Genomic DNA, 144,179 nt, shown 5'->3' on the forward strand with positions numbered 1-144,179 from the left:
TCCGCAATATCCTTTCTTTCAGGAGTGCTAGTTCTGCATGTTTCGCAGGAGAGCTTCTATAAAGTTTGGAAGGTAGGAGACGGATACTGGCAGAAGTAGAAAGCTGTGAGTACCGGGCGTGTGTCGTGCTTCAGTGGCTCAGATGGCAGAGCACTTGCCCGCAAAAGGCAAAGGTCCTGAGTTCGAGTCTCGGTCGGGAACACAGTTTTAATCTAGCAGGAAGTTTCATATCAGCGCACACTCCGCTGCACCAGAGTGAAAATCTCATTCTGGAAACATCCCCCAGGCTGTGGCTAAGCCATGTCTCCGCAATATCCTCTCTTTCAGGAGTGCTAGTTCTGCAAGTTTCGCAGGAGAGCTTCTGTAAAGTTTGGAAGGTAGGAGACGGATACTGGCAGAAGTAAAAAGCTGTTGAGTACCGGGCGTGAGTCGTGCTTCGGTAGCTCAGATGGTAGAACACTTGCCCGCGAAAGGCAAAGGTCCTGAGTTCGAGTCTCGGTCGGGCACACAGTTTTAATCTACCAGGAAGTTTCATATCAGCGCACACTCCGCTGCAGAGTGAAAATCTCATTCTGGAAACATCCCCCAGGCTGTGGCTAAGCCATGTCTCCGCAATATCCTTTCTTTCAGGAGTGCTAGTTCTGCAAGTTTCGCAGGAGAGCTTCTGTAAAGTTTGGAAGGTAGGAGACGGATACTGGCAGAAGTAAACAGCTGTGAGTACCGGGCGTGAGTCGTGCTTCGGTAGCTCAGATGGTAGAGCACTTGCCCGCTAAAGGCAAAGGTCCCGAGTTCGAGTCTCGGTCTGGCACACAGTTTTAATCTGCCAGGAAGTTCATATCAGCGCACACTCCGCTGCAGAGTGAAAATCTCATTCTGGAAACATCCCCCAGGCTGTAGCTAAGCCATGTCTCCGCAATATCCTTTCTTTCAGGAGTGCTAGTTCTGCAAGTTTCGCAGGAGAGCTTCTATAAAGTTTGGAAGGTAGGAGACGGATACTGGCAGAAGTAAAAAGCTGTGAGTACCGGGCGTCAGTCGTGCTTCGGTAGCTCAGATAGAGTAGAAGTCGGCTTTCGGCCGTGGTCGCGTGCGGACCGGCTCCGCGCGCCGGACAGCGCACCGTAGTTTGTTTACTTCCGCGTCGCGGTATTTCGTGTTGTGTAGCGTCCATTTCTATTGCACCTCATGGCGCACTGTTACCGCCGAGCGACAGTTAAAGTAACATTCCAAGCCGAACATGCTAGACCACGCGCTTTTGAAATTGAGCAATTCATTCGCGAAGAGCTACGTCTGGACCCTCAGGAAGTGATAGGTATTCATTTCTCTATCACTAGCAGCATCGTCTATATTAAGATGACGACGGAGGAAGCGTGTGCTAACGTAGTTCGACAACACGCACGCGGACTCAAGTTCAAACATTCTGACGGGCATATTGGAGAGGTAACGGTCGATCACGCTGGTTTCGGACTTCGAACAATCCGGGTTTTTGAGCTCCCTTTCGAAGTGCCGCAAGATGTGGTCGTCGAAGCTTTCCGACCCTATGGCAATGTTGTGGGGCACATCGCGGAGAAATGGCAGACATTCACGACATACAACGTGTTGAATGGTGTCCGCCAAATCAAAATCGAACTCTCCAAACATGTACCATCCTATCTGCTGATAGGTGGCGTGCGAGCCATCGTTATGTATGATGGCCAGCCGCGGACGTGTGCCGGTTGCGGACAGGAGGGCCGTGTTCGGTCAGAATGTCTCCGCCGACGTTTGCTCCAGGTCCCGACCAGTGACTCAGCTCCCAAAGTGACGGCCGCTTCTTTACCGGATAGCTACGCCACAGCCGTACGCAGCCCCGATGCGTCACTTCAGGAAGCACCTCTTCTCCACCCGGCACTCCCCACTGGAAATGACGGTGCTGCCATGGCCTCACGGGCACCATCTCCTCTGACGGCTACGACACCACCAACTCTCCAGAGCTCGATGGACATCGACGCGTATGCGGTGCCTACCTCTGCCTTTCTTCAGACTGGCGCGACCTCGGACATCGAACATCCACATTCTGATTCAGAACAGCACCTCCGAAAGCAACGGTCGCCCAGAAAACGGAAGAAGAGGAGTCAAACGCCATCTGACGACACACTTCTTCATGTGGCATCACAGGCAGTGGAGCTGATACACGACAGTGATCTCCCTTCGAGCGTTCTGACGACAGGAGAGGCTGCTCCTGATGTCCCATCTGAAGAACGATCTCACACGAATATGACGGATTCCAAGGAGGGTGCCTCCCTGGACCCCACTACAGCAGCGTCGCTACAACTCGCCCTCGAGGAGTGTGACAGTCGCTCACCGTCTGTTCCAGTCTCCTGGGCTGATGATATCGACGAAGGAGCAGTTCGAGATGGTGGTCCTCCCATCAGGCAGTGCCCCATGGAGATGCCTGACCCACCTTCCAGCCAGTGATTACGACAACGGTGACTACGTCAGATGTTACACGCCAGCCAGACATCTCTGCCGGAACATCTGTGCCAATGGTGGGAGCACGCCCCCAACATTACCGCATAGCGACGATGAATCTGGCCACCATTCGGGCCCCCCATAAACTGGCAATGTTCCGTGAGACCGTTTATGCTGCTGATGTCGACATTGCCCTCCTCCAAGAAGTGTTTGTCGCCGATTTCCATGCCCCCACTGGCTACGTGGCACACATCTCCCATGCTTCTGACAACGGTAGTGGAGTTGCCATCCTCCTCCGTTCTGGACTCCCTGCTGAAGATGTAGTGTACCTTGCTAATGCTAGGGGTATGGCTCTCACGCTGTTCGGCGTCCGTATCCTCAATGTATATGCGCCGTCCGGCTCCAGTCGACGTCGTGATCGACACACTTTCTTTGCTGACGAGGTAACGCCGCTGTTTGAGGGTCCCCTAGATGATATGGTCCTCGGTGGCGATTTCAACTCCACGCAAAGGCCTGAAGATCAATTACCGCATCATTCCCCTTGTGCGGCCCTCTCCGTCATCATCGACAGACTCCAGCTTGTTGACACATGGACAAAGGTGCATGGCACCCGTGCAGGTTTCACATATTATACGGCGCATTCATCTAGTCGTCTCGATCGTATATACCTCACACGTTCCCTTGCTGCCGACACTCGACATGCCGAAGTATGGCCTCTGGCTTTCTCTGACCATGACGCCTACATCTGCGATGTCGTCCTCGCCCGCCAACAAGTGTGGCACAGCCGCGGCTTGTGGAAATTCAACGTTTCCCACCTGACTGTCCCTGACTGCCGACGAATCGTTGAGGACGCGTGGGCCCTCTGTCATCGTCGTCGCCCCGCCTACGCATCCACCTTATCGTGGTGGGTATCATGCGCGAAACCAGCTCTGCGCAGGGCGCTGATAGGATATGGCAAAGACTTCAAAGCCTGGCAAGCGAGCACCATGGACTTTTATTATGCAGTCCTTCGTGACTGCACTTCGATGGCCTTCTCTCCTGATCGTCAGATGATGGTGCATCGTGCTAAAGCGCAGATCACTTCCCTCACGCGACGGCGCTTAGAAGGGACTCTTGTCAGATCCTGCACCCGTGACCATATGCCTCATGAAACGCCATCGATGTACCACCTTCTCAGGGAACGCCGACGTCGTCGTCGAACCCTCATCCACGATCTCACAGATGCGGAAGGACGACGACACACTACGCAATGCGACATTGGTCACGCTTTCTATTCTCATTTCCGTCAACTGTTCGCTGCCGTCCCTCATCCCCCGACCTTAATTGAGGAGGTGGCAGCAATGACTGGCAACACCATGCCAGAGGATGTGGCTCAAGAACTTCAGGAACCAGTGACCTCTGATGAAGTCCTAGATGCAATCAAGGTGGGGGCTGCCAACAAGTCCCCTGGACCTGACGGCATCCCCCTCGACTTTTACAAGTATTTTAGCTACCTTTTGTTACCTGCTTGGACGTCCATCTGTCGTGAATTGATGTCACCCACAACGATGATCCCAGCCACCTTCCTTGATGGGGTCATCATCCTGGTCCCTAAGCCACATGGGCGATCACGGATCTGTGATTACCGGCCCATCACTCTACTCAACAGCGACATGAAAATTTTCACCCGTTTGTTGGCCTCACGCCTCAAGAAGGCAGCAAGATCCGTCACCTCCCTTGATCAGACTTCGTTGGGCGGTGACAACAACATCCATACGGCCCTTTGCCGTTATAGGGACATGATTGCGCTCGCGCGCTCGCGACATTTACCTGGCGCATTGGCATCGCTTGACTTCCGTCAAGCTTTCGACCGTGTCGACCATACTTTTCTGAAATCGGTCCTCCAACACATGGGTTTTCCGGTTCGTACAATCACCGTGGTAATGCGGCTCTTGAGCGGCGCAACTTCAAGAATACTCTGCAATGGTCGCCTCACCGCGCCTCTAGCGATCGAGCGCTCTGTCCGACAGGGATGCCCACTTTCCACGATACTGTATGCTTTGGCATTAGAGCCCCTCCTACAGGGGCTTCGCCAACGCCTGGTGGGCCTGACATTGCATGGGCACCGCTTCTGTTGTACAGCCTATGCTGACGATCTAGTCCTCTACCTCCGCAATGAAGACGATGTTCGCGCTGCTCTGACTTGGGTGACGACTTATGGGGAGGCATCGGGCAGTTCTCTTAACATTTCCAAATCGAAAGTTCTGCTCATTGGTGAGGGTCTACCAGAAAGATCTGTCGCTCCTCTAAGTGTGGCCACCAGTGTCCGCTGTTTGGGCATTGATTTTATGAATGACCTCCGTCGCTCAGCGGCAACCAACGGTCGACGTCTCCTACAAACGATCAGGGCTGGCCTTGTGGACCACCGGCTTCGATCCCTCGACATTATACAGCGCGCGCAATACGTGAATGTTTATCACGCCTCACGCATCCCCCATATGGCACAAGTGTTCCCGGTTCCGATTACCCTCGCACGTCGTATGTTGATGGCGATGGGATCCTTTGTTTGTGCCGGGATGTTGTTTAAAGTTCAATATTCCTCCCTTGCCCTCCCGCGGGAGCGTGGTGGAGTGGGCTTATTCCATGTGCCAGACAGAGTTACCGCACTTTTTGTTAGCTCCCAACTGAAAGTCTGGCGTCGCTGCCCGACGAGCCTGACCGGACTGCTTTTGCGTGAATACGCACCAGTCTCCATGTCAGCCCCGGTCATGTTATCCGACATTCCACCCCCCTTTTCTCACTTTCGGTACTTCTTCTTTGAAATCAGTTACATTCTGCACTCCTTACCCCTTCTCCGTATACTCCAGACAAAGACTGTATACGACACCTTACAAATGTGTCAAACCCCCAACCCCATTGAACACAGGTTTCCCAAGATCATATGGCGCCGTGTGTGGAAAGCAGTGCATGCTAGTTACCTCGACACCAGCGTTCAGTCCACCTGGTATATCACCGTCAATGGCAAACAGGTCAACCAGTCTCGTTTGCACCGCATCCGCCTTGCTGACACACCACTCTGTGTTCACTGTGGTGTAGAGGACACGGACGCTCATCGGTTCTCATGTGGTCCGTCTGCTGACGTCTGGAGGCTCGCGCAGCGTATCCTGGCTTTCCTCACCCGACAGCCGCCTGCTCAGATTATTTTCCTGACGCTTCTATTCCCGGATGTGATTCATTACCCCACAACAAAAACTAATGCCGTGAATTGGATACGCGGTCATACAGTCCGCTACCTTTTTGGGCCCGATGAGAAATCAGAACTAGGTTATTGGACGTACCTTAACGATCGACATTGTGCACTTGTTCGCAACCCCAGATACAAGCAGCTCTTTTCCAATTTTCTACGGAGCGCCTTTCATGACCCGCCTTCCAGCTGGAACGTCCAAGCCATGAGATGCTGATGCTTTTTTGCCGATATGATGTTCTGAACGTACTACACACGGAATCCCCACTAAAATTTCGAGAAGACACGTTTGGATGTTCCGCCAATCAGACGGCGCAAGCGACTCCTAGAATTCTGGTGCAACGACTGCCATAATACAAAAAAAATGAATAAATAAAAACATACATACAAAAAAAAACAAAGAAAAATAAAGAAAACAAAAATGCAAAAAAAAAAAAAAAAAAAAAAGATGGTAGAGCACTTGCCCGCGAAAGGCAAAGGTCCCGAGTTCGAGTCTCGGTCGGGCACACAGTTTTAATCTGCCAGGAAGTTTCATATCAGCGCACACTCCTCTGCAGAGTGAAAATCTCATTCTGGAAACATCCCCCAGGCTGTGGCTAAGCCATGTCTCCGCAATATCCTTTTTTTCAGGAGTGCTAGTTCTGCAAGTTTCGCAGGAGAGCTTCAGTAAAGTTCGGAAGGTAGGAGACGGATACTGGCAGAAGTAAAAAGCTGTGAGTACCGGGCATGAGTCGTGCTTCGGTAGCACAGATGGTAGAACACATGCCCGTGAAAGGCAAAGGTCCCGAGTTCGAGTCTCGGTCGGGCACACAGTTTTAATCTGCCACGAAGTTTGATATCAGCGCACATTCCGCTGCAGAGTGAAAATCACATTCTGGAAACATCCCCCAGGCTGTGGCTAAGCCATGTCTCCGCATTATCCTTTCTTTCAGGAGTGCAAGTTCTGCAAGTTTCGCAGGAGAGCTTCTGTAAAGTTTGGAAGGTAGGAGACGGATACTGGCAGAAGTATAAAGCTGTGAGTACCGGGCGTGAGTCGTGCTTCGGTAGCTCAGATGGTAGAGAACTTGCCCATGAAAGGCAAAGGTCCCGAGTTCGAGTCTTGGTCGGGCACACAGTTTTAATCTGCCAGGAAGTTTCATATCAGCGCACACTCTGCTGCAGAGTGAAAATCTCATTCTGGAAACATCCCCCAGGCTGTGACTAAGCCATGTCTCCGCAATATCCTTTCTTTCAGGAGTGCTAGTTCTGCAAGTTTCGCAGGAGAGCTTCTGTAAAGTTTGGAAGGTAGCAGACGGATACTGGCAGAAGTATAAACCTGTGAGTACCGGGCGTCAGTCGTCCTTCGGTAGCTCAGGTGGTAGAGCACTTGCCCGCGAAAGGCAAAGGTCCCGAGTTCGAGTCTCGGTCGGGCACACAGTTTTAATCTGCCCGGAAGTTTCATATCAGCGCACACTCCGCTGCAGAGTGAAAATCTCATTCTGGAAACATCCTCCAGGCTGTGGCTAAGCCATGTATCCGCAATATCCTTTCTTTCAGGAGTGCTAGTTCTGCAAGTTTCGCAGGAGAGCTTCTGTAAAGTTTGGAAGGTAGGAGACGGATACTGGCAGAAGTAAAAAGCTGTGAGTACCGGGCGTGAGTCGTGCTTCGGTAGCTCAGATGGTAGAGCACTTGCCCGCGAAAGGCAAAGGTCCCGAGTTCGAGTCTCGGTCGGGCACACAGTTTTAATCTGCCAGGAAGTTTCATATCAGCGCACACTCCGCTGCAGAGTGAAAATCACATTCTGGAAACATCCCCCAGGCTGTGGCTAAGCCATGTCTCCGCAATATCCTTTCTTTCAGGAGTGCTAGTTCTGCAAGTTTCGCAGGAGAGCTTATGTAAAGTTTGGAAGGTAGGAGACGGATACTCGCAGAAGTAAAAAGCTGTGAGTACCGGGCTTGAGTCGTGCTTCGGTAGCTCAGATGGTAGAGCACTTGCCAGCGAAAGGCAAAGGTCCTGAGTTCGAGTCTCGGTCGCGCACACAGTTTTAATCTGCCAGGAAGTTTCATATCAGCGCACACTCCGCTGCAGAGTGAAAATCTCATTCTGGAAACATCCCCCAGGCTGTGGCTAAGCCATGTCTCCGCAATATCCTTTCTTTCAGGAGTGCTAGTTCTGCAAGTTTCGCAAGAGAGCTTCTGTAAAGTTTGGAAGGTAGGAGACGGATACTGGCAGAAGTAAAAAGCTGTGAGTACCGGGCGTCAGTCGTGCTTCGGTAGCTCAGATGGTAGAGCACTTGCCCGCGAAAGGCAAAGGTCCTGAGTTCGAGTCTCGGTCGGGCAAACAGTTTTAATCTGCCAGGAAGTTTCATATCAGCGCACACTCCTCTGCAGAGTGAAAATCTCATTCTGGAAACATCCCCCAGGCTGTGGCTAAGCCATGTCTCTGCAATATCCTTTCTTTCAGGAGTGCTAGTTCTGCAAGTTTCGCAGGAGAGCTTCAGTAAAGTTTGGAAGGTAGGAGATGGATACTGGCAGAAGTAAAAAGCTGTGAGTACCGGGCGTGAGTCGTGCTTCGGTAGCTCAGATGGTAGAGCACTTGCCCGCGAAAGGCAAAGGTCCCGAGTTCGAGTCTCGGTCGGGCACACAGTTTTAATCTGCCAGGAAGTTTCATATCAGCGCACACTCCGCTGCAGAGTGAAAATCTCATTCTGGAAACATCCCCCAGGCTGTGGCTAAGCCATGTCTCCGCAATATCCTTTCTTTCAGGAGTGCTAGTTCTGCAAGTTTCACAGGAGAGCTTCAGTAAAGTTTGGAAGGTAGGAGACGGATACTGGAAGAAGTAAAAAGCTGTGAGTACCAGGCGTGAGTCGTGCTTCGGTAGCTCAGATGGTAGAGCACTTGCCCGCGAAAGGCAAAGGTACCGAGTTCGAGTCTCGGTCGGGCACACAGTTTTAATCTGCCAGGAAGTTTCATATCAGCGTACACTCCGCTGCAGAGTGAAAATCTCATTCTGGAAACATTCCCCAGGCTGTGGCTAAGCCATGTCTCCGCAATATCCTTTCTTTCAGGAGTGCTAGTTCTGCAAGTTTCGCAGGAGAGCTTCTGTAAAGTTTGGAAGGTAGGAGACGGATACTGGCAGAAGTAAAAAGCTGTGAGTAGCGGGCGTGAGTCGTGCTTCGGTAGCTCAGATGGTAGAGCACTTGCCCGCGAAAGGCAAAGGTCCCGAGTTCGAGTGTCGGTCGGGCACACAGTTTTAATCTGCCAGGAAGTTTCATATTAGCGCACACTCCGCTGCAGAGTGAAAATCTCATTCTGGAAACATCCCCCAGGCTGACGCTAAGCCATGTCTCCGCAATATCCTTTCTTTCAGGAGTGCTAGTTCTGCAAGTTTCGCAGGAGAGCTTCTGTAAAGTTTGGAAGGTAGGAGACGGATACTGGCCGAAGTAAAAAGCTGTGAGTAGCGGGCGTGAGTCGTGCTTCGGTAGCTCAGATGGTAGAGCACTTGCCCGCGAAAGGCAAAGGTCCCGAGTTCGAGTCTCAGTCGGGCACACAGTATTATCTGCCAGGAAGTTTCATATCAGCGCACACTCCGCTGCAGAGTGATAAACTCATTCTGGAAACATACACCAGGCTGTGGCTAAGCCATGTCTCCGCAATATCCTTTCATTCAGGAGTGCTAGTTCTGCAAGTTTCACAGGAGAGCTTCTGTAAAGTTTGGAAGGTAGGAGACGGATACTGGCATAAGTAGAAAGCTGTGAGTACCGGGCTTGAGTCGTGCTTCGGTAGCTCAGATGGTAGAGCACTTGCCCGCGAAAGGCAAAGGTCCCGAGTTCGAGTCTCGGTCGGGCACAGAGTTTTAATCTGCCAGGAAGTTTCATATCAGCGTACACTCCGCTGCAGAGTGAAAATCTCATTCTGGAAACATTCCCCAGGCTGTGGCTAAGCCATGTCTCCGCAATATCGTTTCTTTCAGGAGTGCTAGTTCTGCAAGTTTCGCAGGAGAGCTTCTGTAAAGTTTGGAAGGTAGGAGGCGGATACTGGCAGAAGTAAAAAGCTGTGAGTACCGGGCGTGAGTCGTGCTTCGGTAGCTCAGGTGGTAGAGCACTTGCCCGCGAAAGGCAAAGTCCCGAGTTCGAGTCTTGGTCGCGCACACAGTTTTAATCTGCCAGGAAGTTTCATATCTGCGCACACTCCGCTGCATAGTGAAAATCTCATTCCGGAAACATCCCCCAGGCTGTGGCTAAGCCATGTCTCCGCAATATCCTTTCTTTCAGGAGTGCTAGTTCTGCAAGTTTCGCAGGTGAGCTTCCTTAAAGTTTGGAAGGTAGGAGACAGATACTGGCAGAAGTAAAAAGCTGTGAGTACCGGGCGTGAGTCGTGCTTCAGTAGCTCAGATGGTAGAGCACTTGCCCGTGAAAGGCAAAGGTCCCGAGTTCGAGTCTCGGTCGGGCACACAGTTTTAATCTGCCAGGAAGTTTCATATCAGCGCACACTCCGCTGCACCAGAGTGAAAATCTCATTCTGGAAACATCCCCCAGGCTGTGGCTAAGCCATGTCTCCGCAATATCCTTTCTTTCAGGAGTGCTAGTTCTGCAAGTTTCGCAGGAGAGCTTCTGTAAAGTTTGGAAGGTAGGAGACGGATACTGGCAGAAGTAAAAAGCTGTGAGTACCGGGCGTGAGTCGTGCTTCGGTAGCTCAGATGGTAGAGCACTTGCCCGCGAAAGGCAAAAGTCCCGAGTTCGAGTCACGGTCGCGCACACAGTTTTAATTTGCCAGGAAGTTTCATATCAGCGCACACTCCGCTGCAAAGTGAAAATCTCATTCTGGAAACATCTCCCAGGCTGTGGCTAAGCCATGTCTCCGCAATATCCTTTCTTTCAGGAGTGCTAGTTCTGCAAGTTTCGCAGGAGAGCTTCTGTAAAGTTTGGAAGGTAGGAGACGGATACTGGCAGAAGTAAATAGCTCTGAGTACCGGGCGTCAGTCGTGCTTCGGTAGCTCAGATGGTACAGCACTTGCCCGCGAAAGGCAAAGGTCCCGAGTTCGAGTCTCGGTCGGGCACACAGTTTTAATCTGCCAGGAAGTTTCATATCAGCGCACACTCCTCTGCAGAGTGAAAATCTCATTCTGGAAACATCCCCCAGGCTGTGGCTAAGCCATGTCTCCGCAATATCCTTTCTTTCAGGAGTGCTAGTTCTGCAAGTTTCGCAGGAGTGCTTCTGTAAAGTTTGGAAGGTAGGAGACGGATACTGGCAGAAGTATAAACCTGTGAGTACCGGGCGTGAGTCGTGCTTCGGTAGTACAGATGGTAGAACACTTGCCCTCGAAAGGCAAATGTCCCGAGTTCGAGTCTCGGTCGGGCACACAGTTTTGATCTGCCACGAAGTTTCATATCAGCGCACACTCCGCTGCAGAGTGAAAATCTCATTCTGGAAACATCCCCCAGGCTGTGGCTAGGCCATGTCTCCGCAATATCCTTTCTTTCAGGAGTGCTAGTTCTGCATGTTTCGCAGGAGAGCTTCTGTAAAGTTTGGAAGGTAGGAGACGGATACTGGCAGAAGTATAAACCTGTGAGTACCGGGCGTGAGTCGTGCTTTGGTAGCTCAGATTGTAGAGCACTTGCCCATGAAAGGCAAAGGTCCCGAGTTCGAGTCTTGGTCGGGCACACAGTTTTAATCTGCCAGGAAGTTTCATATCAGCGCACACTCCGCTGCAGAGTGAAAATCTCATTCTGGAAACATCCCCCAGGCTGTGGCTAAGCCATGTCTCCGCAATATCCTTTCTATCAGGAGTGCTAGTTCTGCAAGTTTCGCAGGAGAGCTTCTGTAAAGTTTGGAAGGTAGGAGACGGATACTGGCAGAAGTAAAAAGCTGTGAGTACCGGGCATCAGTCGTGCTTCGGTAGCTCATGTGGTAGAGCAATTGCCCGCGAAAGGCAAAGGTCCTGAGTTCGAGTCTCGGTCGGGCACACAGTTTTAATCTGCCAGGAAGTTTCATATCAGCGCACACTCTGCTGCAGAGTGAAAATCTCATTCTGGAAACATCCCCCAGGCTGTGGCTAAGCCATGTCTCCACAATGTCCTTTCTTTCAGGAGTGCTAGTTCTGCAAGTTTCGCAGGAGAGCTTCTGTAAAGTTTGGAAGGTAGGAGACGGATACTGGCAGAAGTAAAAAGCTGTGAGTACCGGGCGTGAGTCGTGCTTCGGTAGCTCAGATGGTGGAGCACTTGCCCGCGAAAGGCAAAGGTCCTGAGTTCGAGTCTCGGTCGCGCACACAGTTTTAATCTGCCAGGAAGTTTCATATCAGCGCACACTCCGCTGCAGAGTGAAAATCTCATTCTGGAAACATCCCCCAGGCTGTGGCTAAGCCATGTCTCCGCAATATCCTTTCTTTCAGGAGTGCTAGTTCTGCAAGTTTCGCAGGAGAGCTTCAGTAAAGTTTGGAAGGTAGGAGACGGATACTGGCAGAAGTAAAAAGCTGTGAGTACCGGGCGTGAGTCGTGCTTCGGTAGTACAGATGGTAGAACACTTGCCCTCGAAAGGCAAAGGTCCCGAGTTCGAGTCTCGGTCGGGCACACAGTTTTGATCTGCCACGAAGTTTCATATCAGCGCACACTCCGCTGCAGAGTGAAAATCTCATTCTGGAAACATCCCCCAGGCTGTGGCTAGGCCATGTCTCCGCAATATCCTTTCTTTCAGGAGTGCTAGTTCTGCAAGTTTCGCAGGAGAGCTTCTGTAAAGTTTGGAAGGTAGGAGACGGATACTGGCAGAAGTATAAACCTGTGAGTACCGGGCGTGAGTCGTGCTTTGGTAGCTCAGATTGTAGAGCACTTGCCCATGAAAGGCAAAGGTCCCGAGTTCGAGTCTTGGTCGGGCACACAGTTTTAATCTGCCAGGAAGTTTCATATCAGCGCACACTCCGCTGCAGAGTGAAAATCTCATTCTGGAAACATCCCCCAGGCTGTGGCTAAGCCATGTCTCCGCAATATCCTTTCTATCAGGAGTGCTAGTTCTGCAAGTTTCGCAGGAGAGCTTCTGTAAAGTTTGGAAGGTAGGAGACGGATACTGGCAGAAGTAAAAAGCTGTGAGTACCGGGCATCAGTCGTGCTTCGGTAGCTCATGTGGTAGAGCAATTGCCCGCGAAAGGCAAAGGTCCCGAGTTCGAGTCTCGGTCGGGCACACAGTTTTAATCTGCCAGGAAGTTTCATATCAGCGCACACTCTGCTGCAGAGTGAAAATCTCATTCTGGAAACATCCCCCAGGCTGTGGCTAAGCCATGTCTCCACAATGTCCTTTCTTTCAGGAGTGCTAGTTCTGCAAGTTTCGCAGGAGAGCTTCTGTAAAGTTTGGAAGGTAGGAGACGGATACTGGCAGAAGTAAAAAGCTGTGAGTACCGGGCGTGAGTCGTGCTTCGGTAGCTCAGATGGTGGAGCACTTGCCCGCGAAAGGCAAAGGTCCTGAGTTCGAGTCTCGGTCGCGCACACAGTTTTAATCTGCCAGGAAGTTTCATATCAGCGCACACTCCGCTGCAGAGTGAAAATCTCATTCTGGAAACATTCCCCAGGCTGTGGCTAAGCCATGTCTCCGCAATATCCTTTCTTTCAGGAGTGCTAGTTCTGCAAGTTTCGCAGGAGAGCTTCTGTAAAGTTTGGAAGGTAGGAAACGGATACTGGCAGAAGTAAAAAGCTGTGAGTACCGGGCGTCAGTCGTGCTTCGGTAGCTCAGATGGTAAAGCACTTGCCCGCGAAAGGCAAAGGTCCCGAGTTCGAGTCTCAGTCCGACACACAGTTTTAATCTGCCAGGAAGTTTTATATCAGCGCACACTCCTCTGCACCAGAGTGAAAATCTCATTCTGGAAACATCCCCCAGGCTGTGGCTAAGCCATGTCTCCGCAATATCCTCTCTTTCAGGAGTGCTAGTTCTGCAAGTTTCGCAGGAGAGCTTCTGTAAAGTTTGGAAGGTAGGAGACGGATACTGGCAGAAGCATAAAGCTGTGAGAACCGGGCGTGAGTCGTGCTTCGGTAGCTCAGATGGTAGAGCACTTGCCCATGAAAGGCAAAGGTCCCGAGTTCGAGTCTTGGTCGGGCACACAGTTTTAATCTGCCAGGAAGTTTCATATCAGCGCACACTCCGCTGCACCAGAGTGAAAATCTCATTCTGGAAACATCCCCCAGGCTGTGGCTAAGCCATGTCTCCGCAATATCCTTTCTTTCAGGAGTGCTAGTTCTGCGAGTTTCGCAGGAGAGCTTCTGTAAAGTTTGGAAGGTAGGATACGGATACTGGCAGAAGTAAAAAGCTGTGAGTACCGGGCGTGAGTCGTGCTTCGGTAGCTCATGTGGTAGAGCAATTGCCCGCGAAAGGCAAAGGTCCCGAGTTCGAGTCTCGGTCGGGCACACAGTTTTAATCTGCCAGGAAGTTTCATATCAGCGCACACTCTGCTGCTGAGTGAAAATCTCATTCTGGAAGCATCCCCCAGGCTGTGGCTAAGCCATGTCTCCGCAATATCCTTTCTTTCAGGAGTGCTAGTTCTGCAAGTTTCGCAGGAGAGCTTCTGTAAAGTTTGGAAGGTAGGTGACGGATACTGGCAGAAGTAAAAAGCTGTGAGTACCGGGCGTGAGTCGTGCTTCGGTAGCTCAGGTGGTAGAGCACTTGCCCGCGACAGGCAAAGGTCCCGAGTTCGAGTCTCGGTCGGGCACACAGTTTTAATCTGCCACGAAGTTTCGTATCAGCGCACACTCCGCTGCAGAGTGAAAATCTCATTCTGGAAACATCCCCCAGGCTGTGGCTAAGCCATGTCTCCGCAATATCCTTTCTTTCAGGAGTGCTAGTTCTGCAAGTTTCGCAGGAGAGCTTCTGTAAAGTTTGGAAGGTAGGAGACGGATACTGGCAGAAGTAAAAAGCTGTGAGTACCGGGCGTGAGTCGTGCTTAGGTAGCTCAGATGGTAGAGCACTTGCCCGCAAAAGGCAAAGGTCCCGAGTTCGAGTCTCGGTCGGGCACACAGTTTTAATCTGCCAGGAAGTTTCATATCAGCGCACACTCCGCTGCAGAGTAAACATCTCATTCTTGAAACATCCCCCAGGCTGTGGCTAAGCCATGTCTCCGCAATATCCTTTCTTTCAGGAGTGCTAGTTCTGCAAGTTTCGCAGGAGAGCTTCTGTAAAGTTTGGAAGGTAGGAGACGGATACTGGCAGAAGTAAAAAGCTGTGAGTACCGGGCGTCAGTCGTGCTTCGGTAGCTCAGATGGTAGAGCACTTGCCCGTGAAAGGCAGAGGTCCCGAGTTCGAGTCTCGGTCGGGCACACAGTTTTAATCTGCCAGGAAGTTTCATATCAGCGCACACTCCGCTGCAAAGTGAAAATCTCATTCTGGAAACATCCCCCAGGCTGTGGCTAAGCCATGTCTCCGCAATATCCTTTCTTTCAGGAGTGCTAGTTCTGCAAGTTTCGCAGGAGAGCTTCTGTAAAATTTGGAAGGTAGGAGACGGATACTGGCAGAAGTAAAAAGCTGTGAGTACCGGGCGTGAGTCGTGCTTTGGTAGCTCAGATGGTAGAGCACTTGCCCACGAAAGGCAAAGGTCCCGAGTTCGAGTCTCGGTCGGGCACACAGTTTTAATCTGCCAGGAAGTTTCATATCAGCGCACACTCCGCTGCAGAGTGAAAATCTCATTCTGGAAACATCCCCCAGGCTGTGGCTAAGCCATGTCTCCGCAATATCCTTTCTTTCAGGAGTGCTAGTTCTGCAAGTTTCGCAGGAGAGCTTCTGTAAAGTTTGGAAGGTAGGAGACGGATACTGGCAGAAGTAAACAGCTGTGGGTACCGGGCGTGAGTCGTGCTTCGGTAGCTCAGATGGTAGAGCACTTGCCCGCGAAAGGCAAAGGTCCCGAGTTCGATTCTAGGTCGGGCACACAGTTTTAATCTGCCAGAAAGTTTCGTGTGATCATTGCTTATACAGCCGTCTCGCAGTGTCCGGAGCAAGTATGGTGGGTCTGACACACCGGTGTCAATGTGTTCTTTTTTACATTCCAGTGTAGTATCACAATGGTTCCAAAAAATATGAACATTTCACAAAGTACAGACAAAATACAATCTCATTAGTGTGAAACTATCCAATTATGTAACTGCGTAAACATGTGTCACTGACATAGTAAAAAAAAATTTGTTTCTCTGTTAAATAATCAGATAGCTGTGTAATTCTGTGTTAGATAAATATGGTACCGATGTGTAAAGTTGTATAAGCAAATACCATATTAGCTAGGGCTCCTTGTGCATGCCAAACAAAGCCAAGCAACGTAAGTGTATATCCCCCTGAGGCTTAATGTAACTATAACCTCAGGTGTTACAGATTACAGAAATTGGAATGAAATGTACCACGGAAAACCTTTGTAACATTGTAATTCAAAAATCTTTAAAAATAAATATTTTAAGTACAAAAAGTACTCAAATGCATGTTCTGTAGCGCTAAACTGTGCGTCTTGCTGTAAGATAATTCTGTGGAACTGTCGTAGTTATCGTCCTCTGTAAGCAAAGTTCTGCTGAAGTCAAAGTACTCAACTCCTCATAAACAAAAGTGAAACGCTTTGCGTATAGATATCTTAGTTATTACGCTTATTGCCATGATGAAGAAAGTACTGTGTTGTAACGTATCGTTGTGCTACGGAAAAGGCTGTTTCATTGTAGTTATACCACAAAAGTTACTACTAAAACATGTTTTACTTTCCAGAAGAATTCAGAAAAACTGTGCACATACAAAACATATACAGCGCAAAAGCAGTAATATAAATTGTGTCACTCTTTAGTAGCGTCGTGATATAATCGTGTAGCTGTCAAATAAACTAACCACTGTGTCGTCTGGTATCTCTCAGAAAGCACTTTAAATCCAGAGTGTATTTTCAATAAACCAAAATGTTGCATCAAAATCTCATTAGCAGTGCCGGTACATGTTCTAAGTATGTGAGCCATATAGTCGTTACGTAATCGTGCAACTAACAAGCAAGAATGTACACACACAATAACACTGTGTCGTCTGTTCACTATAACAATGCACTCATAAATACTGTCTAAACATGTTCCCTAGGTTCTAGACTGGATAGTTAACTTCAAAACATTGTTGCATGTTAACAGTGTCTAAGTCTGACAAAGCATACTAGTAACATGAAGTGAAAAGTTTTATGGCAAAGACAAAGTTAAAAATCAGATTATCTTTCAATAAACGGTTTTACATGTGAAATGTGGTGCAAGCCTTTACTCTTCCTACTATGTAGAGCTCCAGCTTCAACGGAATTATCATGTGGTATATGGCACATCGCTAAAGAATGCTCAAATTTTTCTCAAGGTTAGCTTATGTTATTTCTCTCTGAGCCAGCCGGCGCACGTGGCTGCCTGTGGTGCGAGTCATTGTCAGTTATCTCTTTGTTGGCGTGCGTCGTTATTGGGATTAGGAGACCTAACATCTACAAATTCACTTTGCCGAGAGGGCCCTGCCCTGTTTGAATCCCACCAGCTCTGATGAAATTCAGGTCTGTCGTTTTGTCGGTAGTTTATATAGTTTCTTTTTTGTCGGTCATATGGTGCAGAATTTCTCCTGGAATCGTAACTGCACGGTGGACCGTTGCGTCTGACGTTATTCTGTCTCCCTTGATAATAATTATTTTGTTTTCTATATTGTCTGTTTCTCTGATTGTCCCTGTGATAGTCATTACCGCGGAGAGGTGATCTTTCCCTGTAATTATTATCACTCTTCCAATGGTTGTCATATGTGTGGTGTCTGTTTTGGTCACGATTTACGTTGTACGAATAGCCTTGTCGTGTATTATTTCTGTCATCGCGGAATTGTGACATGTGTGACCTGTAAGTGTTGTGCTCCTGTTTTCGCGTTCCGCGATTGTCGGTGTTAATTTCCAGTTCTTGTAACAGTCCCTGAAAAGCTTCAATGTCGTCTTTGCATCGTCCTGCTAAAATAATATGTAGTAAATGTTCAGGCAGTATGATAAAGCAAATGAGGATGAGTTCTGAGGGGCTTTATGGGTTTGAAAAATACTGATTCTTATGCAACATGTCTTCAAAATATTTCATAAGACTGGAAAATTCAGATTGTTCGAAACGTTTAATCATTATGATGCTATATTTTACTAGGTCTTGTGTAGCTTGAGACCAATACGCTGAGAGGAAGGCATGATAAAATTCTCCTTCACTGTGACAATCGTGAATCACCGATCGCATTCTTACAGCTGGTTCATTCTCCAAGTAGCCACACATAAATTCTAACCTGTGCTCCAGTGACTAGTTGGGAGGAAAACAATGAGAGAATTGATGAAGCCATGCTTGTGGATGAATGTCGTTGTCAGAATTCTTAAATGTTTTGAATTTACGTTTAGTAATGAACAGCTTATAGTCAAAATCATCGTGAATCATCGTGTCGGCGAGTCGCACATCGCTCATTGTAACTTCGTTTCGGCGGTTCCATCACAAAATTTAGTGTACCTTGCCAATTTCTTTCATAATTTCCGAAGTGCCTCGTGCTATTATTTTGTGGCTGTTCCGTATTTCCGTGTCCCTCTTCCCGTATTGGAGCGCGAGTGTCCTCTGAAATATGTAATTCTTGTATTACTTGTGCCAATCGATCTTGTACTTCCTGGATTTCTCTTTTGTACTGTGTATTGATTTGATATAGATTTTGTTTGAATTTTCTAATTTGTTCATACTCTTCAGTGTCAGTGAAGGCTACAGGTCTTGGGTCATTCAGATCATCATCTACCTTTATAGATAAGTTAGTGAAGTGATCTGAAAGTTCGGCTACTTTCTCGGATAGTGAAATTATTTCCTCTGTGTGTTTTTCTGAACCAAGTTTCAGAGTGTCCATTCGTGTTGAAATCGTATCTACTGTGTCCTTTAAGTTTTCCTGAGTTTTTGCAAGTTGCGTAACCGAGTCGGCAGATGCAACTGAGTCTATTTTAGCTTGCAAGGTGTTGTGATTTTCATGAACAATAGTTTGCAGTTCTTTTATGGCTGCTTCGTGATTCTGTAATGCATTTTCGTGACTCGAAAAAATAGGTTAAAAATGCTCACAAATTTGTGTCTTTACGTCACTACAGACTTTTTGACATTTCGATTTGATTTTAAGTACCTCAGCAGTTAAACCTTCACATGTATGTTCAAGCGTTTGTTCCAATGACTCTAACTTTTGAAGCTGTTGCTGTGTTTGTCTCCGATTTTGTTCCATCGTGTCTAACTTTTGAAGATTTTGTCCCATTTCTTTCTGATTTTGTTCAAGCGTTGTCTAACTTTTGTAGGCTTTGTCCCATTTGTTGCATTAATTGTAATAACAATGCACTGGTGTCTGAAACATGTACCTCAGTGCTGTTCGGCAGTGCATTTGAACCGGCAATATTCGCATTTTGAAAAGCAGAAAATGTGTCTTTACTTATTTGGGAAAACAGTAAGGACGCAAAACCTGAATCTACAGTATTTGCAAGATTGTGTCCTGTCATTTCGAATTCCTGAGGCAAGCTGTTGCCGACCGATCGATCGATAATGCTTCCCTGTTCACTAATTGTTTCACTGTCTACACCATTATTTGCAGCCCGCTCCATTTCCCTATGCCCAATTACCAAATTACTACTTTCAACATTAGTTAATTCATTACACGGTGGCGCTAACACACTTCTTCCGTCTTCACTGTCATTTCTCAGTGTACTTTGGAGCCCAGTATTACGTTTTTCACACGCCATTATTGTTACAATATTTCACACGAAAACACAGAAAAGCACGATTTGAAGGGCAAAATAAGAAAAAACATTAGCATAGCATTGAAAATAATATCTACTTAATTGTAAGCGCAGCTGCGAACTACTTGGTGCAAATCTGCATGCATGCCACAACTGTTTTAGTGTACAACAATGAAAAACTACAACTACAAAGGAGATTCTCTCTACAATTACGAGCTAGCAATAAACAAAATCTACACTAATTACACAAACAACAAGAAAAAATCAGAAGATTCCAGTGAGGTATCCTCGGCTAAGGGTCGACATTAGAAACGTCCCCTTAGAAAAATTATAAATGATGGTGCTTAAACTGACACACAAAATTTTTTTAGCGCAACGCAATCTGACTTTCAGTAATCCCTACAACAGAATGGCCCCGACTAAATTAACCTATACGTTTCACAAATCACATACCTCACAAAATTCTTCGTTACTCGAACTACTGCAATACAGCGAGCGCCACTATTGCCAGCTAAATAAAAAATTCAAACTACTGAAGGCTCTAACTACTGATAGGCATAGTTAGCAATAGAAACATTTTGATAGAGAACAAACAATGTATTTACCTTAATAGTGTTCAAAAGTCATAATATATATAGCAGTTAATGACATCCAGACTTACAAATTTATTCTTTCTGATGTACACACGTCCAGATCGTCCGCTCTCAAAATTCCGCCATCTCTCTCCCCACATCGACCACTGCTGGCGGCTGACCTCCAACTGCGCAACGCTACATGCTGTTAACAGCCAACAGACTCATTAGGCAACAGATGTGACTCCTTTGTTTCGAGATGCATATTGTTGAGTAGTCGCAATCCAAACAGCTGAGAAATCCTCCGAGTGAACGAAAATATTCCTGTTCAATGTGGATGTCTTCACAGCATAATACTTTGCTCCGTCAGAAACTACTGAGAGAGCCGAATTTCCAACCACTCAAGAAGGCAAATGGGTTTAACAGGAGCTCAAGGACAAATGCTGATTCTCAGTGACAGATGATTTTGCAGTAGCCAGGAAAAAACAAAGAATGTAATACAAATGAAGTTCAGACAGCTGATGTACAAAAAGGTGTACGTCTATATCCAGTATTGATTCATTACCAAGATATCATCGACCGACAACAAAGAAGAAAATGTCAAAAAAATCCGAGAAAAATGCATTCTTAGACAAATAAGCTGAACCAGACAAAACTAAGAAGAGACGAAATATTAGCACCAACACTGTAGAAACTCTAAGGATAATCTGGACTTAACCGCACCATCATCTTCAGGAACAACCATGTCCAAATCCAAGGAGAGGTCTGATGTTTCGAATTTCCCAGAGTGTGGTGAAGTGTACAAGGAACCTATCGTGGAATAATGGATTAAGTGTGATACATGCTCCCAGTGGTGGCATGAAGAATTCACAAGCTATGAAGGACATGGTGAATTTTCTGGTGATTTATGTCAGTGAGTATTCTCTGACTACAAGTCACGTACTCTTACCAGGCGATGCGGCTAAGAGTAAGAACGAGCAGCGCCTTACAAATGGTGACATTTGAGGTTTGTGTTAAAAATTAAGCAATTGTAAATGGTAAATGTTGATCCCAAGTAAACTGACTATTTTTTTTATAAGAAATTTTTTAACCTTCTCATCTAATAAATAAGGGGCGCTTAAATACTAAGTACGTACTCTTTCCTGACTTTCCCCTGTCCTTCAATCGGTAAAGACAAATTCCAGGATAGCTGCTCTGAAGAGGATTTGGAGCATTTTCTATTATCTTTCGATCTTAGATTCATGCTCGGTTTACGAACCTATAACGTAACTACACAGTATTTGTCTTTTCCTTTGAGGGAAGTGGTAGTGAACCCACCTAAATGCCAGGCACACCAGATTTACCTGAACTGAATCTGATGGCGCACATCTCGGACGCTGTCGAGGCCAGATCAACACTCACAGTCCAACAGGCTGTAATTTGCGTAATCTGTGTGCCCTGTGCCTTTGTGCCCTGTTGCTGCATACTTTCCGAAACCTACCAGCACTCATCGAACACCTGCTACGTAGAATTGTTTGCTCAGTTGCGTACCAAAGATAGACCAACATTCTATTAAGCAGGTTGGCGTGAAGTTTTGGTTCAGCAATGTATGTCATTTGCGATGTCAAACCAATGCTTCCATCATTATGAAAAAGTTTTATTAACATTTTCAAAATCAGGTTTTGGTATGCACTGAGTGCGTAACATCATACAGTACTGGACTAAATACCGTAGTAATACGTCGTCCCTCTCTTATTAAGTTAAAATTGCTCACTCCACACATTTGGTAAAGAAATTGTTCAAATGGCTCTGAGCACTATGGGACTTAACTGCTGAGGTCATCAGTCCCCTAGAACTTAGAACTACTTAAACCTAACTTCCTAAGGACATCACACACATCCATGCCCGAGGCAGGATTCGAACCTGCGACCGTAGCGGTCGCGCGGTTCCAGACTGTAGCGCCTAGAGCCGCTCGGCCACTCCGGTCGGCAACATTTGGTTAAAGCTTGGCGTACATGAAAGTTACAGAAAAGCTTAACCTAATGAAAATCCGGTGTTACACGACACACCTATAATATAAACGTTTGCACCAGCACCACAAATTCGGAACTGCGGGCTTGTTTACTTCGTAGAGTGCGAAAGTTGATATTTTTGTACAGCTGCTGTTTATTTATACAGAAAGTTCTGAGAAGTCAAGGCTCGCATTTATTAAGCAACTATTGTTATTTTGTGCAGCTAGAATGAAATTACTCTGTGATTATACATAATTATGGACTAAAGTGTTCGTTTTATGTCATGCTGGCACAGGCAAATGATTATCTAAGTGTCTTGCGTTTCATAGCGTTTTAGACATGTAGCATACAATTATCTACGCAGCATTTACCGTCACAGTGACTGCCATAATCGTCAGAGAAGGGCAAAACGACGATGTAACGCCAGGAGTACGAATTTACTTCGACCCAAGATAGGAAGATGGGATGAAGGTTAATTAAGAAGTTCAGGCCCGAAAATCCACAGGAATTTAGGAACTTTGTCAAATGGATGTGCTTTGTTTTGACAAGCTGCTGTCGATCGCACATGACGGGATTAAACTAATGGATGAAGCTATTTCACATTAGTGCGACCGCAAAGAGGGAAAACGGCTTTTGCAGTCCTCGCTGGTCGGGGCCGCCACAACTGCTCTGACTCTAGTGGCTGTTCTCTCAAACTGTCCTCCCTGGCAAGCTGAAGTAATACATAAGATGCACTCAAGACAAACACGTGCGGCATTTTCACCAATTAATGTACCCGTACACATATCGAAAGTAAAATTATATCCACAATTACGTAAAACGTGTAACTCATAATTAAACGTTCCTTATTACGGTACAGGGTAGTTAGAGGATCATAGAGACAGCTTTCCTTGCTGTAAGCCTCAGTAATCACTTTTATACACAGTAACAAACAGGAAGTCCTGTCGAAATTCTCCATTCTGCGCATGAGACTATACACACCTTCCATTGCGCATGCGCGGATCCACGGCAGAATACAACGGCTCCTGTTTCTCCCCAACGGATAACCTGTCTGCTAAAATCACAGCTTCACCCATTCTGCCGTTATGTGGCTGGCTGTTTACATCTGACTAGTACACGTCAGATGTGTCGGGTAATACCAGTTTAAGAGACTTGATGATACTGCAGTGTGTTGAACGATTACTGCTCATACTTGTATGCATCATTAGATATGTCAGATGTTGTCACACCTTTAGAATTGTTCAAATGGTTCAAATGGCTCTGAGCACTATGGGACTTAACTACTGTGGTCATCAGTACCCTAGAACTTAGAACTACTTAAATCTAACTAACCTAAGGATTCGAACATACGACCGTAGCAGTCGCGTGGTTCCGGAATGCGCGCCTAGAACCGCTAGACCACCGCGGCCGGCTTTAGAATTGTGACATGGAGATCAGTTACTAACTCTTTGTAACATCACAGTAGTGTTGTAAAACGTATGCGTCGGTTGCCTTCAATCTTTCAACGATTCCTATTGTAATGTTTTGCTTGGGAAGTATTTCATGCATGTTGCAAAGTATTTGAATAGTATGAGAAATGTTGTGCCACACTGATGCTGAGAAGTTGCGCATTACATAACGTGAATGTTGCTAGACACTTATGTCCAAAATTAATGAAACAAACCATTATTTCCCCGTCCTGTGTATAATTAGCGATATAATCATACAAACCGTGAACAGATGTCCGCACGATCGTGTTCTACGCGAAGATGGCATTTCGGTCAACGGACAACCACGCCAACTATGACGTCAGCACACCTATCAAACGGTGCAGTCTTTTCCAGACAGCCCCACATCCACAGTCGCTGTGCACACAGTCACAGCCTGTCCACAGAGAAGACGCCTACCAGACTCCCTACGTTGGAGGACGATAGGAAGAATGAAAGCCCTACAGTCGCACACTGATGCGGCCCGGTGGCTTAATGTGAATCGTTCTGTTGTTTCTCGTATGTGGCGACAGTTTACAGAGCCCCACTCTGTATCACGAAGACCAGGTCATGGCCGACTATGTGTGACATCAGAGAGGGCCGTTGTTTGGCTGTAAGGGCACGATGGTACCGCCTTAGTACTGCACGGCAACAGGCATCTGACATCGCAGCATCCTTAAACATCGTCAACCTGTTGCTATGGCGTAGGGAGCCATCCTCCCGAGCCGTTCCCTCTTTCGCCTTCCGCCCAGTGACACGCGAACCCACCGCTGTCTGTCAACCACTCACGAGTGAGGATGGAACGGCCAGAAGTTGCGTATCAGAAGATGCAGAGACGCCCGGGTCACCAGGGATTCCAACGGCACCAAAGGGATCGCGGATCCCATTCCCAGCGCCCCGATGTCACTGCAACTTTGAGCATTAGCCAAAATCAAGTCGACGGTAGCCAACGCTGCTTCCAGCTGTTTACAGACAGTAGCCAATTCTCCTTGTGTCCGATCCCAAAAGCACTGTCCTTAGCCATATCGCAGTGTGTAAAACTACACTCCTGGAAATGGAAAAAAGAACACATTGACACCGGTGTGTCAGACCCACCATACTTGCTCCGGACACTGCGAGAGTGCTGTACAAGCAATGATCAGACGCACGGCACAGCGGACACACCAGGAACCGCGGTGTTGGCCGTCGAATGGCGCTAGCTGCGCAGCATTTGTGCACCGCCGCCGTCAGTGTCAGCCTGTTTGCCGTGGCATACGGAGCTCCATCGCAGTCTTTAACACTGGTAGCATGCCGCGACAGCGTGGACGTGAACCGTATCTGCAGTTGACGGACTTTGAGCGAGGGCGTATAGTGGGCATGCGGGAGGCCGGGTGGACGTACCGCCGAATTGCTCAACACGTGGGGCGTGAGGTCTCCACAGTACATCGATGTTGTCGCCAGTGGTCGGCGGAAGGTGCACGTGCCCGTCGACCTGGACCCGGACCGCAGCGACGCACGGATGCACGCCAAGACCGTAGGATCCTACGCAGTGCCGTAGGGGACTGCACCGCCACTTCCCAGCAAATTAGGGACACTGTTGCTCCTGGGGTATCGGCGAGGACCATTCGCAACCGTATCTATGAAGCTGGGCTACGGTCCCGCACACCGTTAGGCCGTCTTCCGCTCACGCCCCAACATCGTGCAGCCCGCCTCCAGTGGTGTCGCGACAGGCGTGAATGGAGGGACGAATGGAGACGTGTCGTCTTCAGCGATGAGAGTCGCTTCTGCCTTTGTGCCAATGATGGTCGTATGCGTGTTTGGCGCCGTGCAGGTGAGCGCCACAATCAGGACTGCATACGACCGAGGCACACTGGGCCAACACCCGGCATCATGGTGTGGGGAGCGATCTCCTACACTGGCCGTACACCTCTGGTGATCGTCGAGGGGACACTGAATAGTGCACGGTACATCCAAACCGTCATCGAACCCATCGTTCTACCATTCCTAGACCGGCAAGGGAACTTGCTGTTCTAACAGGACAGTGCACGTCCGCATGTATCCCGTGCTACCCAACGTGCTCTAGAAGGTGTAAGTCAACTATCTTGGCCAGCAAGATCTCCGGATCTGTCCCCCATTGAGCATGTTTGGGACTGGATGAAGCGTCGTCTCACGCGGTCTGCACGTCCAGCACGAACGCTGGTCCAACTGAAGCAGCAGGTGGAAATGGCATGGCAAGCCGTTCCACAGGACTACATCCAACATCTCTACGATCGGCTCCATGGGAGAATAGCAGCCTGCATTTCTGCGAAAAGTGGATATACACTGTACTAGTGCCGACATTGTGCATGCTCTGTTGCCTGTGTCTATGTGCCTGTGGTTCTGTCAGTGTGATCATGTGATGTATCTGACCCCAGGAATGTGTCAATAAAGTTTCCCCTTCCTGGGACAATGAATTCACGGTGTTCTTATTTCAATTTCCAGGAGTGTATATGTAAGATCTCAAATGGCGCTAAAGAGTTAAGAATGTAAGCAAAATATAACGAGGAGAATAAAGAAACACTAACAACGGCTCTGCAGATGTCTCACTATGCGCTGAGACGGTAAATTCTTAAACACAAATAAATTTCTCTACTGAAGTGGATGTAGCTACAGTTACCTGTTACTAGATACTGTGCTTACCCGATAGCCACTGCACGAAATAAGTATGCAAACTAGAATGCACTGATCTAAATTATAAGCTGTGTACCAGCACGAGATTTAAACGTAGTTTGGTGACGAGGCGTTATGACGGCGCGAAAATTACACTAGGAAGTCGCCTCACGCAAGGATATGCACCAAGATTTATGCAGAAACAAAAACTTACAGTAATTTGCTAATCACTAGTCTACAGAGTGAAATACACAGACATAATTCTACTCCTTTGTTGAAGCACTGGAAAAAACATAAAGTAAACTGAATTGCTGTGTGCCAGACGGCTCCTGCTCTGCTGCCACTGCTGGTGCCTCTGCTCGGCTCGGCGTCTGTCGGTTCACTAAATAGTTTGTAGCGTTTTCATGCAGTCTTCCAGGTTGATGAGATATCGTACACTGTTAGCGGGAGATTCATGATCTTCTAGAGTATTTTCTGTTTTAGTATTACAGACGGATTTGCGCTTCTTTCATAGCAGTAGTTTTTCAGTAAAAATTAAGGTGCTTTACGTTCATTTCAATATGATATTCATCGATGTTATAAATGCATACATAACTTACTAAATTTGAGAGTTTTATGATATGCCATTATAATTTATGATTTACGAGCACAATAGGTCACAGAGAGACTAGTGTAGCTAGCCAGGTGGCTATTTTTCACACCGGCTGAGATCCGGGATAGTCACAACTAAACAGTTACTCTTGTCTGGACACATTAATAACTACTGATAACTCAACAATTACTTTTTCTAACTTCCCAATATGAAGCAGGAGAAATGGCTGAGCAGGGATAGCTAGAGGACAAATGTAAGGACGTAGAGGCATATATCACTAGGGGTAAGATAGTTACTGCCTACCGGAATATTAAACAGACGTTTGGAGAAAAGAGAACCACTTGTATGAATATTTAGAGCTCTGATGGAAACCCAGTTTTAAGCAAAGAAGGGAAAGCAGAAAGGTGGAAGGAGTATATAGGGGGTCTATACAAAGGCAATGTACTTGAGTACAGTATTATGGAAATGGAAGTGCATATAGCTAAGATGAAATGGGAGATATGATACTGCGTGAAGAGTTTGACGGAGCACTGAAAGACCTAAGTCGAAACAAAGCCCCGGGAGTAGACAATATTCCATTAGAACTACTGACAGCCTTGGGAGAGCCAGTCGTGACAAAACTCTACCATCGGGGGAGCAAGATGTATGAGACAAACGAAATATCCTCAGACTTCAAGAAGAATATAATAATTCCAATCCCAAAGAAAGCAGGTGTTGACATATGTGAAACATACCGAACTATCAGTTTAATAAGCCACAGCTGCAAACTACTAACGCGATTCTTTACAGACGAATGTAAAAACTGGTAAAGGCGACCTCGGGGAAGATCAGTTTGGATTCCGTAAAATTATTGGAACACGTGAGGCAATACTGACCCTACGACTTATCTTAGAAGATAGATTAAGGAAAGGCAAACCTACGTTTCTTGCATTTGTAGACTTAGAGAAAGCTTTTGACAATGTTTGGCATACTCTCTTTCAAATTCTAAAGGTGGCTTGGGTCAAATACAGAGAGCGAAAAGCTATTTACAATTTGTACAGAAACCAGCTGCCAGTTATAAGAGATGAGGGGCATGAAAGGGAAGCAGTGGTTGGGAAGTGAGTGGGACAGGGTAGTAGCCTCTCCACGATGTTATTCAATCTGTATATTGAGCAAGCAGTGAAGGAAACAAAAGAAAAATTTGGAGTAGGAATTAAAATCTATGGAGAAGAAATAATAACTTTGAGGTTCCCCGATGACATTGTAATTCTATCAGAGACAGCAAAGGGCCTGGAAGAGCAGTTGGACGGAATGGACAGTGTCTTGAAGGGAGGATATAAGATGAACATCAACAGAAGCAAAACAACTATAATGGAATGTAGTCGAATTAAGTCGGGTGATGCTGAGGAAATTAGATTAGGAAATGAGACGCTTAAAGTAGCAAATGAGTTTTGCTATTTGGGGAGCAAAATAACTGATGATGGTCTAAATAGAGAGGATATAATATGTAGACTGGTAATGGCAAGGAAAGCGTTTCTGAAGATGAGAAGTATGTCAACATCGAGTATACATTTAAGTGTTAGGAAATCGTTTCTGAAAATATTTGTGTGGAGTGTAGCCATGTTTGGAAGTGAAACATGGACGATAAAGAGTTTAGACAAGAAGAGAATAGAAGCTTTCGAAATGTGGTGCCACAGAAGAATGCTGAAGATTAGATGGGTAGATCACATAACTGATGAGGAGGTATTGAACAGAATTGGGGAGAAGAGGAGTTTGTGGCACAACTTGAGTAGTAGAAGGGACCGGTTGGTAGGACATGTTCTGAGGCATGAAGGGATTACCAGTTTAGTATTGGAGGGTAGCGTGGGGGGTAAAAATCGTAGAGGGAGACCAAGAGATGAATTCACTAAGCAGATTCAGAAGGATGTAGGTTGCAGTAGGTACTGGGAGATGACGAAGCTGGCACAGGATAGAGTAGCATGGAGAGCTGCATCAAACCAGTCTCTGGACTGAAGACCACAACATTTTCCGTGAGAAAAGAACAACAACTTCCCAATAACATAAACTGTATTTATTTACTATCAGAGGTTACACCCAGAACACATACATATTGCACTAATTTACATCTTATAATAAAACAGAAGCAGATTTGATCGTACCCCTTGTCACGGCGTGAGCATACTCTAAAGGGCTACTTGCAGCATTACGTTGGCACACCAGTACGCCACCGGCACCCAATAGGAGACGCCAGCTACCTGGCGGTCAGTGCACAGCTACTTACAGAAATCAGGGACACTATTTGCACTCTTCGTAGTGATATTTGCAGCAGCAACACCAAAACAAACTACCTTTGGCCGACTAGCCAGGAAAAGAGATCAGCGAATAATCGAATCTGCGTGGGTCACAGTGTTGGCATCTGCCATGAGGCCACTCCTATCCGTAGCCATCTTGACACGACTGCATGCCAGTATGGTCTATCCACCTATCCACTGGGGCGTCTGCCAGCACCATTCACCACCGGCCAACAGTCTCGCATTCAGATGGCCATGTCAGTCTAGTGCATCTGCCCTGACGTAACTCGGTAACTGGATGGGGATGTTGACTACGCAAGACTGTGGCATGCTTGGACTGCGCTTAGCTTAGCAGTTGCTGGCGTTCTACCATAATGCTTTACCGTTGCGTTCACGTGTCGAGGCCCACCTTCAAGTGACGACCCTTATGGACTTGATCATATATTAGAAACTATTCGAGTAATAAACGGATTGTACTGTTTTCCAACAGCTTCTAGCTCATTCCGACACATCATCCTCCACCAGAAAACACTCATATCCGCTCCACCAGAAAGAGACTGTTTACAACTTCAACAATAGTCAATACATTTCTTGTATTTCGTTTATTTTCTTTGTACAGTCATAATCGCTACAGGAGGTGTGGTACAGCTTCCGGCTTCTTCCGGCTTCTTGTTGCAGCAGATGACCGTCGACAAGTTGGGCACTGAATCTGGCGAGGTGACTATTACCATGCCGCCTGAAGAACGGCTTTCAGCATATCTCCATGACGTATTTGCAACGAAAGAAAAACCAACAAACGCATTGTAGTTTATCACCATACAAAAACTGCTAGAATAACGTCATTAAATATACACAGAGTGTCCATTTGAACTTGAGAGAACTGCATATCACAACGAAGACGTATCGTACGAAAGAAATGCTCTAGGAGAAAAGTTAATATTTGTAAAGAGGCCATCTATCTGTGCTACAACTGGCCATCTCCTAACCACCTCCTCTGCGCGGGTGGGGTGAATGTTGTGTTTTAAAATGCGATTCGCCTATTTTTATTGTATTGCAGTAGTTCGAGTAACGAAGATTTTTGTGAGGTAAGTGATTCATGAAAGGTATAGGTTATTGTTAGTCAGGGCCATTCTTTTGTAGAGATTATTGAAAGTCAGATTGCGTTGCGGTAAAAATATTGTGTGTCAGTTTAGTGTTGATCAGAATAAGTAAAGAGTGAAATGTCTGAGTACATTCAGTTCTGCTCAGCTGTTTGAAAATCAAATAACGTAAGAGGTTTTCCAGCACATTAATTCATTAATTTTTCTAAGGGGACCTTTCAAAATGACTAACGCTATTGTACTGCAGAATCAAATTTGCAACACTGAAGTAAATTTCGACTATACATATCAACTGTTGGAACACAAAGGTTTACATTTTTATCGTAAATCAATTGTAGAACCAAAAGCGTCGATACTTTCATTGAAAAAATAGCTCATTTTATATTTGCCGATTACAGCACCATCTACCAGGAATGGAAATCTATGGTTTGAATAAAGCGTGCGTATTTTTGGCGTAGATTCCGAATGTGCAACAGAAACGGCAGGTTCCCGTTTGAAAATACAAAGTAAGTCCCGCCAACGCAAGAGGGGTGGTGAGGAGTAGGCCAGTTGTACCACAAACAGATATGCCGTTTGCTAATATTAATTTTTCGCCTAGAATTTTTTTTTAGAACGATGCGTCTGTTTCGAGATATTTAGTTGTCTCAAGTTAGAACAATCACCCTGCATAACGTACCATTCAGGATGTTTACAAATAAGTCACATTAATTAAAACTGGAAGAAAAGTTGCCATAAGTATACGTCCAGAAACAAACGTGCAGGCCATCACTAGATAAGTCATAGTAACTTACCACAATCCGCATATGTGGTCAGGTACAGACCCTGTAACGCGGCATTGGGATCGTTCCAGTATCACAGAATGGGCAGGATCACACACTTTACCCAACAGATTAACAGGTGCTGCGTATGATAGATTTCTTGCTCCGTGAATTGCCAGTGCTATTGGAGAACGTTGCTCTGACTGCGGTTGATACACGACGGTAAATCATTTTCTACAGGCAGTGCGGCAGTACCTCTCAGCAGTGTTTTATGACCGACAAATTGACCGAGTAGTTTCGGTATCATGGTCTCCCAACTCTGTGGACTTGACTTCTTTGCAATTCTGACTCTGGGCAGATTTAAAGGCATTGGTGTATGCCCAATCCATCGACAAAGTACAGACGTTACAGGACCATTTGACCAATATATACGACGCAATCCGAATGGAGCCAGATGTTTCTCTAAAGAGTGCTTAATTCACTGCAAAGAATTACTGAAGTGCGTTTCAGAAGGCATGGTAACAACATACAGCACTGCCTATATTGTCCTACACAAGAGACAGATTAACCCAGACGTCAAGTCGTGTTGGTTTTCAGAAATACCACTTTTCTTCTAGTTTTGACTAATACTACCTCCAGTGAAAAAACTTGTACATCGTACTTGACTATCTACCGTTAAGGCGGCAGAATATTCGGTGGTAGAGTACAAATTCCGTGTCATTACACTTTGCAATAGTTTGATGAAACTTCCGACCAGGGTTAAACTTTTGCAAAAATTAAAGTCCTTTAAGTATTCCTCGTCTTAATAATGGTTCCATTGAAGGTGATCGTTAATAGAGTTAAGGCGTCACGGTGCTACGGTTACGCGTCTGTAGCACTTCGAGGCTGTGGCAAGATCACGAACGTTACCAGAAGCGATCCCACACTTTCGGCAGTAAATATTAATCAAAAGTTTAATGAAAGGAGTTAATAAAAGCAGAAGGGCCGTTACAAACCGTCTTGGGCACGACAATATTCCTTATCCATATCCTCACCCTGCTCTCCCCATAATCCGTTAGATCCTTGGAAAGCAACACGATTTTCTTCCAGATTGAATTTTCACTCCGCAGTGAGAGTGTGAGCTGATTTTAAAATTCCTGGCATATCAAAACTGAGTTCTCGACCGGGACTAGAAGGCAGGGGCAGAGACACTGGCAGAAGTAAAGTAGTGAGCGTGAGTCGTGAGTCCAGCAAGGCTAGCGCGTTCGGTGCGCGCTTGCCCACGAAAGGAAAAGGTTCCAGATTCGAATCCCTGTCCCACACGCGGTTCTGATGATTTATTTCCCGTGTACTTCTTTCCTAACCCATCTGATGGTCTTGGCGTCCGCTATTTCTTCTTTAGAACTTAATACTGTTCCAGACGTTTCTGCCATATTAAACAGTATGTGAATACTATCTGCTGTATACAGTTGTGAATTGCTGTTATGTAAATAATCCAACATATTCCAAAATTACTTCTTATGCTGCAGCTGAATAGCTGTTACCACCTCGCTCACCTTCTCACGTGGGTTGGTCAGTCTTTTAATAGCAGATGTAAAATGAAGATACCACAATCCGTGAGAATTCCTCGTGTTTTTTTTTTCGGATTTCTCTGACCAGTTAGTGAGGCCAAAAGTATAAGTCTATGTAGTCTTTGTAAGCGATAATGGGACGTTCTCCATACAGTTCCAATTTCAAAACTGAGGAAGCTCTTCTTATACATCAACTAGGAACACTATGATTTCATACATTAACTCTATGCCTGGAAGAAAGCCTAAATGCTTGTTGATTGCGCGTACATTCATAATCTGAACTATGTTTCCATCAGTCGTCTTAAATCCAGTATCCTGGGCCTTGCTACACTCCTGGAAATGGAAAAAAGAACACATTGACACCGGTGTGTCAGACCCACCATACTTGCTCCGGACACTGCGAGAGGGCTGAACAAGCAATGATCACACGCACAGCACAGCGGACACACCAGGAACCGCGGTGTTGGCCGTCGAATGGCGCTAGCTGCGCAGCATTTGTGCACCGCCGCCGTCAGTGTCAGCCAGTTTGCCGTGGCATACGGAGCTCCATCGCAGTCTTTAACACTGGTAGCATGCCGCGACAGCGTGGACGTGAACCGTATGTGCAGTTGACGGACTTTGAGCGAGGGCGTATAGTGGGCATACGGGAGGCCGGGTGGACGTACCGCCGAATTGCTCAACACGTGGGGCGTGAGGTCTCCACAGTACATCGATGTTGTCGCCAGTGGTCGGCGGAAGGTGCACGTGCCCGTCGACCTGGGACAGGACCGCAGCGACGCACGGATGCACGCCAAGACCGTAGGATCCTACGCAGTGCCGTAGCGGACCGCACCGCCACTTCCCAGCAAATTAGGGGCACTGTTGCTCCTGTGGTATCGGCGAGGACCATTCGCAACCGTCTCCATGAAGCTGGGCTACGGTCCCGCACACCGTTAGGCCGTCTTCCGCTCACGCCCTAACATCGTGCAGCCCGCCTCCAGTGGTGTCGCGACAGGCGTGAATGGAGGGACGAATGGAGACGTGTCGTCTTCAGCGATGAGATTCGCTTCTGCCTTGGCGCCAATGATGGTCGTATGCGTGTTTGGCGCCGTGCAGGTGAGCTCCACAATCAGGACTGCATACGACCGAGGCACACTGGGCCAACACCCGGCATCATGGTGTGGGGAGCGATCTCCTGCACTGGCCGTACGCCTCTGGTGATCGTCGAGGGGACACTGAATAGTGCACGGTACATCCAAACCGTCATCGAACCCATCGTTCTACCATTCCTAGACCGGCAAGGGAACTTGCTGTTCCAACAGGACAATGCACGTCCGCATGTATCCCATGCCACCCAACGTGCTCTAGAAGGTGTAAGTCAACTACCCTGGCCAGCAAGATCTCCGGATCTGCCCCCATTGAACATGTTTGGGACTGGATGAAGCGTCGTCTCACGCGGTCTGCACGTCCAGCACTAACGCTGGTCCAACTGAGGCGCCAGGTGGAAATGGCATGGCAAGCCGTTCCACAGGACTACATCCAGCATCTCTACGTTCGTCTCCATGGGAGAATAGCAGCCTGCATTGCTGCGAAAGGTGGATATACACTGTACTAGTGCCGGCATTGTGCATGCTCTGTTGCCTGTGTCTATGTGCCTGTGTTTCTGTAAGTGTGATCATGTGATGTATCTGACCCCAGGAATGTGTCAATAAAGTTTCCCCTTCCTGGGACAATGAATTCACGGTGTTCTTATTTCAATTTCCAGGAGTGTATATTAATTGTTCTGCATCTTATGATTTAGATTTTGCAGAGGGTGAGTTACTTGTTTTCTTAATGGGACATAAAGTTCAGTATTTTCTATACACATTTCAAGATTTCAATTATAGCTTAATACGTACTTTTCACGGTATTCCGGTTGAACTGATTGCTGATGGAAGTAGGTTAAGGGTTAAACAGAACAATAAACGACTTAAGGTTCACTTAGAATATGGTCCCTTTAATTTACCCATGATGATGTTGCTTGAGCTCGGTGACTATGGGTTAAGTTGAAACGTCCCCTTAGAAAAGTTATAAATGACTGTGCTTAAACTGACACGCAATATTTTTAGCGCAATGCAATCTGACTTTTAATAAACCCTACAAAAGAATGGGCCTGACTAACAATAACCTATGCCTTTCATGAATCACTTACCTCTTCGTTACTCAAACTACTGCAATACAGCGAGCGCCAATACAGCCAGATAAATAAAAGATTCTAACTACTGAAGGCACGCACTACTGATAGGCATAGTTAGCAAATGAAAGATTTTGATAGAGAACAAACAATGTTTCCAGAATGAGATTTTTCACTCTGCAGCGGAGTGTGCGCTGGTATGAAACTTCCTGGCAGATTAAAACTGTGTGCCCGACCGAGACTCGAACTCGGGACTTTGCCTTTCGCCGGCAAGTGCTCTACCAACTGAGCTACCGAAGCACGACTCACGGCCACTACTCACAGCTTTACTTCTGCCAGTATCCGTCTCCTACCTTCCAAACTTTACAGAAGCTCTTCTGCGAAACATGCAGAACTAGCACTCCTGAAAGAAAGGATACTGTGGAGACATGGCTTAGCCACAGCCTGGGGGATGTTTCCAGAATGAGATTTTCACTCTGCAGCGGAGTGTGCGCTGATATGAAACTTCCTGGCAGATTAAAACTGTGTGCCCGACCGAGACTCGAACTCGGGATAGTTCGAGTCTCGGTCGGGCACACAGTTTTAATCTGACAGGAAGTTTCAACAAACAATGTATTTACCTTAACAGTGTTCAAAAGTCATAATATATATGTATCAGTTCATGACATCCAGTCTTACAAATTTACTGTCTCTGATGGACACACGTCCATATCAACCGCTCTCAAAACTCCGCCATCTCTCTCCCCACATCCACTACTGCTGGCGGCTCACCTCCAACTGCCCAACGCTACGCGTTGTTAACAGCCAACTGCCCAACACTACAATAGCCAACAACAATGCAAACCAGCCACAGACTGCACACAGCACAGCCAGTGATTTCATACAGAGCGCTACGTGGCGCTACCAATATAAAAATCTAAACAGCCTACTTACAAAGTTACTTTGAGAAATGCAGCTTCTGGCCAATTTTTCTGGTTTTTGTATTTCTTCAAGTAATTCCCCTCTGTAAACTAATCTATTTTCGTTTTGTTATAATCTTTGAGACGTGTATGTATTTACTAGTGAATCATTATGGATGAAAGTGTGGTGACGATTGAGCTATTTATGTTATAAATAAATTGTACGATTCACAGTCTTAGTCACACTTTGACTTACGTGAGCAGATGGTGGGTTCAGTTTTGCAGCCACCACCAGATCTTAAGAAAGCAGCAGGGGGCACGCAGTCGTAGGCTTCAATCTGGATCTGAAGGTGAAAACTGTTACCCGTTCAAACGCATTAAAATGTGACAAATACTGCAATTTTCATCAAAGCCTGTGAAGGGTTACTCCATCGACAGTATTACGGTGCTTGTTCAGAGGTATCTTCAGAGTATTTTGGTATGTGTTAGGGACATGTCGACTCCACTGATTCGTTAAAGAGTAATTTAATTTAGTTTGAATTCTTACTCTAATGTATGTTTGTAACTTACTGTAGTGAAAACATCTGCATAATAATATGTACATACTTCAGAGGATTGCTCTGTTTGTCTTGTTTGGCAGCAAACTTGTTCCATTCATTCAGGGTACTTGCTGTTGACAACAGTAACTCCTAATTTACTCTTCGTACGCAACCTTGCATCCGGTACTGCGCGGCTCCTGCTCGGGCCATTTATTTCAGGAGTGTTAGTTGTACAAGGTGACAATCATTGCGCTATATGAAATAAAATCGTTATAACTTTTGAATGGTTTGCGTTAGGACGTTCAAACTGCACGGTTGGCCGGGTAGCATGATGGGATTTAGTGTTGTTTGGTTAAGCGACGAAGCCCGCTTTCATTTGAATAGGTTCGTCAATAAGCAAAATTGGCGCATTTGGGGGAACTGAGAATCCGCATTTCGCAATCGAGAAGTCTCTCCATCCTCAACGGGTGACTGTGTGGTATCCAATGTCCAGTCACGGAATAATCGGTGCGATGTTCCTTGATGGCAAGATGACTACCGAACGACACGTGAATGTTTTGGAAGACTATTTCCTGCCCATTATCCACAGTGACGCTGATTTCGAGAAGATGTGGTTTATTCAAGACAGAGCCCGACCCCATCTAAGCAGGAGAGTGTTTTATTTCCTGGAGGAGCATTTTGGAAACCGCATTCTGGCTCTGGGGAACCCGGCGGTCACTGGCATGGGCCTCGATTGGCCTCCATATTCTCCGGATCTGAACACATGCGACTAGTTTTTGTGGGGCTACATTAAAGACAAGGTGTGCAGCACCAACCCCAAAACCATTGTAATTTTCCCGTATAAATAAAAAAATATATATAAAATAATGATGTTTAACCTTCTTGAACAAAAAATAAAAAAATAAAAAATTGGATAATTTAAGTCTGACGTATGAAAACTGGTAAATATTAACTCATAAAAAACTGATAAATTTTTGCGTAAGCAGAGCTACCCCATGGCCCTGTGAAATCTGAATCTGTCCGTGAGACATAAACTAAAAATTTTGATGGTGTCGCCGGATAGCGCTTCTATATCTGCTCGTATATGGCACAGCTTAGTGCAATGCTGGCCTATCTACTAATGCTGGATAACATTTGCCTGAGATCTCAATTACGAGAAAAACTGACTTCACTTAGGGACATAGCTCCACTGCTCGTCATCTGATTACTAAAGAGCGCATGACTATGAACTGACAAAAATTCAGGACTATTTTAATTTAGACAAGTGACTGGATCGGGACTGGCAATGTCTTAAGGGGAAATTGTACTTTTATAGTTGTCTGGTAAAAACAATTATATTCTTCAAATTTTTTACGTTATTGATAAAGATCTACAATCCATTACTCTGGAAAATTGAATATATTACAAATATGGGTCAACTGGTACTGACTAATCACAAAAGAAAAGATTGAAACAAATTCATATTAACATCTCAAACAAGTGACTTAACTTCGGGCACGCCAATAAAAATAATAAAATTTACCTTACAATATATGGCTGACTTAATTGCACTATTGATTTTTCATTATATTAAAAAATATTCATTTGTTCATCATCATCTCATTCCATGGCATCATTTAGCTCTGAGGCTGATCACAATTATTGTTCAGTTCCATATAATAAAATTTTACAATTTGTTCTGCACGGTGACTTTAACAACTACTAACTGTAAACTGCGTTGTACCAGCGACAGACTACAACTACACGGTAGAAGCGAGCGACCGCAACTGCGGCAGAGACTGCTCTGACCTGCGACTCTATTGCGGCTCTGTTTTGATAGGGGCAAAGATATTTTATGTCTCAGGCAGCGCCTATCAATTGTCGTTCTAGCAAGTGAGCAATACATCGAGATCACATTTGCTCCAGCAGGGTGGTGAACACGTTACACCATTACTGAGCTGAAAACAGACATTCAGGAGGTCATCGACGACATCGATGTCCTCACACTTCAGCAAGTCATGCAGAATTTCGCTATTAGTTGCGCCACATCATCGTCAATGATGGCAGGCATATCGAACATGTCATAACCGAAATCCGAATATCAATAGTGACGCTTACATTCTGAATAAACTGTGTACACACCGTAGAATGTAACTAATCTACTTTTTCTTCATATAGTTAAATAGTAGTCACCCTGTATGTCACCAGCGAATCACAGTACTCTGGATAGGTTTACTGATAGGTTTGCTGTTATGCATCTCGTATAGGGGTTTACGAAATGGAATGTAAAAGCTGCTAAACAGTGACGTGTTGATCCATAGGGTGTCCAGGCTAGAGGTATATACCCACAAATCCTTATAACGAAAGAACTCAACGCTTTATATCGTTGGATAAATACATAGGCTATAGAGATACTCTCCAAGATGTGAACATCACCATTTCATGAATTGCGCACACTAATCTCGATTTGTTGGCGATTTATGCAATTCCACAGACGCCTTCCGACGTTCTCCTCCCCACTCCGCACTATCATTGGGATGTTACCATATTTTCTCATGAGACGTTTCCTGAACGGGGTTCGGAAAGGAGAAGTAATCTCATTTGCCTGCTCGCTCGCATCTAACTACGCAGCGTTTCAATGCATACGGTTTGTGAAGGACATTGTTTACAGAACAAAGTTTCGAGACCTGGTACGTTTGAGACAACGGATCTACACTGCACTAGAGGCCATAACACATCATACTTAAGAACAGGTGGTGGGAAATTGAGTAACGTTTCGATACCTGTCGAGCCAAAAACGGTGCCCACACTGAACTGTTCCAACATGCATAAAATGTCTGAACTGCTGTTTACAAAGTTGGACAAAGAAATTTATAAACCTTAATAGGTAGTTAAATAGAAACAAATGTTTTTGTGTACCTCTAGCCCAGACACCCTGTATTTCGGGAGTGACGAAAAACACAGCACACTACTTATGCATCTGTAGGCACGCGCTTACTAGAAGTCTGATCCCGTTTTGTTGTTAGCATGCTACAGGGACTCTCACTGCTGTGAAAATATTTTCACGGAAACAAAGGTATGTATGTATGTATTGAACTAGGGGACCTAGATACGACGGAGAGGCTACGTCCCTACCGTAGCCCTCAATGGTACACCACCCCACAACAGGCTAACCGCCGCCCCACACCGAATGAAGGGTTATTCCTGGGAGATTAAAACTGTGTCCCTTACTGAGAATCGAACTCGGAACCTTTGCCTTTCGCGGACAAAATCTCTACCATCTGAGCTACCATAGCAAGACAGACGACCCCTCTCAGAGCCCTAATTCCGCCAGTACCTCGTCTCCTACCTTCCAAAATTCATAGAAGCTCTCCCTCGACACTTAGTGCGTTGTAGAGTTACAGCCCGTATAATGGACAGTGTTTACTACTGGCATACCGCAGCATCACATAGCGAGCAGTCCATTATCGACAACAAATTTAGTCATTTTGTGTCCATCACTGCAGTAACATACCACACAGAGGTATAAAAATCTTTGATAGAGTCAGGATAGTGGCTTTACTTTCAACGTGACATACACAGCAAGATGTTACCGGCCGGTTAAATGTCACTCAAAGTGGTGTGTTTAAGGTATGGAGAAATAACGGAGAGACGAGAAATGTGAACATAGACTTCGCAGTGGTCGTCCTTGTATAACAACATCAAAGCAGGGTCGTTTTCCTCCAACTGTCGGCTCGCAGGCGTCCAACATCAGCTGCCAGGAATGTTCGAAACGACTTCTCCTCGGCAACAGGAAATCTTATCTGAAACCAAATAGTGCGAAGAAGATTGCATCAGGGTGGTCTTCATTTCGGAAAACCCATGAGAAGTTTTGCACTGAACCAACTGGGCTCTTGCACATCAACATTGGACCATTGCAGAATGGAGTAATGTCAGGTTTGCTGACGAGACCATGATTGGTTAGGGACCGGACACTAGACGTGTTAGAGTCTGGAGAAGCGCTAAACGACGCCAGGAACGTCGATACGTTCAAGAAGTCCATGCGTTTGTAGGTGGAAGTGCAATGTTCTGGGCGGCAATAACGACGGGATAGCAGACCCTTCTAATTCACATCTACTGCAAATTAACTAGTCCCCGATACTTCCAAGATGTTCTACAAAACAACTATAAGTCCCTGCAGACGTGGAGACGGTGACAGCTTCATACTAGCCGATGACAATGCAAGACAGCACCTTGCTCTAGCAGCGTCTCAGTATCTTCAAAGATGCAACATCTACCGAATGCATTGGCCATCACAGTCCCCAGACATGAATGCAATTGAGCATGCATGGGAGCCGTTGAAGGTAGCCATTGACCAGTGTCCGAAACCACCTGACAATATGAGGCCTGTATCGCAGGATAAATCTGATGGTCTCATCTAGAGGAACTGATCCGTCTGCAGGGAAGACATACTCCCGTCTAAAGACTGATAATAATAGTGATGAGGTAAAGATTTTCGTTGTTTTTGTTTTCAAGACTTACACTTAGGAGAGAGCCTTTTTTGTTTTCTAATGATTTTTCTGTAACTAAATCGTTCAAGTTTTCAGAAGAAATTATGTTTATTTTGTTAATAATGAGTGTACTACGAGAAGCCATTGTAGTAAACTTTTGTTGAGGTGTATACCTGTATATTGTGTACAAGAATGTGATGTGACAGTATTTGCGGTCCATTGTCAAGTGCCCCATCCAATACCAAATAATATTTAAAATTTATTTTTCATTTTACAGTCTCGCTTGCACATTTAGTGTCAGTCTCCAACAAGATTTCATTGTCTTTAGATGTATGTAGTTGTGTAAGCAACCCATCGTATCCATACGGAACTACATATCGCTATAGTGTATTGTGATGTGTAGCACTGTATGATTATGCAATTACATAGACCTAAAAATGATCAATTATTAATGGAAACTACATCTATGCTCCGCAAGACGTTGTGTGGCGGAGGGTACCTTGAGTACTTCTATAGGTTCTCCCTTCTGTTCCGGTCTCGTATTGTTCGTGGAAAGAAGGATTGTCGATATGCTTCTGTGTGGGCTCTAATCTCTCTGATTTAATCCTCACGGTCTCTTCGCGAGCTATACCTAGGAGGGAGCAATATACTGCTTGACTCCTCGGTGAAGGTACGTTCTCGAAATTTCAACAAAAGCCTGTACCGAGCTACTGAGCGTCTCTCTTGCAGAGTCTTCCACTGTAGTCTATCTATCATCTCCGTAACGCTTTCGCGATTACTAAATTATCGTGCTACGAAGCGCGATGCTCTCCTTTGGATCTTCTCTAACTCTTCTATCAACCCTATCTGGTACGGATCCCACAACGGTGAGCAGTATTCAAGCAGTGGGCGGACAAGTGTACTGTAACCTACTTCCTTTGTTTTCGGACTGCATTTCCTTAGGATTCTCCCAATGAATCTCAGTGTGGCATCTGCTTTAGCGACGATTAATTTTATACGGGTATTCCATTTTAGATCACTCCTAATGCCTACTCCCAGATAAATGCTTCCGGTTGCCTGCCATGGTGCCCGAGCGGTTCTAGGCGCTTCAGTCTGGAACCGCGCGACCGCTATGGTCGTAGGTTCGAATCCTGCCTCGGGCATGCATGTGTGTGACGTCCTTAGGTTAGTTAGGTTTAAGCAGCTCTAAGTTCTATGGGACTGAATACCTCAGAAGTTAAGTCCCATAGTGCTCAGAGGCATTTGAACCATTTTGCTTCCAGTTGCTGACCTGCTATATTGTAGCTAAATGATAAAGATAACAAGTACTCGTAAATAAATAAAGGATTCATTTTAAAATTCAATACAGTTGCGGAATATCTCAAGACGAATACGTCATCGACTGAGTAAATAAAATTAGATGAGCCGTTTATTCAGTTTCATAAGGTATAACTAGCTTTAGTAGCTAGTATCGAATTGCCCTGAAAAACTGATGGGCGGACGTAGACACTTTCTCCGAGAAGCAAGTAGCACGTCATTGCCGGCCTTGAGCAGCCGTTGGCACCGGTCGTGCAGGAACGCGTGGGAGGCGAGGCGGCTGCCCGGCAGCCGGCAGTGTCTGCGCAGAGGCGCCCACGCCGCCCGCGATGGCCGCCGAGATTAAATAAATTAATAAAGAGGCCGCCGCCGCCGCCTCAGCTGCAACAGAAGTAGCAGGAGTAGCGCGCGCTCTGCTAGCTGACTGGCTGGATGGCCCGCTCACTAAAGTCTCAGATGCCGCGCTGCCGGATGCCGACCCTGTGTTGTCTGTCCGAAACTCCGGTGTTCTCTCTGCTGGCTGTCGATCACGGCATTCATCCAACTCTACTTCCTCTACGAGAAGAGATTTCTGTCCTTCACGTGACTTCGTTCAAACGTAGCGAGGACACGCTTAAAAAAAAAAAATATACTTACGTAAACGGGAACATCAGTTAGATATTTATGTAACCTTCAGATTGTTCACCACGTAAATAATACTAAATGACTCAACTACTTTATTCGTTTCGTAACAGATATCCATCATCACTAGTCTGATGTGTGAGGCACACGAACATATCCTTGCATTCACTGAGGCGTGAAAGTGAACAGCTGTCGAACGATGCGGAACTTCTTACCAAGCTTGAAACACGTGATGTGTTAATTCTTTAATATAAATACTGGTATAAAGCTATAGATCTTCCAGTCACATCCGAGACATGTTGTATGGGTGAGAAATCAGGGGATCAACCAGGTTAGCCTAGGATCTATGCCTTCCTCAGGGCGTTTGTCGTGTGAATTGCAGTATGGTGGCTGCTGCTACATGTCATTCGATACGATGATCATGAAGAGTCTGAGAACAGGATTTACCATTTTTGCAACATATCGGTTTTATATGACCAGGTCAACCCTGTTGTCATATCAAGGAGCTGTCTGCTAGACGATGTAGCTTCCCCACATGAATATTTGCCGGCATTGGTACACAAGGTCATACTTTTCAACCTACGTAGCTTTTCTGACTCAAATAATTTGCGCTGGTACACTAAGTGAGATTGTTAGAGTCAAAGACAAATGGCATCCGGTAACCGAGGCAACAAATAAAATAACTGGCAGGAATCTAAGAAAATATATAGAGTCTAAGAGAATTCCAGTATTCCTAGTACCTCGTCTCGAACTTGTGGGCAGTAACAAGTACTCGTAAATAAAACTGTTCCTGAGTGTTCGTGGTGACAGTCTGCCATTAACCTCTGCTCGGATTTAAGCTACTGTTATCGAATAGTCCATCGATATTGTCGCGGTGCCGACCTTCTCGAATGACCTGTTCCTACTCTTCTTGCCCTGCTGTTGTGCTGACTACATCTCGTGCGTACTCGTTCTGCATTCATTGAACTACAGCCCACTGCCTCTGCGGTCTGTCAGCACGATACTCCATGTCCCTTTTTGCTAATGATTCGACCTGTCTCAAAGTGTGTACAGACCGCAATAAGCTGCACGGACACGTCCTCTAGTTATGCTGTGTTGAGTCCCAGTAGCAATTAGAACTCGGTGTGTCTTTCTTTCTTTCTGTAATGTTAAACAATTTCACCTAAGGATGAAATTTTATTCAACGAGTACCACAGGCATGGGAATTCAGGAATATGTTTGGTAGCGTTCGGCCATAGTGTTCATGGTGTAAAATTTTCCATTTTAGTCATTGTATTACTGTGTCCAGAAAGAATCTTCCATTCTTAAACTTTGTTTCCGTTCTTTTGAAACTTCTTGACCGATAAAAAAATGCATGCGGAACTGGGCTTAAACCCAGAACTTTGTCATTCGTGAGCAGCTCTAAACGATTTACCTGTACATACATCGCTCAGTATACGATCTGACAGTGTCTGTTCTTACACTTCAACTTCTCACTTTTTACTGATGCATTCTCTGCAGCTCTATAACTAGTGGAAGAAAGGTTAATCACGGAAAAACGACTTAAACAGCTGCCAGCTAATGTTTATGTTACCAGTGCATAGAACTACGATCAAATAAAATCTTTGTTAAAATTATGCGGCTCTATTGTAAATATAGATTTCGAAGTAGAAGATTGCCAACTTGCTTCAAATATTCTTCAAATTGTGCACTTCACATCACGAAAGAAAAGTAGTATTCTATGACTACAATATCAGTGAGTCACTAGTAAAATCAAAGGTAAAAATAGTTGGCTGTATCAAGCTGTAGAGGCATAAGCACAGTCGTAGGTAAAGGAGGTGGCAAACTTCAATTCATTGGTACGATGCTACAGAGAAGGTTGCTTACAAAGATACTGGTGCGACATATCATAGACCAACCATACAAAATTAGCAACGGATACTGAAATGTATAAAGGAGGTCAGCATGAATGGTGCCATTTTTTTAATGCTTCAAAGTCAATTAACAACATACGTCAGACGTACATAGACAGGTACCACAGCCCACACACTGAAGTAGCACACAGTAACAAAAATATTGATGTTGATGTATACTCATGCTCATAAATTAAGGATAATGCTGACACATGGTGAAACAACGCTCTGGTTGGCGGTTTGCGGGTTTAAATCACCACGGGGTATAACCATGCGGTGCATCTGACCTGCGGTCGTCTCAAGGTGACGCTGGCAGCAGTCCACATTTGCAGAGGTCTGGTGGTGCACGCCAGAGTACGGTGCAGCGAGAAAATGTGCAGATTTTTTCAGACGTACTAATGGTGACTGTGTGTTGAAAATGGCTCAAAGAACACATATTGATGACATTATGAGAGGTAGAATACTAGGGCGACTGGAGGCTGGCCAAATTCAGCAGGTCGTAGCATGGACCCTCCGCGTGCCAATAAGTGTGATATCAAGATTATGGCAACGATTCCAGCAGACAGGAAACGTGTCCAGGCGTTACAGTACGGAAGGTCCACAGTGTAAAACACCACAAGAAGACCGATATCTCACCATCAGTGCCCGCAGACGGCTACGGAGTACTGCAGGTAGCCAAGCTCGGGACCTTACCGCAGCCACTGGAACAGTTGTCTCCAGACACAGTCTACAGACGACTGAACAGACATGGTTTATTCGCCCGGAGACCTGCACGGAGCATTCCACTGACCGCTGCTCACAGGAGAGCCCGTAAAGCCTGGTGTCAAGAACACAGTGTATGGTCATTGGAACAGTGGTTCCAGGTTATGTTCACGGACGAGTCCAGGGGTAGTCTGAACAGTGATTCTCGCCGGGTTTTCATTTGGCGTGAACCAGGAACCAGATAGCAACCCCTTAATATCCTTGAAAGGGGCCTTTATGGAGGTCGTGGTTTGATGGTTGGGGTGGGATTATGATTGGTGCACGTACACCCCTGTATGTCTTTGACAAAGGAACTGTAACACGTCAGGTGTATCGGGACGTCATTTTGCACCAGTATGTCCGCCTATTCAGATATGCAGTGGGTCCCAGCTTCCTCCTGATGGATGATAACACACGGCCCCACCGAGCTGCCATCGTGGAGGAGTACCTTGAAACAGAAGACATCAGGCGAATGGGGTGGGATGACTGTTCTCCAGACCTAAACCCCATCGAGCACGTCTGGGATGCTCACGATCGACGTATCACTGCACGTCTTCAGACCCTTACGACACTTCAGTAACTCTGACAGCCACTGGTGCAAGAATTGGAGGCTATACCCCAGCAGCTGCTCGACCACCTGATCCATGTGCATGGTAATCATATCGCATATTGATGTCGGGGTACATGCGCAAGAAGCAGTGGCGTTTTGTAGCACATATGTTTCTGGACGGTTTTCTCAACTTACCACCAATACCGTGGACTTACAGATCTGTGTCGTGTGTGTTCCCTATGTGCCTCAGCTGTTAGCGCCAGTTTCGTGTAGTGCCACGTTGTGTGGCACCACATTCTGCAATTATCCTTAATTTATGAGCATGAGTGTAGTACTTGAAAGTCGAGGGGTGCAAGGATGAGTATAATGAACCTACAATTTTAGACCTAAACTTAAACTACTTCTTCAATTCAATTCATCTGATGGTCTTTTTTCTGTAACTAGCTTTACTCTCTTTCATATGATTGAAATTGATGCTTAAGAATTTCAGTGTCTTTACATTTGAACAAAAAATTGTCTGTGACCCATTAACGTGATCAACGATGGTATCTTTTACGTAAGCGTGTTTTGAGTTACAGTAGTTGCATATTGCTGCGCGGGATTAGCCGAGTGGTCAAAGGCGCTGCAGTCATGGACTGTGCGGTTGGTCCCGGCGGAGGGGCGGAGGGGCTGATGACCTTAGCAGTTAAGTCCCATAAGATTTCACACACATTTGAAAATTTGAGTTGCATATTGTATTTCCATTAAATTACATTAATCGTATTCCATGTATCTGCGGAGAGAAGTCTCTGGGAGGTGCAAACATTTCATAGATGTACATCTCATTAAAATGCAATTAGTGTCACTAAATTTCTTTCCGATATAGAGCTAATGTTAATTATCATATAGTTTAAGACATGAACTATAATAATTTATATGATATAGACAGGAAGTTCGCTAATTAAGTCTTAAATTGCACCGCATGATCCACAAGACGATTGATATTGTTTCACAGTTGCTTGAAGAAATATATAACCATATATTTTACTCTTTTCCTTGCCAACGACAATCAGCACTCTTTATCGAAGTTGGTTCTGGAAACTAGAAATGACAATAATAAACATATGTGTTGTGTAGGCGGTGTCAAAATACCATTTTTTTCATAGAGATCCCGACAGAACATTATAGAAATAACACTACATACACTTTTCAAACATGATTCTATATCAATTATGGACTATATTATCAGGACTGCGACTGTTAATCAGAATGGAAGAAATACGTATTTCGTCTACTACAGGTTTCGATGATTAATCATCATCATTAGGGTGAATGCGTCTTTTACGTGGTTATTAGTCTTAAGCAATGACCACGTGGTACAGCTGAATAGGAGGAGGACAAGATGTTAAGTTATGACTTTCAGCGTTAATAACAAAGTGAGATTAGCACAGCTCCTATAGATGTGACACTGCGGATGGTCTAAAGAGATTAAAGGTACTTGCCTAGTCGACAAGAAACCTGAGCATATATCTTTGCTCTCTGATAGAGATGGTATTGCAGTAATGCTGGTGATTGTGCATTTTTGGCTCGCCGAGACGTATTGTAACCAGCCAGGCGTGAGGTAAAGTCAGCTATCGTTTACACAGTTTTCTTTCATTCTCCCAGGAACACGTTCCACACATAAAAGTGTTACTAGAGACAAGCAACGGCTAACAAAAGATGAGGTCTGTTTATGCTGTACAATAATTCCAATTTATTTGCTGACACACGCCTTGTTTCAACACTTATGTTTGACTCATCACATGGTGTTTGAAATCACCTATTTTGCAGGAGCTTGAAGAAATGTATCTTATACACAAATGCATGAGTTTCTGGGATATTTTCCTTAGCTCTCCCATCTTTAGTTTGTTTTCATGTTGTGTGCGTGTGTGTGTGTGTGTGTGTGTGAGAGAGAGAGAGAGAGAGAGAGAGAGAGAGAGAGACTTTCCGACGTCGGCGGTACTCTGGCAATGAAGATGCGAGATTTCAGAACATATTAGCAGTCATAGCCTCGCTATCATGCGCGTACTGTCTCCGGCAGAGTGCACCCCTCATTGGGCCGAACAGATGAAAGTCGAATGATGCGATATGCGGGATGTGGGGTGTATGAGGAAGAACAGCCCAGTGAAGTTCTGTGAGCTGGTCTCAAGTGTGCAGACTTGTGTGAGGCCTTGCGCTGTCGTGGAGAAAGAGAAGATCATTTGCGTTGTTGTGGCGACGAACATACTGAAGTCGTTTCTTCAACTTCCTGAGGATAGCACAACATACTTCATAATTGAACATTGCCCCATCGGGGAAGACAAAACATGGTCACGATCAGCCTCTTAACGGGAGAGCATCCAACCATAGATTGTCCTTTGTTATCCTTCATAGTGCTCTCCTAGGCGCTGATGAACCCCAGCGGTAACGCACCTTCGAGCACCCCAACTGATGTAAGATTGTGTCAGCACCGCCTTCAGAGACGTCCAGTTGAGCAGCGACGTGTCTGATTATGATCTGGCGATCATCTCGAATGAGAGTGTCCGCACGTTCCAACATTGCAGGAGTCACAGCTGCGTGCGGACGGCCGGCACGCGGAAGATTGTCAGCTTTGCTCGACCTAGTTGCGATGATGACAGACGCCTCGCCCAACGATTCACAATGTTTTAGTTCACTACCATTCGCCATAGACATGCTGCAAGCGCCTATGAATATCTGCTATGTTCCGTTTTTCCTCCAAAAGAAACTCAATGACAGCTCTCTGCTCGGAACGCACCTCCGTTACAAATGCCGTTTTGTAGCCAACGTATGGCGCCGCTGCCTATCAGAATTCCATGGAACTGCAAGGGTTGAAGGGGGAACATTCCACGACGTCTCACAACAGATTCTGCTTTAACACTTTAAAGAACATAGTCCTTATTTTAAGAAACATTAATCTATAATAATTATAAAGAAAACTGGAAGCAGTCTTGATCACATAAATTTTTAATGTGGTGACCGGTTTCAAAGCCGGCCGCGGTGGCCGAGCAGTTCTAGGCGCTCTAGTCCGGTCGCATGTTGGAATCCTGCCTCGGGCTTGGATGTGTGTGATGTCCTTAGGTTAGTTAGGTTTAAGTAGTTACAAGTCATAGGGGACTGATGACCTCGGATGTTGAATCCCATAGTGCTCGGAGCCATTTCAACCGATTTCGATTTTATTACAAGATAATCTTCAGACCTAAAATGAACAAGAATCATTATAAACACATAAAGGACTAAATCTTGTATTGATAGAATAGTAAATAACGCTGATATACCATAGATGTCTGCCAGAGCCGGGGGTGCATGGCAACCATCTTTGCTTGTGGCTGGTAGTGTACTGCAACGTGAGGGACGCCAGGTGCTAACTGAATACTTGAAGCCCCGCCCACCGTCTCCGGCATAATGTCATGGATAGCCAATCACGGAGGTTGCATTTCTGCCGCTTAAGAAAGTAATGTGGTTGTTGTTGTTGTGGTCTTCAGTCTTGAGACTGGTTTGATGCAGCTCTCCATGCCAATGTATCCTGTGCAAGCTTTTTCATCTCCCAGTACCTACTGCAACCTACATCCTTCTGAATCTGCTTAGTGTATTCATCTCTTGGTCTCCCTCTACGATTTTTACCCCCCACGCTACCTTCCAATACTAAACTGGTGATCCCTTCATGCCTCGGAACATGTCCTACCAACCGATCCCTTCTTCTAGTCAAGTTGTGCTACAAACTTCTCTTCTCCCCAATCCTATTCAATACTTCCTCATTAGTTATGTGATCTATCTATCTAATCTTCAGCATTCTTCTGTAGCACCACATTTCGAAAGCTTCTATTCTCTTCTTGTCCAAACTATATATCGTCCATGTTTCACTTCCATACATGGCTACACTCCATACAAATATTTTCAGAAACGACTTCCTGACACTTAAATCTATACTCCATGTTAACAAATTTCTCTTCTTCAGAAATGCTTTCCTTGCCATTGCCAATTACATTTTATATCCTCCCTACTTCGACCATCATCAGTTATTTTGCTCCCCAAATACCAGAACTCCTTTACTACTTTAAGTGTCTCATTTCCTAATCTAATTCCGTCAGCATCACCCAACATAATTCGACTACATTCCATTATCCTTGTTTTGCTTTTGTTGATGTTCATCTTATATCCTGCTTTCAAGACACTATCCATTCCGTTCAACTGCTCTTTCAAGTCCTTTGCTGTCTCTGGCAGAATTACAATGTCATCGGCGAACCTTAAAGTTTTTATTTCTTCTCCATGTATTTTAATACCTACTCCGAATTTTTCTTTTGTTTCCTTTACTTCTTGCTCAATATACAGATTGGACAACATTAGGGAGAGGCTACAACCCTGTCTCACTCCCTTCCCAACCACTGCTTCCCTTTCATGTCTCTCGACTCTTATAACTGCCATCTGGTTTCTGTACAAATTGTAAATAGCTTTTCGCGCCCTGTATTTTACCCGTGCCACCTTCAGAATTTGAAAGCGAGTATTCCCATCAACAATGTCGAAAGCTTTCTCTAAGTCTACAAATGCTAGGAACGTAGGTTTACCTTTCCTTAATCTAGCTTCTAAGATAAGTCGTAGGGTCAGTATTGCCTCACGTGTTCCAGTATTTCTACGGAATCCAAACTGATCTTCCCCGAGGTCACTTTCTACTAGTTTTTCCATTCGTCTGTAAAGAATTCGTGTTAGTATTTTGCAGCCGTGACTTATTAAACTGATAGTTCGGTAATTTTCACATCTGTCAACACCTTCTCTCTTTGGGATTGGAATTATTATATTCTTCTTGAAGTCTGAGGGTATTTCGCCTGTCTCATATATCTTGCTCACCAGATGGTAGAGTTTTGTCATGACTGGCTCTCCCAAGGCCGTCAGTAGTTCTAATGGAATGTTGTCTACTCCCGGGGCCTTGTTTCGACTCAGGTCTTTCAGTGCTCTGTCAAACTCTTCACGCAGTATCGTATCTCCCATTTCATCTTCATCTACATCCTCTTCCATTTCCATAATATTGTCCGCAAGTACATCACCCTTGTATAGACCCTCTATATACTCCTTGCACCTTTCTGCTTCTTGTGGTAGTTAGCATAAGTCATTATTCCCATCTATAGAACTTATAAACAAGTTAAAAACTTATAGCTTCTAAAATGTAGCGTAAAAAAGGTAATTACTTCAACATAAATAGTGTCGCCCTCTATCATGTACTGTTATCTACCAAAGCAAAGATAATAACAAGGACGCCACTCTAGTAACCATGGCTGCCTCCTCGTCTTACTAGGGTCAAAGAGGCTATGTATGGGGAAAGCGTCCTGGTCGCTCTAAGGTTGCCAGGGAGACCCAACGAAGGTCGATCAGTACATGATATGGGTAAATGGTATGTGCATGAGTTTCTGTTACCATCAAATTTTAATTAAAAGACATCTCGTCAAAATAAACGATACATCTAGAATGCGATATCAGTATTGGAATGTTACAGAAATTTATAATGTACGAGCTATATTGCCGTTACGGTCGTTGGTCTGCATAGAATGTAACGTGATGGCCATCATGAGCGTAAAATTAATGACATTATGCCAATAAAGATCAGATAAAAACACTTTCTGGACAGTCACTTCACGGGCGGACGAAATAATGTCTACGGTAACCATAACGTTACATTGAAATATAGTGTTAATAAAAATACCAATGACCACAGTCATAGCAGTATAGGGGAAAAAACAACCCTTGCCAAATAGTAAGCTGGCCGGTGTGGCCGAGCAGTTCTAGGCGCTTCAGTCTGGAACCGCGCGACCGCTACGGTCGCAGGTTCGAATCCTGCCTCGGGTATGGATGTGTGTGATGTCATTAGGTTAGTTAGGTTTAAGTAGTTCTGAGGTCTAGTGGACTGATGATCTCAGAAGTTAAGTCCCACAGTGCTCAGAGCCATTTGAAACATTTTGAACCAAATAGTAAAACACAGATAAGTGACTTATAGCGTACACATAAGGCAAGAAAATTGACTGGTGCGCACACGCGTTTAATCCACCGTAATATGTGGTGAAACAACAGTCACAAGTTAATATAGTACACAAAATATAAAGCATGACATTGTGATACTAAACATATTGGAGGCATAAGCATATTCGTCTGACGTAATGTCTGTCCATATGATATAATAAAATACAATAGTTGTAAACAAATGTGGTAAGCAGTAGCATAACAAACACAATCAACAATAACTGTGTAGTAAAAAACTTGTAAAAGGAATCGTTACAGCCGAGATATGGTTCTCGTGACATCTCTACTGATCCAGACTAATGGCACATCGTGAAGAGTGACGTATTTTAGAATAGTTCCTCAAACACATGAAAGAAATATTTTTCTCTGAAATCCAGTTCTTCGTTAAGTAGAGTTTCTGGATCTTTTTTCCGATGTATATAAATTTCCATTTCTTCAAGAGTATTAAATACAAGCCCTTTAGGGACGGCATGCCAGATACTTATAATGTTATTAATAGTCCATTCAGAATGACTATTTTGGTTAATGTGTTGCCCGAAGATAGACTTACTACGTGATGTACCAGTAGTATGTTCATGATGCCTTTTCTTAAAATTTCTACCAGGTTGGTCAACATAATGACTATCACAGTCATTACATGTGATTTTATACACCCCGTAATTTAGATATTTATTACTCTTATTGTTCATAGTATGACTGAATCTTTGTTGAATTGTTAGTAGTAAAGGTGATTGTAAGCTTTGTATCCATAATCATTTTATTGATTTTATATGAAATATTGTCAAATAGGTCATTTTGGTGAACTTGTATTTATTCTTCGATTTTCTTTGTGTTGGATTTTGAACAGAGTTGTTAATTTCCTCATAAAAGGTATCAATAAACTTGGTTTCATAGTTGTTCGCCTTAGCAACTTGTTTAAGTATAGTCAACTCATTTCGCACAGCCTCATTTTTTAATGGTAGTTTAGCGATCCTATGTATCATGGATTAGAAAAAAGCTTTTTTGTATCTATGTGGATGAGATTATGTAGAGTTAATTATTACATCTGTAGTAGTCAGCTTCCTATAAATTGCAAACTGGTGTCTCCCTTCATGATTAGTAATAGTAATGTCAAGAAAATTTATCGTTTTATTATTTTCATGCTCGACCGTAAATTTCAATTTTGGATGGCTGTTATTGAGTTTGCTCGTCAAATTATCAATCTCTTCTTTGTAGCCATTAAAAAGTAATAACGTGTCATCCACATATATTTTATAATGTTATCACTTATTTCGGGGTTTGTCTCAAAAAATTTAATTTCTCTATGATTGACAAAAATATCAGTGATTTTACGTGCCAGCGAGTACTAATTATACTCGCAGCCGCTCAGGATGACGACAGTGTCGTTCGTCGAAATATTGGCCAGGAAAACGAACCAACAGCTCGGAAGAATGCCCCGCAAGTATATCAGCAATTTCAAACTGATGTAGTTCTTTTGTGCCTCCTGGTGTATTTTATGACAAAATACGCTCATGAAATACTACAATGAGCCACAGTATATGATCACATCGTAGCCGACTCTTGTTCTCGTGATCTGTATGAACGGAAACATACCATTACTACATTAGTTGTGCTGGCCTGGAGCTGCTCATGCTAAAATTGGAGCGTTCAGCGAGAGTCATAACAATAAAACTTGGCAATGTGCATATGCAGCATAAAAGCACTGCATGTGACCATGAAACGCAAATTTAACTGTAATGTATCAAGGACAGTATTCCTGAGCGATAAAGTAAATGTCTACTTGTAAGTAGACTGCTTAGATTTTTATGTTGGTAACGCCACCTGGATGGCATTGTTGGAATATTCGCTTGTGTGGTGTTGGGCAGTTCGATGTGAGCAGCTCGTAGCGTTGCGCAGTCGGAGGTGAGCCGCCAGCAGTGGTCGATGTGGGGACAGAGATGCCCGAGTTTCGAAAGCGGACGATATGGACGTGTCTCTGCCAGAAAAAGGAAATTCGTCAAAATAGATGTCAAGAATATATACATACATATATTATGACTTTTGGACACTATCAAGGTAAATACATTGTTTATTCTCTATCAAAATCTTTCATTTACTAACTACGTATATGCCCATCAGGAGGTAGTGCCTTCAGTAGCTAGAATCTTTTATTTAGCTGGCAGTATTGGCGCTCGCTGTATTGCAGTAGTTAGAGTAACGCAGATTTTTGTGAGGTGAGTGATTCATGAAAGGTATAGGTTATTGCTACTCAAGGCCACTCTTTTGTGGGGATTATTGAAAGTCAGATTACGTTACGCTAAAAATATTGTGTGTCAGTTTAGTGTTGATCACAATAAGTAAAGAGCGAAATGTCTGAGTACATTCAGTTCTGCTGAGCTGTTTGAAAATCAAATAACGTAAGAGGTTTTCCAGCACAGTAATATATAATTTTCCAAAGGGGACATTTCATACTGCTGATGATGATAATTATAGTACTGAACAAAACCGAAACACTACTGATGTCATGACTGTAATAACTTACGACTACACAAAAGATTATGTTCTTCATTGAATAAACGACATACACGTAATTCGTGCTGCTGTATTGAATGTAAAGGTATCATTACTGTAGCTGAATGAGAGTAAAGAGGTTCGTTGCCTCCCGTACCAGCACTCTCTGCCGATACAACCGGCTGGGTCAGCGGTTGCTCCTTGTTCGCCGCCAGACACGGAACCTGCATCCCCTGCAATTATTTCGGGCACCGGTGAAAATTACAGTGTATGTTTTAATAAGTTACAATAACCCGAAAGTTGTGGTTTTGTCTAATCTGTGTTCGCGTGACCGTTAGTTTCCGAAACGTCCCGCCCACGTCCCTGCGCTGTTGTTAGGAAGAGGTACAAAGCCACTCGATATCGTGAACGGAACATACACAAAGAAGTTCTGGCCCTTGTCTCGCACTGTTTATCGGAGTACATCAATGTTTCAAAATATTCTACACACTGTACAGTGCGTGGATGGGACTTCGTGCCAGTAACAGAAAATATGTATCCTATTCTAGTCACATTATAGAGCGAGGCAGAAATGTCTTTGTGCATGCGCTAGTCTGTCTTACCTTGTTCTGGCGTTCCTTATGCGATGTATATAATGGAGGCGCCTGGTTTGTCGCAGTCTTCCTGGATTAATTGGTTATTTTGAATAATTAGTTCAGAAGCCCACTAGAGGTGCAAATAGCTGCGAAAACGTACTGAGCAGGTAGGGGTGATAGACGGATGCGGGGGTTAAAACGTACTGAGATGGTAGGGGTGACTGACGGATGCGGGGTTTAGTAACCACAAGGTCGTTCTAGCAAGACTAAATAACGTAACATCCAAATCCACCAAAAATAAATGCAAAATGTATCTGTTTCAAAAAGCAGATAAAAATTCGCTTGAAGCCTTTCTAAGAGATAGTTTCCACTTTTCCCAATCTGACTATGTAAGCATGGGCCAAACGTGGCTTAAATTCAGAGAAATAGTATCGACGGCAATTAAGAGATACATACCAAATAAATTTTAGAGATTGAACTGATCCTCTTGGCACATAAAACAGGTCAGAATACTGTTGCAAAAGTAGGGAAAAAACTTGCCAGATTTAAAAGAGCGAAAAATCTCCAACATTGGCGGAGCTTAACAAAAGCTCGAAATTCAGAGTGAACTTCAGCGTCAGATGATTTAACAGTCTCTACAACAAAACTCTGTCTCGAAATGTGGCGAAAATCCAAAGAGGTCTTAGTAGTAAATATAAAGTACACCAGCGACAAATCGTAGTTAATAACTTCACTGTGAGATAGCAATGGTGGCAATACAACTAGAGGATATTTACTAAACACAGCTTTCCGGAATTCCTTCACCAAAGACGACGAAGTAAATATTCCAAAATTTGAAACAACAACTGTCAACTTGAATAATTTAGACTCAGATATCCTGAGTTTTCTGAAGCAGTTTAAATAACTAAATAAAGGGAAGGCTTTATGTCCAGATTATATATCACTTACGTTCCTTTCAGAGTATGTTCATACAATAGCTCCATACTTAGCAATCATTTACAGTAGCTCTCTCGTCGAATGATCCGTTCCTAAATATTGGAAAGTTGCACAGGTAACACCAACTCTCAAGAAAGGAAATAGGAGTAATCTACTGAAACACGGACCCATATCACTAACATCGATTTGTAGTAGAATGATGGAACAAACACCCTGTTTGAACATTAAAAACTGCTTCAAAGAAAACGATTTATAGACAAATAACCAAAACGGATTCAGAAAATATCGTTTATGTGAAACAAGCAGCTCTTTGTTCTCACGAAGTAATCAGCGCGCTCGAAAAGTGATGCCATATTGATACCATATTTTGCGATACCCAGAACGATTGCGGCACCGTTCCTCGCAAAAGATTTGTACTGAAATTGCGTACTTACGGAATATATCTCACCTGTGCGACTGGATTTATGATTTCCCGTCTGAAAGGTCACAGTTCGTAGCACCTGTCGGAAGTCATAGAGTAAAACAGAAAAGGTATTTGGAGTTCCCCAAGGAAGTGTTACAGGCCCTCTGCTGTTCTTGATCTACATAAACGATTTAGGAGACAGTCTGAGGTGCTCTCTTAGATTGTCTGCAGATGATGCTGACATTTACCGTCTTGTAAAGTCATCAGATCATCAAAACCAATAGAAAAGTGTTATAGATAAGATATCTGCAGGGCGTGAAATGTGGTAATTGACACTAAATAATGAAAAATGTACACTAATCCACATGAACACTGGATAAATGGCACAAATCTAAAGCCTGTAAATTCAATTAAGTACTTAGAGATTACATTTACGAATAACTTAAATTGAAACCATCAAATAGAGAACGTTGTAGGGAAAGCAAACCAAAGACTGTCACTTATTGGCTGAATACTTACAGAATGTAACAGGACTATTAAAGAGACTGCTTACATTACGATTGTTCGCTCTTTTCTGAAGTATTGCTGCGCGATGTGGAATCCACATCAGATAGGATTAGTCGCGCGGTCTTAGGCGTCTTGTCACAGTCTGCGCGGCTGCCCCCGTCGGAGCTTCGAGTCCTCCCTCGGGCATGGCTGTGTGTGTCGTCCTTAGTGTCATGTATATTAAATTATATTAGGTAGTGTGTATGCTTAGGGACCGATGACCTGAGTAGTTTGATCCCATAAGACCTTACCACAAACTTCCAAATTCAAACAGGACTGGCGGAGGACATTGAAGAAGTTCAAAGAAGGGCAGCTTCTTTTGCATTATCGCGAAACAGGGAGTGTCTGTTATGTGATACGCTAGTTGGGAAGGAAATCATTAAAACAAAGTCGTTTTTCATTGCGGCAGGATCCTCTCATTAAATTTTACTCACCACATTTCTCTTTAGAATGCGAAAACATTTTGTTCGCGCACACCTAAGTAGGGAGGAATGATCATCATTATAAAATAAGACAGATTAGAGCTCGCACGGAAAGATGGTTCAAATGGCTCTGAGCACTATCGGACTTAACATCTGAGATCATCAGTCCCCTAGAACTTAGAACTACTTAAACCTAACTAACCTAAGGCCATCACACACATCCATGCCCGAGGCAGGATTCGAGCCTGCGACCGTAGCGCAGACTGAAGCGCCTAGAACCGCTCGGACAAAGCGGCCGGCTTCACGGAAAGATTTAGATACTAGTTTTCCGAGTGCTTTTCGATCATGGAACGGTAGAGAAATAACTTGAAGGTGGTTCGATGAACCCACTGCCGGGCACTTAAGTGTGAATTGCAGAGTAATCACGTAGTTGTAGATGTAAATGTAGTCCTCCTGGCAACGAACACTATTCTCCCAGCAGGAGGCCAGTTTTTCGATACCGTCACTGTAGAACGTTTGACTTTGTTGACAGAGCCACAACCTCACCTCTGTTTCACTCCTGCATCACTGTCGAAATGAAGCCCTAGAAGGTATTCTTTAATTTTTGGAAACAGTTGAAAACAGGACGGGGCAAAGTCGAGACTGTATGGAGGATGATCGATGACAGTGAACCCAAGGCGTCGAATTGTTTACCAGATGTCGCAGCACTCGTTTGTGGTCTGCCATTGTCGTTCTGAAGGAGAACGTTAGAAACTTGATTATGACGCGCTGTTTCTTTCGCACCGACATCTTTACGTTTACACATCGCCATGTTACATACTACAGTTCGGAGCCTTCTAGCATCCGAGGGCTGCAAATGTGTAGACGTAAAGAATAAATATGGAGAATATTAGTAACGTGTGTTTCATTTAAAAATCCATAAGAGCTTTCACATGAAAATTCGGAAGCATTACTTTTCAGGTAGCCCTCCTATACCAATCTGTAAAATAATCAGCGCCCAAATATAATCATCAATATATGGAACTAGGAATTCTGCCTTATGCAAAACACCTTTTTTTTCCTGTTTTGTTTCACCCAGACATATTCCAGCTCTTTCTGGGCTGTCTTCAGTGGGTTATTTATTAATTTCTGACTGTAAAATTGTTGTTACATATTAACATTTCACGTAACTTTCGGTACACAATATTTAAAATTGTGATGCCCAGTAGCGTCATGTGAGGTATGTAAACTAATACATACATCTACTCTTTTCGCCACTTAAGCTATAAATAGAACTATGACAAAATGTTACAAACAACAGACAGTGCATCAGGTCGTTAATACAAATCTCAACTGTGATTTATGAACTAATGATGTATAATATTTTACAACAATTGTTCATTCACAATTTTAAATATTATGTACCCAAAGTTTCGCTAAATGTTAACATGTAGCGACCATTTTACAGTTAGAAAAATAATAAATAACCCACTGAAGATAGTCCAAAAAGGGCTGAAACATGTCTGGGTGAAACAAAACGGGAAGAAAAGTTGTCTTGTATAAGGCGGAATTCGTTATTCCATATTTTCCTAGCAAGTACTGACATAACAAGAATTGCAACACACAAGATGATTATAATCATTAATGTTTGCATCCTGAGTGATATGTAATTCAATTTGTTAAAGTCCTAAAAACGTATGTGAAAACGTTAATCGTTATTCAGAAAGCAGAATTTTTTTTATATTTTGCTACCGGGCGTTTGTGTAAACGAAAATGTTCTAAATATTACGTGAGCTGTACTAAATGCTGACCATCGTAATCGACGAATCGTTTCACCCTTGTAGTTGTCAGCCAAGGAAGTTCGCTACTTACACAATTCATGCACCGGCGGAAACGGCGTGCTTTCAGTGCTCCTGAGCGGTGGACAGGCTACTGAGAAAGCGTTTCGTGGAACTTGGAGTCCTAGTTCCCGTCAACGTCTGATCGTTGACCGTGAGTGGAAATAGAAGTCTGGAAGTCGAACACGCACGCAGTGTTGGCTGAGCAGCCGCGCCGTCCAAATGTCCGGCCTCGCTGCCCCCGTGCCGTGGCGGGCCCGTGTTTAACTTATAAAGGGCGCGCGCGTCTTGGCAGCGCGCTGCGGGCCCAGATTGACCATCAATATGTGAGCGGCACCAGTGGCAGACAGCGGGGAACGCGATCACCTACCGAAATATGCAACACATTCCTTGGCACTGCGTACTAAGAATGTTCTTCACAAAATCTCTACGTCAAACACCGGACTGAAATTCCTTTTCCGATACGCTTTTCAAGCTCAACATTTTGTAAGGGATCGCTCATTACGACAGTGGTCATTTATTTTGTAAGCCAACTCGTGACCTGCACTTTGTCTGATAAAAAGACAGCTGAGGCTGGAACCATAGTCCAAAATGAAATTCTGTCTTTAATCGTGGTGTAAAATAAAGGGTGTTACAAAAAGGTACGCCCCAACTTCTAGGAAACTTTCCTCACACAAAAATAAACAAAAGATGTTATGTGGACATGTGTTCGGAAACGCTTAATTTCCATGTTAGAGCTCATTTTAGTTTCGTCAGTATGTACTGCACTTCCTCGATTCACCGCCAGTTGGCCCAATTGAAGGAAGGTAATGTTGACTTCGGTGCTTGTGTTGACATACGACTCATTGCTCTACAGTACTAGCATCAAGCATATCAGTACGTATCATCAACAGGTTAGTGTTCATCACAAACGTGGTTTTGCAGTCAGTGCAATGTTTACAAATGCGGAGTTGGCAGACGCCCTTTTGATGTATGGATTAGCACGGGGCAATAGCCGTGACGCGATACGTTTGTATCGAGACAGATTTCCAGAACGAAGATGTCCCGACAGGAAGATGTACGAAGCAATTGATCGGTGTCTTAGGGAGCAGGGAACATTCCAGCCTATGACTCGCGACTGGGGAAGACCTAGAACGACGAGGACACCTGGAATTGACGAGGCAATTCTTCGTGCAGTTGACGATAACCCTAATGTCAGCGTCAGAGAAGTTGCTGCTGTACAAGGTAACGTTGACCACGTCACTGTATGGAGAGTGCTACGGGAGAACCAGTTGTTTCCGTAACATGTACAGCGTGTGCAGGCACTATCAGCAGCTGATTGGCCGCCACGGGTACACTTCTGCGAATGGTTCATCCAACAATGTGTCAATCCTCATTTCAATGCAAATGTTCTCTTTACGGATTAAGCTTCTTTCCAACGTGATCAAATTGTAAATTTTCACAATCAACATGTGTGGGCTGACGAGAATCCGCACGCAATTGTGTAATCACGTCATCAACACGATTTTCTGTGAACGTTTGGGCAAGCATTGTTGGTGATGTCTTGATTGGGCCCCATGTCCTTCCACTTACGCTCAATGGAGCACGTTATCATGATTTCATACGGGATACTCTACCTGTACTGCTAGAACATGTGCCTTTAGAAGTACGACACAACATGTGGTTCATGTACGATGGAGCTCCCGCACATTTCAGTCGAAGTGTTCGTACGCTTCTCAACAACAGATTCGGTGAACGATGGATTGGTAGAGGCGGACCAATTCCATGGCCTCCACGCTCTCCTGACGTCAACCCTCTTGACTTTCATTTACGGGGGAATTTGAAAACTCTTGTCTACGCAACCCCAGTACCAAATGTAGAGACTTTTCGTGCTCGTATTGTGGACGGCTGTGATACAATACGCCATTATCCAGGGCTGCATCAGCGCATCAGGGATTCCATGCGAAGGAGGGTGGATGAATGTAACCTCGCTAACGGAGGACATTTTTAACATTTCCTGTAACAAAGTTCTTTGGAGTCACGCTGGTACGTCCTGTTGCTGTGTGTTTCCATTCCATGATAAATGTTATTTGAAGAGAAGTAATGAAATCAGCTCTAACATGGAATGTAAACGTTTCCGGACACATGTCCACAAACATATTTTCTTTATTTGTGTGTGAGGAATGTTTCCTGAAAGTTTGGCGGTACCTCTTTGTAACATACTGTATAATGTAGAAACCACGATATAGAGGGTATATCAAAAAGAACCATCCGTTTTGGCACGTCTATATTTCTGAACCCTATGAACAAATATTATGAATTCTGTTTTTTTATGGACGAGGAACGCAGAAAGTTTCTTTTTCTTACCTTTTCATAGGCGTTTATGATGCTCCCCTCGAGATGCATGGCATATGTCAACGCGGAATTTAAATTTTTCCCACGCTGCAGAGAGCATGTCTTGAGTTGCAGCTTCTACAGCTGCTGTTATGCGATGTCTCAGTTTATTAATTGTTGTTGGTAACGGAGGCAGCCGGCCGGTGTGGCCGAGCGGTTCTAGCGGCCTCAGTCTGGAACCCCGCGACTGCTACGGTCGCAGGTTCGAATCCTGCCTCGGGCATGTATGTGTGTGATGTCCTTGGGTTAGTTAGGATCAAGTAGTTCTAAGTTCTAGGGGACTGATGACCTCATATGTTAAGTCCCACAGTGCTCAGAGTCATTTGAACCATTTTTGAACGGAGGCACATGAACAGAATCTTTTATAAACCCCCATAAGGTCCAGTGACCTTGGAGGCCAGTAATGTTGTCGTTTGTTACCTTAACGAAGAGCTTGCAGTAGCTGAATTTTGTTGGTTTCAGGTGTAAACATCGATGCAACACACACCAGACGGACATCGGGATCATGTCGAGTTGCACGGTGAACGGATTTCTGCAGACTCTTTGTGAAACTATGGCGGATGCGTTCGACGTCTGTGTTAGACACGCGGGGACGGCCCGCGCGATTTGCCTTTACACGAAGAGTCCGTTTCTCGGAATTGCTCATGCTATCTGTGCAGTAAGAGGATCAACACCTTACCTACTACGAAAGTCAAGCTGAACAGTTATTACTGACTGCATTGCGTAAAACGTAGTACACAAAACGCTTTCTGTTGTCCCGCACCATTTTTACTAGAATTGAAGTGGGCGCACACTGCTGCTTCCTAGCGGCAACGATGTAAAACTCGAGAGTTCGCTCTTCCCAGCAGTACGTTCTTCAAGTACATATATCAAATAACAAAATAGTTACTTTTTTAAAATCGGATGATTATTTTTATACACCCTGTATTTCACTGGGCACCGCTCCCAATATTGCAACCAGCAACCAATCGTCAACAGCGAACAGCCGGCGGCAGTGTGAGTAATGGCATACATCAAAGAGCACATAATCGCGAAGGCCACGAAGTAGAAGTATCTCCGGAGTGAGCATTGCGTTCTGCGCCTGTTGTAAGCATTAAGCTGGAATTGTCACGTAGTCTCGGACGATACTATTTGTTGAAGGCCAATAATTCACGTCACGACACGTGAGAACATTACACAATGCATTTCAAATGGCGGCATTCATGCATGCAGGTCCTCAATGGACCGTCACGTTATGTCACGTCACGTCTCGTCACTTCAAGGTTTTTCGGGAAGAAAGTTCTGACGTTACTGTCGTCAGATGACATTATAACTTAACCTATATTCGCGGCGCTCACTCGTTTCACAATAGTGGTTTTTGTGCTTTTGTTCTTTGTAATCTTTATTTTATTATTATGCTTTGTTTTCGTGAGAAATTTCAGATTGTTCATGATGACTTGGATATTTTTTCCATTTAGTGTTCTTAGACATGCGAGGTCAGATACCTGAAAGCGAAAAATTACCTAGGTTTTGCAATAACTTCTCTTAGCTGAAGCCCAAAATGAATATAAATAAGAACATAAGTTGACAAAGCAGTTTCTGTTAGGCCTACATAATATTTTAAATGAAAACTTCAGCTTTAATAAAGAAGAAAAATACAGTTGTTTATGACGTTATTAGTTACGTAAGCAAAAAATATTACAATGGATAAGGTAAAGAGGCTCCGTTTATTCATTTATGGCTATTGTTTGATGTGTTTGTATGTATACATTTTTCCTAGCAAATAAATGCCCATTTTTGAGATGTTTCACTAATCAGAACCATACCAAACAAAGTTGATCCAGAACATGCGTTAACAAGTTTGCTTTGGCCATTAATAAATTTTGTTGTGTTTCTCGTTGTTAGTTCCTCAATTCCAATACTATACCCTGACTTTTTGTATCACAGATGGTGACTCATACTCGTAATCGTCTTCTGAGACGAAACTTGGTGGTAACGACAAATCTCAAATGTCACCGAAACAAACACTGCGGTCGGACGACATTGTCACCACGTTTGAAAAACGTTTCAATTGCGAACGCTCAATGTTCGTTTCGCCGACGACTTATACTGATTGGTAAGCTTTTGAACCTCACTATACACTGGTAGCAACATAAATTCAGTGGGAAGCCATGTTCAACATTTGCGCGCAGTTTAAAATAAGTCATTGCTTCTGCCGCAACCTGTATTAACACTCATTAGACTCCGGTCTCTTCCAACAATATTTTGTTTGGTTTCCTGCCTCATCTAAACAATTCCATCATAAGCATTTCCGTTGTTCCTTTATCATCCCTCAGCTTTTTTGCGTTATAAATCTTTGTCTCACTGTCATTTGCTAGAGCTGACAATACACACTTATTCAAAACTTTTCGGTTCAGACACATTAGTACGCTAATACGCTACTGTTGAAAATATTACCATAAACTCTTCTGGCCATTCTTATTGTTCCTCTCTCTTTCTCTCTCTCTCTCTCTCTCTCTCTCTCTCACTCTCTGTTTCCTCTGTCCATCCTATCGCTTTCTTCATTTGCACCAAACATACAAATGTATCAGGAGGTTCTATTGTTTCAGGGTTAACTTGTTCTAATGCAGGGCCGGCCAGAAATTCTGCACGCGTGCGGTGCTCCTGCACATGTGTAACTTCCAGGTCACAGTGTGCACGCCGCAGCCGTCAGCGCTCATGTAGAGCATGTTTCTACGCACAGATGTCGCTTTATCCACTTGCTGGGATACGCTGTACCGGAGCATTCTAGTGCTCTTTCCACAGCTTTAAAGCCCACCATGGGAACGTATTTCGCGTATTAAACATTTAAAATACTGTCACAGTCTACTCATTGCGACGTCTACTTTTATGTTAACAATTTAACCCACTACGACAAGTAATACAGTTAACAACCGTGGGTTTTTATTAAGGCAGCTTGACTCACGGCACGTAAATATGTGTAATGTTTTTGATCTAGTATTTAAGAAAGAGAGCACTTAGCGACTTCCAATGAACCTTATTCATGATTTCAAATAACATTAAACTAATGCAAGGTTTCGTATAACTAATTCTCGGTGACCTCAGTTACACCCACATAATTTCTGTCTCGCTGACCTCTGAACAGAATGATAACCGCAGACCTCTCGATGATCACCTGTTATTTCAATACCATTATTGCTATATCTTTCATCAGTTCCGTCTCAAATGTGCATAATAACCGACAATTAAATGAATGTTACGTTTTATCGACTTCAGCTGAGCGTAGCCCTTCACACATACAAAAAACCCTAAATGTAAGTATACATCGGAACAATCGGTTTAATGACCAACTTTCCTGATAATAATGTAACATGGAGCAGAATGAGGCAATAATGCACAGTTAGTAAACAATAATTTTTAATTATGAAAGGAATAAATCCAGACACGTTTATCACTGGTCATGAGAAATGATAATCGAGTTGATGTGTCTCATCCTCCATTTTCTTAAGGACATTTAATTTGGCTTGCCGTTCTTCACTGTTGAGTACACTACACTCGTCTCTGTGATATGTATTGTAGTGTCTTTCAAATGAAAACTTACGCTGGCCGCCTATTATTCGGCGGCATAGCAGACACTGTGAGTTGCAGTTCTCAGTCATTTTTAAAGGTCTGAGAACATAGAGCTCCCGTCCTTTTCTTTTTCACAGCACCTGACATTTCTCAGTACTTCTCTGTTACGGTTACGATCACCAGGGGTAAACGAGACTGGGTATGTTGCGCTCTTGCTTGTACCACATAAACAGGTAAGTGCAGCCGCCGCCGTTCATTTAGGACACATGTCTAATAACAGATGTCGCTGTCGCACACGTGCGCACATGTGCAGCACTTCCGCACGTCTGCACACTGTGCAGCGTTTGGCCAGCCCTGTTCTAATGTCTTCTCGATGTGTTGATTGCATATTATTTTACTCTTATTGTAATTAATTTTCAAACCTACTTTCATTCTTTATCTTTCTTCTTTTTCTTAATTGAAGGTTTTGAAACTTTCTTCAAAACGCTCTTCAGAATAGTTTCCGTGGAATGGAGTTTCTTCGAGAAGTTCCTCCAAAACTACTGAGAACAGCTTTCGTGGAATGGAATCTGCTTAAACGAATTCTCGTCGCATTCTGAACTTCGTACTATTATGGTGAAGCCTAAGGGAGACTGTGTCCTTGATGTGCAAATTCTTCAGTAGATTAACATTGGCTGAATCGGTCTACATATGCATAGAGGGCGAACCAGAATCCACCGACAAACTTTCAGAGGTTTCTCAGAGATACATTATGAGCATTTTGGTATAAGCGATCCACGCTCTTTGGCGGCTCGTTACAGACCAATAATGTAATTGTTGTTTATTCGGTTTGTTGCTGCAAGTACGCTTGTTCCCGTGAAAATGGTTCAAATGGCTCTGAGCACTATGGGACTTAACGCCTGATGTCATCAGTCCCCTAGAACTTAGAACTACTTAAACCTAACTAACCTAAGAGCATCACACACATCCATGGCCGAGGTAGGATTCGAACCTGCGACCGTAGCGGTCGCGGGGTTCCAGACTGTAACGCCTAGAACCGCTCGGCCACACCGGCCGGCCCGTGAAAATGGCTTTACAGCGGTGGAGAAGCCTGTAATATGAAGTAACCAAATCGTACAAAGCACAAATCTAATTATTGCAAGAACCTTCAGAAGACGCAAGAGTACTGTGATGCAGCAGCTCTCGGTGCGGAAACTACGTACCATGACGTCGATGTGCAGCTCTTCCGTTGTATTCAGTGAACCCATACACGAGATGCTTATCGGCCAATACTTCCTCAGTAAACTATCCACAGTACTGCTGTGTATGGCTGTAAACGCACGACTAACTGCCAGAAAACGAAACCCTAGACAGAGCCGAGCATACTTGAGGGCAACGAATTGAAGAGAGCTTCACTGCTATCAACAGCAGGTACAGTAATCGAATGGGAACATGACATACAGTGTATACCGCAGACATTTGCAGGGTTGTGCACTATTTTGAATGCAAAACAAATACGAAGCTAACAGGGACAAGAAAACGAAAAGAAAAGCAGAGACTCTGTAAGAAGTCACCAGAGATCCCTGCGTTCTTCGTACCAAAATACTCGGAAAGTGTACTGAACCATCTCGCAAAGACTGTCGGTGGAGTTGAGATTTTAGCCCGTGTATATTCCGAAAGTCACTGTACCATACATGTCGGGGGGAGGGCGGGCGTACTTCGCACCAATTTTAGAAGTTCATTAAATGTATTAGCAACTGTGAATATGGACAACACACCTTGTTATCCTAACACATTACATTCCTCCACGGAAGACCGTCAATCCACAGTATTACTGTTCGTTTTTGGGACATCACCTGGTACCAACTTTGCGAAAGAAGCGGCGACACTTTATGCGCAACCCACCCTTCATGTTGAACGACAATGCGCGGGCGCATACAGCGCAAGCTGTGGCTGGTCTGTTCGGTCGATGGGACTTGGAAGTGCCGTACCATCCACCATACTCCCCGGACGTAAGTCCTTGTGACTTTGATTTGATTCCGAAGATGAAGGAACCACTTCGTGGCATTCGCTTCAGAACTGTTCCAGAGATTCGGCAGACAGTAGACCGCTCCATTCACACATACAACAGAACAGGCGCTGCTAACGGTATACTACGCCTTCCACATCGCTGGCAACGTGTTCTACACAACGCTGATGACTACTTTGAAGAACATTAAAAGGTGAAAACATGTAACTCTTTTGTATCGGTTGGGAATAAATAGTTGCCACTATTTAAGTTCCAACCCTCGTACATATTGTTGATTTTTGGAAAGTTCTGCCTTTTATTCAAGAACTGGCTTATTTCATTTTTCCCATTTGCTTTCTTTATACTTTTATATCAGATAGATTATATAATGGTAAGACAGAGATTTAGGAACTAGGTTTTAAATTGTAACACATTTCCAGGGGCAGATGTGGACTCTGACCACAATCTATTGGTTATGACCTGTAGATTAGAACTGAAAAAAATGCAAAAAGGTTGGAATTTAAGGAAATGGGACCTCGATAAACTACAAGAACCAGAGGTTGTACAGGGCTGCAAGGAGAGCATAAGGGGACAATTGGCAGGAATGGGGGAAAGAAATACAGTAGAAGAAGAATGGGTAGCTTTGAGGGATGAAATAGTAAAGGCAGCAGAGCATCAAATACGTAAAAAGACGAGGGATAGTAGAAACCCTTGAGTAACAGAAGAAATATTGAATTTAATTGATGAAAGGAGAAAATATAAAAAAATGCAGTAAATGAAGCAGGCAAAAAGGAATACAAAGGTCTCAAAAATGACATCGACAGGAAGTGCAAAATGGCTAAGCAGGGATGGCTAGAGGACAAATGTAAGGATGTAGAGGCTTATGTCACTAGGAGTAAGATAGATACTGCCTACAGGAAAATTAAGGAGACGTTTGGAGAAAGGAGAACCACTTGCATGAATATCAAGAGCTTTGATGGAAACCCAGTTCTAAGCAAAGAAGGGAATGCAGAAGGGTGGAAGGATTATATAGTGGGTCTACACAAGGGCGATGTACTTGAAGACAATATTATGGAAATGGAAGAGGATGTAGATGAAGATGAAATGGGAGATATGATACTGCGTGAAGAGTTTGACAGAGCACTGAAAGAGCCAGTCATGACAAAACTCTACCATCTGGTGAGAAAGATGTACGAGACAGGCGAAACACCCTCAGACTTCAAGAAGAATATAATACGAAAGCAGGTGTTGACAGATGTGAAAATTACAGAACTATCGGTTTAATAAGTCACAGCTACAAAATACTAACGCGAATTCTTTACAGACGAATGGAAAAACTGATAGAAGACGACGTCGGGGAAGATCAGAGATCAGTTTAATTCCGTAGATATGTTGGAAGACGTGAGGCAATACTGACCCTACGACTTATCTTAGATTCTAGATATCTTAGATATCTAGATTAAGCAAACGCAAACCGACGTTTCTAGCATTTGTAGACTTAGAGAAAGCTTTTGACGCTGTTGATGGGAATACTCGCTTTTACATTCTGAAGGTGGCACGGGTAAAATACAGGGAGCGAAAGGCTATTTACTATTTGCACAGAAAGCAGATGGCAGTTATAAGAGCCGTGGGACATGAAAGAGAAGCAGTGGTTGGGAAGGGAGTGACACAGGGTTGTAGCCCCTCCTCGATGTTATTCAATCTGTATATTGAGCAAGCAGTAAAGGAAACAAAAGAAAAAATCGGAGAAGGTATTAAAATCCATAGAGAAGAAATAAAAACTTTGAGGTTCGCCGATGACATTGTAATTCTGTCAAAGGCAGCAAAGCACTTGGACGAGTAGTTGAACGGAATGGACAGTGTCTTGAAAGGAGGGTATAAGATGGACATCAACAAAAGCAAAACGAGGATAATGGAATGTAGTCTAATTAAGTCGGCTTATGCTGAGGGAACTAGATTAGGAAATGAGACACTTAAACTGGTAAAGGAGTTTTGCTATTTGGGGAGCAAAATAACTGATGATGGTCGAAGTAGAGAGGATATAAAATGTAGACTGGCAATGGCAAGGAAAGCGTTTCTGAAGAAGAGAAATTTGTTAACATCGATTATACATTTAAGTGTTAGGAAATAGTTTCTGAAGGTATTTGTGTGGAGTGTAGCCATGTCTGGAAGTGAAAATTGGACGATAAATAGTTTAGACAAGAAGAGAATAGAAGCTTTCGAAATGTGGTGCTACAGAAGAATGCTTAAGATTAGATGGGTAGATGACATATTTAATGAGGAGGTATTGACTAGAAGAAGGGATCGGTTGGTAGGACATCGAGGCATCACCAATTTAGTATTGGAGGGCAGCGTGGAGGGTAAAAATCGAAGAGGGAGACCAAGAGATGAATACACTAATCAGATTCAGAAGGATGTAGGTTGCAGTAGGTACTGGGAGATAAAGACGCTTCCGCAGGATAGAGTAGCATGGAGAGCTGCATCAAACCAATCAAACTGAAGACCACAACAACAACATACCTAAAATATCTCTTACTGACTGTCTAAATTCCATCAGTAAATAATTGGCTTTTCTTATCTGTCTACACATCCTAACATTCGTCATGCGCATTTCCTCCGATATTTTGGCAGATATTTGGAATTTCGTGTTTCAGTTTGTAGAAGGAGTCAGTCGTAACAAATCCTGCCTGTCACGTCTTTTATGCGAAGTCCAATGTCAACGGAAACCGTCGGTTTGTTTCCCGTTACAAACAAAATGATTTTTGAAAGAGGAATTTTACATGCCCATTCGATAGAGGGTTCCCTAATTGGTCTAGGGCGATACTTCTTTTACAGATATGTATCAGCACCTTTTCAGGAGATCTGTGTGTGTTGACCGGAACAGGAGAACGGAAGAATAATCAGTGCCGCCACTCCAACAGTGACAGCACCGTTCTAGCTCGCGCTCATTACTACCTTTGTGGCCGAGCGGTTCTAGGCGCTTCAGTCCGGAACCGCTCTGCTGCTAAGGTCGCAGGTTCGAATCCTGCCTTGGGCATGTATGTGTGTGATGTCCTTAGGTTAGTTAGGTATAAGTAGTTCTAAGTCTAGGGGACTGATGACCTCAGATGTTAAGTCCCATTGTGCTCAAAGCCATTTGAATCATCTACTGCTAAAGCCGTGCAGCAGCACTGCCTCGTCACTGCTGTATTACTGGTATTAATTGTTCCTGCTAATTCATGGCGATAATACAAATAACGTACTACAGTAATATGGGACCGCTCTATCTAATGAGCACATAATATTTCGCTTTAAAAATCATTTTCGTTGTAAAGGGAAATAAACCGGTGCTTACCACCGACACTAGACATCGCTTGAAAGACGTGACGAGTAGTATTCGTTTGGACGGACTCTAGGTGCACATTGCAAAACGAAATTGCAGATATCTGTCGACACATCGGAGGAAATGCGCCTCACATCTCCCCAGTACATTCTGTTCCAATAAGCTGAACTTATTGTTTAATTTCATCTGGCATACTTTCCCATACTTTAATTTTCGCTTTCCCACTTGAGAATGACTGTAAGCCGAAGAGGATGGATAAGTGGAATGTCATATTCGAGACAGTCACGTGGCGAAAATTAATTTATAAATACAACCCAACTGTCGCGCCAATCAAACTGAGAACATCTACATTTATGGCTTCTTGTGTGATGACTTTTTTCTGTCTAATTCTGAAAAAAACTTAGTTTTTTTATTTTTATAACATAGTGTCAGTTTCATTTTAGTCCTCTTTCGTCACTGTCAAGTATGTTTCTGTTTCCTTTCTTCCTGAAGAACGTGTTTCGGACAAACCCATTATTCCTCTCGTCCGTATGTTAATGTCATTCCCGATATAGTATCCAAAGTTTATCACAAAATATCTTTTCTCTATTTTTTTTTGCCTGTTTAAAATAAATTACCACATTAGCATCTTGTACTCGTTGCATATCGCAATAAATATCGAAAGCTACCTTTAAAAGAAAACTCATTTTCTCTATCTCATCGATCGCCGAACCTTCTCAGGCTACCACAGTAAGCACGTGAAACCGTCCAAGTAAACCAAACAAAAAAAAAAATCAGTTGTAAAAGACTGATATTTATTAGTAGCTGCACAAAGACAGGTGCTTAAATAATTGTGTTCGCCACAAGTCTCGCGCGACAAGTTATACCTCGTTGGCATTCGCTACACTCGAGCTAACGTAGTTACTTGTTTCTCTCGCAGAGCAAAACACGCCAATTACGCGCGACGGCGGACAAACTGGCGATAACTCATAAAGCTAGACAAGGTCAACGGCGCAGCTGAGCAAACAGCTGCGCCTCGCAGTCTCGTGGACGTGACAAGAAGGTAAATTCACTTACAGCCATTTATTATCCGTGTTTAATTCGTTATGCCCGTAGACGCAAACTATCACACGTGCATACAGTACTCTCGTCATTTAAATCCATCGAAGAACGTTTACATGTTTGCAGATATTGTGGAGGCAGTGAGAAGAAAACACAGAGTCCGATAAATACGATCTTGTGAAACTCAATGCTCTTTATCCGTCCACGAGATCCAGAAGTAAGCAGAGATTCTGCAATGATGTCAAGAGAAGAAAAGTCAGCTTACGAAATGTAGGAGTAGTTTTGTGGCTGGAGACTTTTTAGCATTATAAAAGATACCAAGAGCCATAAAAGTCATAAATACCCTTAAAAACCAAGAGGCTCAGAGCAGGTCAACAACTATAAGACTCGAAGTTTACATAAAATAAGAATTACGCGACTCAACATTCTTTTTTTCAGCTGTTATTTAGGCCAAATTTTCACCTAGAATATACCTGTGTTACAGATGGCATATTAAATGTATTATAGATCCATCTCTGAAATATACTAAAGCGCCAAAGAAACTGGTATAGACATGCGCGTTCAAATACAGAGATAGGTAAACAGGTAGAATACGGTGTTACGGTCCGCAACGCCTGTGTAAGACAAGTGTCTGGCGCAGTTGTTAAATCGCTTACTTCTGCTACCATGGCAAGTTATCAAGATTTAAGAGAGTTTGAACGTGATGTTATAGTCGGCGCACGAGCAACGGGATACAGCACCTCCGAGGTAGCGATGTAGTGGGGATTTTCCATTACGACCATTTCACAAGTGTACCGTGTGTTGACAAGTGTAATCCGGTAAAACATCAAATCTCCGACATCGCTGCGGCTGGAAACAGATCCTGCAAGAACAGGACCAACGACGACTGAAAATCGTACAACGTGACAGAAGTGCAACCCTTCCGAAACTTCTGCAGATTTCAATGCTGGGCCATCAACAATGTAAGCGTGCGAACTATTCAACGAAACATCATCGATATGGGCTTTCGGAGCCGAAAGCTCATTCATGTCCAATGTGAATCCATACAGACTTCGGCAATTCCAGCAGGACAATGCGACATCTCACACGTCCAGAATTGCCACAGAGTAGTCCAGCAGCTCTCTTCTGAGCTTAAACATTTCCGGTGCCAACAGACTCCCCAGACTTGAACATTATTGAGCATATCTGGGATGCCTTGCAACGTGTTGTTCAGAAGAGATCTCACCCCTTTGTACTGTTGCAGATATATGGACAGCCTTGGATGATTCATGGTGTCAGTTCCCTTCAGTATCACTTCATACATTAGTCGAGTCTATGCCACGTCGTGTTGCGGTATTTCTACGTTCTCGCGGGGGCTCTACACGATATTAGCCAGGTGTACCAGTTTATTTGGCTCTTCAGTGTTGATATCCACAATAACAACATAATAAAAAATTAGTCCGGATGCTTTCCTGCCATTGTTTTTGCAGGGGAAATGAAAAAAGCAACCACTGAGGATGTCCTAATTGTGGTGGAACGTGTTTGGGTGAGGAAAGAGACACCAAAGAGCCAAAACGTTACGAACACGCTCTAAATAACGGCTTGGTACAGTTTTGTTACGCACTACAGCAAATGTTGTGCGCCGCGTAGATTCGAAAAGTCCTTTGTAGATTGCCGATAGAATGTGGCCCCAGACGTCTACACACAGGTTGCGCCATTCTCAAAAGTAATGGGACGGTAGGTAATAGGACGGCAGTTCGCGGGGGCGGAGCACGCACTCTATAGAGTCTCTGATGCGTTCCAACGGTTTGAGATCACGAGAATGTCGTGGCCAAAGCATCAGCGTGAATTCATTAACATGCTCCTAACACCACTGCAGCACGATCTAGCCTTGTGACACGGACAATTATCCCACTGGAAGACAATAAGTTTGAAGGAATGCAAGTGGCTCGCAGTAACGTTCAGAGTCTATAGCTGCCACGGTGCCTTCGATAACTACCACAGGTCCCATGAGAGCCCACATGAATGTTTACCACAGCATAATACTGCCCACACCCGCCTGCATCCAAGGCGCAGTGCATCTTTCGAACAGCAGTTCACCTCGATGACCGCGTATCTGGATATGACCATCGACCTTGTGCCAAAAAGAACGTGATCCATCCGCCAAGGCGACAAGTTTCCACTGATCACTCGTTCAGTGTCGATGGCCTGTGCTCGCCGTAGTCGTAACCAAGGTGTTGTCGGGTCAACATGGAAACACTTGGCAGTGCTCTGCTGCGGACACCCATACTCAACGATATGCGCTGAACGGTCTGCCCCGAAATACTTCGCCGGCCGGTGTGGCGGTGCGGTTCTAGGCACTCCAGTCTGGAACCGCGTGACCGCTATGGTCGCAGGTTCGAATCCTGCCTCGGGCATGGATGTGTGTGATGAACTTAGGTTAGTTACGTTTAAGTAGTTCTAAGTTCTAGGGGACTAATGACTTCAGAAGTTAAGTCCCATAGTGCTCAGAGCCATTTGAACCATTTTGCAAACGTCGTCGAACTGTTTGTGCAGATGGTTGTTGTCTTGCAAACGTCCCTATATGTTGACTCAGGGGTCGATACGTGGCTGCACGTTCCGTTACTGCCATGCGGATAAGATGCCTGTCATCTCGACTGCTAGTGATACGAGGCCGTTGGGATCCAGTTCGGCGTCGCGTATTACCCACCTGAACCCACCGAGTCCATATTTTGCTAACAGTCATTGGATCTCGACCAACGTGAGCAGCAATGTCGCGATACGATAAACCGCAATCAAGATAGGCTACAATCCGATCTTTATCAAAGTCGGAAACGCACTTCTCCTCTTTCCACAAAGCATCACAACAACGTTTCACCAGGCAACGTCGGTCAACTGCTGTTTGTGTATGAGAAATCGGTTGGAAACTTTCCTCATGTCAGCACGTTGTAGGTGTCGCCACCGGCGTCAACCCTGTGTGAATGCTCTGAGAAGCTAATCTTTTGCATATCACAGCATCGTCTTCCTGTCGGATAAATTTCACTTCTGTAGTACGTCATCTTCGTGGTGTAGCAATTTAATGGCCAGTAGTGTAAACCCCAAGCTGCATTTTCAATCGGTTTCAGTAGATTGTGTTGTGTCTCCAGCGTATAAGGCCTGTGCACACTATCCAGTATGTCAATGTGCCTCTCAATGTCAATCCAAGCTCAGGCCGTGTACATACTGTCACTTGAAAAAACATTGATTGTCAGCGAGGAATATGGATGGGCGAACATGATGTAATTCGAATATTCCGCTGCCGTACTGTAACACAGAAATTCGAAGATTCGCCTCAACCTATTTTTGCAGGCAAGAGTCAGTGCTCTGTCGACCCAAACGGTCCATAGACGTCACCAACCGTCAGCTTGGCCTCTGGGCATCCGTTACGAACGACATTATAAACCCTAAAGCCTGATGGTGTGTGAATAAGGTGGGTGCTGGATTTAGTCTTCGATGAAAGTTCGCATTACACACTAACCACTTCACGTAGCACTGCAGCCAAAGAATTGAAAAGAGACAGTTTCTGTGTGGTGATTCTCATCGACGGGTGTATAATTCTTTTTTTCGATCCATAAAGGTATTGCAGTGTGTTTGATTAATGATCCTTTAAAGAGTCACTGGCTCTTCAACCAAATACCAACCGATCGGGGAAATAGAGCGTAGTGAATCCCTATTTGGAGCATTTGGGAGTGGATTCCAGTCCCACGATTTGCCTTACAACCAAGGAAAATGTCCCAAAAGCTTCTTCATGAAGAGGTAATAGGGAATTATTCTTATTTTAATTCTGATGCAACACATGCCACACAAAAAATATACTTGAACGTACTGAAAATATTGGCTATGAAGTACTGCGGCCGCAACTGACAGGAGCAGCAAACCGAACACACGCAAAATTAACATTGATAGAGCTAATAATATATCTCCGTTTAATGGACTACTCAGCAAAAAAAGTAGAATGGTTTATCAAAATTAGATATATTTGTCACAGAGATCCTTATTTATACAGAGAAGCTTTACTTTCAGTCTGTCGAAGGCTGATTTCATTTCAAGATGACCGCTTCCTGGCAATGTCTCCCATCTTCATATTATATCACGTAGTTAGAGGGGTAACCTGTTTCCACAAGTCTGTGAATTAGTAAGTGGCAGTGAAGAGATAGTTTTGATAAGACAGGTTACTCTGTAACCACGAGGTATTAAGCAAAGATAAGCATCTTTACCCGAAACCGGTGATTTTGAAATGAAAGCAATGATTGACAGACAGAAAAGAAGCCTATTTAGATGGAATGATTTACAGATCGAACGTCGTCTATGATACTGAGCAATTAGGCAACAAAATAAATTTCCGTCACTGATTACAAAACCGCGAGACCACCGCGGCCGGCGACAAAGCGTACTAATAACGTGAAGTGAAATGTTTTATGGCAATGACTAGGTTAAAAAGCTGATTACCTCTTAAGAAACGGTTTTATATGTGAAATGTGGTGCAATCTTTAACCCTTTCTAGTGCGCTCAGTTTCAACTTCAAAGCAATTATCATGTTGTGCACGTCGGTAAGGAATGCTAAAATTTTTCTCAAGGTGAGCGTCTATGTTATTTTTCTCTAAGCCTGCCGGCGCACCTGACTGCCTGCGGAGCGAGTCATTCTCTGTCTCTTTATTGGCGCGCGTCGTTATTAGGATTAGGAGACCTAACTTCTACAAATTCACCTTGTCGAGAGGGCCCTGCTCTGTTTGAATCCCGCCAGTTCTGATGCAATTCAGGTCTGTCGTTACGATCATATCATCTGTCGTCATGTCGGTAGATTCCATAGTTTCTTTCTTGTCGGTCACGTGGTGGAGAATTTCCCCCTGAATCGTAACTGCGCGCTGGACTGTTGCGTCTAAAGTTATTCTGTCTCCCTTGATAGTAATTATTTTGGTTCCCATATTGTCTGTTTCTCTGATTGTCTCTGTGATAGTCACTACTGCGGAGAGGTGATCTTTCCCTGTAACAATTATTCTGCCAACGGTTGTCATACGGGTGGTGTCTGTTTTGGTCACGATTTGAGTTGTGAGAATAGCCTTGTCGTGGCAAGTTATTATTTCATTCATCGCGGAATTGCGAGGGATGTCACCTGCAATTGTTGTGTTTCTGTTTTCGCGTCCCTCGATTGTCAGTGTCAATTTCCAGTTCTTGTAACAGTTCCTGAAAAGCTTCAATGTCGTCTTTGCATCGTCCTGCTAAAATAATCTGTCGTAAATGTTTAGGTAATTTGATTAAGCAAATGCGGATGAGTTCTGAGGGGCTGTATGGGTTTGAAAGATAAGGATTCTTATGTAACATGTCTTCGAAATATTTGACAAGACTGGAAAATTCAGATTGTTCGAAATGCTTCATCATTATGATGCTATGTTTTACTCGGTCTTGTGCAGCTTGAGACCAATACGCTGAGAGGAAGGCATGATAAAATTCTCCTTCACTGTGGAAATCGTGAATGACCGATTGCATTCTTACAGCTGGTTGATTCTCCAAGTAGCCACACATAAATTCTAATCTGTGCTCTAATGACCAGTTGGGAGGAAAACAATGAGAGAATTGATGGAGCCACGCTTGTGGATGAATTCCGTTGCCAGAATTCTTAAATGTTTTGAATTTACGTGTAGTAATGAACAGCTTATAGTAAAAATCATCGTGTCGGCGACTAGTATAACGGTCATTGTTACGTCGTGTCGGCGGTTCCATCTCAAAATTCGGTGCACCTTGCCAATTTCTTTCACGATTTCCGAAATGTCCTGTGTTATTATTTTGTGGCTTTTCCATATTTCTAAGTTCCTCTTCCCGTGCTGGAGCGCGAGTGTCCTCTGAAATATGTAATTTTTGTATTACCTGCGTCAACTGATCTTGTACTTCCCGGATTCCTCTTTTGTATTGCGTATTAATTTGATTCTGATTTTGTTTGAATTTTTTAATTTGTTCATACTCTTCTGTGTCAGTGATGGCTACAGGTCTTGTGTCATTCAGATAATCATCTACCTTTGCAGATAAATTAGTGAACTGATCCGAAAGTTGGGCTACTTTCTCCGATAGCGAACACATTTCCTCAGTGTGTTTTTCTGAACCAAGTTTCAGAGTGTCCATTTGTGTTGAAATCGTATCTACTGTGTCCTTTAAGTTTTCCTGAGTTCTTGCAAGTTGCATAACCGAATCTGTGGATGCAACTGAGTCCATTTTAGCTTGCAAGGTGACGTGATTTTCACGAACAATAGTTTGCAGTTCTTTTATGGCTGCTTCGTGATTCTGTAATGCATTTTCATGCCGCTAAAAAGTAGGTTGAAAATGCTCACAAATTTGTGTTTTTACTTCATTACAGATTTTTTGACATTTCGATTCAATGTTATGTAACTCAGTAGTTAAATCTTCACGTGTTTGTTCAAGTGTGGTGTTTAACTTCCGGAGATTTTGTTCCATTGTGTCTAACTGTTGCTGTGTTTGTCTGTGGTGTTGTTCCATTGTGTCTAACTTTTGAAGCTTTTGCTGTGTTTGTCTCTGATTTTGTTCCATTGTGTCTAACTTTTGAAGATTTTGTTTCATTGTGTCTAACATTTGAAGCTTTTGTCCCATTTCTTGCATTAATTGTAATAACAATGCACTGGTGTCTGAAACATGTTCCTCAGTGCTATTCGGCAATGCATTTGAACCGGCAATATTCGCAGTTTGAAAAGTAAAAAATGAGTCTTGGCTTATTTGAGAAAACGGTGAGGACGCAAAACCTGAATCTACAGTATTTGCAAGATTGTGTCCTGTCATTTCGGATTCCTGAGGCAAGTTGTTGCCGACCGATCGATCGATAATGCTTCCCTGTTCACTAATTTTTTCACTGTCTACACCATTGTTTGCATCCTGCTCCATTTCACTATGTACAATTACCAAATGACTACTTTGAACATTAGTTAATTCATTACTCGGTGGCGCTAACACACTGCTTTCGTATTCACTGTCATTTCTCAGTTTACTTTGGAGCCTAGTATTACGTTTTTCACACGCCATTATTGTCACAATATTTCAAACGATAACACAGAAAAGCACAATTTGAAGAGCAAAAAATAAGAGAACACATTAACGTAGCACTGAAAATAATATCTCGTTAATTGCAAGCGCAGTTGCGAAATACTTGCTGCAAATCTACATGCATGCCACAACTGTTTTACTGTACAACAATGAAAAACTACAACTACAGAGGAAATTCTCTCTACAATTACGCGCGAGCAATAAACAAAGGCTACACTAACTACACAAACTACAAGAAAAAATCAGAAGATTCCAGTGAGGTATCCTCTGCTAAGGGTCGACATTAGAAACGTCCCCTTAGAAAAATTATGCATGACTGTGCTTAAACTGACACACAATATTTTTAGCGCAACGCAATCTGACTTTCAGTAATCGCTACAAAGAATGGCCCTGACTAACATTAACCTATACATTTCACAAATCACTTACCTCTCAAAAATCTTGGTTATTCGAACTACTGCAATACAGCGAGCGTCACCACTGCCAGCTAAATAAAAGATTCTAACTACGGAAAGCACTAACTACTGATAGGGATAGTTAGCAAATGAAAGATTTTAATAGAGAACAAACAATGTATTTACCTTAATAGTCATAATATATATAGCAGTTCATGACATCCAGTCTTACAAATTTCAAAACTCCGCCATCTCTCTTCCCACATCCACCACTGCTGGCGGCTCACCTCCAGCTGCCAACGCTACGCGCTGTTAACATCCATCTGCCCAACGCTACAATGGCGAGTATTACAACAATGCCAACCAGCCACAGACTGCACACAGCACAGCCAGTGATCTTCATACAGAGCGCTACGTGGCGGCGGCGTTACCAATATAAGAACCTAAACAGCCTACTTACAATGCGCAAGCAACTCCGCACGGATGCTCCTTCTTTGCTCTGTATGAGCTTTTGTTCAGTGCCAGTCTCCGTAGACATTCTGTAACCCCCTATGAATGTTTACATTGCTCTGGTTTTCCACCAAAGAAACTCGAAGATAGTTCTCTGCTTGTAACGCACCTCCGGTACATGACGTCGTTTTGAAGGCTACGCATAGCACTGCCACATGTCGGAACTTCATGAAGTAGGAATATTCTACGAAGTCCCACAACAAATTCCTCAGTTTTCCAACCGAAATTGGTCGAGAAAAAATGTGTTCATTACTTAATGAACGTCGCCCGCATTTTGTAGCTACTCTACTGAACTTTGTTATGATCAGTAGCGTGATTTAGCAGTATGACTCCGCCGGCAGTGTGGCCAAGTTTGCACCATATTTTAAATATGAGCCATTAAGATAAGCTGGTTTTATGTGTGTTTTAGTGACTATGCGACATTGGGTTTATTATATTAGGAGATGATGTAGAACAGATATATCTCGTCATGTTTCAAGCGTATGTTTTCACAGTCATGAAAGTATTAATTTTATGATATGACATGTTTTTTTTGTTTCAAGATGTAACTATTAACTAGTGGTATTTCATTTTTCCTTGTTTTGCTGCAGATCTGAAGATGGTCGTTGCTGAGTGAAACTGGTAGTCTAAGGACCAAAATTTTTGTCATCACTAACGGAAATAAAAGAAATTTTTTCTACATTTCATAGATCACTGTTTTAACTCGCGTCTGTCGTAGCTTGCGAGGTAAGGCAGTATATAACTATTTGAGAAAAATCCCAAACAACAGTGAAACACAACGATCCTTATTTGAAGATTTCCTTTCATATATTAATGACCGTCATCCAAAAATTCAGTCGGTATAGTGAGATACGTTGATGATCTGCCCTAGGAGTCCATTACGAACGACGTTAGAAAGGCTGAAGTACGGTGGTGCTTGAAGAAAGTGAGTAAGGGACCACATAGAATGGGACCTGTGAAACCTCTTTATTTGGATGTGTGAATCTGTACTCAAACTGCTGAATGACTGAGAGGATGAAACTTCTACATTATCTGATTCTGAAACAGCTGACTAAAACTGTACGTCCTGACCCTACTTTCTCTTTACTTTTTCTTATCATGTCAACACCGACCCATAATATTCTATCGCAACGCACTGTGATTTCCCAAAAAAAATTACGATCTGACTTCAAATAATTAATACAAAAGAATGGCCCTGAATAAGAAGCAATCCTGAGAATAAACTATACATTTCATTAAGCACTTACCTCACAAAAATCTTCAATACGTGAACTACTGCAATACAGCAAGCGTCAATACTGCCAAATAAATAAAAGATTCTAACTACTAAAGCCACATAGGAATGTGGTTAGCAAAGGAAAGATTTTGTTGCAAACCAAATAATGTACTTTTTACCTTAATAATATGACATCCAGTTCAAACACCAATATAAATCGTCATTGAGGCCCAGTACAAAGATATATAATCATGAATAATTTTCAATCTCCAAGTAGGATACTTCCAGATCGTTAGCCTACGCTAACACTCCAGACCTCTACCCTCCATAAATGCTCACATCTCACATTTAACATCCATCTCTGCTGGCTGTTCACCTCCAACCGCCCAACAATACTTCCATCACTGCTAGTGACTAACTTCCAATTGTCCGACACTACTGGCGATTAACTTCCAACGAATCCAACCAACCACAGAGCCTCTTACAAAGAAAGCGCAGAGATGCAAAGCAAAGCGCTACACAGCGCTGCCAACACAGAAGCAGCCCACTTACACCTCGATCAGTGGTGTTGGATGGTGAAGGTGACGCCAGATGACGGTCTCAGAAGACTGAGTGTGTGGCCAGGTACCAACGCACATCCCACGGATGCAGTTCCACCTGCAGAAAGATGGGACGGTCGTGTTTCAGGCTGGTGTGACGTACGGATGTGGGAATCCTCTCATCGATATCGAGAGTAATTTCAAGGGTGTGCAGACCGTGTCACAACCGGAATTCACGAAGTCAACACTTCCAAAACGGAACGCAAGAGGCATAACAAGTGGTACGTGTAGAACAAATAGGAGGTACTTATGTCTGGAGTCCCTTGGTTACACGTTGCTGTTGCAATCGGACATTACACCACGACACATACACAGATTTGAATACATAGAACAGACACGTCAGTCAACAGACGGACAATCCATAATTTTGTGAAAAAAGTGTGGGATATGAGGGAGATCAGAAACCAGATCTCCTCTTCGCAGTCTAACACCGGGACAACACAACGACGATACAACTGCTCTTAACGTCGCTCGATACTGCGCGTATTAAATTTTCCATTTTGTTTCTTTTTTCCACAGTTCAGTACCTGTTTTCATGTTCGATCTGCGTGCAGTTTTTGGCGGACTATCCCGTGATAGGTCACATCATGGGAACAACAGCTGTTGGAGACAAAATGTTAGCCGAGGCCTAGTTTAGTATTCACCAGCCCTGGGTGGAAGATATTACACTACTCGCCATTAAAATGGCTACACCAAGAAGAAATGCAGATGATAAATGGGTATTCATTGGACAAATATATTATACTACAACTAACATGTGATTAAATTTTCACGCAATTTGGGAGCATAGATCCTGAGAAATCAGTACCCAGAACAACCACCTCTGGTCGTAATAACGGCATTGATACGCCTGGTCATTGAGTCAAACATAGCTTTGATGGCGTGTACAGGTACAGCTGCCCATGCAGCTTCAACACGACACCACAGTTCATCAAGAGTAGTGACTGGCGTATTGTGACGAGCCAGTTGCTCGGCTACCATTGACCAAACTTTTTCAATTGGTGAGAGATCTGGAGAATGTGCTGGCCAGGGCATCAGTCGAACATTTTCTGTATCCAGAAAACATGCATTATTTTGCATTATCCTCCTGAAATGTAGAGTTTCGCGTGGATCGAATGAAGGGTAGAGCCACGGGTCGTAACACATCTGAAATGTGGCATCCACTGTTCAAAGTGCGGTCAATGTGAACAAGAGGTCACCGAGACGTGCAACCAATGGCACCCCATAACATCACGCCAGGTGATACGCCAGTATGGCGGTAACGAATACACGCCTCCAATGTGTGTTCACCGCGATGACGCCAAACACGGATGCGACCATCATGATGCTGCAAACAGAACCTGGATTAATTCGAAAAAATGACGTTTTGCCATTCGTGCACCCAGGTTCGTCGTTGAGTACACCGCAGCCATGGTCTCCGAGCAGATAGTCCATGGTGCTGCAAACGTCGTCGAACTGTTCGCGCAGATGGTTGTTGTCTTGCAAACGTCCCATCTGTTGATTCAGGGATCGAGACATGGCTGCACGATCCGTTACCGCCATGCGGCTGTCATCTCAACTGCTAATGATACGAGGCCATTGAGATCCAGCACGGCGTTCCATATTACCCTCCTGATCTCACAGATTCCATATTCTGCTAACAGTTATTGAGTCTCGACCAACGCGAGCAGCAATGTCGCGATACGATAAACCGCAATCGCGATAGGCTACAATCCGACCTTTATCAAAGTCGGAAACGTGATGGTACGCATGTCTCCTTACACGAGGCATCACAATAACGTTTCACCAGGCAACGCCGGTCAACTGCTGTTTGTGTATGAGAAATCGGTTGGAAACTTTCTTCATGTCAGCACGTTGTAGGTGTCGCCACCGGCGCCAACCTATTTTGAATGCTCTGAAAAGCTAATCAATTGCATATCACAGCATCTTCTTCCTGTCGGTTAAATTTCTCGTCTGTAGCACGTCATCTTCTTGGTGTAGCAAATTTAATGGCCAGTAGTGTATGTTACCTCGCAGCATGTAATTAGTTAACAGATGTGCGAAGATGTATGCGTTCAACCACACTGCCTTTATTTTGGTTATTATTTTTATTTTACTGCAGTTTCAGTGTCATAAGACGAATTCTTTCATTCCCTTTTCCCCTAGAATCTAATCTTAAACCCATTCGCTGGTGGTGCAAATCTTTTGTTAAGCAATTGATAATTTTTAATTTGGTTGGGGCCACAGTCATGGTGAATTTTTTGAAGGCTGCTGCCAACATTTGACTGTCATAATTTCTAATTTATTGTTATACTAGCCATATTTCTGCCTTAGGCCATTTTCAGGTATAAAAACTTATTTATATGTCAGAAGGCATCAGACTGGTATGAAATACGAGTCCCGCTTTTTCGACAAGGACGTGTATTTCATACCACTCCGGTGTCTTTTCACTTATAAATGGGTTTTATACCAGAAAATGGTCTAAGGCCGAAATCTGGACTGCATGAAAATCAAACAAAAATTATCACCGTAAAATGGCGGCAGCATCATTCTGAAAAATTGAAGCATGTTATATAAATAACATGGTGAATAACTATGGAAGCTCCGAGACACTATTCACGCTAGAAATCTGTGGTATACAGGGCGTTTCGAAGTCTTTGCATCAGATGTCTAGGCGTGATAGAGCACATCAGGGGAACAACTGTTGTTGGAGGCAAAATGTTAGCTGACATTTCTCGCTAGACCTCCTTTAGTATTTGCCAGCCCTGGGAGGACGATATTTCACAGAACGAGCGAGGGTCTGTCAACCAGGTGTGCAATGTTATACCTTCTCCAGTAAATTTATAGGGTGATTTTCAGTAATAAAACCTGAAGAATGGCGTCTCTGCTTAGAGAAAGATATTTTAGCAGCGCACCATGAACTTTAATTTTGCTGGGAATTCTCCCGTACATAGGGCATACTTGACTGTATTATAGGCAACACGCAAGACATTCATATGCTGCAGAATGTCTACCCCCTTCACCTATCGGGGCATAACCATTACAAAAGGATGCTTAGCGTCGCCAGGCAGTGTAAGCGAACATATTTGTCTCTATCAAAAGCTGTTTCCCGTGACGGAATCTATCACAAGTAAACGATTGACGCAAAACTTTGAAGCACTCAGTATGTGCAGTGAGTCTGGTAGAGCATCAGCAGGTATGGAAGGACTGGACGTATATATATATGATACCTATTGCACATAACAAAGTGGAAGTGCCCTATGACAAATCAGAAACAGCCACAAGATCAAATATTCAGTATTGTGCGTCTGGAGCGTATTTTAAGTAGCACCACCATAAAAGACCATAACAGTATCATTAGTTGAACCCTAAGGAAATGTAATCCACCCACGAAAGAGGTATCTTACAAAATTCTTATTTTACAGAATTGTTATTGTTCGTCGGTTTGCGAGTAATGTACACGGCATGATGCGAACGAAATGAGCGCCGTTGTTGCCGTTTCGGTTTCGAAGCACTAGAGCGCGACCAGTGTTGGAATAAAGGCATTGTTCATGGTGGTTCTTTGGTTACTGGAGTGAGTTCGTAAGACAATGACACTTTGTGGGAACAAGTTAACTATCCAAAGAAACACTTTAATTTACACATGAGAAGATAACATTTGTTAAATGTGTACGTTCCAGGTTACAAACATTACTCAGTGTGACGATGATCTGTATTCAAGATAGTCTGGAACCGCACTAGGGATTGCTCTACTGCTTCCCGAAATATCTCCGGTGGGATGTTAGCTGTCGTCAAACAACTCGTGCACTGCTTGAAGGTCGCACATTGCATGGAGCATTCTCAGCCATCGCATCAATAACTTCTTCAACAATTTTCGGTGCAATTGGCCGTCCGTACCTCCTAGGAGCAGTTCTCAGATTCGCCGGCTAATGTTTCGAATCGTGTTCTTCAGCGTCGGCGCTCGAAGAAGACTTCCCCGAATTTCTTTAATGCGTCGGTAAAGCACCACCACTACTGCTGTAGTTTTGATAAAACAGCTTTACGAGTAAAGCACAGCTGACTTTGTCCAGACTCGTGTCGACTGCCTTCAGCTGTGATGCATGCTGATGCTTGTATTTCAGCACTACGTCGCCGAACTAGTATCGGAGTCTAACGGCAGGTCACGATTGTAACACTGCTAACAACGCAAATCCCGCAGCGCGCAGTCTGAGCATCAGATCATTTTAATCACACGATTTGCTATCAAATGTACAGTTCGGCTTTAGAAGTCGTTTAACAACCGAAAGTGCCATATTCTCTTTTCTTTGTGAGGTACTGAATGGGCTAAACAGAAGGTTTCGAACGCTTGGCATATATTTTTTTTTTATTTAACTGAGGCATTTGATTGTCTCGATCGCAAAATATTGCTCCAGAAGTTGGACCATTAGGAAATACGGGGAGTAGCTCACAATTGGTTCACCTCTTACTTTAGCAACAGGCATTTGATAACGGCTGTGGTGTGGGGTCTGAGTGGGGTACTTTCAAGTGATGGGTGCCCTAGGGATCAGTGTTGGGGCCACTCCTGTTCCTCATTTATATAAATGAGATGCCCTCTAGTATTACGGGTAACTCTAAAATATTTCTGTTTGCTGATGACACTAGCTTCGTAGTAAAGGATGTTGTGTGCAACATTGGCTCGGTTTCAAATAATGCAGTACATGACCTAAGTTCATGGCGTGTAGAAAATAAACCAACGCTAAATCACAGCAAGACTCAGTTTTTTGCATTTTATAACTCACAATTCAATAAAACCTGACGTTTTAATTTCACGGAAAGGGCATATGTTTAGTAAAACTGAACAGTTCAAATTTCTAGGTGTTCAGATAGATAGTAAACTGTCTTGGAAAGCCCACGTTCAGTATCTTGTTCAAAGACTTAATACTGTCATTTTTACTATTCGAACGGTATCAGAAGTGAGTGATCTTTCTACACGAAAATTAGTCTACTTTGCTTATTTTCATTCGCTTATGTCGTATAGTATTATATTTTGGGGTAGCTCTTCCCATTCTAAAACGATGTTTTTGAGTCAGAAACGGGCGGTTTGGGCAATAAGTGGTGTAAGTTCATGAACCTCTTGTCGACCCCTGTTCACGAGTCTGGTATTTTGACATTGGCCTCTCAATATATATATATATATATATATATATATATATATATATATATATATATATATATATATATATATATGTATGTATATGTATATGTGTATATATATATATATATATATATATATATATATATATATATATATATATTACTGTCATTTCTTGTCAACAATATTAGCTTATTCCCAAGAATAAGTAGGTTTCACTCGGTTAACACTCGGCAGAAATCAAACCTGCATTTGGTTCGGACTTTCTTAACTCTTGTGCAAAAAGGTGTGCAGTATACTGCTGCATCCATTTTCAGTAAACTACCTCTCCAATTCAAAAATCTTATCAGTAATCTACGCGCTTTTAAGTCGAGACTGAATAGTTTCCTCATGGGTCATTCCTTCTATTCTGTCGAGGAGTTCCTTGAAAAATTAAGCTGTTTCTTATTGTATTGTTGATTGCGTTTACTTAGACTTATGGACTGACCTTTTTCGGCTTCATAAAGATTTATTTCTCTCTGTTATTACTTTTATGTTGTAATTTCATGTGCTGATACGTTCCATGGCCTTGGATTTGCTCCTCAATTTGGTCCTACGGAACTTTTCGTGTAAATAAGAATAAATAAATAAAATTTGTATAAAGCTCGGTACCCATACCGTACATAGTTTTCCGTCTGCACTGGCTCAGGTAACGAAAGTTTATTTATAACCACCCTGTACGCACGGAGAAGTATACTGCTAAAATTCAGACCGTTTGACTCCAAAAGTGTTAACAACACACAATCCGTCCCTTGTGCAACTCACAGACAGACCCTTCAAATGATCAGAAATTAGAGTTCATAATAGACCTTTCCAGCAGTCATTGTCCCTGTGCACCATTCGTCAATACAACAGGAAAGGATGAAAATGGCTGCGGTACACGAAATATTTTCCGCCACACACCGAAAAGTCCAGTTTAGGAATGCATTGAACTTCTGGCAAAACAGCTTCCTAGTTGCCATCAGAATTACGCCGAAGTCAGCTCCGAGTGCGAGAATTAAGTTTTGTTTACAAATTTTGCCTCTTTTAAATAATCCTTTAAATACACTCCTGGAAATGGAAAAAAGAACACATTGACACCGGTGTGTCAGACCCGCCATACTTGCTCCGGGCACTGCGAGAGGGCTGTACAAGCAATGATCACACGCATGGCACAGCGGACACACCAGGAACCGCGGTGTTGGCCGTCGAATGGCGCTAGCTGCGCAGCATTTGTGCACCGCCGCCGTCAGTGTCAGCCAGTTTGCCGTGGCATACGGAGCTCCATCGCAGTCTTTAACACTGGTAGCATGCCGCGACAGCGTGGACGTGAACCGTATGTGCAGTTGACGGACTTTGAGCGAGGGCGTATAGTGGGCATGCGGGAGGCCGGGTGGACGTACCGCCGAATTGTTCAACACGTGGGGCGTGAGGTCTCCACAGTACATCGATGTTGTCGCCAGTGGTAGGCGGAAGGTGTACGTGCCCGTCGACCTGGGACCGGACCGCAGCGACGCACGGATGCACGCCAAGACCGTAGGATCTTACGCAGTGCCGTAGGGGACCGCACCGCCACTTCCCAGCAAATTAGGGACACTGTTGCTCCTGGGGTACCGGCGAGGACCATTCGCAACCGTCTCCATGAAGCTGGGCTACGGTCCCGCACACCGTTAGGCCGTCTTCCGCACACGCCCCAACATTGTGCAGCCCGCCTCCAGTGGTGTCGCGACAGGCGTGAATGGAGGGACGAATGGAGACGTGTCGTCTTCAGCGATGAGAGTCGTTTCTGCCTTGGTGCCAATGATGGTCGTATGCGTGTTTGGCGCCGTGCAGGTGAGCGCCACAATCAGGACTGCATACGACCAAGGCACACAGGGCCAACACCCGGCATCATGGTGTGGGGAGCGATCTCCTACACTGGCCGTACACCTCTGGTGATCGTCGAGGGGACACTGAATAGTGCACGGTACATCCAAACCGTCATCGAACCCATCGTTCTACCATTCCTAGACCGGAAAGGGAACTTGCTGTTCCAACAGGACAATGCAAGTCCGCATGTATCCCGTGCCACCCAACGTGCTCTAGAAGGTGTAAGTCAACTACCCTGGCAAGGAAGATCTCCGGATCTGTCCCCCATTGAGCATGTTTGGGACTGGATGAAGCGTCGTCTCACGCGGTTTGCACGTCCAGCACGTACGCTGGTCCAACTGAGGCGCCAGGTGGAAATGGCATGGCAAGCCGTTCCACAGGACTACATCCAGCATCTCTACGATCGTCTCCATGGGAGAATAGCAGCCTGCATTGCTGCGAAAGGTGGATATACACTGTACTAGTGCCGACATTGTGCATGCTCTGTTGCCTGTGTCTATGTGCCTGTGGTTCTGTCAGTGTGATCATGTGACGTATCTGACCCCAGGAATGTGTCAATAAAGTTTCCCCTTCCTTGGACAATGAATTCACGGTGTTCTTATTTCAATTTCCAGGAGTGTAAAAGTGTGTTTTCATGAGCTTTGGTAGTCAGATGACGACAGCGTGGGCACTGGCACTGACGAACACTGCCTGGCCGAAGGTTTCATCTCAACACTCATCTGAAACAATTTAGGGAAACCGCTCAACACCTCAGTCAGAATGGTTGACTGGACAAGGATTCCCCTCACTGCAACCCAGTGTCTACTGTGGAATCTCATTTGGCCCTTCCGTAGCGCCGAAGACATCTAAATTTTCTGTAAAAAATTAGTGATCTTCAGGTAATCTGCTTGGAATTATTTTCAGTAAAAAAATTAGTGGACTACAGGTAATCTGTTTGGAATTATTTACGATTTGTCGATGACAGTATAAATCTGTCAGAAACTGCAAAGGGTATAGAGCAGCAATAGAACGGAATGGATTGTGTCTTGAAAAAGAGTTTATAAAATGAACATAAACGAAAATCAACAAGGGTAATGAAATGTAGTCGAATTGAAAGAGGTGACGATGACTGAATTACATCCGAAAGTGAGACAGTCAAATTAGTAGAATGCAGACTGGAAAAAAAATCAAGGAAAGCGTTTTAAGTGTTGGGAAATCTTTCCTGAAAGTGCTTCTCTGGAATGTAGCCTTATATTTTCGTGAAACGTGAACGAAAAGTGTTCAGACGAGAGAAGAATAGAAGCATTTGTTTCTTTTTTCCACAGTTCAGTACCTACCCTCCATAAATGCTCACATCTCACATTTAACATCCATCTCTGCTGGCTGTTCACCTCCAACTGCCCAACAATACTTCCATCACTGCTGGTGACTAACTTCCAATTGTCCGACACTACTGGCGATTAACTTCCAACGAATCCAACCAACCACAGAGCCTCTTACAAAGAAAGCGCAGAGATGCAAAGCAAAGCGCTACACAGCGCTGCCAACACAGAAGCAGCCCACTTACACCTCGATCAGTGGTGTTGGATGGTGAAGGTGACGCCAGATGACGGTCTCAGAAGACTGAGGGTGTGGCCAGGTACCAACGCACATCCCACGGATGCAGTTCCACCTGCAGAAAGATGGGACGGTCGTGTTTCAGGCTGGTGTGACGTACGGATGTGGGAATCCTCTCATCGATATCGAGAGTAATTTCAAGGGTGTGCAGACCGTGTCACAACCGGAATTCACGAAGTCAACACTTCCAAAACGGAACGCAAGAGGCATAACAAGTGGTACGTGTAGAACAAATAGGAGGTACTTATGTCTGGAGTCCCTTGGTTACACGTTGCTGTTGCAATCGGACATTACACCACGACACATACACAGATTTGAATACAGAGAACAGACACGTCAGTCAACAGACGGACAATCCATAATTTTGTGAAAAAAGTATGGGATATGAGGGAGATCAGAAACCAGATCTCCTCTTCGCAGTCTAACACCGGGACAACACAACGACGATACAACTGCTCTAACGTCGCTCGATACTGCGCGTATTAAATTTTCCATTTTGTTTCTTTCTTCCACAGTTCAGTACCTGTTTTCATGTTCGATCTGCGTGCAGTTTTTGGCGGACTATCCCGTGATAGGTCACATCATGGGAACAACAGCTGTTGGAGACAAAATGTTAGCCGAGGCCTAGTTTAGTATTCACCAGCCCTGGGTGGAAGATATTACACTACTCGCCATTAAAATGGCTACACCAAGAAGAAATGCAGATGATAAATGGGTATTCATTGGACAAATATATTATACTACAACTAACATGTGATTAAATTTTCACGAAATTTGGGAGCATAGATCCTGAGAAATCAGTACCCAGAACAACCACCTCTGGTCGTAATAACGGCATTGATACGCCTGGGCATTGAGTCAAACAGAGCTTTTTGCATTATCCTCCTGAAATGTAGGGTTTCGCGTGGATCGAATGAAGGGTAGAGCCACGGGTCGCAACACATCTGAAATGTGGCGTCCACTGTTCAAAGTGCGGTCAATGTGAACAAGAGGTCACCGAGACGTGCAACCAATGGCACCCCATACCATCACGCCCGGTGATACGCCAGCATGGCGGTAACGAATACACGCGTCCAATGTGTGTTCACCGCGATGACGCCAAACACGGATGCGACCATCATTATGCTGCAAACAGAACCTGGATTAATTCGAAAAAATGACGTTTTGCCATTCGTGCACCCAGGTTCGTCGTTGAGTACACCATCGCAGGCGCTCCTGTCTGTCATGCAGCGTCAAGGGTAACCGCAGCCATGGTCTCCGAGCAGATAGTCCATGCTGCTGCAAACGTCGTCGAACTGTTCGCGCAGATGGTTGGTGTCTTGCAAACGTCCCATCTGTTGATTCAGGGATCGAGACATGGCGGCACGATCCGTTACCGCCATGCGGCTGTCATCTCAACTGCTAATGATACGAGGCCATTGGGATCCAGCACGGCGTTCCGTATTACCCTCCTGATCTCACAGATTCCATATTCCGCTAACAGTTATTGAGTCTCGACCAACGCGAGCAGCAATGTCGTGATACCATAAACCGCAATCGCGATAGGCTACAATCCGACCTTTATCAAAGTCGGAAACGTGATGATACGCATGTCTCCTTACACGAGGCATCACAATAACGTTTCACCAGGCAACGCCGGTCAACTGCTGTTTGTGTATGAGAAATCGGTTGGAAACTTTCCTCATGTCAGCACGTTGTAGGTGTCGCCACCGGTGCCAACCTATTTTGAATGCTCTGAAAAGCTAATCATTTGCATATTACAGCATCTTCTTCCTGTCGGTTAAATTTCTCGTCTGTAGCACGTCATCGTCTTGGTGTAGCAATTTTAATGGCCAGTAGTGTATGTTACCTCGCAGCATGTAATTAGTTAACAGATGTGCGAAGATGTATGCGTTCAACCACACTGCCTTTATTTTGGTTATTATTTTTATTTTACTGCAGTTTCAGTGTCATAAGACGAATTCTTTCATTCCCTTTTCCCCTAGAATCTAATCTTAAACCCATTCGCTGGTGGTGCAAATCTTTTGTTAAGCAATTGATAATTTTTAATTTGGTTGGGGCCACAGTCATGGTGAATTTTTTGAAGGCTGCTGCCAACATTTGACTGTCATAATTTCTAATTTATTGTTATACTAGCCATATTTCTGCCTTAGGCCATTTTCAGGTATAAAAACTTATTTATATGTCAGAAGGCATCAGACTGGTATGAAATACGAGTCCCGCTTTTTCGACAAGGACGTGTATTTCATACCACTCCGGTGTCTTTTCACTTATAAATGGGTTTTATACCAGAAAATGGTCTAAGGCCGAAATCTGGACTGCATGAAAATCAAACAAAAATTATCACCGTAAAATGGCGGCAGCATCATTCTGAAAAATTGAAGCATGTTATATAAATAACATGGTGAATAACTATGGAAGCTCCGAGACACTATTCACGCTAGAAATCTGTGGTATACAGGGCGTTTCGAAGTCTTTGCATCAGATGTCTAGGCGTGATAGAGCACATCAGGGGAACAACTGTTGTTGGAGGCAAAATGTTAGCTGACATTTCTCGCTAGACCTCCTTTAGTATTTGCCAGCCCTGGGAGGACGATATTTCACAGAACGAGCGAGGGTCTGTCAACCAGGTGTGCAATGTTATACCTTCTCCAGTAAATTTATAGGGTGATTTTCAGTAATAAAACCTGAAGAATGGCGTCTCTGCTTAGAGAAAGATATTTTAGCAGCGCACCATGAACTTTAATTTTGCTGGGAATTCTCCCGTACATAGGGCATACTTGACTGTATTATAGGCAACACGCAAGACATTCATATGCTGCAGAATGTCTACCCCCTTCACCTATCGGGGCATAACCATTACAAAAGGATGCTTAGCGTCGCCAGGCAGTGTAAGCGAACATATTTGTCTCTATCAAAAGCTGTTTCCCGTGACGGAATCTATCACAAGTAAACGATTGACGCAAAACTTTGAAGCACTCAGTATGTGCAGTGAGTCTGGTAGAGCATCAGCAGGTATGGAAGGACTGGACGTATATATATATGATACCTATTGCACATAACAAAGTGGAAGTGCCCTATGACAAATCAGAAACAGCCACAAGATCAAATATTCAGTATTGTGCGTCTGGAGCGTATTTTAAGTAGCACCACCATAAAAGACCATAACAGTATCATTAGTTGAACCCTAAGGAAATGTAATCCACCCACGAAAGAGGTATCTTACAAAATTCTTATTTTACAGAATTGTTATTGTTCGTCGGTTTGCGAGTAATGTACACGGCATGATGCGAACGAAATGAGCGCCGTTGTTGCCGTTTCGGTTTCGAAGCACTAGAGCGCGACCAGTGTTGGAATAAAGGCATTGTTCATGGTGGTTCTTTGGCTACTGGAGTGAGATCGTAAGACAATGACACTTTGTGGGAACAAGTTAACTATCCAAAGAAACACTTTAATTTACACACGAGAAGATAACATTTGTTAAATGTGTACGTTCCAGGTTACAAACATTACTCAGTGTGACGATGATCTGCATCCAAGATAGTCTGGAACCGCACTAGGGATTGCTCTACTGCTTCCCGAAATATCTCCGGTGGGATGTTAGCTGTCGTCAAACAACTCGTGCACTGCTTGAAGGTCGCACATTGCATGGAGCATTCTCAGCCATCGCATCAATAACTTCTTCAACAATTTTCGGTGCAATTGGCCGTCCGTACCTCCTAGGAGCAGTTCTCAGATTCGCCGGCTAATGTTTCGAATCGTGTTCTTCAGCGTCGGCGCTCGAAGAAGACTTCCCCGAATTTCTTTAATGCGTCGGTAAAGCACCACCACTACTGCTGTAGTTTTGATAAAACAGCTTTACGAGTAAATCACAGCTGACTTTGTCCAGACTCATGTCGACTGCCTTCAGCTGTGATGCATGCTGATGCTTGTATTTCAGCACTACGTCGCCGAACTAGTATCGGAGCTTCGTAGTAAAGGATGTTGTGTGCAACATTGGCTCGGTTTCAAATAATGCAGTACATGACCTAAGTTCATGGCGTGTAGAAAATAAACCAACGCTAAATCACAGCAAGACTCAGTTTTTTGCATTTTATAACTCACAATTCAATAAAACCTGACGTTTTAATTTCACGGAAAGGGCATATGTTTAGTAAAACTGAACAGTTCAAATTTCTAGGTGTTCAGATAGATAGTAAACTGTCTTGGAAAGCCCACGTTCAGTATCTTGTTCAAAGACTTAATACTGTCATTTTTACTATTCGAACGGTATCAGAAGTGAGTGATCTTTCTACACGAAAATTAGTCTACTTTGCTTATTTTCATTCGCTTATGTCGTATAGTATTATATTTTGGGGTAGCTCTTCCCATTCTAAAACGATGTTTTTGAGTCAGAAACGGGCGGTTTGGGCAATAAGTGGTGTAAGTTCATGAACCTCTTGTCGACCCCTGTTCACGAGTCTGGTATTTTGACATTGGCCTCTCAATATATATATATATATATATATATATATATATATATATATATATATATATATATTACTGTCATTTCTTGTCAACAATATTAGCTTATTCCCAAGAATAAGTAGGTTTCACTCGGTTAACACTCGGCAGAAATCAAACCTGCATTTGGTTCGGACTTTCTTAACTCTTGTGCAAAAAGGTGTGCAGTATACTGCTGCATCCATTTTCAGTAAACTACCTCTCCAATTCAAAAATCTTATCAGTAATCTACGCGCTTTTAAGTCGAGACTGAATAGTTTCCTCATGGGTCATTCCTTCTATTCTGTCGAGGAGTTCCTTGAAAAATTAAGCTGTTTCTTATTGTATTGTTGATTGCGTTTACTTAGACTTATGGACTGACCTTTTTCGGCTTCATAAAGATTTATTTCTCTCTGTTATTACTTTTATGTTGTAATTTCATGTGCTGATACGTTCCATGGCCTTGGATTTGCTCCTCAATTTGGTCCTACGGAACTTTTCGTGTAAATAAGAATAAATAAATAAAATTTGTATAAAGCTCGGTACCCATACCGTACATAGTTTTCCGTCTGCACTGGCTCAGGTAACGAAAGTTTATTTATAACCACCCTGTACGCACGGAGAAGTATACTGCTAAAATTCAGACCGTTTGACTCCAAAAGTGTTAACAACACACAATCCGTCCCTTGTGCAACTCACAGACAGACCCTTCAAATGATCAGAAATTAGAGTTCATAATAGACCTTTCCAGCAGTCATTGTCCCTGTGCACCATTCGTCAATACAACAGGAAAGGATGAAAATGGCTGCGGTACACGAAATATTTTCCGCCACACATCGAAAAGTCCAGTTTAGGAATGCATTGAACTTCTGGCAAAACAGCTTCCTAGTTGCCATCAGAATTACGCCGAAGTCAGCTCCGAGTGCGAGAATTAAGTTTTGTTTACAAATTTTGCCTCTTTTAAATAATCCTTTAAATACACTCCTGGAAATGGAAAAAAGAACACATTGACACCGGTGTGTCAGACCCGCCATACTTGCTCCGGACACTGCGAGAGGGCTGTACAAGCAATGATCACACGCATGGCACAGCGGACACACCAGGAACCGCGGTGTTGGCCGTCGAATGGCGCTAGCTGCGCAGCATTTGTGCACCGCCGCCGTCAGTGTCAGCCAGTTTGCCGTGGCATACGGAGCTCCATCGCAGTCTTTAACACTGGTAGCATGCCGCGACAGCGTGGACGTGAACCGTATGTGCAGTTGACGGACTTTGAGCGAGGGCGTATAGTGGGCATGCGGGAGGCCGGGTGGACGTACCGCCGAATTGTTCAACACGTGGGGCGTGAGGTCTCCACAGTACATCGATGTTGTCGCCAGTGGTAGGCGGAAGGTGCACGTGCCCGTCGACCTGGGACCGGACCGCAGCGACGCACGGATGCACGCCAAGACCGTAGGATCTTACGCAGTGCCGTAGGGGACCGCACCGCCACTTCCCAGCAAATTAGGGACACTGTTGCTCCTGGGGTACCGGCGAGGACCATTCGCAACCGTCTCCATGAAGCTGGGCTACGGTCCCGCACACCGTTAGGCCGTCTTCCGCTCACGCCCCAACATCATGCAGCCCGCCTCCAGTGGTGTCGCGACAGGCGTGAATGGAGGGACGAATGGAGACGTGTCGTCTTCAGTGATGAGAGTCGCTTCTGCCTTGGTGCGAATGATGGTCGTATGCGTGTTTGGCGCCGTGCAGGTGAGCGCCACAATCAGGACTGCATACGACCAAGGCACACAGGGCCAACACCCGGCATCATGGTGTGGGGAGCGATCTCCTGCACTGGCCGTACACCTCTGGTGATCGTCGAGGGGACACTGAATAGTGCACGGTACATCCAAACCGTCATCGAACCCATCGTTCTACCATTCCTAGACCGGCAAGGGAACTTGCTGTTCCAACAGGACATTGCACGTCCGCATGTATCCCGTGCCACCCAACGTGCTCTAGAAGGTGTAAGTCAACTACCCTGGCAAGGAAGATCTCCGGATCTGTCCCCCATTGAGCATGTTTGGGACTGGATGAAGCGTCGTCTCACGCGGTCTGCACGTCCAGCACGAACGCTGGTCCAACTGAGGCGCCAGGTGGAAATGGCATGGCAAGCCGTTCCACAGGACTACATCCAGCATCTCAACGATCGTCTCCATGGGAGAATAGCAGCCTGCATTGCTGCGAAAGGTGGATATACACTGTACTAGTGCCGACATTGTGCATGCTCTGTTGCCTGTATCTATGTGCCTGTGGTTCTGTCAGTGTGATCATGTGACGTATCTGACCCCAGGAATGTGTCAATAAAGTTTCCCCTTCCTTGGACAATGAATTCACGGTGTTCTTATTTCAATTTCCAGGAGTGTAAAAGTGTGTTTTCATGAGCTTTGGTAGTCAGATGATGACAGCGTGGGCACTGGCACTGACGAACACTGCCTGGCCGAAGGTTTCATCTCAACACTCATCTGAAACAATTTAGGGAAACCGCTCAACACCTCAGTCAGAATGGTTGACTGGACAAGGATTCCCCTCACTGCAACCCAGTGTCTACTGTGGAATCTCATTTGGCCCTTGCGTAGCGCCGAAGACATCTAGATTTTCTGTAAAAAATTAGTGATCTTCAGGTAATCTGCTTGGAATTATTTTCAGTAAAAAAATTAGTGAACTACAGGTAATCTGCTTGGAATTATTTACGATTTGTCGATGACAGTATAAATCTGTCAGAAACTGCAAAGGGTATAGAGCAGCAATAGAACGGAATGGATTGTGTCTTGAAAAAGAGTTTATAAAATGAACATAAACGAAAATCAACAAGGGTAATGAAATGTAGTCGAATTGAAAGAGGTGACGATGACTGAATTACATCCGAAAGTGAGACAGTCAAATTAGTAGAATGCAGACTGGAAAAAAAATCAAGGAAAGCGTTTTAAGTGTTGGGAAATCTTTCCTGAAGGTGCTTCTCTGGAATGTAGCCTTATATTTTCGTGAAACGTGAACGAAAAGTGTTCAGACGAGAGAAGAATAGAAGTATTTAACATTCGGTGTCGCAGAAGAGTAATGAAACAGGTACATCAAGTAACTAATGAGCACATACCGAACTGAACTGAAGAAGAAAGAAATTTGTGGCGCAGGGCGAATAACAGAAAACATCGATTAATAGGACGCGTCCTGAGGCATCAAGGAGCAGTGAAATTGGTAATGGAGGGAAGTAGATGAGGAAGAGAGAGGGGCAGTAACAATTGCAAAGGGGAACTAACGAACTTGAATTGGGTGAGCACGTTCAAATAGATATAGGTTGCAGTACTTACTCAGAGATGCAGGCTGACGAAGAATACAGTAGTGTGGAGAGCCACTGAAGGCTATTCAAGAACAGTAGCTTTATTCGCGGTGAAAAAATTTTAATGCGCCGAACCTATTAGCTAAGGTCAGAGAAATACTTTGTCAGTTAATTGGAAGCTTCGATCTATACGCTACCGTGTGTGTCAACGCTTCACTTTCGTCCACAACTGCGATTGTCCGAGGAAGATTAAATTATGAAGCTCATGACAAACACGGTGCGTCTTCAGTATAAAACTAATACTTTCAGGATTATTTGAACAATAAGATTTAGTTCCAATTTTTTGCCATTCTGTTAACATATGAAATTTACATGTTTAGTAATTAAATAATGAGGAAATGATATGATCAGAAAAGCTACAAATATTATTAATTAGAGAAAGACATTCACGTGTAGGTAATTACCACCAAGAGATTATGTTACAAAGTTTACACACGATTGAATTTTACTGTACGTGTTAATTCGGAACAGTGATTTGGCGATAGAGCCAAATACTGGGAGACAAGCTAGTAAAATCTGTTACGTGCTTTTGTCGGCGAGTACTGGTAAACATTACACATGGAAAACAAACAGAAATGTTCACTTACACAAGCACGATTGAAATATTGTTAGCATCTTTCCTATACAGACTGAGACTTTATCTTGACATAATACTCATATAACAACAGATTTCTGAAGATTTTGTGACTGAAAAAATAAGTCCTCGTCTCATGCGTTATTCAGCGGATACATCAATTTAAGTTGAAGATAACAGAGGATCTCAGCCATTAGACTCGAGAACAGTTTGAAAAATAAGTCGAAATAAGGCCTGAAATAACAGAGGTCTTCAAATTACTGATGACAACTTTTCCTGCAATGTTCGAGATTAGTTCCGAGCAAACGATCCGTGGTACGAGTATGAACTTTTTGTTTCTCACTGTTTAATTTTTTGTAGAAAGCATCAGTCTTGTATTCTATATCTGTGTTCAAATGTTTCTCCACTTGCACTAAGTGTTTTAAAGAGATAAATTAAATGATTATGTGTCATTAAGATATCAGCAATCCACTGATAATCACGAATACATTTACCCTCTTATACACTTATCTCTAGCATGTGATCTCGTCAGAAGACAAAAGCTTCATACCTTTGTAGCTGGTGCAGTAATAGGGTGCCAATTAGTGTTCTTTTTTTCCCTTCGCATAGTGTTTAAACGGAAAGTAAAAGTGAAGCACCTAGCTTTCAGCATTGAACAATTGCTCCCGTTGTAAGACAGATCCTTAGGTTACTTGGTGATCATGAAGTAGAATGTAAACATTTTTAACGGAACTGATATTGTGAACAAACTGAACACAGATTTCTCGTGTTCTATTAGAGTTCCGGGTGGGGGGAATCTTCCTTTTTTCCTTTTTTTTCCCCTGTTACTGTGTCTCACAAACTTCTGTGCTGTCTGGTCAGGCCTGTTCTAGGGAGACGAAGACTTGCTTAACAAGGTTCAGATTAGGCGAGTATGGTTACCACTCAGGAGTATGTGTTCAGTTATGTGCTCCTGGGTGGTACAAATCTGTCAACTTTCTCTTCTTGTCTTCAAACATCTCACAGAACTAGGCAAGGCGTTTTTAACAAATACTTATCGACGGAAGTGGAAGTAGCTTCACAAACGACGTAAGTCATTGCTATATTGCCGTTAGTGATCGCAATACTTTTTTAAAAAGGTCTTGTAGAACTTCATTAGGTTGTGTGCTTAGGCAAGCGGAGAAATCCAGCACTCCTTTATTGTAGGTAATCTATCATTGGGATAATAGGCAACCGTAAAGAACTAAGAGTATACGAACGACCGTAGCGACCTCAAGAGGAACAAAAACACAAACAAGGTCTAGAAAAGGCAGTGTCAGACTGGCATTCATTGGAAATATCGCGAAGAAGCATAATTCATCCAAGAATGAAGTGCTGTAGTTTAAAAAACACTCATTCAGCTGTTTTCTGTGTTTCTTTTTTTTAGTATTGCTATTGTTATCAGGTAGGATTAATATACGGAGTCGTAAAAATTCAAAGACCAGCAGGGCACTTCCTCACGAGTTCATATAGTTGAGCATGAGAATGTCCATAAATCCTCAACAAAAACTCCAAGTGGTAGCAGCACAAAATTAGGGTTGAAATTTGTACGAAGACTTACTGCTATATTTATGATGATCCCGAAATATATTACTTCTACCGTCACACACGTCACAAAATGACTACGACTATAAAATGTGAGAAGCTGGAACTTGTACAAGGGTATATCAGAGGTCTGAGTGAGGAACGGAAGCTAGCAAATCTAAACAGCGAAATGAGATCAAGATGCAAGTGGTGTCAGAGGAGTTAATGAAAAGATTAAGATATGTGTTTAGGCGTATATTGACTAATTTCAACAGCATCAGGGAAAGCTATATCGAGAATAGGGTTCGATACTATTAGAAAGGAAAGGCAAAGAGTGAGTTCCGCAATTAATTTAAGCTGGTAATACCGAATAAAGTCTGTAGAAATCACAGGAGGAGAACTTTAACAGAAACGACCAAGAGAGACAGGACGAGATCAACTGGATTACATCGTGGTGAGGTAGAGTTTCCGAAACCAGATATTGGATTGTAAGACATAACCCAGAGCAAGTGTAAATTCACAACATAATTCAGTAATGATGAAAATATACTGAATTTTAAGAGAATCTTCGTGAAGGTCCAACACGCGAGAAATTACGGCGTTAGATACTGCGATAATAAGTTCCGCAGAAGGTTGATGTAATGGGGAGAAATGGGCATTCCCAAAAAGGTTAATAATAGCTGACCAGACAAATACAGCTATAAAAAAGGTGACTGCGAAGGCACTATGGATAACAGAAGAATATTCCTATTGGTCATCAGGAAAGAAAATACGCATATCTTGAGGAAAAGAAAGGAATAAAAGTTGATTTGGAATGAAATAAATAGGATGTGGAAGGAAAATAAAGCGAAATGGTTGCAGGGAATGTATGAAGTAATCGAAATGGATCATCGGAAGAACAGACATAACAAATAGAAAACTCGAATTTTCTTTCGGAAAATTTGAAAGCAGCGATATCAACATTCAGAGTGCAGAATGAATTCCACTGTTAAGCGCAGAAGAGAGAGAGCGATAGATGGAAAGAGTATACTGAAGACCTTTACGAAGTGGACTTACTGTCCGATAACGTGATAGAAAATTAAATGGATTTCGATTTGGGAAAGAGGGAGGATAAGCTACAAGTCAGCGGTTGTAAGAGACTTGGAAAACTTGCGTTGAAACAAGGCGCAAGGAACAGATGACATTCTTTCGAAATTTCTAAAATCATTGGAGGTAGTGTCAACCAAACTGTCAATTACGCTAATGTGTAGAATATATGAGACTGGAGACATGACATCGGACTTACGGAAGACTTGTGTGCAGAAGGAAAACATAACATTCATTAGGAATTTCTAAAGTCTTTGGAGACAGTGCTAAACAAACACAGAATCTATGAGACTATAGATCTACCAGGAGAATATCATTGACAATATTTCGAAGACAGCAAGGGCAAATGAATCCAGGAACTATTTCATAAACAGCTTGACAGATCATGAATCGAATTTGCTGAAAATAAAATAAAGAAGAATGGTAAAGAAAAGTTACAATCCGTTACAAGGCAATGATTTAGGATTAAGGTAGCAGAGAGGCAGTTGTGAAGTTTGGGCTCATTATGGCATGTTTTTGTATCTTTATTGATTTCATCCAGATAGATGATTCAATTAATTTCATGGAACTTAATTCATTTCATAAGGACACCGAACAAAATATTCTAAACCTCTTTAAGAAGGCATACTGTTCACTTTGGAATGCTGTACAGGATGTTTCAATACTCTGTAATGAAACTTCGGGAATATATTCGTTGTATAACGCGAAGAAAAAGTCTAGTAAACATGGCCTCTAAAATGCATATCTTAAGAGCTATGAGCACCTCTTCTTCTCCGATACTGTGAAACAGATCTCTTCCTCTGCAAAATCTTCGCTTTTCACGTCTTGGAAGGAAGTAGTATGGACTAAAACGAGAAAAAATGCGCAGTAAGTGTAGTCTTTAAAATTCATACCTCAAGAACAATGAGCACTTGTGAATCTTCGCTACCGCGTAACACATCTCTTCTATTGAACAAGTGGTCATAGGTCTAAAAAGTATGACCATGTTTAGTGGATGATGTTTCGTTTTTATGGCGCTCAACTGCGTGGTCAGCAGCGCCCGTACAAAGTCCCAATTGTTACACAGACCAATTTTTAGACAATCCAAAGTAGCCACGGTCACGAATGATGATGATGATGAAATAACGAGGACAACGCAAACATCCAGTTCCCGGGGAGAGAAAAATCCCCAACCCGGCCGGGCCCAAGTTTAGTGAACATTTTGTTCTTGTCTCGGTCCATATTAATTCCTCCCAAAATATGGAAAGTAAAGAGAGTGCCATAGAAGAGAGGTGTTCTACAGTATCGAAGATAAACATGTGCTCAGAGCTCTCAAGGTACGATATGCATTTTAGAGTCCATATTTACTAGATTTTTTTTTCTTGTTGTTACATGAGGAATCCAGAAGTTTTGCGGTGGAGTTTTGAGATACCCTGTAGATATTACTGGAATGCTATCAAGCGGTCGTTTAAGACTCCACCACTTACGTTAGTTATGACAGTGAAGTGTAGGAGTGTAGGTGCAAATCACATGTATGGAACCAACGTAGGATGATTGATGGACGTGGAGGCGAGACAGAATGACAGAATGAACAAAGTCATCCTGTTTAGACGTCCGCATGACCACACTGTGAATGAAGTCGCTCCATTTGTCACTTGTTGGCGTATCAACATGGACTGCCCAAAGGGAATGGCGTACCATAAGCATCCACATAACACAGCGTGAGAGAAGAGGTCGTAAAACAGACAGAGACCGGAGACGAATGCGGCGCCTTTTCAATGAGAATCAGTTTCAACCTTTACAGGAATTGCTGCTGTCAGTAATGGCGATCCACCCCAACTCATTTACGAACGTACATTGCGAAGTGAATTGCCAGTAACAGACAATTAGAGGCGAGCACTCCGCAAAGGGCTATTGCTCACAGCGGCACATAAAACTACACGTTTTCAGTGAGCCAAAGAAAACAGCCTCTTTTCAGTAGCTGTCTTGATGCCTCTTTTCAAATGACGCAAGTGCACCGACGCCGACAACCCACTGAGGCGTTGAATCCACAGTGTTTGTAGGGTCTAATTCAGACCGGAGATGGTTGTGTTGTTTTTCTTTGGGGGGGGGGGGGGGGGGATGTTTTTGGTACCATGAGAGGACCCACTCACTAAGCTCAGGCCGGTATTGCACTATCATATTTCTTTGACAAAGGAATATTATCAAATATTCGTCAAATTTCTTTGACAAAGATTTTTCGTAAAAGTTCAAGTTGGTGGAAACACCAACTTATTCAGTGCTGCAGTTGCTTATAACAAAACTGCATTGTGTGTATGCATTTGGAAGAGAAGCGGCGGAAAAAAAGGAAACCTACTTGGCTGAAGCCGTGGGTTTTACGTCAAGATAATAAAATCATCCAGCAAAATTTGTTACGAGAGCTGCAACGGAGGCCGTCAACTCTCATATAAATTACTTACGAATGCAGGAGGGTGCTTCTAAGTATTTACTCAGTAAAGTGGCTGCTCATATGAGAATACTCACTTGAGAAGTGCTATATGTGCATCAGACAGGCTCACCACAACACTGCCATTTATTACTTTAGGAGTGAGCTACTCTACTCAGCAATACAGCACTAGAATACCACAAAGCACATTAAACAAAGCTCTCTCTGTATGGCTATATTTTTAGCGATGGTCGCAGGTCTACGCTGTTCGATGGAGGATGTCTAATTAAACACCTTTCAGCCGTCAATTTTCAACCTTATTTTATTAGGCAACCAGTTTCAGCGCTTTATTCCGTCATATTCAATCCCTGATCGACGTATTGGAATAATCTACCTCGCTTGTGATTGAAGCAGGGGCCAGCAATGCTGGTGTTAGTAGATATCTACTTGCTACAGTGACCACTTCAAACATCACCCGCCGAGTGAAGGAGGAACATCGGTAAGGGTATTAAAAAGTATTTTTATTTTTAAATGATTTGATTAATAGAATTAGTCTACAAAATTAATCAAAAAGTACGAAACAGGTAAAGCGCTTCAAGCGTTCAAAAATAGACAGAGCAGAATGGAGAGCTAATAATTTTTTTTTTAATTTTAGAATGTGTCGTCCTCTATTCCGGCTTGCTGGAAAGGTGTCTTGATGTTTACAGATGTAGATGGCTGTTGCTGTGATTGTGGATTTGAAGTTGCCTCCAGTATATAGTCGCCTGCAGCATATCCTGTATCCTGTATCCCAGTCAGCACCCGATTAATTGCATGTATTGTGGCCCTGGCTCGCCACCTACCCCAGTCGACGCAAGGTTACCGTAAGAGTCGAAGGAACATACCTACTAAACTTTGCACCCATGTTAACAAACATACTACAGCCGCCAAATGGCTGTAGCGATGCCAGTGATCCAAGCGGTTACATTTCACGTTGCAGTGAACAGAAGACGAACGACTCTTATGGCCAAAGGTATGCCGAGGCCCAAAATTTCACCATATTTCTTTGACGAAAGGCGAACTTTGACAAAGTACCCTATTACACTATCAAATTTCTTGGACATAAATATTTGACGTATTAACTTCGACTAAGAAATGTGATAGTGTAATACCGGAATTACCGTAAATGAGAACCTGGGCGTTTCTCTGCCCCCACGGAAAAAAATCACAGCAACAAAAATAATTATTATTGAACTGTGAAGAACCAAACTGTAAGCTAGAATTTCCAGATCTCCATGAAAATACAGAAGCAGATCTACCCCTAAAGCTGAAGAAATTAAAAAGGGAATAAGTACGCTGAAAACAACAAAGCCATTGGAGAAGACTCAGTTACAGCTGAACTTATTAAATGATCTCAACGAAAAATTATAATTAACCTTCAGCTAATGTTTGAAGAACTATGGGAAACTGAAAAGATACCAGAAGACTGGAAAATGGCTCTCATCCATCCCTTGCACAAGAAAGGTGATAAGCAAACTACAGACGTATATCTTTGTTGCCAGTGGGTTATAAAATATTTTCAGCAATACTACTAAACAAGGTAGAAGCAACACTTGATAGCCAATTGGGAGAGTTCAAATGGCTCTGAGCACTATGGAACTTAACATATGAGGTCATCAGTCCCCTAAAGCTTAGAACTAATTGAACCAAACTAACCTAAGGACATCACACACGTCTACGCCCGAGGCAGGATTCCAACCTGCGACCGTAGCAGTCCCGCGGTTCTGGACTGAAGCGCCTAGAACCGCTTGGCCACAATGGCCGGCAACTGGGAGAGTATAAGTATGGGTTTAGGAAGGGCAGATCTTGCTCAGAACAGATTTTCAACCTAAAGTCCATAATTCGTCACAGACTTACAAACTCCAAAGATATATTCTAAAAAGGCATTTGACTCAGTTGATAGGGAAACACTAGATAAAGCGATCGGGGAATTTTGCATCAAATCTACATTAGCAAACCTTATTCGTGAAACGCTCACAGACACCAAATCAAAATTAAAGTTTCAGGGTGAAATATCGAAGGCATTCAACATAAGAACAGGTGTAAGGCAAGATGATGGCCTGTCTCTACTACTCTTTAACCGCGTACTAGAGAAAATAGTAAGAGAATGGAAACAAAAAAGTAAAAGAAGAGAAGCTATCACCAATCAGACTGGGAACTAAAAACAAAGGTACTGAAATTCACTCTTACGCATTTAGGAGTGATTTTCCCATTCTTTCTGAAAACCTAACAAATGCTGGAATACAAATCAATCTCTTAGAAGAAATAGCCAACAAAGCAGGTTTAACAATATCTGTAGAAAAACCAAAATCTATGACAAATATAAAAAAATGCTCCGGAATCCGTAGCAACAGATGTTGGCCAGATAAAGGGGGTAAATAAATTTAAATATTTTGGAGAAATTATCCAAGAAAATGGCTTAGAAAAATTCGCTATAGAAGAAAGACTATATAAAATGGAGAGAGCTTATGGAATAATTAGGAATGTCTATAACAAAAGGTGTCTGTCTAAAAATTTGAAGATACAGCGCTACAACACAGTAGTAAAACCAGAATGTCTTTATGCAAGTGAATGTTTAGTACTGAACTACAAATTACACAAATTTTAAGTCCTTGAAAGAAAAATAATTCGAAAAATACTTGGACCACCAAAAAAATACATAGGTATGGAAATTAAGAAGCAATGGAGAAGTTTATCGCAACATAGAGAACATAAATGAAACACTTCGAAAGAGGCAACAGCTATTTTTTGGACACTTTTAAATATCTTTGGGACAAGAAGTCAACAATAGCTTGGATTCAAGAAGTTAGGAAAGATTGGGAAAGAAACATCATAAGTCAAAAAGATACAACAGAGAGTTTCAAGAGGAAAGTGTTAAAAATGGAAGAATTCCAAGGCAAGAGGGAGATGGAGACAGGATCAAAATGGTCCGAGGAGAGAAAAAGGATACATAGTGAAGAGATGAAGAATACCGGAGGAAAAAGAAAGAACAACAAAGAAGAAAGCATTGAAATTGGTACGTGGTCCTTAGATGACCAAACGAAGAAAGAAGAAAAAAATTTCAGGATTACATTTCTCTGGGTAACACATCTCAGTGACTGGGTAACACATCTCAGTGATTAACGTTGCAGGTTAATCTAATCGTTAGAAACTCCGTTCAGATGTGAAATGCAACCACCGGAATGTTGAACGTAAGCAAGAAGGCGTGTATGCATTGTGTCGTACACGTGCTGGATATCAGTTTATGGGATGGAGTTTCAAGCCTGTTGCACTTGGTCGGTCAATGAAGGAACGGTTAATACTTGTGGATGATACTGGAGTTATCGTCCGATGATGTCCCAAATGTGCTCGATTGGAGAAAGATCTGGTGATGGAGCAGGCCAAGACAGCATATCGGCGCTCTGCATGGCAAGTTGTGGTAGAACAACTGTATGTGGGCTACCGCTTTTCTGCCGGAAACTACCCCCTGGAATACTGTTTATCAACCGGTAAATGAAATGTCGTGTGACGAGGGCCTCCCGTCGGGTAGACCGTCTAGACTGGCGCACAGTTTTGCAGCCAAGGTGCTTTGAACAACCATGAGAGTTCTGTTGTCATCGCTACCGGACCATAACGCCCGTTGTAGATCCAGTGTATATACGGAGCAGGTCCGTTGCCTGTAGGCGATCACCTGGCATCCTAACATGGCCTCTGCTCCAAGGCAGAAGCGTCTTTCGTGAGAAAACACAACAGACACCTAGTCTGCCCTCCATTGACACCGCCGAAGTCACAAACGGCGATAGTTTGGGGTCAGTGGAACCCTCACTACAGGTTGACTGGCTCGGAGCTGCCCTTGAAATAACGAATTGAATCAGTTCGTTGTGTCACTGTGGTGCCAACTGCTGCTGGAAACGCTGCTGGTGATGCAGTACAATGCACCATAGCCATACGCCCAAACGATGTTCTTCCGTCTCAGTAGCTCTACGTGGCCGTCTGGAGACCGTACCTTCGCGTGATCACCACTGCTAGCAGTCACGAATAGTGGCTAAGGGAATTCTTGGTTAACATCAACTCACTACGTCCTGTCTCAAAGGTAACCAACATTTACCATCGTTACGGCGAGAATTTAAAAGAAACCTGATTTACGTCCTCATAGTGGCGCTAATAGAGCCACTCTCATGTGATTGGCGCGAAAATTGAACAGCCGTCATCTTCCAGATGTAGAAACACGGCTGCTAACTTTTGTTTACCTCGCCCAATTCCTTCCTGATGCTGATATTTTTTCTGCATATGTAGACATTATAGTGTTGCACGCATACGTTCGTGGTTCAACAGACCCCAGTCTCTCTATCGTTCCGCGATTGGTCCGCTAAATCGCCTAAACTTAATCCCGCACAAAATATCTGAAGATCTTTGGAACAGCGGCTGAAATGTAGCAGCAAACATCACCGTATGTTTGGTAGTTATGCGTGGTCTAATCATCAATGAAAGACTTCTGCTGGATAAGACAGACCCGAAGATACTTGTCGACTCTCTTTCTCACCTAATTAATTATCAAGGCTAGAGGCGTTGTTATACAGTATTAACTATATACATTGTGCCTCGTGTGTGTGTGTGTGGAGGAGGGGGGCTGTGTCAAGAATGGGAGATGGATGGGTTTTGAGTGCCTGAAGGGAGGTCGGTTTCAAAGGAAAAAGAGGATTAAAAGAAAACCATGATATATTTTGAAACTTATGGAGTACATGAAGGCTCGTCCGGGCTGGACTGCAGAGGTGTCCACCAGTCTGGGAGTTAGCCAAGTACGGAAACAGGAAGTTGATACACATTTGAACTACCTGCTGGCCGTTGGAGAGAGTGGCTTCTGCTCCGTCAGAACTCTGGAAAGGAACCGAGGGCGCCAGCTGTGTCTGGGTGCTGGATCACAAGAGATGGAAGCCACTACGTTCTGCTCCGCTTGATGTAGCCAGTAGAAACCACGCGACACTTTACTCAGGTCTCCCATTTGCTGATCGGTGACGTGGGCACCTTTAGTACATTCAGCAGAGGATTGAAAACGTATCCTGTCTGGGGCTGTTACCAGAAATAACCGCTTCTGCCCTGAAGTGAAGGGTTGGTTGGTCACGTAGGGTCTACAAGAGCTCATGCTATCTTCCAAGCATGTAGCTGGGTTGCAGCTATATGTATCAAATTAAATTTTAAAGACTCAATAAATTGACAAAAAACTGCACCTGATTACCCACACTGCCTAGGTACCCCGTAAATAAAATGTCTCTGGGAGTGGGGGGAGGGAGACGGACTTAATTTTTATCCAAGATGTTTAATTTTGTTGTTCAGTTGTATCTTTTTGCTGATTTTATATTTGCACAATCTCTCGTAGGCATTTATGGGTAGTTCTGATGATAAGAAGAGCTTATGGACTTGGCCTGTCCGATGTTTTTCATAGGTGTAGAATGTGAAGGTCAGTGCACCTACCAAAAATCAGAACAAAGCAATTAAAAAAAAATCCCTTTGAAGATATACTAGCACTGTTCAGTCGTAAACGAAATGAACTTCTGGTTAATTCTTCTACAAGTAAGTGTGTTGTGTAATGGGCTTGTAAACATGAAGTCATCAGTTACGATTTCGGTTATAGTATGCCGTTTTACTTGACTCTTCTTTTTAATTCCGTATTTGTTAACAAATGCAATTATTAATAAATGGTCGATTTATAATGTTTAATAAAAACAAGATCTTTTGTTTCAGGTTACTTACCGTATCAAACGACGTTCTTTTCTGTTAAATAAAAAAGTTGTTTATGTCTAATATTGTTCAATCTCCAGAGATAGATAGTAGCTGTTTTTTCTATTTCATGTTTCGCAGTTTGTATAAGACTAATTTACTGCGAATAGGCACATTTCCTTGCAAATAGTAATTAAAAATGAGAAGCAGTTATTTTTATTAAAAAATTATGATACAACATCAGAAAAAGCGTTGACCGAAGATCCAGAGGCAAAACCGGACACGCATCACATCAAGCAGCCACGAATGCTCAAACAATTTTGTAAATTCTCACACGTCATTATTATCGTTTGCCTAGCAACCTCGCCTTAGCACAGGAAATTCATTGCATGTATTACATTTAAATATTTTATTTGATTATATTGAGCGATTTGTGAACTTTCATGAACAATAAATGTGTGGTCAGTTATCACTTTCTCGTGATTTCAGTTAATTTAAATAAAATAAGTAGCCACCTTGTTTTAAATACCTGCGATAAATTCGTGCATTAAGTTAGTCAGTAGCGAGTTCTGAAGAGTCACAAGACAGTATAAATAGGAAAATGATGACGAAGTTTAATTTATTATTTCCACTTTCCGTTGATCAGTCTTGACGGGGCATGACTGTGACGATATGGTTACACGCCGACCGTTAACATAACTGAGAAAATCATATACTGAGCACATGGAGTTACAAAGAGAAAGGTTTTCGTATTCCTTCTAAAACTCAAAGAAATTAATTTTACTGACATAAAACTTTTCGAGGAATGGAAATGACATAAATGAAATATATGTATACAATTACATGGAATAATACCATGATGGTGCGCTTTCTAATTCTGATATCCAATCCAGTGACGTCAATAACCGTTTTGTGTCAGAATCCTTCTCGGGATATCACACGTTACTATATGCTTTTTTTTTAAGCATTTTGCAGTATCTGCAAGGGATGTGGTACATGGTAGAATTGGTAGAACCATAGTCTGTTATAAATGGATCGAACAGTCAAATACCCTCCCCCCCCCCTCTCTCTCTCTCGATAAAATGTCATACTATTAAACTGCCTGTTTCCGCCGTGTTTGCGTTGATAGTGTTATACCATCAGGATTTTTGGCTTCCCCAACTTCTGATATGTCTGCCAGCGCCAGGGACCAACAGAACTGTGACGAAGACGATGGTTCTACATCAACTGTACAGCCACCTGGTGGCCTACTGGAGCCACGACATACTCTTCAAGGAAAGAACAGAAACCACTAAGATGGAACATGTGGTTTTCAATAGCATTCAGATTGTCACCAGTTTCGGTAATAATAATAATAACTCAACGAAGCAGAAGACCGGAGGCAAAATTCAGTCAGTTAGCAGTAACGACCGCACATTTTTTTTTAATTTATTTATTTATTTTTATTTTATTTATTTATTTATTTATTTATTTATTTATTTTTTTTTTTTGTAGTTCACTCAAAACTGGATTCTTGCCAGAGTTTACGGAGATCGTAGTGCCAGCAATAAGCGGTTGATGGCAAAATGACTTCTTTGTCAGTGGACAGGGTACATTGAAGTTCGTCAGTTTTAAGACGTAAAAACTTGGGCATGTAAGAATGTTGCTACATAAATGATGAATATTTGTGGAGACGCTTGTATGGACAGTTTCGTATTCAGCTGGTCATATAAAATGTTGTTGTAAAAAAAGATCTGGTTGAAAATGACAAGTACAATCCCGTAGCCTTATTGAATTAGCTCTCAGTGCTCGTATATATACTGAAATTAGTTTCTAGGTTTCTTTTTATTTTTTTAAAAAGTGATAGTTTGTATACCCGTCACGTATACTCAGTTATTCTCTGACCTATGAAACATCCTGGCCAGTCACGTCTGTTGCTCACCAAATTTACCGAAGCTGTACGGTAGGTAGAGTACACAAAAAAAGTGAACACAAGAGATGAATTACTTTATCGCCTAGTTACAAGTTCATGCGAAAAAAGTCTATTTAGGTGGGCGTAGAAGCAGAAGCACAATAATAGCAGCATTGCTAATTGATGCAAGAAATCATTATTCCGATATTTATGAACGACAACGAGAAAAGTCAAATTTGCTCTGTGTACGGCTGAGAACCGATAACTGATTAGCACCTAAGGAATCACGAAGAAGAAAATTCTTATGGTTCAGAAATGTGAAAAATCTATTTCTGGCTTCACTCAACGACGTTCTACGACACAGGGCGAAGATGGAATTGTCATGTAAACCGCCATCAATGGGTGACAGAAAACTGTAAACGACGTTCACGTTGCATTGTTACCTTCAGATTCAGCAGCCAGCATGATGGTGACACGTTCCTGCATAGCCTAACAATCTGCTTCATTTCTTCTTAACAGTTACACTCTCTTTTCCTTTCCGTTCAATCTCATCGATAGATTTTCGTTGCCTTTGAGTTTGAGACATATTGGCAACAGTAACTGATTGTCGTGTCGAGAAAAAGGACTGTCCCTGAGAACTGTCCGATTCTCCCATGTTTTATGTCTCTAGAGAGAACTTTAAATTTATCTGTACTACTTAAGCGTGCTGTATGATCTTTGACCTTACAGAACGCTGGCAAAACTGTTGACACTTCTGTGTTCGCTCTTGCGACCTGGTTGGCGCACTGAACAATACAAATAAGAGACAGATTGCACTTCATACTTCTTAAGTATAAATGCCAGCAAGTTACTGTCGAAATTTTTTAAATGTCATCCCTTCTCACCCTCCTCCACACCCCTAATCGTGGTAGGGGTATACTACCCCCCGCCCCTGCAATACTTTTATACAGGTAATTATACAAATAATAGTAAGCAGGTTCAAAAAGATGTAGGTTGTGATAGTTACGCAGATGATGGGGCTTGTACAGGATAGATTAGCATAGAGAAGAGCATAAAACCAGTCTTCGGCTTTAAGTCCACAACAACAACAACAATAGCTCTGTGGCTCTAAGCACTATGAGACTTAACATCTGAGGTCATCAGTCCCGTAGAACTACTTAAACCTAACTAACCTAAAGGTATCACACACTTCAATGCCCGAGGCAGGATTCAAACCTGAGACCGTAGCAGCACCGTGGTTGTGGACTGAAGCGCCTAGAACCGCTCGGCCACAGCGGCTAGCCAATAACAGCAATAGAAATAATGAGTAATGTACACACAAAATTTGGTTTCCCTTGTTCCTGATGTCCCTGAGTTTTGCTTCTGTACCACATCTTTTCACACGCACCCACGTTCCTTAAAGAGGTAGGTACTTCTTTGCCTGATAGTGCATCTTTCCAAGCAGTAAGTGCTATGTGTACCACGTTTGGTTGAAATCGTTTAAGTACTTTAGGAGGAGATGCGGAACATAAATACATACATACAATCATTGTGTGATTTTTTTAAATAAATAGATATATGGATAGTTTTAGAAGATCTACTTCTAAAAGCCTAAAGAGATCTGAAAAAAAACTCTAGGAAGTACGAACGTGGATTTTAAAAATTTAACTTAACTTTTTATTTGAGTGCCTTTGTCTCAATAAATTTCAGCACTAAATAGTTTTCTTTCGATTCTTATGTACAGACACTGAAAACTGCGCCCACTTTTGTAAAAGGTTTTGAATTCGAAATTGTCTGTAGCATCTCTCCTTAGAATATTAAGTTTCCTGAAAAAAAAATGACAAAAGTGAACTTGAGTGTTTTAAATCCCTTGATATTTTATCATTGCCCAGAGAGGCGCTGTGCATCACGGTTAGGTTTACTACTGAAATTCCAAGAAGTGTTCGACAGCATTTTATTTCCTCCCACATACACCCCACGAAATTACGAGAAAATTCGAGAAATTAGAGCTAATGCAGAGGTTTACTGATAATCATTCTTCCAACACGACATCCGCGAGCGAAACAGGTTAGTGGTACAAGAAGAACTCACCGCCACACGCCACGAGGTGGCTTGCTGAGCACTAACGTAGATGTCGATACAAATGCATATGAGGGGCCTTGTTTGAAAGAAGACACTCCGCGTAGCGGGACCTGTGAGAGCAGGGCAACGGCCGACCAGCACTCGGACGTTCAAAGGAGCGGGATTAACGAAACGCGGTAATTAATGGCGAGACCATCACGCCCCCGTGTATAGAGCGTTCATTCGCCGCTTTGTTCGGCGTGCTTGAAAGGCAAACTTCCACATTCAAAGGAAACCTCGTTGTGGTCGTCTTAATTAGTACCACGATTTATGTTACTCGGTGAGGCGGAGAGGAGGAGAGGGTGAGGGAGGGGGAGACGCGCAGACAGAGAGAATAACAACGGGCAGTGTTTTTGTTTCGGCGCTTGCATTTATTGTCTCAAGTCGCTTTCAAATGTTCACAACTGACCGCAGGGTGGCCGCTTTTTCCATTTGCGGTTCCCCTGCACGACGACAACACGTGTGCCGGTAACAAGCTTTTAATAACAGCGCAGCGTACGTTTTTGCTTCCGAGTGCGGCAGCAAAAAAAAAGCAGGCGATCCGTTAGCGTTCGCCCCTGTCGCCACGCCGCTGCTGCGTGGTGGTTCCCCTCTTGCCCGTGCCTCCCTCTTCCCTAGCAAGGGGTCAAAGAGGTCTTGTCGGCGACTTTCGCCGGAATTACGAAGCAGTGGGGTCGGCAGGTAGTGACGACCCTAGTGCCATCTTGAATAATGCGTGCCAATTACGGCGGGGCACGCGTCCTTCCCGTCACGCACTGCCGCCACCAGGGCGAGGACAATCGTGGTGTCTACCCAAGTCTTGACTGTGAACTGAAAGGCGAGCTGTGCTCGCCGGGCGGAGGAGTTCTTCCTGGAAGAACGTTGCAACTACCGCAGAGGCACGCTAACAGTTTGCTGCCCTTTTAGTAGGAAATGAGGGGTATTCATAAAGTTTTGATCATCATTACTATTATCTTCTTTGAAATGTGGTCCGTCGATGCAGCTTAATAAAGAGCTGTAGGTTTTATTTATGACTAGTCAATTCCCTTCGTCCACCTCCTACTGCTGAGGACATCATCAGATTCCTCACCGTCGTCCTTCAGAATGTTCATCCTTTTCAGCGCCCCCACACCCTCCAACAGGTATCCCTCGCCGCCCGTTCCGTTTTCCACCTGAAAATGTACGCCACCTACTCCAACAACCAGGCCCATTTCACCATCTCCTGCCTTGACACCCTTGTCTAATTCCCTGTCATGGCGCGACAGCACCGTATCCTTTTCAACAACATTCGCTCCCTTCCCGCCAACAAGAACCTCTTCCTGCACACCCTTGCCACCCACCGCGTGGACGCCTTCCTCCTCAATGAAACCTTCCTCCCACCCCACCACACCGTCCACACTTCGCCATACCTCCTTCACCATTCTGACAATCCCCTCCCGATTGCGCGTGGCGGAGTTGCCATTGGTCACCACCGCCAGATCCCTGTTTCTGCTCCAACCTCTCCTTCCCGACCCCACTGAACACCTGATCCTTAGTCTCTTCTTCCCCGGCCTTACCGTTACCTGCGCCACCATCTATGTCCGCCCTAACGCCCCTATTCCCTTCGACTTCCTCTCCCACGTTGACCATACCTTCTCCTCCTACGTGATCGCCGCCGACCTCAACATCCACAGTCGTTCCGCCGCCCAGTTACGGCGATGGCATCGGTTCCTCTCCTCCCTTCAAGGCGACCTAATCCTCATCCCCCAGCACACCCGTCCCGAATCCAACTCCACTCCTGATGTTGTCCTTTCCTCCGCCAACCTCCTTGGCCGCATAACGGTGGATGTTCTGGAACCTATTGGTAGCGACCGTCTCCCTGTCCTCCTCACCATTTCAGATGGTCGTCGCCCCCGCCTCGGCCCTCGTCATGACCCTCCTCCTGAGTATGTCCATGACTATTCCCGTGCCAACTGGAATGGCTACCGGGATACTCTCTCCACCCTGGTCGATAGCAACCCCTTCACCTATCGTCACATTGACGATATAACCCATGCCGCCACCTTTCTCCAGCAGACCTTGTCTGAGGCCGTGGAGGCCCACGTCCCTACCTTCGCTATCCACCCCCACCGTCCTACCTTACCCCCACAGGCCGTCCCCCTCCTCCGTGAATCCCGCCGTCTCTACCGTGCCTTCCTCCACACACGTGACCCAGACACACTACGACGCCACCGGCAACTCCAACGACACATTCGTAATTTGCTCGCGACCAAGAAACGCCGGGACTGGCGACAGACATGCACCCATTTAAATGCTACCCTCCCTATCAACTCATCCAAGTTCTGGTCCGCCTTACCGGAACTAAACCCTCCCCCTACTATCCTCTTCTCCATGATGATCACCCCTTCCCTGACACCGTTAGTAAGGCCAATCACTTTGCCTCATACCTGTCTGATGTCTTTTCCATCCCCAATGATCCCCAGTTCGATTACTCCCTCTTCCCGGATGTCCGCGATCGAACTGACACCTTTATCCCTCCCCTCGCACCTGGTTTCCAGTACTTGGACAACATTACACACACGGAACTCAATGCCCCAATCACTACACAGTATCTCATTGCTACACTCCGCACAAAACGCAACACCGCTCCTGGTCATGATCGTGTCACCTATCGTCACCTTCGTGAAGCTCCTGCCTCTTTCCTCTCCACCTTGGCCAGGATCTACAATGTAGTCCTGTCCACCAGTTACTACCCCGACCTGTGGAAAATCTCCCATATCCTGATGTTCCTTAAACCTGGCAAACCGCCGTCTGCCGTCTCTTCCTACCGTCCCATCAGCCTTACCTCGGTCTTCAGCAAGGTCCTGGAATCTATCCTCTCCCACCGCATCAACCAGCACCTCCGCCAGCACCGCCTCCTTCCAGTTACCCAGTGTGGCTTTCAGCCGTCCTTCTCCTTCACCTCACTCATCTCCTTTCCGACCAGCTTAATTCCCGTCGCTCTGCTATCTTCCTCTCCCTGGACCTCGAACGAGCTTATGACCGCGTATGGCATTCCGGTCTCCTCTTCAAGCTCCAAACGTTCGCCCTTCCCATTAACTACGTCCATCTGATCGGCTCCTTTTCCTCCCACCGTCCTTCCTACGTCACCATCCATAACACAGATTCCTACACCTTTTTTCCCTCTGCCGGTGTGCCCCAAGGCTCCATCCACTCCCCCCTTCTGTACCTTTTGTATACGGCGGACATGCCGCCGCCGTCACCCCCCGTCCACCTTCTCCAGTTTGCCGATGACACCGCCTTCCTTGCCCTTGCCCCCACCCTGCAGCGCTCCCAACACCTTCTCCAATCCCATCTTGACCGGTTCACCACTTGGTGCAACCAGTGGTTACTCAAGGTCAATCCCTCCAAAACCCAGGCGATCATTGTAGGCAAAACCACCCCTTCCTTCCGCCTCATTGATTTCTATCTCACCATCTATGGCCGTCCTATCGCCCTCACTCCCACCCTCAAGTACCTTGGCGTCACCCTCGACCATCGCCTCTCCTGGACCCCCCATCTCCGGACAATCCGAGCCAAGGCACACTCCTGACTCCGCCTCCTCAAGCTCCTTTCGGGCCGTACGTGGGGTCTGGACCCCTCCACCATCCTCCACACCTATAAATCCCTCATCCGCCCTGTCCTCTGCTACGCCCATCCGGCCTGGATCTCCACCCCCTACCTTTTATAAATCCCTTCAAATCCTTGAACGCCATGCTCTCCGCCTCGCCTATCGCATCCGTCTCCCCTCCCCCATGCGGATCCTATACGATCTCATTCCTTTCCCCCACCTTTTCCTTGAAAGGATACGGATCCTGTACACCTCCCGCAAACTCGACCCTCCTCACCCGCTTGTCTCGCCCATCCTCTCCCAACCCCACCCACTGCCGCGCCTGTATTCCCATGTCCCACCTGGTCTCCATCTCTCCACCCTCCTTACCCTGTCCCAAGGTGGCTTCCGGCAGCTCCCCCTCCCTGATGATGTCCTACTCCCCTCCATCTACCCCTCTTATCAACTTTGATCCTACCCGCCCCCACTTCCTGTGGCCTCTCCTCTTGGCAACCTCCCTACCTTCTCTTTCCTTTTCCCCCGTCCCCTTCCTCCACCCCTCTTCCCCTGGCCCCCCCCTTCTCCCCTCCCCCTGTCTCCCCTACCCATGGCATCGTTTCTCCCCTCTCCTTCTCCCTCTCCCTCTCCCACCCCTCCCCCCTCCTCCTCTCTTGGCAGGTCTCCGGACTCGTACACGGTTAGTGAACATTCGCACGCCAGAGATCACTGCCTCGTGTTGCTGTGCGTGCCGTCGTTTGTGCTTAAGTGGTTCAGTGTTATTCGTTTTGTGCACCTACGTTCACGTGTGACAACTTTCGTCTATATATGTGTCCCGGTGCCTGAACAATTTGTATCTTGGACTCTACGCACGTGAAGGGCTCCGTGTATTTTAAAAGGTGTTTGTCTCCGTTTATATGTCCGCCATCTATTCATCTCACATTGTCATCATTTCTGCCTTGTATGTTTCTCTGCGGCCGAAGAGCGGCGTAGTATGCTGCTGCAGGCCTGCCTGTAAACAGGTTTAAAATAACAATAAAGGGAAAAAAAATTTATGACTAGTCCCACACGTTATGTGAACTTCTGCGCGCCGGAGATCATCGCCATCAGTTTCTCGTGTGTGCGCCGTCGTGTTTGTGTTAGTGTTCACCGTCACACTCTTACGTTCACCTGTGCCGTCGGCTCATCAGTGTTTGTGGGCCGTGCCAACGTGTTTCAGTGTAATTTTCATCGAGTGTGAGTGGCTCCGTGTTTTGTATTTTTGTATGTCTACTGTTTTTTTACCCGTCCCTCTAACTATTATGTATCTTCTTACTGTTTTTTATCATTGGAAAATCGAAGGCTGAAGAGCACCATACGATGCTGCTGCCAGCCTACCTATGTATTTGTATAGGTATGAAAATTACAATAAAGGGAAAAAAAATATGACTAGCAACCCACTCCGGCTTCACACGGGTATCACTCTAAATCTACCCATTACCAAAAGGCGTATCAGAAACCATAGAGTAGTTCCTAAGATTAGCCTTCACATTCACATATGAAAACGCGACGGGGGACTTTAATTCATAATACTGTTGTAAGTATGCTGTTTAGGTTTTAATGTTGGTATCGCCACGTAGCGCTCTGTATGAAAATCACTGAGTATGCTATGTGCAGTCTGTGGCTGGTTTGCATTGTTGGAATATTTTCTATTGTAGTTCTGGGCAGTAGGATGTAATTCCTACAAAAGAATGGCCTTAACTAACAATAACCTATATCTTTCATGAACCAATTACCTCACACAAATCTTCGTTTCTCAAACTACTGCAATACAGCGAACGCCAATACTGCCAGCTAAATAAAAGACTCTTACTACTGAACGCACTAACTACTGATAGGCACAGTTAGCAAATGAAAGATTTTGATGGAGAACAAAAATGTATTTACTTTGATAGTGTTCAAAAGTCATATATATCATTTCATGACATCCAGTCTTACAAATTTCCTTTTTCTGACAGACATACTTCCAGATCGTCCGCAAAACTCTGTCATCTCTCGCCCCCATATTCGACGACTAGGCAGGATTCAACAGAGATGTCGATAAGTTCTTCTGCGACAGCGTTATCATCACCTGTCAGATTTTCGAAGGTGACTTACTGGCAGCCTCTACCCGGCCGATTGGTCGAATCGATCAATATCTATATCTGTGGTGCATTCGCACGTGGCACAGCACAGTCAGTGATTTTCATACAGAGCGCTACGTGGCGCTACCAACATAAAAACCTCAACAGCCTGATTACACAGTTCCCGACAAAATAAGGGAAGCAAGCAGAAGACAAGGTCGGATGTCAACGTCAACTCGTATATGTGTATACCATCTGTGGTATGTAAATGATTAGAGTTGCAATTACGATGACACGTACAACGGCCACTAGCGTGCTTTAGTGTTGTTCGTGTATACTGTTGTTATCGGGCCCAGTAGGGTATACGAGATCTGTTCAAAAAAAAAAGCTCCGGAACATTCGTAATTTCGCACCAAAGGAGTATTGGAGCGAAATGTGGTTGGAAGGCCTGCACACGTATGTGTTTAATGTGTAACTGCTGAAAGTTTCATTATTGTATGTCTGTTGTTATTTTTCAGTGCTATATTGAGTAGGACATTGTGTCGCAGAGTTTTCGAATTTCGAGATGGCAGAGTTAGATAAGCTACACGCCTGCATTAAATCTTCAGTGGAACTCAAGAAAACCTTTACAGAAACACACCAAAAGATGCAGGAAGCCTACGATGATGAGTTCTTAAGCTCCACTCTGTGTTCCGTATGATTCACATGGTTGAAACATGGACGGACGGAAGTTAAAGACGACCCTCATTTTGTACGCCCTTCGAAATCTACCGACAACGCTCATGTCAGGAACGTCAACTAAATTGTGAGTGCCAATCGAACAATGATTTTCCGAGAGATTGCAGAAGAATACAATATCTCAGTTGGATCATATCTTGAAATCCTGACACTGCATCTTGGATTAAATCGTGTTGCCTCCAAGTTAGTCCCACAACTCACAAATCAAGACCAGAAAGACCTTCGCCATACCATCTGTGGAGAGCTTGTGGATCGCGCAGATGAGAATGGAATGTTCCTTAAGAGAATCATAACTGGTGATGAGACGTGTGTCTATAAGGTGTAAGATGGCAAGAACTATGCCCCTTACATTAAGTCGTTAAAGATCACCTAACTCACATTGAGCGAACAGTAGGGCTCAACAAAAATGACTGACAAGGCACAATGCATCTTGTAGAGGGTATAGTATGGACGTATTGGAATAATTAATTTTAGGTTATGCTTTTAAAGTAATTCACACAACATGAAAAACTTCGTGGAAACGCGTCGATTTACAGGAGGCTAGTTTATCCCAGGGAAGTATACAGAGTTCACCATGGCCGGCTGGGGAGCGGCGAAGGGAAGCGACAATAGGCAGCTTAGGGTGGCTCAAGCTCTGAGAAAGCGGTAATGGGGTGCGGCCTCCAGCTGCCTTAAGATGAGTGACAGTGAGAGGGTGGTTCACCCCATACTTTTGTACCGGGAAGCAGACGGAGAACTTGTATGCCCGTTGATAAATGTCCGTTGTCCATTTTTCAGTGAAACATGTGAGTAAGCCACACAAAGCTACGGTGGAGCGGTCACCAGAGGCCAAAATATGCGTGTTCGTGACTATAGCAACTTCATGCTGAATTCACGGTCCACAGAGTGTGAAGTAAATCAGGTGAAGAGTGACAGAATGAAATACGCTGTCCTCTGATGGAAACATAGGACCAAGGAATTTGAAGTACTCTCCTGGGACTCAGAATTCCGGAAAAACTGGTGTTTTGTGCAGATGCTAACCTTGATGAGCGGCCTGAGAGGAGCTACATAGCAGAAGTTGCGAGGAAGGGAAATTTTGTGGGAATTTGTTCATTTCACAGAGCAGGCATTGGTCAGCACTGGGAAGCAGCGCATAATTAACGCAACTTGCGCTGCAATTGGCGTAAGTGATTTTTCTGGAGGGCGAAGAGTGGACTGGTAGAAGTCTCCGTAGTGGTCTTCCGTTCCCAGCTTGCCTAGAGTGCGGACGTGGCGTTCTTTACTCAGCTTGCCTGAGAAAGAGTGAGCATCTCTGCAGTTTAGAACTTAGCAAAATGAACGATTGAGCTTGGAGATAGAAAGTTTTGGTTCAGCTATGTACTGAGCAAGATAGCTAGGAATGAATAGACGAGCGCAGCCTTCCAGCACCACGAGGTCAGCCGACTTCCACACAACGACGACGCTCCGCCACACTGTATTCGGTGATGTTGTATGTGCTCCGGCCACTGATTAATTTGTTGGATCACGTCAGCAAAGTTTCCACGAGGGTTTCATGGACCGTGTATCGTAGAGTTCTTCTTGCACTTAGCATTATGCCTGGGTCAGTCGATTGGAATTACTTTTGAGTTATCGCACTTTACTCCACGCAAACGCAATTTATTACCACTGCTTGTAGGAGAGTCATGTAATGTGACGATTGAAGGTCATGAGTTAAAATAATCTGTTTTCAATCAAGTAGTTGAAATCCCAAGTCATTTTCTTAATTAATTTTATGTTCAACATTTGCATCTGGTGTTCAATAGCTGAATATAACATCAATGTGCACCCCTGTTTAATTAAAAGTGATCAATTCTGAATCAATTAATGTCAACACGGCCACCGCATTTCAATCATGAGTCACAGGGCCTTAATACTTTCTTTGCGTTATCTGATATTGCATCAGTTTTGCACTCTCTGTTGATCTGTTAGACAATTAGCTGGGGTGAACACACGCCAAAACCAGGTAAGTGACAGGTGGGGTGTTACTACGGTTATGATGTTGAGGCGTTGAAAGAAATAAGCTTTGCAACGACAGACGAGATAAAAGAAATTCGTAGACGCCGCTTCGCACGATCGAGCAAAAAGCGTACCAAGACTGCTTCCGGAACAGAAAGCGACATTGGGAGACGTGTACCAATTGCGGAGGAGACTATTTCGAAGGAGACCGTGTACAATAAGCGCACGAGTATTTTGTGGACAACGTTGCGGAATGCTTTGAACAGACCTCGTATAAGGGACGTGAACAGCGTCAGAAGTTGTTATGGCGTAAAAGTCTAGCGTCGGCACGCAAGTCGAGAACGATAGAGCAGATAATGCCGTGACAAGACGTCAGCCAATTTGCAAGCTGACCGACCCCCCTCCCCAGGACGACAACGCGACAGCAGTGAATTCTATGCGAAGAGGACATAAACGCCGGGCACGACGTAACGGCCACGCGAAGAGAAGCTTCAAGACTAGCGATCAGAATAGAAGCGACAACTGTATTACCTCGCTTGTGTTAGGACTGGAAAAACCTTGCTTATTTTGTCCGTCGCCCTCTGCTTACGTCACATCTATGTAATTCTGAAAGTTAAGTATTGCCATTTACTTTTCGTTATAAAACTCATTTATACGATTTTTTTGAGTGTTGTGTAGCGATCCGAGGAAGCATGTTTCCTAGACACCCCACATTCGACAACTAGGCAGGATTCAAGAGAGACGTCGATAAGTCCTTCTGCGACAGCGTTATCATCACCTGACAGATTTTCGAAGGGGACTTGCTGCGTGTCTTCACCTGGTCGATTAGTCGAATCGTGCAATATCTACACTCCTGGAAATGGAAAAAAGAACACATTGACACCGGTGTGTCAGACCCGCCATACTTGCTCCGGACACTGCGAGAGGGCTGTACAAGCAATGATCACACGCACGGCACAGCGGACACACCAGGAACCGCGGTGTTGGCCGTCGAATGGCGCTAGCTGCGCAGCGTTTGTGCACCGCCGCCGTCAGTGTCAGCCAGTTTGCCGTGGCATACGGAGCTCCATCGCAGTCTTTAACACTGGTAGCATGCCACGACAGCGTGGACGTGAACCGTATGTGCAGTTGACGGACTTTGAGCGAGGGCGTATAGTGGGCATGCGGGAGGCCGGGTGGACGTACCGCCGAATTGCTCAACAAATGGGGCGTGAGGTCTCCACAGTACATCGATGTTGTCGCCAGTGGTCGGCGGAAGGTGCACGTGCCCGTCGACCTGGGACCGGACCGCAGCGACGCACGGATGCACGCCAAGACCGTAGGATCCTACGCAGTGCCGTAGGGGACCGCACCGCCACTTCCCAGCAAATCAGGGACACTGTTGCTCCTGGGGTAACGGCGAGGACCATTCGCAACCGTCTCCATGAAGCTGGGCTACGGTCCCGCACACCGTTAGGCCGTCTTCCGCTCACGCCCCAACATTGTGCAGCCCGCCTCCAGTGGTGTCGCGACAGGCGTGAATGGAGGGACGAATGGAGAAGTGTCGTCTTCAGCGATGAGAGTCGCTTCTGCCTTGGTGTCAATGATGGTCGTATGCGTGTTTGGCGCCGTGCAGGTGAGCGCCACAATCAGGACTGCATACGACCGAGGCACACAGGGCCAACACCCGGCATCATGGTGTGGGGAGCGATCTCCTACACTGGCCGTACACCTCTGGTGATCGTCGAGGGGACACAGAATAGTGCACGGTACATCCAAACCGTCATCGAACCCATCGTTCTACCATTCCTAGACCGGCAAGGGAACTTGCTGTTCCAACAGGACAATGAACGTCCGCATGTATCCCGTGCCACCCAACGTGCTCTAGAAGGTGTAAGTCAACTACCCTGCCCAGCAAGATCTCCGGATCTGCTCCCCATTGAGCATGTTTGGGACTGGATGAAGCGTCGTCTCACACGGTCTGCACGTCCAGCACGAACGCTGGTCCAACTGAGGCGCCTGGTGGAAATGGCATGGCCAGCCGTTCCACAGGACTACATCCAGCATCTCTACGATCGTCTCCATGGGAGAATAGCAGCCTGCATTGCTGCGAAAGGTGGATATACACTGTACTAGTGCCGACATTGTGCATGCTCTGTTGCCTGTATCTATGTGCCTGTGGTTCTGTCAGTGTGATCATGTGATGTATCTGACCCCAGGAATGTGTCAATAAAGTTTTCCCTTCCTGGGACAATGAATTCACGGTGTTCTTATTTCAATTTCCAGGAGTGTATATCTGTGGGGCATTCGCACGTGGCAGTGGATCGATACTGAAGTGAGTGGGAACTTCAGGGCGGGCATACTAGTCGTCTCGAAGGTTTATGGTCGATCACTGCAAGGAAGTATCGTTGTATTGTGTACCAACCACATCGTGACCACTTTACATCTGCGGCAGTCATCCGAGAGCAAGCAATAGACTATCTGCAACGTTCTGTGCCACGTTCTAAAATGTAAAATTTGACGGCCGGAAATTTCAGAGTTAATAAAATGTTCCGGGCTATTATACCGTGGTCGAATAGATTTCACATTTATACCCATCATTTGCTTCCCATCTGCGAGCGACTTTTTCGGGGAGGATCGTAGCTTCTCCGATTGTCCGATTCACACCCTAGCTCGCTGCTAACTGCAGCAGTATTCCGTGTAGGCGTGCTCCCGCGCAATGAAATAACGTCACTTGTTTTTAACACCTAAATGGTTCAAATGGCTCTAAGCACTATGGGACTTAATATTTCAGGTCATCAGCACCCTAGACATTAGTCTACGTAAACTTAACGAACCTAAGGACATCACACACAACCATGACCGAGGCAGGATTCAAACATGTGACCGTAGGAGCAGCGCAGTCCCGGACTGAAGCGCCTAGAACCGCCCGGCCACAGCGTCCGGCTGAACACCCCAGCGCAATTGGCCGCTGACGATTGTTGTCTTCTGCTTTTATCTGTCGCCCCATGGTGAAAGACTGGTACATATCTTCTTTAGCACCGGGATCCAAATGTTATTCAATTTCACGCCCTCCTCCTTTCCACTGAAATTCGTGGAGCATTTTACAATCTCTGTGGCCACTCCGTAAGACCTTTCGTGGCTTGTGGCTGCCAGTACTTGAGCCGTATGAAAATGAATGTAGTGGTCTTATGGCTGCAAGGCATCTTCCGCAACAGCTCATCTGTCAGTTTCTCCCCTTCTGCAATACTGCCTTTGTGCTCTTGTAGTCGTCTTTTGACCGTTCTTTTTTAGTCCCTACTTACATCTCCTCACAGTCGTATGGAATCCTATAAATTCCTGATTTTTCCAGCGGTTTGCGAGCACCGTTGGCTAATTTAAAGTCATCCCGTATCTTCCAGGTGGGTCTTTAGGTTACGTTTCTTCAAGATTTTTTTCCTGTGCGCTCAGTAACGTCCTTAATCAAAGGCAGAAAAACTTTTAATTTCACGGGCACTTACGTATCGCCACGAGTATTGCGCCACGACTTTAACGCTCTGTTTACCCCAGCAGACTAATAACCATTCATTGGGGAGACGCTTTAATTCCGTGTCAAGCAGCTCTAGTTCACCGATGTACCTTGTTCTATACGCCAACGTTTTTCTGATGCCTCGCCTTTGTTGTGAGTGGCTGTTTGAATCCCAGTGCAGGTAACGGGCTGTGTGCATGGGTTTTGGTAAACTGTGCGACCTAAGCTGCCATCTTCTATCTCGACAACTAGCACATCAAGAAAACCTAATAAATCGCCTGCTTCCTCCTCCAGGGTAAACTGAATCTTCGGATTCAGATTCTCCTGAATGCGACCTTGTTGTTCTCTGCCATGCATCCACACGTAGCGGAACCAAATATTCGGTTTTTGTTGGCATTTTCCTAGCCTGCTCCTCGAATTTTTCGATAAATAAATTAGCTATAATTGTACTTAAGGGACTCCCCATATCCACGTCATACGTCTGTTCGTAGAACTCATCGTTCCATTTGGAATACGTGGTTTCGAGGGGATATTTAAAATACTTCCATTGTATTGGTCAAAAAACGACTAGAACAAAACCAGAAAATTGTACAAGGTTCAAATGGCTATAAGCACTATGGGACTTAACATCTGAGGTCGTTAGCCCTCTAGACTTAGACTACTTAAACCTAACTAACCTAAGGACATCACACACATCCATGGCCGAGGTAGGATTCGAACCTTCGACCGTAGCAGCAGCGCGGTTCCGGTCTGAAGCGCCTAGAACCCCTCGGCCACAGCGGCCGGCAAATTGTAGAAGGGCGGAGATAGACAGACCAGCTGTTGCAAAACATGTTTTGCAGTCAGGAGACCATCTCATTCATTTTGATAGGATGCAGGTACTGGCAGTCCCAAATAAATTCCATGAATGGCTATACAGAGAGGTCACAGAGATTGTAGAACACTCCAGGAATTTCTGTATGAAGGAAGATGGCGTGAAACTGAATGACATTTGGATCCCGATGCTGAAGAAGACGTGTATTAGTCTTGTACCATGGAGTACAGCACCAGTATAAGACGGCAGACGAAATGGCCAGTTACCCTCGGGTATTTAAAGCATGTGACGTCACGCCACTGCGCAGGATGACTCGTACACGGATTTTTGCTGCAGTCAGAAGCGAGCCATGGTGTATATCGGACACTGTGAGATGCTACGCTCCCCCTTGAAAACGCCTTCCGCTGATGAGGACGAACCATTGGGTTCAAAACTGGTTCAAATGGCTCTGAGCATATGGGACTTAACTCCTGAGGTCATCAGTCCCCTAGAACTTAGAACTACTTGAACCTAACTAACCTAAGGACATCACACACATCCATGACAGAGGCAGGATTCGAACCTGCGACTGTAGCGCCTAGAACCGCTCGGCCACCCCGGCCGGCCAATGGTTCGCATGCTGACACTTTTTGATGGCCCAGCACTGCAATCCGCAGCAGTTTGCGGGATGGTTGCACATCTGTCACATTGAATGATTCTCTTCAATCGTCGTTGGTCCCGTTCTAGTAGGATTTTTTTCTAGCCGCAGCCATGTCGGAGATTTGATGTTTTCCCGGATTCCTGATATTCACAGTACACTCGTGAAATGTTCATACGGGTAAATCCCGACTTCATCGCTACCTCGGAGACGCTGAGTCCCAGCGGTCGTGCGCCAACACCACGTTCATTCTCACTCAGATGTTGATAACCTGCCATTGTAGCAGCAGAAAACCGAAGTAACAACTGCACCAGACACTTGTTGTGTTACGTAGGCGTTGACGACTGCAGCGCCGTGTTCTGCTTGTTTACATATCTCTGTATTTGAATACGCATAGCTATAGATCACGAATGTAATGTTAGAGACAGTCGTTGTTCCCGCGAACTATACGCGACTGGAACAGGAAAAGGAGGTAATGACAGTGGCACGTAAAGTGCCCTCCGCCACACACCGTTGGTTGGCTTGCGGAATATAAATGTAGATGTAGATATACCAGTTTCTTTGGCACTTCATTGTATATTACTTTCGCTACTCAGTCGATCCGTTCAGTCTCATTAGGAGACAACATCCACATTACCAGGTCCGCGTTCCGGCCCTGGAGGCTCATTCAATACGAATCGTCCGCCACTTTATCCCCTGCCATATGGAGTCATTGGATGCTGTATGGAGGAGCATAGAGTCAGCACACCGCTCTCCCGGCCGTTGTCGGCTTCCGAAACCTGTCTGCTGTTACTTCTTGTTCACATGGCCCCGCAGCTGTCACCAGCGGGGTTTAAGTGTCGTCCAACCAAGGAGAAAATTGCTGGGACTAGTGGGAATTAAACTTGAGTCATCCGCGTCGCAGTGGGACACACTAACCACACAGCTATGGGGGCGAATAACAGAATCAACACTGCCAGACTGTAAGTTGAAACCCGACAGCCATAACTTTAAAACAGTTAAAAAAATTATATATAGAAAGGACGTTAACAGGAAAACTTTCAAAATTGGAAGCGATGCATGTGTATTGATGATGGCCCCGTCTGAGCTCCGTATTCAGGTAAGGCTTCGTTAGTAATGGACTCAATATCGGCCATTAAGATTACAGAGCAGTAGTTAATTAATTATTTACTTCCTTCTAGTAGCTAAACAGCGCGTGCTCTTGGAGAAAACGTCAGGACAAATTTGATGTATGATTTAAAAGTTGCTGCTCCGCTCGTGTCCACACAAGAGAACTTGTTTGATGCCGTTCGTACAGCTTACGCAATGCAATTTATCACATCAAGGGAAGTAATTTATATTCATTCCAGATTCTCACTGTAGCGCATTTTCCCGATAAATACAACCTTTTGAGCCTACTGTCTAATATTTTATTTTGTCCGTCCTCACAGTACGTCGTCCATTGCGCCAGTGCTCATTAAAGCGAAACTTTGTGAAATTTTTTGTTCAAAGAAGAATATTGGCCCTTTCATTTCGTAATAACATCACATATACTTCCGAAGTTTCCGTTGTAATTCCTGCGGTGTCGTACTTTTTTCCGGAGAGAGTCGCGCACCTTTCATTAGGGCCGCAGCAGCCGCCGCGCGGCTCTGGAATTGGTTTCCCTCCCTGCGCGGCCGGAGTTGTCGCTGCTCCAGTTACGCTAAACAAAGAGCGCGCCGCACACCAGGGGCTGCGGGGGCGCGCAGGCGATTGCAGGGTGCGGCGGCCGCCCGGCATGTGTTTATCTCGCCGGCCAATGGGATCTCCGGCCGGCGCGGTGGGGGTAATTGCAGGCCAGTCCGCCGCAGGACACGCAACCCGGGCTGTGCACTCCGCCGGCGGCGGTGGCGGCCGCTCGCTGTGTAGACTGTCTAAGCACTCTGTCACGGCGTGACGTTAAGTTTGCAAAAGCAATGCGTGCGTATAGAAAATTAAATTTTACACACAGTTTGTTTTTTCATCGAACTTGATCCACGGTGGCGAACGTGACCAAAACAATCCGCAAAATTGCAAAAAAAAAGGTTTTTCTTAGATAAGTAGAAAACTATAGTTCCGATCGAAAAATGTTAAATGAGGAAGTTGTTGTTGTTGTTGTTGTCTTCAGTCCTGAGACTGGTTTGATGCAGCTCTCCATGTTACTCTATCCTGTGCAAGCTGCTTCATCTCCCAGTACCTACTGCAACCTACATCCTTCTGAATCTGCTTAGTGTACTCATATCTCGGTCTCCCTCTACGATTTTTACCCTCCACGCTGCCCTCCAATACTAAATTTGTGATCCCTTGATGCCTCAAAACATGTCCTACCAACCGATCCCTTCTTCTAGTCAAGTTGTGCCACAAACTTCTCTTCTCCCCAATCCTATTCAATACCTCCTCATTAGTTACGTGATCTATCCACCTTATCTTCAGTATTCTTCTGTAGCACCACATTTCGAAAGCTTCTATTCTCTTCTTGTCCGAACTAGTTATCGTCCATGTTTCACTTCCATACATGGCTACACTCCAAACAAATACTTTCAGAAACGACTTCCTGATACATAAATCTATATTCGATGTTAACAAATTTCTCTTCTTCAGAAACGCTTTCCTTGCCATTGCCAGTCTACATTTTATATCCTCTCTACTGCGACCATCATGAGTTATTATACTTCCTAAATAGCAAAACTCCTTTACTACTTTAAGTGTCTCATTTCCTAATCTAATTCCCTCAGCATCACCCAATTTAATTTGACTACATTCCATTATCCTCGTTTTGCTTTTGTTAATTTTCATCTTATATCCTCCTTTCAAGACACTGTCCATTCCGTTCAACTGCTCTTCCAAGTCCTTTGCCGTCTCTGACAGAATTACAATGTCATCGGCGAACCTCAAAGTTTTTACTTCGTCTCCATGAATTTTAATACCTACTCCAAATTTTTCTTTTGTTTCCTTTACTGCTTGCTCAATATACAGATTGAATAACATCGGGGAGAGGCTACAACCCTGTCTCACTCCTTTCCCAACCACTGCTTCCCTTTCATGCCCCTCGACTCTTATTACTGCCATCTGGTTTCTGTATAAATTATAAATAGCCTTTCGCTCCCTGTATTTTACCCCTGCCAACTTTAGAATTTGAAAAAGAGTATTCCAGTCAACATTGTCAAAAGCTTTCTCTAAGTCTACAAATGCTAGAAACGTAGGTTTGCCTTTTCTTAATCTTTCTTCTAAGATAAGTCGTAAGGTCAGTATTGCCTCACGTGTTCCAACATTTCGACGGAATCCAAACTGATTCTCCCCGAGGTCTGCATCTACCAGTTTTTCCATTCGTCTGTAAAGAATTCGCGTTAGTATTTTGCAGCCGTGGCTTATTAAACTGATAGTTCGGTAATTTTCACATCTGTCAGCACCTGCTTTCTTTGGGATTGGAATTATTATATTCATCTTGATGTCTGAGGGTATTTCGCCTGTCTCATACATCTTGCTCACCAGCTGGTAGAGTTTTGTCATGACTGGCTCTCCCAAGGCCGTCAGTAGTTCTAATGGAATGTTGTCTACTCCGGGGGCCTTGTTTCGACTCAGGTCTTTCAGTGCTCTGTCAAACTCTTCACGCAGTATCGTATCTCCCATTTCGTCTTCATCTACATCCCCTTCTATTTCCATAATATTGTCCTCAAGTACATCGCCCTTGTATAAACCTTCTATATACTCCTTCCACCTTTCTGCCTTCCCTTCTTTGCTTAGAACTGGGCTGCCATCTGAGCTCTTGATATTCATACACGTGGTTCTCTTCTCTCCAAAGAGACCTCTCCAAAGGTCTCTTTAATTTTCCTGTAGGCAGTATCTATCTTACCCCTAGTGAGATAAGCTTCTACATCGTTACATTTGTCCTCTACCCATCCCTGTTTAGCCATTTTGCACTTCCTGTCGATCTCATTTTTGAGACGTTTGTATTCCTCTTTGCCTGCTTCATTTACTGCATTTTTACATTTTCTCCTTTCATCAATTAAATTCAATATTTCTTCTGTTACCCAAGGATTTCTAGTAGCCCTCGTCTTTGTACCTACTTTATCCTCTGCTGCCTTCACTACTACATCCCTCAGAGCTACCCATTCTTCTTCTACTGTATTTCTTTCCCCTATTCCTGTCAATTGTTCCCTTATGCTCTCTCTGAAACTCTGTATAACCTCTGGTTCTTTCAGTTTATCCAGGTCCCATCTCCTTAATTTCCCACATTTTTGCAGTTTCTTCAGTTTTAATCTACAGGTCATAACCAATAGATTGTGGTCAGAGTCCACATCTGCCCCTGGAAATGTCTTACAACTTAAAACCTGGTTCCTAAATCTCTGTCTTACCATTATATAATCTATCTGATACCTTTTAGTATCTCCAGGATTCTTCCACGTATACAACCTTCTTTCATGATTCTTAAACCAAGTGTTATCTATGATTAAGTTGTGCTCTGTGCAAAATTCTACTAGGCGGCTTCCTCTTTCATTTCTTAGCCCCAATCCATATTCACCTACTATGTTTCATTCTCTCTCTTTTCCTACACTCGAATTCCAGTCACCCATTACTATTAAATTTTCGTCTCCCTTCACTATCTGAATAATTTCTTTTATTTCATCGTACATTTCTTCAATTTCTTCATCATCTGCAGAGCTAGTTGGCATATAAACTTGTACTACTGTAGTAGGTGTGGGCTTCGTATCTATGAGTAAGTTATGGAGCTTAAAAAGATCTATCTATTCCTTTTTTATACGTATCGATTTATTTCTTACGTTTCGAGATATTTCGAAAAAGAAACCATTATCAGTCCGTTTGTCTATAGTTCGTAAACATTAACATTAACATTAACCATATGTGCTGTAACTAAAAAAATGAAAAATTAATAGATATTCATTATATTTAGAGATATATCGATTTTTTTAAAGAAAGGCGCTCTCGACAATTGACTAGATCTTCTCAGTGGATGGCCTTACAGTAACGGCTTTAGTTTCTTTTTTTTCGAAGAGAGGGTTTTTTTACAATAGATCGACAAATTTGGCAAAGTAATTTTTTAATTTTTCAGACAATTTCTTTTCTGTCTTACCGCGGGCTCTACTTATAGTAAATTGCAAGTATGGGAACATGAATGTTAACGAGTTATAGAGGACCCTATTTTAACGGATTTTCCTATATATATATATAACGGATTTTCCTATATATCTTGAGAAGTAAGAAACCAATAGATATTTATAAAAAGCTAACGATTTATCTTCCTAAGTCGTACATCTTTCTCATTTAACATTTTTCGACAGGAGCTACAGCTTTTTACTTATTTAAGCAAATATATATATATATATATATATATATATATATATATATATATATATATATATATATATATATTGCCATGTACAACATCTTGGATCGAGTTCCATTAAAAAGATACTCTGGTTCAAATTTTATTTCCTATGCGCTTATGTTGTTTGTTAATGTTTTTTGCAATCACTTCTCCGTAGTACTTGGACTGAGGGTAGCTACTCCACGGCACACCATTCAGCGGTCGCTTCGTGATCGCCACACGAGAACTCAAGGACGGTGGTAGGGAAGACGAATAGTCGACTTCGATTTTAGGAAAGTTTGGTTAATTTGTTTAGGACCCTGCGTATAGAACACTAGTGCGAACCATTCATGAGTACTGCTCGCGTGTTTGGGATCCCCACCAGGACGGATTAAAGGCAGACATCGAAGCAATTCAGAGGCTCACATCTAGATTTGTTACTGGTAGACTCGATCAACACGCGAGTATTACGGAGATGTTTCGTGAACTCAGCTGCGAATCCCTGGAGAGAAGACGAGGCTCTTTTCGCGAAACGTTGTTGAGGTAATTTAGAGAACCGGCATTTGGACTTGACTGCGGGACGGCTCTGCCGCCGCCAACGTAAATTTCGCTTAATGATCACGAAGATAAGACCAGGTAAATTAGGGTGCATACGGAGACATATAGAGTGCCGTTTTTGCTTCGTTCTGTCTCTGAGTGGAACAAGAAAGGAAATAAGTGGCAGAGATATGGGGTACTTCCGGCAGTGCACCACACGCTGCCAAGTAGTTATAGATGGGGGCATAACAGAAGCAAGGAGAGCGACATAGGAAATACATCCATGGCGATTTCGACTCCATCACTGGCGTCTAAAGATCGACGGCCGATAATAATCTACCCAAAACATCGATGTTAAATGATGAAGCTATAATATGGCGTAATAAACAATGCATATATATTGATATTTATTAATTAATAAATACAACAATTAACATTACACATCCAACAATTATCTGTCTACATACTGTAGAAATAAAATTATTTTAGAGATATATTCCTTTCAGTGTATTACATTGTGAACAACGCATTCTGCTTTTGAGAAAAGTCTTTCAGACGCTGATAAAGTGACTACACATCTCAAATACTGAAGTGTAATATTTTGTAGCCTTTATACCTTTCGAAAGGTAGTATCTATGACATGATTCCATACCTCTAATGTGTCCTGTTTCAAATTTAGAGGACGATCTTTAGAATAACAACTGAGCTGTGGTGATGTGTTCTATTTCAGTTTGCAACTTATTCTTTTATGCTCTACTTTATAATATTCACAACAGAAATTAAATTTGTTTATCCGGTTTCCCTTAGTGAATCGACGTGTTATCAACACTACTTGGCACCACAAAAGCATATCTTGAATGTACAATTAAAGGCATTACTCCATGCGTAATTACAACAACAGCCAATGTTCCTGGCTTAGTTCGTTCAAAAACAAACTGTCCCCCGCCCCTTCGCGCTTACTGTTGTAAATGTATTCGCTTAACTGACGAAAATACAGTGCTCGACAGTTGGTAAGCAACAGAGACATTGTTGGACAGGAATAATCTCAGGTAATGATGGACGATATGAAGCACAGTATATACGAAATAGAGGTGTATATTTAAAAAGAAAAATGGTACAGATTTCATCACATGGAATAATAGGATAACAGACATAACGCTCGACACAGGCCAGGCTCCCAATACACAGGTCGATGTCAAAACCTCTAAGGAATATATCTTTCTCTGGACCTAATGCACATTTTGTACTTGTTGTTCATGCTGACTTCAAAACTGTTGGGGAGTCCTTGGGGATATAGTCCCAATCTTTTCTCAAAGAAGTTGTCAATTCTTGAACTGCTCGGGAAGGAGGTGTCCGTTGAGTAACACTCCTGCCAAGAGAATACCAGGCATGTTCTGTAGGGTTTAGGTCTGGGGAATTCGGAAGCCATTCCACACGTTCAGTGCCTTCACTTTTCAGTGTGTGCAACGCCTCAGTAGTCTTGTATGGTTGGGTACTGTCGTCCATAAACAGGAAGTCGGGACCTACCATAGACGTATACAGACGGACATAATCCAGAATAATTTCCCTGTAGTATCGCTGTGCTGTAACGGTACCTCGTGCAAAGATAACACAGCTGTGTGTAACACTTACGTCATACCGATGACATGCATGAACATTCTGTGATGTGCAACGTGTTGCTCTCTCTCTCTCTCTCTGTCTCTCTCTCTCTCTCTCTCTCTCTCTCTCTCTCTCTCTCTCTCTCTCTCTCCACACTAACTGGCGGCAGAATCAGTTGCCATAGTGAAGCGGGATTCGTCAGAGAACATCACTCTGGACCTCTGTTGCGGATCGCAACCAGTAATGTCTCTACAACGGCGAATTCTTTCTCGACGATGGCGTGGTGGAAGTGGGTCGCGTTTATAAGGCTTCCGAACATACAAACCAGCCTGGTTTAATCGCCGCAATACGGTTTTGGCACAGACACTTATATCGTTCGCGGATGTAAGGTCTGCAGCGATCCGCCTAGGAGGGAAATGTTTGTTCCTTTTGCCACTAGGTCTATTTATCGATCCTCTTACGGTGTGGTGGTCCACCAACGACAATCGGCATTCTTTTGCGTAGCATTTCACCTTCAGCAGCCTTTTTTAATCTCGAGATGAAACTTTTGGACGGCTGGTCCCGGCGGAGGTTCGAGTCCTCCCTCGGGCGTGGGTGTTTGTGTTTGTCCTTAGGATAATTTAGGTTAAGTAGTGTGTAAGCGTAGGAACTGATGACCTTAGCACTTAAGTCCCATAAGATTTCACACACATTTGAACATTTTTGAACGCTTTTGGACACAACAGTTACTGTGGCCACGGTAGTTACACTTTGACTATCTTAGAGCCATCCAACAGCTCGCCCACGATCGTAAGTACTGAAATGATGTCTTACAGACATCACCGAACAAGGTAGCGGAGGGGTTAACACATTGGACTCTCATTCGTGGGGCGACGGTTCGAAACTTCGTCCGGTCATTCAGATTTAGGTTTATCGTGATGTCCCTAAAACGCTCAAGGCAAATGCCGGATTGGTTCCTTTGAAACGGCACGGGCGATTTCGTTCCCCATCTTTGACACAAACGAAGCTTGTGCTCCATCTCTAATGAACTCGATGTCGAAGGGACGTTCAACCAAATCTTCTTTCCTTCCTTCTTGCAGACATCTTGGCGTACCACGCAGAATGTCGCACTAATCGGTTCCGCAACAATCTTCGTTAAACACCGTACTTCATGAACCGTCGAATGCATACAGAGCGCTGGTGCACAGGCTTTGCTGCGGTTAACACGTCCCGCCCTCTATATTTCCTTTTTCTATAGGTGTTCCATAACAATTGTTGGTTGTTTTGCAGCAATTGGCACTTGTTCGGCAAGTGTCAGTTGTTCCTTATCAACTGTCAAGCAGTGTTTTATAGCCAAAGGGAACAAGTAACCTGGAGTTCTTGCTAACATCCAAAAGTCCATAGTTTGTTTTATATATTAATGTTACTCGTTTTCAAATTCTTTTGTATCGATATTGAAACATCGGTGTGTAAACAGCCGACGTCGATATTTTGTGAATAAAGATTACTATCGAATTTCTAAAGCAGGTAAGATAAGCTTTTTGCCTGAAGCACAACAAGTCAATTGTCCTGCTGATTTTATTAATAAAATATAGATTCTTCTAAAGACATAGACGTGCGTGTCTTTGAATTTGTAGAGTGTAACTCTTTGTTTTGTATCTCACTGAGGCCCATTCATTCTTAGTTTGCTACATTCAACGCTCTTTAAACATCATTTCCGCCCCGCTGGACTGACGATCCCCTTCGGGCATTGCACGAGAGTTAGATTCCACAATTAGACTTTGAAACACAATCCGCTGATACCTTCGGGGTTGAGCGTCTGTAAGAACCTTCCTAGAGACATAGTCTCCGCCACAGAGAGCAAAAAGTGCATCCTACACCCTGCGAAAGCTGCAGGCCGACTCCCTATTTCTTGAGTTAAACAACCGCTCCAGAATTTGTTTTAACATCCAGGCCTTTCAGCGAATAAGCCTCTGCAGCATAATATAGGCACTTTCAGTGGCCAGTTCCTGCTCCTGATGATAGAACTTCTTCAAAGACTTGCTGGGAATTAGCGAACTGCGGTAGCGGGAAGAATAGAATTTCAGGGCAGGTAGGTACAGATTTATCAACACAAAATCAAATAAGGGGTAATGCACGAAGAGGCCTAGTAACGAATACGAAAATAGGCATCAGTGTAAGTTACTACGTAAACAGTACAAAGAAAGCCTTATCGTCGTCGAGATAAAAGCGACGCCAACACTGACCACTGTGCTACAATTTTATTTGCCACTAGCTCCACAGATGAGGAAAATGTTCAGATAATTAACTAAGACGAAAATAAGGGTGAGTGGAATTCGGCAACAGCAATACAAAACGAGGTGAAAACAGTAAGAGAACATGGGCTAGGGGAAAGTATTGAAGACGGATGCCGCCTGCGACAATTTTACACAGAGCATACATAATCATCGTCATCATTGGTTTACAGATCAAGAGGGAAGGTTGTTTACATGGAAGAGAACTGGAGACATTGGAAGATTTCAAATTGATTATGTGATGCTAAGAAAGTGATTTTGAAAGCAGATTTTAACCTGTAAGACATTTCCAGGATAAATGAACTACAGATTAAAACTAAACAAACTGCAAAAAGGTGGGAACTTACAGAGATGCGACTTTAATACATTAGAGGAACCACAGGTTGTTGAGAGTTTTAGGGGCACGACCAGGCAGTGTTGGAGTGAAGTAGGAATAGGTAATACTACAGAAGAAGAATGGATAGGTTCGAGAAATGGAATAGTGGAAGCAGTAGAGGGTCACATTGTTAAAAGGGAAAGGCCTAGCAGAAATCCCAGGATAAATCAGGAATTATTGAATTTTAACCAACGAAAGTACAAAATATAAAAAGACAGTAAATGAAGCAGGTGAAAGGGAATACAGACCTCCAAAATATCGGACGGGTAGGAAGTACTAAAAGACTATGCAGGAATTGCTAGAGGACAAATGCAGCGCTGCAGAAGCATCCCTGACTAGGAAAGTAGGTGCCACCAACAGGAAAATTAAGTAAGCCTTTGAGGAAGAGAGAAGCTTCTGTACGAATATCAGGAGCTCAGATTATAAGCAAATGCTAAGTAAAGAAGGGAAGTGTGGAAGGTGAAAGGGCCGCGCGGTTAGAAGTGCTGTGTCACTGATTCAGCGGCCCTCGCGCCGGAGGTTCGAGTCCTCCCTAGGGCTTGGGTATGTGTAATGCTCTTAGCATAAGCTAGTTGAAGTAGTGTGTAAGTCTAGGGACCGATGACCTCAGCAGTTTGGTCCCTTAAGAATTTACACACATTTAAATATTTCTGAAGGTGAAAGGGATATACCGGGCATAAGTGCAGTTCTTTTTATAAGTGGTACCTTAATATGCACACAAATCAGTGTGGAGGTTGTTTTTCTTTCTGCATCGAACAGTCGTCCAACAAACACTTCACAAACGTTACGACATGATGTTTTCTGCATGGTTATGACTGCACCAGGAAGTGGACGTCACCACATTTCAGTACCTGACTAGGTGCCCAGGGCAAAACGAACATTTATACTGGATTTGTGACACGTGTACTTGGATGTACTACCCAAACTAAAAACATATGACTTGCAATAGCTATAATTATTAGTTTTGCAAATGACGTAATTACTGACGTAATTTTCAGACCTCGTCCTCAATAACCGATATAAATATCTGCAGATATACCCATTATTCCCTGTATGTTAATAAAGCGTCTATATAATGGAAACAAAGTTATAAAAAATGAAGAGGAAGTAGGTGAAGATGCGACTGGAGGTACGATACAGCGAGAAGAATTTGACTGAGTACTGAAAGACGTTAAGTGGAAAGAAGGTCTCTGGAGTAGACGACATTGCCTCGGAATTATTCACGTTTCTGGGAGAGGCAGGCATGTTAAAGTTATTTCAGATTTGTGCAAGAAATAAGCTATGATACATGCGAAATGCCCTTAGATTTCAGGGAGTGTGTAATAATTCCAGTTCGAAAGAAAGCTGGTGCTGACGGATGTGAAAATTACCGAACCATCAGTTTAACAAGCCATGATTCTAAATTATTCATACGAATTTCATATTTACAGAAGAATGAAGAAACTGATAGAAGAAGACCTCAGGAAAGAATGAGTTCTGAAGAAGTATGAGAGCACTCAAGGCAATACTGACACTACGACATATTGTAGGAGTTGAACAAGGCAAAACTACGTTTGATTTACGGAAAGCTTTTTTACAGTGTTGATTGAACAACACTCTTTGAAAGTTTGAATATAGTAGGAACGAAATACAGGGAATGAAAGGTTATTTAGAACTTGTGCTGAAACCAGTTTTTGGATAACCTCATTTCTTATCAATCCACTGTGATGTTTCTCCCCTCTGTAATACCACTTTCCCTCCTGACATTAAGAACATTGTTTGGTACTACGAGAGTGGTTAGAAAAGTTATCGGAATGGAATGTAAAAAAAGTACTTACATCACTGGAACTTTTTTATTTTTCAATGTAGTCTACTTGTAGATTAATACACTTGGTCCAACGATGTTCCAATGCCTTGATCCCATCTCGAAAATGAGTTTCCTCCAGGCCTGCAAAATAGTTATCAACTCCGGCTATCAGTTTTTCGTTTGAAGTGAATCTTCGTCCACTAAGAAAAATTTTCATGTTTGGGAAGGGATGGAAGTCCGACAGAGCCAAATCAAATGAATAAGGCGGGTGTGGCAACAATTCCTACCTTAGCTCCTGTAATTTTTCCATGCCATTCTCATGCGTTTTTGATCAAGCGTCAAGACTCGCGGCACCCATCTTGAAGATAATTATTTCCTTTCTGATTCTTCAGTTAAAATGTGTTGCACCCTTTCAGATGACGTCTGCCAAGCGTGAACAATTTCACGCAATTTCAATCGGCGATCCTACATGACCATTTTGTGCACTTTTGCAGTGATTCTGGAGTAGTTACACATCTTGGCCGACCACTGCGCATATCATCATCTAATCTCTCCCGAGCAAACTTAAATTCATTTGTCCACTTGGCAACAGTTGAATATGAAGGAGAAGAGTCCTCCATTGTTTTCTGGAAATTGGCATGCATGTCCCTTTCCTTACATAGTACTTAATCACTGCTCGAATCTCGATAATTTTTCCATCTTCGCAAATCACTACGCGGGAACAACAACAGAGCCATGTCCGCGCCTCAGCTCTCTTTCAAGAGCACTGACGTGGCGCCTGTTTACAGGCTAAAGTCCAATGAATATCACGTGAACAACTCGTTGCGTTAGCGCTGACCTCTCGTGGTGATTCCGAGAACTTTTCAACCCACCATCGTAGTAGACTTCTTTTTATGAGGAATTCCTCAATCAGTCTTCCCCTTACGTTTGTCCTCCTTGCGTCACCGAGCTTGCCTTTCTTATTCTCCTAGGACCATAACTGTTCAGTCGTGTTTCTTGGACACATTATTTAATACTCATTTTTCCCCACGCTTTTCTCTTTTTCTGACAATTTCGAACTTGTTGCGCCACTTTAACAGGTCCAAGTCTTTCCTACGTCGACACATTTTGTGGAAGTGTTCCATATTTCTTCCGTCTTATCTTCGTTATCATGCGTAACATTAGCCTGTCTCTCTGGTGGTTTTACCGTTTCTTAAGTCAAGTTGAACATCATGCAAGAAATTCTCCTTCTTTTCCATTATTCTGGTCAGCAACACGAACGTGCGGTCTGTCAACTTGATGGTATGATGGTCATCCCATTTCTGTGCCCCTGCTATCTGCTGAATTGTGTAAGCGATATTATTCACACAATCGACGGAGTATCTACCGTTACACTGATTTTACGCACTAACTTCAATAAACATTTGGTTGCAAGTTTCCCAATGGTTTTAGAAGTTTCGGAGGAATGTTTCAAACGCTTTAGCCTTATCTGATCGTAAGTTTCCGAAATCTCTGTCGTAGCCTCTAATACAGAATCACTCTTCTCATCCAAGTCGACAGCCTTTCTGTCTTGTATAGCCTTGGTAGACATTTTTACGCCCTTTACACCTACCCCTGTATAGGTTACCAGTAGCCTGCTCTGACTCTCTCTCTCTTTCTCTATCTTGTCTCTCTTCCATCTACGTGTAACAATGGTGCACCTTTGGCTCTAAATTCTCCGAATGCTATTTTGTAGTTTCCCCTCAACCGCCCACCATTTCTTTTTCGAATTCTTCAAACTTTCACAACAGCCTTCTTGCAATTAATATTGGCTATACCCTAAGAAGTGGAAAATAAACATCCTTGGGGTAAAATGTTAAATTCGAAAATTGTAGGATAGTCTTGAATGTGACTGTCATTAATATCAATTTAAATTACAAACTGATCCAACCAGTCACATTTTTGTACTACACTTTTCACTGTGCTTTTCGAAAGGCTGCACCTCCAGTATCCCGTGACTTTATGCCACTTCATAAGGCTTGGATGTACTGTATGTATGACATTTGTGTAAACTGTAATACTATATGTCACTAGTCGCAGGCTTCTGTGACTTTTAACAGCGTCAGAATTGCTGCATCCCACTGACGAAGACGGGATTTCATTTCATGATATAAAAACGATTGAGAAAGGAGTTTTTGGCAACTGAAAGACAATGCCGCATATTATAGAAAAATCATTCGTACGATATTATTAAGTGATATTAGTTCTCCTAGCCAGCTGCGGTGGCCGAACGGTTCTAGGCGCTTCAGTCCGGAACCACGTGGCTGCTACGGTCGCAGGTTCGACACCTGCCTCGGGCATGGATGTGTGTGATGTCCTTAGATTAGTTAGGTTTAAGTAGTTCTAAGTCTAGGGGACTCGTGACCCCAGATGTTAAGCCCCTTAGTGCTCAGAGCCATCTGAACCATTTGATTAGTTCCCCTAGTGATAGATAAAGCCGTTGTCGCCCTTATGGGTCGTCTGGAGCGTTTTCTCTGGTGTTTCGGCAGATGTTCGTACTTTCATTTTTTCAACGTATAGCTGGTGTCAGCCCAAATAAATGATGCTCATCACGTCTTTCATACGACGCCCAGAGTCGGCTTGTTTCCAATTACAACTAAAATCTTTTTTAAATCACACTTTTACGTATCCGATCGTTACAGCGCTCTCAGATTATTCTAGCGCGATATTCGTTTTGTCGATACGTAACGACAGTTACACCAGCACTCCAGCAGCAACTGAACGGAGCGCTGCTGCTTGGCCGCTGTAGTCAGCCCGATTCCTTAGCTTTCTACTATCACTGTTAATTCACATCGACAAAACGAACATCGCACTAGACTAACCTGCTAGTGCTCTGTCCACTGGTCACGTTAAGTTACACTTTAAAAATCATTATGTTTGCAACGAGAAACAAACCGACGCTGATCGTCGAATCAAAGACGTGATGAGCAGGGTTTGCCCGAGCTGATTCCAGCTGCCGACACATCAGTGAAATTGCGTCTGACGATTCTTGTGAGAGACTTCATGTATAAGCCTCCGAAACACATAGTGGAACGTGCAATATACACTACTGGCCATTAAAATTGCTACACCACGAAGATGACGTTCTACAGGCGCAAAATTTAAACGACAGAAAGAAGATGTTATGATATGCAAATGATAAGCTTTTCAGGGCATTCGCACAAGGTTGGCGCCGGTGGCGACACCTACAACGTGGTGACATGAGGAAAGTTTCCAACCGATTTCTCATACGCAAACAGCAGTTGACCGGCGTTGCCTGGTGGGACGTTGTTGTGATGCCTCGTGTAAGGAGGAATACGTACCATCACGTTTCCGACTTTGATAAAGATCGGATTGTAGCCTATCGCGATTACGGTTTATAGTATCGCGACATTGCTGCTAGCGCTGGTCGAGATCCAATGACTGTTAACAGAATATGGAATCGTTAGAGTAAGGAGGGTAATATGGAACGCCGTGCTGGATCCCCACGGCCTCGTATCACTAGCAGTCGAGATGACACGCATCATATCCGCATGGTTGTAACGGATCGTGCAGCCACGGCTCGATCCCTGAGTCAACAGATGGGGACGTTTGCAAGACAATAACCATCTGTGCGAACAGTTCTACGACGTATGCAGCAGCATGGACTATCAGCTCCAAGACCATGGCTGCGGTTACCCTTGAGGCTGCATCACAGACAGGAGCGCCTACGACGGTGTACTCAACGACGAACCTGGGTGCACGAATGGCAAAACGTCATTTTTTTTGGATGAATCCAGGTTCTGAAACTTCCTGGCAGATTAAAGCTGTGTGCCCGACCGAGACTCGAACTCTGGACCTTTGCCTTTCACGGGCGAGTGCTCTACCATCTGAGCTACCGAAGCACGACTCACGCCCGGTACTCACAGCTTTACTTCTGCCAGTACCTCGTATCGTACTTTCCAAACTTTACAGAAGCTCTCCTGCGAACCTTGCAGAACTAGCACTCCTGAAACAAAGGATATTGCGGAGACATGGCTTAGCCACACCCTGGGGGATGTTTCCAGAATGAGATTTTCACTCTGCAGCGGAGTGTGCGCTAATATGAAACTTCCTGGCAGATTAAAACTGTGTGCCCGACCGAGACTCGAACTCGGGACCTTTGCCTTTCGCGGGCAAGTGCTCTACCATCTGAGCTACCGAAGCACGACTCACGCCCGCTACTCACAGGTTTACTTCTGCTAGTTCGCAGGAGAGCTTCTGTAAAGTTTGGAAGGTAGGAGACGATGTACTGGCAGAAGTAAAGCTATGAGTACGGGGCGTGAGTCGTTCTTTGGTAGCTCAGATGGTAAAGCACTTGCCCGCGAAAGGCAAAGGTCCCGAGTTCGAGTCTCGGTCGGGCACACAGTTTTAATCTGCCAGGAAGTTTCACATCAGCGCACACTCCGCTGCAGAGTGAAAATCTCATTCTGGAAACATCCCCCAGGCTGTGGCTAAGCCATGTCTCAGCAATATCCTTTCTTTCAGGAGTGCTAAATTTGCAAGGTTCGCAGGAGAGCTTCTGTAAAGTTTGGAAGGTAGAAGACGATGTACTGCCAGAAGTAAAGCTGTGAGTACCGGGCATGAGTGGTGCTTCGGTAGCTCAGATGGTAGAGCACTTGGCCGCGAAAGGCAAAGGTCCCGAGTTCGAGTCTCGGTCGGGCACACAGTTTTAATCTGCCAGGAAGTTTCATATCAGCGCACACTCCGCTGCAGAGTGAAAATCTCATTCTGAATCCCGGTTCTGTTTACAGCATCATGATGGTCGCATCCGTGTTTGGCGACATCGTGGTGAACGCACATTGGAAGCGTGTATTCGTCACCGCCATACTGGCATATCACCTGGCGTGATGGTATGGGGTGCCATTGGTTACACGTCTCGGTCACCTCTTGTTCATATTGACGGAACTTTGAACAGTGGACGCCACATTTCAGATGTGTTACGACCCGTGGCTCTACCCTTCATTCGATCCCAGCGAAAACATACATTTCAACAGGATAATGCACGACCGCACGTTGCAGGTCCTGTACGGGCCTTTCTGGATACAGAAAATGTTCGATTGCTGGCCTGGCCAGCTCATTCTCCAGATCTCTCACCAATTGAAAACGTTACTGGTGGTCGAGCAACTAGCTCGTCACAATACGCCAGTCACTACTCTTGATGAACTGTGGTATCGTGTTGAAGCTGCATGGGCTGCTGTACCTGTACACGCCATCGAAGCTCCGTTCGATTCAATGCCCAGACCTATCAAGGCCGTTATTATGGCCAGAGGTGGTTGTTCTGGGTATTCATTTCTCAGGATCTATGCACCCAAATTGCTATAAAATGTAATGACATGTTAGTCCTAGTATAATATATTTGTCCAATGAATACAAGTTTATCATCTGCATTTCTTTTTGGTGTGGCAATAATAATGGCCAGTAGTGTACTATCACTGTTGATACTCATCGACAAAACGGACATTGCACTAGACTAATCTGGTAGCGCTCTGTCTACTGGAATGTAAAATTCCGCTTTAAAAACATTTTGTTTGTATCGAGAAACAAACCGACGCTGTTCGTCGAATAAGAGATGGGATGAGCAGCGTTTGCCTGAGCCGATTCGAGCCATACGTTGCGAAAACAAGCTTGCAAAAATCTGCCGAAGCATCAGTGAAAATGAGCGTGACTATTCTTAGGAGAGGCATCATGTATATGCTTCCGAAACGCATAGTGGAACGTATAATATAGCTACTAAATATGATTTTTTACTGAACTTTATATTTGCAGTTGATGTCTAGCTGGAATGGCAAGGAGGTAACATGTAAGAAACCGCAAAAGACCGGCACTATCGCTCATCACTTGTTTTCGTGGTCAAAAATGGTTCTGAGCACTATGGGACTAACATCTGGGGTCATCAGTCCCCTAGAACTTAGAACTACTTAAGCCTAACTAAGCTAAGGACATCACACATATCCATGCCCGAGGCAGGATTCGAACCTGCGACCGTAGCGGTAGCGCGGTTCCAGACTGAAGCGCCTAGAACCGCTCGGCCACACCAGCCGTCGTTTTCGTGGTCATTAGGCTAACTAGACGATGAGATTTAGTACCATTCTGAGATGAAGCGGATGTCACCGGCTGGGAAATGATGCTGGTGGGTTACATCTAGCTGCGCGCGTTTAGCCGAGCGGTACTGGGCGCTACAGTCAAGGACTGTGCGGCTGTTCCCGTCGGAGTTACGAGTCCTCCCTCGGGCATGGGTGTGTGTGTTTATCCTTAGGATAATTTAGGATAAGTAGTGTGTAAGCTTAGGGACTGATGACCTTAGCAGTTAAGTCCCGTAAGATTTCACACACATTTGAACATTTGGTTACATCAAACTGGTGACCCAAAAAAAGGTGACTGGCTGGAAACAGTGGGACGTCTGATGCCACTTTGCTCAGTAGCGATAAGAGAGCTGGAGAAAAGGAGAGGTAGGTGGCGAGTTGAGTAGGG

This window comes from Schistocerca gregaria, chromosome 5 (assembly GCF_023897955.1).
Source record: "Schistocerca gregaria isolate iqSchGreg1 chromosome 5, iqSchGreg1.2, whole genome shotgun sequence".
Lineage (NCBI taxonomy): Eukaryota > Metazoa > Arthropoda > Insecta > Orthoptera > Acrididae > Schistocerca > Schistocerca gregaria.